This window comes from Salvelinus namaycush, chromosome 3 (genome assembly GCF_016432855.1).
Source record: "Salvelinus namaycush isolate Seneca chromosome 3, SaNama_1.0, whole genome shotgun sequence".
NCBI lineage: Eukaryota > Metazoa > Chordata > Actinopteri > Salmoniformes > Salmonidae > Salvelinus > Salvelinus namaycush.
In genome coordinates, this window is record NC_052309.1 from 95,792,877 (window position 1) to 95,906,677 (window position 113,801).

At 42.5% G+C, this 113,801-nt stretch overlaps 3 protein-coding genes and 1 pseudogene across 3 annotated transcripts; 3 read left to right on the plus strand and 1 right to left on the minus strand.

Moving 5' to 3' along the window:
* Positions 1-24,294: 24,294 nt before the first annotated feature.
* On the minus strand, positions 24,295-35,801 carry LOC120043757 (immunoglobulin lambda-1 light chain-like). Its single transcript, XM_038988320.1, has 5 exons — positions 35,654-35,801; positions 31,942-32,072; positions 31,527-31,845; positions 25,735-25,778; positions 24,295-24,868 (listed from the first exon to the last, which is right to left on the minus strand). Exons 2-5 carry the CDS (start codon positions 31,979-31,981, stop codon positions 24,543-24,545), a joined length of 729 nt encoding a protein of 242 aa, XP_038844248.1. The 5' UTR covers positions 31,982-32,072; positions 35,654-35,801; the 3' UTR covers positions 24,295-24,542.
* A 12,317-nt stretch (positions 35,802-48,118) lies between these two features.
* LOC120043747 (immunoglobulin lambda-1 light chain-like) lies at positions 48,119-89,343 on the plus strand. Its single transcript, XM_038988310.1, has 6 exons — positions 48,119-48,493; positions 73,791-73,921; positions 74,018-74,339; positions 79,729-79,766; positions 80,634-80,977; positions 89,115-89,343. The coding sequence occupies exons 2-5, from the start codon at positions 73,882-73,884 to the stop codon at positions 80,957-80,959; spliced, it is 726 nt and encodes a 241-aa protein (XP_038844238.1). The 5' UTR covers positions 48,119-48,493; positions 73,791-73,881; the 3' UTR covers positions 80,960-80,977; positions 89,115-89,343.
* On the plus strand, positions 84,717-89,343 carry LOC120043748 (annotated as a pseudogene).
* A 9,681-nt stretch (positions 89,344-99,024) lies between these two features.
* On the plus strand, positions 99,025-111,928 carry LOC120043749 (immunoglobulin lambda-1 light chain-like). The gene is made up of 5 exons (XM_038988312.1): positions 99,025-99,064; positions 99,161-99,231; positions 107,902-108,151; positions 110,060-110,095; positions 111,356-111,928. The coding sequence occupies exons 1-5, from the start codon at positions 99,025-99,027 to the stop codon at positions 111,679-111,681; spliced, it is 723 nt and encodes a 240-aa protein (XP_038844240.1). The 3' UTR covers positions 111,682-111,928.
* The last annotated feature ends 1,873 nt before the right edge of the window (positions 111,929-113,801 follow it).

Here is a 113,801-nt window from a genome sequence, read left to right on the forward strand (position 1 = left end):
CTCTGTCCTCCCTGCTGCAGCGACCACCACAGAACATCAACAGTGTTCATCACGCTGTCCATGTTGCTGAAGCTGAAACATAATCATAGCCATTTCTGACTGAAAAGTTCTCTTACCGAAATCCCTCATTCCCTATTCCCTCAACCCTTGCTCTCTCTATTATTACAATAGGGCATGACTTATTGCATATCATAATCACGTCAATAAATTGGTTATAAACTCAGATAACCGTAACAGCAAAACGGATGCAGAGGACGTGACAAACCCAAAACAGGGAAATGTTTACTGGTTGTTCAGGAGGGAAAGGGGAAGTCAGATCTGTGGAATATATTTGACTTAGATGTGTAAACTACTGGAGATCCAGATAAAGGAAGGGTAAAGGAACAAGCGCTGGGTGAGTATTATAAGTGCCAAACAGGTGCTGTTAGATTACAATAAACCATTTCTGACCAATATAACCATATACCATTTGAGTAGAACATGTCTTAGTGTGATGGACTGTGCCATCCCCACGGCCTAAACAATGGATTAGTCCACTTAGACAGGCGCAAATCAGAAAGGTGTCATGAACACCATGATAAATATGGAGGTTACTCTACCTCCCAAATATCACTAGTGACCGGTACAGCGTGGGGTACTGAAACCCCATATCACTAGTGACAGGTACAGCGTGGGGTACAGAAACCCCATATCACTAGTGACAGGTACAGCGTGGGGTACTGAAACCCCCATATCACTAGTGACAGGTACAGCGTGGGGTACTGAAACCCCCATATCACTAGTGACAGGTACAGCGTGGGGTACAGAAACCCCCATATCACTAGTGACAGGTACAGCGTGGGATACAGAAACCCTCAAATCACTAGTGACAGGTACAGCGTGGGGTACAGAAACCCCCATATCACTAGTTACAGGTACAGCGTGGGGTACTGAAACCCCATATCACTAGTGACAGGTACAGCATGGGGTACAGAAACCCCCATATCACTAGTGACAGGTACAGCGTGGGATACAGAAACCCTCAAATCACTAGTGACAGGTACAGCGTGGGGTACAGAAACCCCCATATCACTAGTTACAGGTACAGCATGGGGTACAGAAACCCCCATATCACTAGTGACAGGTACAGCATGGGGTACAGAAACCCCCATATCACTAGTGACAGGTACAGCGTGGGGTACAGAAACCCCATATCACTAGTGACAGGTACAGCGTGGGGTACAGAAACCCCCATATCACTAGTGACAGGTACAGCATGGGGTACAGAAACCCCCATATCACTAGTGACAGGTACAGCATGGGGTACAGAAACCCCCATATCACTAGTGACAGGTACAGCGTGGGATACAGAAATCCCCATATCACTAGTGACAGGTACAGCGTGGGATACAGAAACCCCCATATCACTAGTGACAGGTACAGCGTGGGGTACAGAAACCCCCATATCACTAGTTACAGGTACAGCATGGGGTACAGAAACCCCCATATCACTAGTTACAGGTACAGCATGGGGTACAGAAACCCCCATATCACTAGTGACAGGTACAGCATGGGGTACTGAAACCCCCATATCACTAGTGACAGGTACAGCGTGGGGTACTGAAACCCCCATATCACTAGTGACAGGTACAGCGTGGGGTACTGAAACCCCCATATCACTAGTGACAGGTACAGCATGGGGTACATAAACCCCCATATCACTAGTGACAGGTACAGCATGGGGTACAGAAACCCCCAAATCACTAGTGACAGGTACAACGTGGGGTACAGAAACCCCCATATCACTAATGACAGGTCTGGGAAAATAGAAAAAGTGAGATCCTGTATGCAGCGACCAGAGTGAGCTGTAGGAGGCTGGTCCTCAGGGCTCATTTATATGCTGAGCACACACAGCCTAGTGCAGGGACACTCAATGCTGTTTAAACACGCACACACACACACACACACACACACACACACACACACACACACACACACACACACACACACACACACACACACACACACACACACACACACACACACACACACACACACACACAAACCTCAATCCTGTTTACTCTACCTCCCATTAATTTATTCTGCTCTAATTCAACTCTTCACTGAGGCTGTCTGCACACACTCCCCTTCCTTAAATGTGGAAGACACATTTCAGTTGAATGCACTCAGTTGTACAACTGACTAGGTATCCCAATTTCCATTCCTCAATCCTCTCCCCCTCTACTCTCTCCCCTCCTCTCCCTCCCTCCCTCCCTCCCTCCCTCCCTCCCTCCCTCCCTCCCTCCCTCCCTCCCTCCCTCCCTCCCTCCCTCCCTCCCTCTCCACCTCTCTCCCCCTCTACTGTCTCTCTCCTCACACACCTCCCTCCCTCACACCTCTCTTCCTCCCCTCTCTTCCCCTCCCCCAACACAGCAGCACCTGAGTGCTCCTGCCTATCATGCTGGCTCTAGTAGCCAGAGTCCATGGTGGCTCTGCCCTGTCCAGTTGCCCTGGGCTCTGGGTAAACACTGCAGACAGGCAGACTACTGTACTTTCAACAACAAGCCACAGAGCCAGAGTCAGGGAGGGAGGTCTCCAGTGAACTGAAGTAGGTTTGAGCTGGGCTAAACTGGGCTGACACACAAGCATACACACGCAAACGCACACAAACACACACCTGCAGGGGTCTGCATGCTAGGTTGGCTTTGAGCTGCCTTTCTCCACACACACACACACACACACACACACACACACACACACACACACACACACACACACACACACACACACACACACACACACACACACACACTACCCTTCATCCCAGCTTCCTCAGCGTTCCTCTAAAATAACAACATGCCACCCTCCCCTCGGGTTGCCATGGAAACTGCTCCAAGAGGCAAAAAAAGGGGTGATGCTGGAGGTCTTATAGAAAGGGAGAAGAAGACTGCCAGAATAGCAACACACACAGACCTACACACACACAACCAGGCTATAAAGGCTGCCAACACTGACTACTGTATATTGATCTAGCTGCTGTTGTTGACAGATCCACATCCATATCCTTCACATGGAGCTGAAGGACCAGTAGCAGAGTTTAAACACACAATGCTTCAACATATAGAGGGACCTGATGATGATGGTGATGAAGAAGAATATTATGTTTCAAATTCAATACACATTCTGACACAGACATTAGGTGAAACACACATGAAACAACACACACATTAAATGTCCGTTTGAGATCGACACGTACCTGAGTCAAAATGGGAACTGAAGGCAAAACTGGGATTAAAGAACGCTGAAGACATAACCGTCACGGAGAGAGCCACGGACATCCTCTCCTCTTCTTCAGGCTTGAGACGGCAGCAGACAGGGTTTACCAAAATACAACATGGAAATAGATCAGATGTTGACTAAAGCACATTTAGCCGAGGGATTGTATGCTAGTCAAACTAAACGCTGCATTTTAGGCTATTTCTCATTGACACCCTTGAGACGCAGTGCGCGCATCCTTCACATCGGATCAATAAACATATGTTGACAAACATTCCCGTCGGTATTTGTTTTTGAATTTGATACCGCAGGCATTCTCTTGACTGACGGATGATTAAACACGATAGATTGGCATCTCCCGTCCCACGCTTTTCTTCTCAGTCATCCAACCAGTTTGATGATGATGAGCCAGAAAACTGAACACCGCTGCTTTATCGACGTGATTCCGTTATTTAGGCTACATCGTTTTCGGTTTTGTCTCTGACTGTACAAATACCTTGGCATTCGTCCAGTGGCAATCTTACTCTCCAAGTCAAGTTATGCTCTTCCTCTGTCTTTAGAGTAGATCAATGCAACATGATGGAATAGGCTGCACAGAGTTATCCAGAATCCTCGCTATATTCCCTAGGAGATATTCAATACTCATTGCACTATCGGAGCGTCACTTTAGCTGGCGACAGGGGAAGCGCCATCTTGCTTAAGGTGTCCTGTCCTAGTTGATCCTAACTGGAATCTCGCTGACTCGTTTGGGAATATAGCATCAGCACCGTGGTGAAGGGAAAGATGAGGAGGCGAGAAAAGAGGGGGTAGGGAGGTCTGTGTCTCAGAATAGTAATACAACACGTGAACAGGTGGTGCATTGGAATAAGAACGTTATTTCAACCAGTGCAGGACAGGTGTATGTCTGTGTGCGTGATTTAGCTTGCCTGGTACTATGGGATCAATTAATGCAATAGTCCCAAAAGTGCAAACACGACAATGCTCAGTGCAAATCAAGGGCACCTCCATATGCCTTTGACATATGACCATGGTCTGGTCTAATCTCTGGTGGACAAAGTAGGTAACAAAGTAGATAAGATGAGTGTATTACACACATTCATAGGCTTGCAGATATAATCACAGGTTACAGTGAAATTCTTATCCTCTGAGACTGTATGGTACATAGACTGTATGGTACGTAGACTGTATTCTATGTAGACTATGGTACAAAAACTGGATGGTACATAGACGGTATTGTATGTAGACTGTATGGTACATAGACTGTATGGTACGTAGACTGTATTGTATGTAGACTGTATGGTACATAAACTGTATGGTACATAGACGGTATTGTATGTAGACTGTATGGTACATAAACTGTATGGTAACATAGACTGTATGGTACATAGACTGTATGGTACATAGACTGTATGGTACATGGACTGTATGGTACATGGACTGTATGGTAACATAGACTGTATGGTACATAGACTGTATGGTAACATAGACTGTATGGTATGTAGACTGTATGGTACATAAACTGTATGGTAACATAGATTGTATGGTACGTAGACTGTATGGTACATGGACTGTATGGTAACATAGACTGTATGGTAACATAGACTGTATGGCAGATAGACTGTATGGTACATGGACTGTATGGTACATAGACTGTATGGTACATAGACTGTATGGTACATGGACTGTATGGTACCATGACTGTATGGTGACATAGACTGTATGGTGCCTCCCTCTGAGCCTGGTTCCTCTCTAGGTTCCTCCCTCTGAGCCTGGTTCCTCTCTAGGTTCCTCCCTCTGAGCCTGGTTCCTCTCTAGGTTCCTCCCTCTGAGCCTGGTTCCTCTCTAGGTTCCTCCTTCTGAGCCTGGTTCCTCTCTAGGTTCCTCCCTCTGAGCCTGCTACCTCTCTAGGTTCCTCTCTACGTTCCTTCCTCTGAGCCTGCTTCCTCTCTAGGTTCCCCTCTAGGTTCCTCCCTCTGAGCTTGCTTCCTCTCTAGGTTCCTCTCTAGGTTCCTTCCTCTGAACTTACTTCCTCTCTAGGTTCCTTCTTCTGAGCCTGCTTCCTCTCTAGGTTCCTCCCTCTGAGCCTGGTTCCTCTCTAGGTTCCTCTCTAGGTTCCTTCCTCTGAGCTTGCTTCCTCTCTAGGTTCCTCTCTAGGTTCCTTCCTCTGAGCCTGCTTCCTCTCTAGCTTCCTCTCTAGGTTCCTCCCTCTGAGCTTGCTTCCTCTCTAGGTTCCTCTCTAGGTTCCATCCTCTGAGCCTGCTTCCTCTCTAGGTTCCTCTCTAGGTTCCTCCCTTTGAGCCTGCTTCCTCTCTAGGTTCCTCCCTCTGAGCCTGGTTCCTCTCTAGGTTCCTCCCTCTGAGCCTGCTTCCTCTCTAGGTTCCTCTCTAGGTTCCTTCCTTTGAGCTTGCTTCCTCTCTAGGTTCCTTCCTCTGAGCCTGCTTCCTCTCTAGGTTCCTCCCTCTGAGCCTGCTTCCTCTCTAGGTTCCTCTCTAGGTTCCTCCCTCTGAGCCTGCTTCCTCTCTAGGTTCCTTTCTACGTTCGTTCCCAAGTTCCTTCCTTCTGGGGAGGTTTTCCTGCCCAATGTGCTTCTTCTTGTTCTATGGGGTTTTAGTCTGGGTATCTGTAAAGCACTTTGTGACAGCTCCTGATGTAAAAAGGTCTTCATAAAATATGTTTGATTGATTGATCGAATGTTCAGTACATTAAATTAGATGACATTTGTATTCAGTATAGTCTCTACTCAGCCAGTTATAAATAATTGGGGGATGTTTATATTTGTTCTGTTAGACACAGTGTGTAATGAAATGTGTTTTTTGCAAATCCCAACTCCCCTGAGACACCCGCAGGGAGTGGAATCACGGCCAGGGTCGCCATTATACTGAGCCCATTGAGCAATTTGTTTTAAGTGCTTTGTTCAAGGGCACAGCGACAGATTTCCCCCCACCTTGTCGGCTCTGGTATTCAAACCAGCGATATGATGTAGATACAGAAAGTAAACAGCGTAGTCGGTCAATTCTCACAACAACTAAGAGCGTTGAAGCGCGAAGCTCAACCTCTCCGCTCTTTTGATGGCCTGGCTACCACGCTGTACACAGTGTGAAGCGTACCCGTGCACATGCACAGATACTTTGTGTGAGAGTGAAGTGTTTCATCTCGCCCATCTCAATATCTCCGGTGCTGCTCGTGGCAACATCATTTTGCTGAGTCTACCTTTAAAGATAGATAGGATGGAAATGTTGTAACAATAAAACATTTTTTTGTGAAGCAATCAATTGCCACTCCTTTTTGCACACAACAAGCTTCCACTCCCCGCTCTCACAAGGGGGTTCATTACATGTTACCATGTGTTTGTGGATCAACAGAACTGCTGTCACAAGGGGATTCATGGCTTATTTAAGAAGAAATCCTCAACTCTGTTACTTTATTTGACACTTATTAGGCTTTTGTTATAGTCAATTCTGTATTTAACCTCTTGAAATGGGAAAACACGTTGTTTAGGAAGGCGAATATGTGCTATTTATGACAAAATCAAAGTTGTTTTGGACCAAGTTACACTTTTTAATAGGCACCGTTTGTTGGAATGACACAGATCCTAAACTGAGGAAGCATCCAGATATTTTGGACTATGACACCGGCCTCTATTTTACCTTAGGATGCAGGAATCACTCGAAATCATTGGCCACTTTAATACATGGATCACTAGTCACTTTAAATAATTCCACTTTTATAACGTTTACATATCCTACTTTACTCATCTCATATGTATATACTGTATTCTGTACCCTCTACTGCATCTTGCCTATGCCGCACGGCCATCGCTCATCCATATATTTATATGTACATATTCTTATTCATTCCTTTACATTTGTGTGTATAAGGTAGTTGTTGGTGAATTGTTAGATTACTTGTTAGATATTACTGCACTGTCGGAACTAGAAGCACAAGCATTTCGCTACACTCACATTAACATCTGCTAACCATGGGATTTGATTTGATTTGAATGCAAGGCCAATGTTGAGGGTTTGAAGCTGCCATTAGATTTTTTAAAGTGTTCTCTGTTATTAACATTAGATGTTGACATCCGCATAATTTTCAGCATAAGTGAGAAATATGACCTTGTAAGATTCAACTCAATATTAGGAAGGTGTTCTTAATGTTTTGTACACTCAGTGTAGCGCGGCGTCATGCTACAGTGTTTCACATTCTGCATCAGTGATCAGAACAGAGGCTGCAGTTCTGTCAACGTCCACCAGAGGAGGACATAGGGCCACTAATAATGACTCAGGATATACCTACATTAAAGCATGCACAGTTTGGGGCCAGTCAGACCACTGGTTTCAGTCCCACCTAATCTCGCAGGGCCATCCTTCCGTCCCACCGCATAAAAACCTGATGGTTTCATGTCTACTGTCTCTAGTTATCAGAGTTATTCACCAGGGACGTGTTCTCGATCTGACACTGAGTTACAGGCAGTGATGTGTTGCTCCCTTTTTATTTTTTAAAATGTATTTCACCTTTATTTAACCAGGTAGGCTAGTTGAGAAGTTCTCATTTACAACTGCGACCTGGCCAAGATAAAGCACAGCAGTTCGACACATACAACAACACAGAGTTACACATGGAATAAACAAAACATACAGTCAATAATACAGTAGAAAAAGAAAACAAAAAAGTCTATATACAGTGTGTGCAAATGAGGTAAAATGAGGTAAGTTAAGGCAATAAATAGGCCATGGTGGCGAAGTAATTACAATATAGCAATTAAACACTGGAATGGTAGATGTGAAGAAGATGAATGTGCAAGTAGAGATACTGGGGTGCAAAGGAGCAAGATAAATACATAAATACAGTATGGGTGTGAGGTAGACTGGATGGGCTATATACAGATGGGCTATGTACAGGTGCAGTGATCTGTGAGCTGCTCTGACAGCTGGTGCTTAAAGCTAGTGAGGGAGATATGAGTCTCCAGCTTCAGTGACTTTTGCAGTTCGTTCCAGTCATTGGCAGGAGAGAACTGGAAAGAAAGGCGACCAAAGGAGTAATTGGCTTAGGGGGTGACCAGTGAGATATACCTGCTGGAGTGAGTGCTACGGATGGGTGCTGCTATGGTGACCAGTGAGCTGAGATAAGGCGGGGCTTTCCCTAGCAGAGACTTGTAGATGACCTGGAGCCAGTGGGTTTGGCGACGAATATGAAGCGAGGGCCAGCCAATGAGAGTGTACAGGTTGCAGTGGTGGGTTGTATACGGGGCTTTGGTGACAAAATGGATGGCACTGTGATAGACTGCATCCAATTTGTTGAGTAGAGTGTTGGAGGCTATTTTATAAATGACTTACGAGGGTGCATCCAATTTGTTGAGTAGAGTGTTGGAGGCTATTTTATAAATGACTTACAATGTTTTACGAGGGTATGTTTGGCAGCATGAGTGAAGGATGCTTTGTTGTGAAATAGGAAGCCGATTCTAGATTTAATTTTGGATTGGAGATGCTTGATGTGAGTTTGGAAGGAGAGTTTACAGTCTAACCAGACACCTCGGTATTTGTAGTTGTCCACATATTCTAAGTCAGAACCATCCGGAGTAGTGATGCTTGACGTGCGGGCAGGTGCGGGCAGTGATCGGTTGAAGAGCATGCATTTAGTTTTACTTGCATTTAAGAGCAGTTGGGGATCTCAGACGATACGAAAGAGAGGTTGAACAGGCTAGTAATAGGGGTTGCAACAATTTCGACAGATAATTTTAGAAAGTGAGGGTCCAGATTGTCTAGCCCGGCTGATTTGTACGGGTCCAGATTTTGCAGCTCTTTCAGAACATCAGCTATCTGGATTTGGGTGAAAAAGAAATGGGGGAGGCTTGAGCGAGTTGCTGTGGGGAGTGCAGGGCTGTTGACCGGAGTAGGGGTAGCCAGGTGGAAAGCATGGCCAGCCGTAGAAAAATGCTTATTGAAATTCTCAATTATAGAAGATTTATCGGTGGTGACAGTGTTTCCTAGCCTCAGTGCAGTGGGCAGCTGGGAGGAGATGCTCTTATTCTCCATGGACTTTACAGTGTACCAGAACTTTTTTGAGTTTGTGCTACAGGATGCACATTTCTGCTTGAAAAAGCTAGCCTTAGCTTTCCTAACTGCCTGTGTATATTGGTTCCTAACTTCCCTGAAAAGTTGCATATCCCGGGGGCTATTCGATGCTAATGCAGAACGCCACAGGATGTTTTTGTGCTGGTCAAGGGCAGTCAGGTCTGGAGAGAGGATCGCCGAGCTCTTGGTTTAAAACAGCAGCGGTGTATTTAGAGGGCAAATTGGTTAGGATAATATCTATGAGGGTGCCCATGTTTACGGATTTGGGGTTATACCTGGTGGGTTCATTGATAATTTGTGTGAGATTGAGGGCATCAAGTTTAGATTGTAGGATGGCCGGGGTGTTAAGCATGTCCCAGTTTGGTCACCTAACAGCACGAGCTCTGAAGATAGATGGGGGGCAATCAGTTCACATATGGAGTCCAGGGCAAAGCGGGGGGCAGAGGGTGGTCTATAGCAAGTGGCAAGGGTGAGAGACTTGATTCTGGAGAGGTGGATGAAGTAGAAGCTCAAATTGTTTGGGTACAGAACAGGATAGTAATACAGAACTCTACAGGCTATCTCTACAGTAGATTGCAACACCGCCCCCTTTGGCAATTCTATCTTGTCGGAAAATATTATAGTTATGGACGGACATGGATGGACATTTCAGGGGTTTTGGTGGTCTTCCTGAGCCAGGATTCAGACACGGCTAAGACATCCGGGTTGGCAGAGTGTGCTAGGGCAGTGAATAAAACACACTTAGGGAGGACGCTTCTAATGTTAACATGCACGAAACCAAGGCGTTCTCCCCCAGGACACACCTGCTTCCCCTCCCCTCTCCTTATTTATAGCTTCATGTAAATAAGATGGGGGGGGGGGTCTGCAGGTGCCCAGAGAACTGAAACTGAGAATACGTCCCAAATGGCACTTTATTCCCTTAACAGTGCACTACTTTTGACAAGGGCCCTATAAAGGACAATGGGCTCTGGTAAAAAGTAGTGCACTATATTGGCATCCCCAGGCACTTCATATACCTGCTCTGGGGGGGACTGAGATACTCATTGTTCTAGACCTGCTCTGAGGGGGGACCTCTGTGGTGAACGATTAAATATAAACATCATGGATTATATTATGGAGGAGGGTAGAGGATATGTGGTGATTAATATAAACATCATGGATTATATAATGGAGGAGGGTAGAGGATATGTGGTGATTAATATAAACATCATGGATTATATAATGGAGGAGGGTAGAGGATATGTGGTGATTAATATAAACATTATGGATTATATAATGGAGGAGGGTAGAGGATATGTGGTGATTAACATAAACATCATGGATTATATAATGGAGGAGGGTAGAGGATATGTGGTGATTAATATAAACATCATGGATTATATAATGGAGGAGGGTAGAGGATATGTGGTGATTAATATAAACATCATGGATTATATAATGGAGGAGGGTAGAGGATATGTGGTGATTAATATAAACATCATGGATTATATAATGGAGGAGGGTAGAGGATATGTGGTGATTAATATAAACATCATGGATTATATAATGGAGGAGGGTAGAGGATATGTGGTGATTAATATAAACATTATGGATTATATAATGGAGGAGGATAGAGGATATGTAGTGATTAATATAAACATTATGGATTATATAATGGAGGAGGGTAGAGGATATGTGGTGATTAATATAAACATTATGGATTATATAATGGAGGAGGGTAGAGGATATGTGGTGATTAATATAAACATTATGGATTATATAATGGAGGAGGGTAGAGGATATGTAGTGATTAATATAAACATCATGGATTATATAATGGAGGAGGGTAGAGGATATGTGGTGATTAATATAAACATCATGGATTATATAATGGAGGAGGGTAGAGGATATGTGGTGATTAACATAAACATCATGGATTATATAATGGAGGAGGGTAGAGGATATGTGGTGATTAATATAAACATTATGGATTATATAATGGAGGAGGGTAGAGGATATGTGGTGATTAATATAAACATCATGGATTATATAATGGAGGAGGGTAGAGGATATGTGGTGATTAATATAAACATCATGGATTATATAATGGAGGAGGGTAGAGGATATGTGGTGATTAATATTAACATCATGGATTATTTAATGGAGGAGGACAGAGGATATGTGGTGATTAATATTAACATCATGGATTATGGATAATCCATGGATTATGGATAATCCTAATTTGAGTTAGTTTATCATACTGGCCCTTTACTTAAATAGTTGGGACACATTTAAAGTGACTTGTAGGTCAGTTTGCTTAGAGTAAAGATCAATAATTATAATAGTATTATTAGAACTGTGGAAGTCTGTTAACCCCCAGACATGTCAATCAACTATGAGAGTAGCTGGTGATAGGTTAACTGTAGAGGCCCCTCCCTCTGGTCCTCCCTGTATGTTTCCTTATAGGTGGGTCCTGCAGCCTCTCCTCACACTCCAACCCTACTCATCTCTCAGCTGGACAGTAAGGGCCGTTCACACCACACACTGACAACATGCTGGGGACACTCTGCACTCTCATCACTGCTCTAACATGTAAGGAGTCTGACTTCCTGGAGGTTTTACTTCCTGTTTTATTAATAATGAGTCTGTATGTTTCTCTTTACTACATGTCATCTTCTTATTTCCCAGGTGTCAGTGGTGTGACTGTGGTGACACAGAAGCCTCCTGTTGTAACGGTGAGGAAAGGAGAGACAGCCTCTCTGGACTGTAACCTGGGGACTGTTCAGGATAGTGCTGCTCGTTGGTATAAACAGGTTCCAGGAGGAGTTCCTCAGTACGTCTTAAGGTTCTACCGTGGCAATAGTGCTCCTACCTATGGCTCTGGTTTCTCCTCTCCTAAATTCACATCTGATCATCAGTCTGAATCAGATTATCGTTTGATTATCAATACTGTGGAGGAGACAGACTCAGCAGTGTATTACTGTCAGACATATGATGCCTCTGTTAAAGAGCACGTATCACAGTGATATACACCATGACAAAAACCTCCTCACCAAACACACTCACTTCTGCTTTCAGATGTTCTGAATATAGACACTAACTGAATGTCAAGTCATCCTGAACCAGTGTGTCTGCAGTAGGAGAACATTCCATGCTTGTGTTTTACACAAAACCCTTCACACATTTACTAGAATGTTGTCATTAACAATTACACCTAGTTGTCACAAAGCATGAATGATAAAGTGGAATTCCAGAAGGTTCAGTCCTAACAGAAGACTCCATGTATCAGATAACCTCCATGATAGTCAGTCCCCTGGTTTACAGTAGAGACGTATTACATCAACAGTCATTTAGTGATGTACTGTTAGTTCAGAACCCCACTATCAGGTCCAGATAACATTATTGTAATGTTATTATCTATATAATGACATGCTGATTTCAGTAAGCTTACAAACATAACTCACATGAAACAAAATACTGCTATTTTCAGTGTAACCAAAATGATCCCATATGGTTTTTGTTAGTCCAATATAAAATATGTAGATATTTTTGATAGTTGAACAGTTACAGTAATTTAAATTGATCAGAAGTCCATCCTCTCAGAAGCTGATAGGCTGAGATATAGAGGCCCCTCCCTCTGTTGTTCCCTGTCTGTCTCCTTATAGGTGGGTCCTGCAGCCTCTCCTCTCCTCACACTCCAATCCTGCTCATCTCTCAGCTGGACAGTAAGGGCCGTTCACACCACACACAGACAACATGCTGGGGACACTGCACTCTCATCACTGCTCTAACATGTAAGGAGTCTGACTTCCTGGAGATTTTACTTCCTGGTTTATTGATAATGAGTCTGTATGTTTCTCTTTACTACATGTCGTCTGCTTATTTCCCAGGTGTCAGTGGTGTGACTGTGGTGACACAGAAGCCTCCTGTTGTGACAGTGAGCAAAGGAGACACGGCCACTCTGGACTGTAACCTGGGGACTGTTGATAACAGAGACGGGCACTCTGAACTGTAACCTGGGAACTGTTGATAATAGAGACGGCCACTCTGGACTGTAACCTGGGGATTGTTGATAATAGAGATGGCCACTCTGGACTGTAACCTGGGAACTGTTGATAATAGAGACGGCCACTCTGAACTGTAACCTGGGAACTGTTGATAATAGAGACGGCCACTCTGGACTGTAACCTGGGGACTGTTGATAATAGAGATGGCCACTCTGGACTGTAACCTGGGAACTGTTGATAATAGAGACGGCCACTCTGAACTGTAACCTGGGGACTGTTGATGATAGAGATGGCCACTCTGGACTGTAACCTTGGGACTGTTGATAATAGAGACGGCCACTCTGAACTGTAACCTGGGGACTGTTGATAATAGAGACGGCCACTCTGAACTGTAACCTGGGAACTGTTGATAATAGAGACGGCCACTCTGGACTGTAACCTGGGGACTGTTGATAATAGAGATGGCCACTCTGGACTGTAACCTGGGGACTGTTGATAATAGAGACGTCCACTCTGAACTGTAACCTGGGGACTGTTGATAATATTGCTGGTTGGTATAAACAGGTTCCAGGAGGAGTCCCTCAGTACGTGTTAAGGTGGTACCACACTGGTTGGACCTCTGTAGAATATGGTTCTGGTTTCTCCTCTCATAAATTCACATCTAATCATCAGTCTAAATCGGATTATTGTTTGATTATTAACAATGTGGAGGAGACAGACTCAGTATTGTATTACTGTCAGACTCAAAATGACTCTACTATCACAGTGATAAACACCATGACAAAAACCTCCCCAAATACACTCACTTCTGCTTCATGTGTGGCAGAGGGTTGAACTCTAAGAAACATCAGTTGGTCAGTGATTATTATAACAATATATACATGTCACAATGGGAGATCTGGAAATGGAAGAACCATTCATTCCTACATGTCAAAAAGATTATAAGAAGACATTGTCTGAAAGGAAACTGATGTTGTCTCTCTTGTTGTGATCATCATCATCATCATCATCATCATCATCATCATCATCATCATCATCATCATCATCAGGTCAAAACTGCATCATATGGATATTGCTTTAACTGGAGGACCAGACACCAACAGCAGAATATGATGCTATACTATATAATGTTACTTTGTGGAGAGGAACTCTAGAAAAACCTGAGATGTTTGTAGAGAGAGTGAAGCTCTGTCTAAATGGGATGTTTCAGTTCCTGTCCTCTCAGTAGAGAGAGTGAAGCTCTGTCTGAATGGGATGTTTCAGTTCCTGTCCTCTCAGTAGAGAGAGTGAAGCTCTGTCTGAATGGGATGTTTCAGTTCCTGTCCTCTCAGTAGAGAGAGTGAAGCTCTGTCTGAATGGGATGTTTCAGTTCCTGTCCTCTCAGTAGAGAGAGTGAAGCTCTGTCTGAATGGGATGTTTCAGTTCCTGTCCTCTCAGTAGTGAGAGTGAAGCTTTGTCTGAATGGAATGTTTCAGTTCAGGTCCTCTCAGTAGAGAGAGTGAAGCTCTGTCTGAATGGAATGTTTCAGTGCAGGTCCTCTCAGTAGAGAGAGTGAAGCTCTGTCTGAATGGGATGTTTCAGTTCCTGTCCTCTCAGTAGAGAGAGTGAAGCTCTGTCTGAATGGGATGTTTCAGTTCCTGTCCTCTCAGTAGAGAGAGTGAAGCTCTGTCTGAATGAGATGTTTCAGTTCCTGTCCTCTCAGTAGTGAGAGTGAAGCTCTGTCTGAATGGATGCTTCAGTTCCTGTCCTCTCAGTAGTGAGAGTGAAGCTCTGTCTGAATGGGATGTTTCAGTTCCTGTCCTCTCAGTAGAGAGAGTGAAGCTCTGTCTGAATGGGATGTTTCAGTTCCTGTCCTCTCAGTAGAGAGAGTGAAGCTCTGTCTGAATGGGATGTTTCAGTTCCTGTCCTCTCAGTAGAGAGAGTGAAGCTCTGTCTAAATGGGATGTTTCAGTTCCTGTCCTCTCAGTAGAGAGAGTGAAGCTCTGTCTGAATGGGATGTTTCAGTTCCTGTCCTCTCAGTAGAGAGAGTGAAGCTCTGTCTAAATGGGATGTTTCAGTTCCTGTCCTCTCAGTAGTGAGAGTGAAGCTCTGTCTGAATGGGATGTTTCAGTTCCTGTCCTCTCAGTAGAGAGAGTGAAGCTCTGTCTGAATGGGATGTTTCAGTTCCTGTCCTCTCAGTAGAGAGAGTGAAGCTCTGTCTGAATGGGATGTTTCAGTTCCTGTCCTCTCAGTAGAGAGAGTGAAGCTCTGTCTGAATGGATGTTTCAGTTCCTGTCCTCTCAGTAGAGAGAGTGAGGAGGTTATTGTACGGCCGTGTATACAAACTGAATCACTGTGGTATTCGGACCAGGAACCAAGCTCATTGTTACTGGTGAGTACCCTTCTAATGTTTTCATCTACAGAATAGGTTTTGTTTCTACTATAGTGTTGGTCAGATATGTTTTATGTTTTAATTCATAAAATGTTAATTATATTTACTGACTTAATATTTTGCACCAGCTTAAATCCTTTATGTTGTTTGTAAATTGTTTAAAAAAAAATTATGTCCAGAAACATTTTGATGACTGTGTTAATGTCTCTGGTTGGTCTGCTCTGTTCATGTTCAATCATGAATATCTTGTGTTTCTGTTGTCTGTATAACTCAATGTAAAGGAGACATTTCATCTCAAAGGGTTTCATCGAGATCAAATTCTCAGAATATACATTAAACTTCTTATGGCTGCAAGCCCGACACCGGTACACTTATGACAACAGCCAGCTCAAGTGCAGGGCGCGAAATTCAAAATATATATTTTTTAAATATTTAACTTTCACACATTAACAAGTCCAATACAGCAAATGAAAGGTACACATCTTGTGAATCCAGCCAACATGTCCGATGTTTAAAATGTTTTACAGCGAAAACAGCACGTATATTTATGTTAGCTCACCACCAAATACAAAAAAGGACAGACATTTTTCACAGCACAGGTAGCATGCACAAAGCCAACCTAACTAACCAAGACCCAACCAAACTAACCAACAAACAACTTCATCAGATGACCGTCTTATAACATGTTATTCAATAAATCTATGTTTTGTTCGAAAAATGTGCATATTTCAGGTATAAATCATAGTTTACATTGCAGCTACAATCAGAAATTGCACTGAAAGCAGCCAGAATAATTACAGACACCAACGTCAAATACCTAATTACTCATCATAAAACATTTCTGAAAAATACATAGTGTACAGCAAATGAAAGACAGGCATCTTGTGATTCCAGCCAATATTTCCGATTTATTAAGTGTTTTACAGCGAAAACACAATATAGCGTTTTATTAGCTTACCACAATAGCCAGAAACACAAGCCATTTCCCAGCAGTAAAAGTTAGCGATCGTAACAAACCAGTAAAAGATATATAATTTTTGACTAACCTTGATATTCTTCATCAGATGACAGTCCTATAACATCAGGTTATACATACACTTATGTTTTGTTCGAAAATGTGCATATTTAGAGCTGAAATCAGTGGTTATACATGTTGCTATCGTAGCTACTTTTTCCACAACGTCCGGATATTTTTCTGACACTTTTTCTGACACACATATTCTGACCAAATAGCTATTCATAAACATAACAAAAAAATACATGTTGTATAGGAAATGATAGATCCATTAGTTCTTAATGAAATCGCAGTGTTAGAATTCAAAAAAATAACTTCATTACGACATCCAGCTTCGGTATAGCTAGAGTACCCAAAAGTTGGGCGCCGACGACTAGTTCACATGTACGACAGATATATGAAATAGCATCATAAAATGTTTCTTACTTTTGCTGATCTTCGTGCCACTTGGCAAGCACACTTGCCAAGTGGCACGAATCTCTCCATCGTCAACAAAGTCAGAGAACGGAACACGGCAAAACTCCCAAAAAAATTTCAATAATCTGATTAAACTATATTGAAAAAACATGCTTTACGATGATATGGCCACATGTATCAAATAAAATCAAAGCCGGAGATAGTAGTCGCCTATAACGGCAGCTAAACAGAAGGCAAATCCAGGTACCTCCTCGCGCTCTCCAGAAAACAGGAAATGGGGGACACGTCATACAAAGAGCTTGTATTCCACTTCAGACCAAGATAAACACTCAATTTCTTCTCTCACCGCCTCTTGACATCCAGGGGAAGGTCTATGAAGTGCATGTATACTAATACGTATCATGCCCATTTATAGGCAGGAAGTAGAACAGAGCCTCGATTTCAGACTTTCCACTTCCTGGTCAGGAAGTTTGTGCCAAATGAGTTCTGTTTGACTCACAGATATAATTCAAACGGTTTTAGAAACTAGAGAGTGTTTTATATCCAATAGTAATAATAATATGCATATTGTACGAGCAAGAATTGAGTACGAGGCCGTTTGAAATGGGCACCTTTTATCTGGCTACTCAATACTGCCCCTGCAGCCCAAACAGGTTAATTAGGGATTGGCGTTCCGCTAGCGGAACACCTCTCACATTCCACTGAAAAGGCAGAGCGCGAAATTCAAAAAATATTTTTTAGAAATATTTAACTTTCACACATTAACAAGTCCAATACAGCTAATGAAAGATCCACATCTTGTGAATCCAGCCAACATGTCCGATTTTTTAAATGTTTTACAGGGAAAACACAATATATATTTATGTTAGCTCACCACCAAATACAAAGAAGGACAGACATTTTTCACAGCACAGGTGGCATGCACAAAGCCAACCTAACTAACCAAGAACCAACCAAACTAACCTAGAAACAACTCCCTCAGATGACAGTCCTATAACATGTTACACAATAAATCTATGTTTTGTTCAAAAAATGTGCATATTTGAGCTATAAATCAGTTTTACATTACTGCTACCATCATAGCTACAGTCAGAAATAGCACGGGAGTAGCCAGAGTAAATACAGACACCAACGTCAACTACCTAATTACTCATCATAAAACATTTCAGATAAATATATGGTGGATAGTAAATGAAAGACAAAGATCTTGTGAATAAAGCCAATATTTCCGATTTTTGAAGTGTTTTACAGCGAAAACACAATATATCGTTATATTAGCTTACTACAATAGCTATAACACAACAGCATTGATTGAAGGCAAACGTTAGCGATAGCACAGTTTGACAGATATATGAAATCGCATCCCAAATTGGGTCCTTATCTTTGTTGATCTTCCATCAGAATGTTGTACAAGGGGTCCTTTGTTCAGAAGCGTCTTTGTTTGGATCCAGAACGAACTATTTCCCTCTTGAATTAGCAAGCACACTGGCCGTGCGGCGCTAACCTCTCCTTCTTGAAGAAATTCCTCCAACGCATCACGTCTAAAGTCCCGAAAAAATTGAAATACTATAATTAAACTATATTGAAAAAACATACTTTAGGATGATATTGTGACATGTATCAAATAAAATCGAAGCCGGAGATCATATTCATCTATAACGACGGTTTTCCAGGAGGCGATTCCAGGTCCAACTTCGCGCCTTCCAACAAAAAATAAATGGCAACCTCTCACTCCAAGAGGGTGTATTCAATCCCAGAACGAGATAATCAAGTGATTTCTGCTCTCACTTCCGCATGACACCCAGGGGAAGGCGTATGGCGAGTTTCTACAGTCATAAGTGACATGCCCTTTTATAGACAAGCTCTTGAAGAGAGACCTCGATTTTGGAAATCTCACTTCCGGATAGGAAATGGGCTGTAAAAAGAGTTCTGTTTCACTTAGAGAAATAATTAGAACTGTTTTAGAAACTAGAGAGTGTTTTCTATCCAATATTAATAATAATATGCATATTGTACGAGCAAGAATTGAGTAGGAGGCCGTTTAAATTTTGAACGATTTTCCCCAAAAGTGACAACAGCACCACCTGTCCTTAACAGGTTTCCATAAACCTACCTTGCTTCCCCAACATGAGATTTGACAGGATACTTACAGATTCCCCACATTAATACGGCAGTTCTGTTGATCCACAAATACATGTTACAATAATAATAAATCATGACATTCTCCATTCAGCTTCCATCCAACAAAACGTTGGGTCTAACTGCTATGTTAAGCCTGACTCTTTTATCATTCTGTGTCTAGATAAGGCAGTATTGCGCACTTTCATTAATAAAAGGAACAAAGAAAATAGGCTATAAACATCAATTACAAGACCAAGTAACGCTGAGAATGATCATAGATATCATCTGAGAACTCTATCATAAAGTTAGCCTATGGATTATAGTAACTGTTACCACAACACATGTAGGCTGAAATGCAAGTGACTTTGCTTATTTACCTACCTTCCACAAAATTGAGGCTGCATGACTTTCCAAGGCCAGCGATGCAAGGACATCCAGCCGTCTCTACGGATCCGTTATTGGATACAAGTACCCAAGCAGAGTGGTAGGAGCTGATTGATTGGCTGGGCTGAACATCAGCCTTCAAAAATACCAATCCTTTTCCCTCCTCCTGGTGAAGAAGAACTCGGCCCACCTTACCACTGTGGAGGTACTGATAGGCCTTTTTCATAGTGGAACCATCCGCTCCCAAGGAGAGCACCAAGTAATTAAGATTGTCCCCATAAGTCATTTCATTCACCCAATTATTAATCGTGGATGGATGGGGTACGGTGATACCATCCGACCTCCGAAGAGCCATTTGTGTGTGTTCCCAAATGTGAGCCATGTTTTGTTTTTGTTTATTTGTTAAAATGTGTTAATGATGCACGTTTGTTAATTATTAGCTAGCCACCGCTCTGAGGTAATTCACTAGCATTGAAGGTAGTTGTAAAACGGAAACACAATCGCGTTCGAATGGAACTGGGTCAAGTGGGCGGGGCTACATAAGGCCAATAACTGCCTTAATTTTGCCGGACCCCAGGAAGAGCTAATGGGGATCCATAATAAATACAAATACCTTAAATACAAATACAAATACATGAGTTAAAGTACTATTCATATGATGCAGTCTTTATATGATGATGATGGTGGATGTGATGATGGTTGTGATGATGATGATGATTATGATGATGGTGATGATCACAACAAGAAAGACAACATTCATTTCCTTTCAGACAATGTCTTCTTATAATCTTTTTGACGTGTAGGGATGGATGGTTCCTCCATTTCCAGATCTCCCATTGTGACATGTATATATTGTTATAATAATCACTGACCAACTGATGTTTCTTAGAGTTCACCCACTGCCACGCATGAAGCAGAAGTGAGTGTATTTGGTGAGGAGGTTTTTGTCATGGTGTATATCACTGTGATACGTACGCAAAAGGAGAGTCATTTCGAGTCTGACAGTAATACACTGCTGAGTCTGCCTCCTCCACCTTACTGATTATAAACTGATAATCCTTATCAGACGTGGCTTTAGATGTGAAACTATCAGAGGAGAAACCAGATCCATATTTGTCAGGAGAGGAAGAGGTAGAGCTTCCCCATCTATGGTAAAACCTTAACACATATTGAGGTGCTCCTCCTGGAACCTGTTTAAACCAGTTTACATAATTGCCTTCCCCTTTGGTAATGTCACAGTGAAAGTGGCAGTCCCCTTTGTACTGACAGTCAGTACTGCAGGTGTCTGTATCACTGCTTTCTGGCAACTGACATCTGTGGGAATGAAACACAGAATTTACGACATGTTATCATACATGAATGTACAACTTCTATTGAAATCTTTAGATTCAGATTGAACATACAGTAAATCCTTACATGTTAGAGCAGTGATGAGAGTGCAGAGTGTCCCCAGCATGTTGTCAGTGTGTGGTGTGAACGGCCCTTACTGTCCAGCTGAGAGATGAGCAGGGTTGGAGTGTGAGGAGAGGCTGCAGGACCCACCTATAAGGAGACAGACAGGGAGGACCAGAGGGAGGGGCCTCTATATCTCACCCTATCAGCTTCTGAGAAGATGGACTTCTGATACATTTAAATGACTGTAACTATTATATTATTAAAAATATATATATTTTATATTGGACTAACAAAAACCATGTGTGATCATTTTGGTTACACTGAAAAGAGCAGTAATTAGTTTCATGTGATTTGTGTTGGTAAGTTTCCTTAAAATCAGCATATGTATAATTGCCACGCCCTGACCATAGATTGCTTTGTATGTTTCTATGTTTTGTTTGGTCAGGGTGTGATGTGGGTGGGCATTCTATGTTGTATGTCTAGGTTGTCTATTTCTGTGTTTGGCCTAGTATGGTTCCCAATCAGAGGCAGGTGTCAGTCGTTGTCTCTGATTGGGAGCCATATTTAGGTAGCCTGTTTTTCTTTGTGTTTTGTGGGTGGTTGTATCCTGTGATAGTGTTTTCACCATACGGGACTGTTTCGGGTTGTTTGTTTTGTATTTTTGTTATTTCGTTCAGTGTTCTGTTTGATTGATTAAATATATCATTATGGACACTTACCACGCTGCATATTGGTCCGTTCCTTGCTACTCCTCCTCAGACGAAGAGGACGAAACCCGTTACAATAATAATAACATAATGATCATATTATCTGGACCTGATAGTGGGGTTCTGAACTAACAGTACATCACTAAATGACTGTTGATGTAATACGTCTCTACTGTAAACCAGGGGACTGACTATCATGGAGGTTGTCTGATACATGGAGTCTTCTGTTAGGACTGAACCTTCTGGAATATCACTTTATCATCCATGCTTTGTGACAACTAGGTGTAATTGTTAATGACAACATTCTAGTAAATGTGTGAAGGGTTTTGTGTAAAACACAAGCATGGAATGTTCTCCTACTGCAGAGACACTGGTTCAGGATGACTTGACATTCAGTTAGTGTCTATATTCAGAACATCTGAAAGCAGAAGTGAGTGTCTTTGGTGAGGACAGGGAGGAGCAGGGGGAGGGGCATCTTCAGTTAACCTATCACCAAGCCAGGGAGTACCAGAGGGAGGGGCCTCTGCAATCAACCTACCACCAGTTACTTTCATTGTTGATTGTTATTAATATTTTTCATTGTATTTCTCTGATTGGTCAAAGTAACCAGATTATATGAGAGACCAACTATTATTCTCATTGCTCTACATGAGATCCTGTCTTCTTCACTGACTCATATTCTACCTCAATCAAATCATAACTGGAGTTTAATATCCTATACTAGTTTTACACAAGACCAACATATTGATGAGGTACTTAGGATGTCTCCCTATTCCCTTTATAGTGCACTACTGTTGACCAGAACCCAATGGGCCTTTATCAAAAGTAGTGCACTATAAATGGAAAAGAGTGCCATTTGGGACACATTTTCAGTTTCAGTCCACTCCTCTGGTCACCTGCAGACCCCCCCCCACACACAGTTCTGAGAGGAGATAAAATAACCTCTTAATTTGCATGAAGCTATAAAAAGGAGAGGAGGAGGAGGGGGGGAGCAGGTGTGTTCTGGGGGAGAAGGGGAACAACACATCACTGCCTGTAACTCAGTGTCAGATCTAGAACACGTCCCTGGTGAATGACTCTGATAACTAGAGACAGTAGACATGAAACCATCAGCTGGTCTTTGGGTGGGACTGAAACCAGTGGTCTACAGACAGCTGTTCCTGTTGTAATGTACATGTAGATCTTTCCTCAGTCATTATTGGTGGCCGTATGTCCTCCTCTGGTGGACGTTGACAGAACTGCAGCCTCTGTTCTGATCACTGATGCAGAATGTGAAACACAGCATGACATGACTCTCTATATCATGGGTGTCAAACTCTGGCCCGCGGGCCAAATTTGGCCCGCGGGGTAATTATATTTGGCCCGCGAGACAATACCAAATTACTACTAGAGCTGGCCCGCCGGTATTATACAGCGCATTCACCGCTAATACTACGAATCCCATAATGAACTGCTGTTGTTTTCGCGCGACAATCAGGACAGGACCCAGAAACGCCCTCTCCTCTGTGACAGTAGTCATAGCAACATAGACGCTACGCTATTGATGAACTAGCATCCAAGAAGAGATGCCAGGTATCTGGCTTGGGCACATCAGATTAGATCAGTGTGCAATAATTCACGTTTTCTTTGTGCACTTTTTCTTGCTACAAGGCATGGGCTTGAATGGTTGATTGATTTATTATCATTTTATTTGTAAAATTATTAGCCAGTGGAAAAAGTTTTTGGTATTTAAATCAGAAGGCTGCAAATAGAAAAGAGGCATACGATTTTTATTTAAATTGTATTTATTTAATAAATGAATGCCATTGATGTGTTTTTTCATTTGAAATTCGATTTTGCATGTCTCCACTATTAAATTATATATTGTATGGTAATAAGCGATGCTTGTTCCATATTCAATGTTAAAGCAAAACTTGTTTGGGTCCATATTAAAAGGTTCATTTGTTCAATGTTGGCCCGCGACTTTGTTCAGGTTTTACATTTTGGCCCACTGGGTATTTGAGTTTGACACCCCTGCTCTATATGTTGGACCAATCCTAACTTCCACTTAGTAAGGGGATACTTTACCAGCCATTCTAATTTTGGCAATGAGGCCCTTTATATACTTCCCCATAGTCAGATGGACTTGTTCATACCATTTGTATTTCTCTGTGTCCAGTTTGAAGGAAGTTATTTAGTTAGTTTAGTCAGTCAATGTTAACTAGCGTTTCCCATAGACTTCCAGTCATTGTGCGATCTTCATCTGACTCTGGGGAAGAAGATAAAGGACCTCATTGAGTGTTTACTCAGTCATGGATTGATGTCAATGGGAGACTAAGTGAAGACCAGACCTATACAGTTGTAATAATGCTGAAATGATACTGAGTCCAACATCCAATGTTAATACTAGAGAACAGTCAACTGTTAGGTCATCTCTGGTTGGTCAGAATCCTTCTTATGATAATAAAGCAGGTAAGGATTCTGGGCTTCTCTGTCTTGGTTCAATTTAAACAGTCATTATCCAGATTCACAATCATTTAGTGCTGCTAACACTGATGTTCATCAACATGCTCAAATACAAACACTTGTTCTTTAGAATGTTCTTTATTTAATATCCACAATACAGCAAAGCTCTAACTATTCCTCTATTATACATCTGCAAAGCAACCCATTTCAAATATAAAAAGTCTACTTATCATATAGTCTATGATATCAGTGTGATTAGCTATTTATCTTTTATGGAACATCATGTATATATGCAGGTTAAACTTCTAATGCATTAACAATATCTTGAAAAGTGATGTAGAAAATCAAATGGACATTACAATGGTTCTCAGGCTATTCAGTGCTGCATACAGACTTCTTGATGTCTTTCTCAGCGAACTTGGAGCCCGCGGTGACTTTACATGAGAACACTTTGTCCTGGTTCCATTCTGACGTGTCAACGGTCAGACAGCTGCTGAGTTGGAACGTCTTGTCGGCTTGCGGCACCGGGCCACTCGTTGCGATGCCGCCGGTGACCGGATTCCCTCCCGCGGTCCAGCTGACATCAGCGTAGCCCATGGCCATCTGACTGGCCAGACACACCAGGGTGACTTTGCTGGACTTCAACTCATCGCTGGACGGAGGGAAGATGGTCAAGACAGGCGGAGGGAGGGTAGAGTCTGGACCAATGGAATGAGCAGAATAAATATTACACTAAATCATTTGATATGTTAGTAGAATGAAACAGGGTTGTGTGATTATACTGTAGAATAAAAAATACAACGTTTTCTCAAAGGCTACAAACAATTAACATGTTGGGATCATAAATGAAAAGGCACTAAAACCATGTAATTCTATAGTTACATATTACTCATATGTCTGTTTGTAGCTGGACTTATTTAGAAACTTTCTAAGTAACTCTCCATGTGTGACTTTTCAGAGGTGAAGCAGATTTCTGTGCAAGTGGATAATGAGTTCAGATCTCTAAGTTTAAACATAATCAAGTAGTCAGATGTTCTGAATGAGGGATAAAATCAAACATATATCCTACTACTAGTCAACCAGCAAACAGAGTCACCAACTGTAATGTAGTAGCCTGCAATGTAATGAAGCATGTAGCAACATTGTGTGTAACTACCATATACATGGTCTTATCATTATTTAATATAACGTGGGACCAACATTTTAAAGGTTCATACCACTTTATGTAGACTTCACATTCAAATCTACCTCTGAGTAAATATATTATTATTGTATGAGACATTATAAATGAGTAGTGTTGTCAAGTGACAGCAGTAACCTACATGGTCAAATAGTCCATCACGTTTTTTAAGTTTAAATGTGAAATCAACAACTACAGATATACTGTAGGCTATGAAGATGTCACATGGTGTCCATGACTCTTGATAATCAGTCCACAAAGTAGGTTATTTACACTAAATATATATGAAATAAGAATATAATGTTAAATATGTAACTCTATTACCTTTTACGTATTACAAAAAAACTTGAAAACAAAAATAAGGTTAAAAGAAAGGGTACTCACCAGTGACAATGAGCTTGGTTCCTTGTCCGAATACCACAGTGATTCAGTTTGTATACACGGCCGTACAATAACCTCCTCCCTCTCTCTACTGAGAGGACAGGAACTGAAACATCCCATTTAGACAGAGCTTCACTCTCTCTACTGAGAGGACAGGAACTGAAACATCCCATTTAGACAGAGCTTCACTCTCTCTACTGAGAGGACAGGAACTGAACTATCCCATTCAGACAGAGCTTCACTATCTCTACTGAGAGGACAGGAACTGAAACATCCCATTCAGACAGAGCTTCACTCTCTCTACTGAGAGGACAGGAACTGAAACATCCCATTTAGACAGAGCTTCACTCTCTCTACTGAGAGGACAGGAACTGAAACATCCATTCAGACAGAGCTTCACTCTCTCTACTGAGAGGACAGGAACTGAAACATCCCATTCAGACAGAGCTTCACTCTCTCTACTGAGGGGACAGGAACTGAAACATCCATTCAGACAGAGCTTCACTCTCTCTACTGAGAGGACAGGAACTGAAACATCCCATTCAGACAGAGCTTCACTCTCTCTACTGAGAGGACAGGAACTGAAACCTCCCATTCAGACAGAGCTTCACTCTCTCTACTGAGAGGACAGGAACTGAAACATCCCATTCAGACAGAGCTTCACTATCTCTACTGAGAGGACAGGAACTGAAACATCCCATTCAGACAGAGCTTCACTCTCTCTACTGAGAGGACAGGAACTGAAACATCCCATTTAGACAGAGCTTCACTCTCTCTACTGAGAGGACAGGAACTGAAACATCCCATTCAGACAGAGCTTCACTCTCTCTACTGAGAGGACAGGAACTGAAGCATCCCATTCAGACAGAGCTTCACTCTCTCTACTGAGAGGAAAGGAACTGAAACATCCCATTTAGACAGCTTCACTCTCTCTACTGAGAGGACAGGAACTGAAACATCCCATTCAGACAGAGAGGCACTCTCTCTACTGAGAGGACAGGAACTGAAATATCCCATTCAGACAGAGCTTCACTCTCTCTACTGAGAGGATAGGAACTGAAACATCCCATTTAGATAGAGCTTCACTCTCACTACTGAGAGGACAGGAACTGAAACATCCCATTCAGACAGAGCTTCACGCTCTCTACTGAAAGGACAGGAACTGAAACATCCATTCAGACAGAGCTTCACTCTCTCTACTGAGAGGACAGGAACTGAAACATCCCATTCAGACAGAGCTTCACTCTCACTACTGAGAGGACAGGAACTGAAACATCCCATTCAGACAGAGCTTCACTCTCACTACTGAGAGGACAGGAACTGAAACATCCATTCAGACAGAGCTTCACTCTCTCTACTGAGAGGACAGGAACTGAAACATCCATTCAGACAGAGCTTAACTCTCTCTACTGAGAGGACAGGAACTGAAACATCCCATTCAGACAGAGCTTCACTCTCACGACTGAGAGGACAGGAACTGAAGCATCCCATTCAGACAGAGCTTCACTCTCTCTACTGAGAGGACAGGAACTGAAACATCCCATTCAGACAGAGCTTCACTCTCACTACTGAGAGGACAGGAACTGAAACATCCCATTCAGACAGAGCTTCACTCTCTCTACTGAGAGGACAGGAACTGAAACATTCCATTCAGACAGAGCTTCACTCTCACTACTGAGAGGACAGGAACTGAAACATCCCATTCAGACAGAGCTTTACTCTCTCTACTGAGAGGACAGGAACTGAAACATCCATTCAGACAGAGCTTCACTCACTCTACTGAGAGGACAGGAACTGAAACATCCCATTCAGACAGAGCTTCACTCTCTCTACTGAGAGGACAGGAACTGAAACATCCCATTCAGACAGAGCTTCACTCTCTCTACTGAGAGGACAGGAACTGAAACATCCCATTCAGACAGAGCTTTACTCTCTCTACTGAGAGGACAGGAACTGAAACATCCCATTCAGACAGAGCTTCACTCTCTCTACTGAGAGGACAGGAACTGAAACATCCCATTCAGACAGAGCTTCACTCTCTCTACTGAGAGGACAGGAACTGAAACATCCATTCAGACAGAGCTTCACTCTCTCTACTGAGAGGACAGGAACTGAAACATCCCATTCAGACAGAGCTTCACTCTCACTACTGAGAGGACAGGAACTGAAACATCCCATTCAGAAAGAGCTTCACTCTCTCTACTGAGAGGACAGGAACTGAAACATCCCATTCAGACAGAGCTTTACTCTCTCTACTGAGAGGACAAGAACTGAAACATCCATTCAGACAGAGCTTCACTCTCAGATGTGAATTTAGGAGAAACAGTCCCCAGGTTACAGTCCATAGTGGCCTTCTCTACTATCAACAGTCCACAGGTTACAGTCCAGTGTAGCCGTCTCTTACAAACAGTCCCCAGGTTACAGTCCAGAGTGCCAATCTCTAATATCAACAGTCCTCAGGTTACAGTCCAAAGTGGCTGTCTCTATTATCAACAGTCCCCAGGTTACAGTCCAGAGTGGTCGTCTCTATTATCAACAGACCCCAGGTTACAGTCCATAGTGGTCGTCTCTATTATCAACAGTCCCCAGGTTACAGTCCAGAGTGTCCGTCTCTATTATCAACAGTCCCCAGGTTACAGTCCAGAGTGGCCATCTCTATTATCAACAGTCCCCAGGTTACAGTTCAGAGTGGCCGTCTCTATTATCAACAGTCCCCAGGTTACAGTCCATAGTGTCTGTCTATATCATCAACAGTATCCAGGTTACAGTCCAGAGTGGCCGTCTCTATTATCAACAGTCCCCAGGTTACAGTCCATAGTGTCCGTCTCTATCATCAACAGTCCCCAGGTTACAGTCCAGAGTGGCCTTCTCTATTATCAACAGTCCCCAGGTTACAGTCCATAGTGTCTGTCTCTATCATCAACAGTCCCCAGGTTACAGTCCAGAGTGGCCATCTCTATTATCAACAGTCCCCAGGTTACAGTCCAGAGTGTCTGTCTCTATCATCAACAGACCCCAGGTTACAGTCCAGAGTGGCCGTCTCTATTATCAACAGTCCCCAGGTTACAGTCCAGAGTGGCCGTCTCTATTATCAACAGTCCCCATGTTACAGTCCAGAGTGGCCGTCTCTATTATCAACAGACCCCAGGTTACAGTCCAGAGTGGCCGTCTCTATTATCAACAGTCCCCAGGTTACAGTCCAGAGTGTCCGTCTCTATCATCAACAGTCCCCAGGTTACAGTCCATAGTGGCCGTCTCTATTATCAACAGTCCCCAGGTTACAGTCCAGAGTGGCCGTCTCTATTATCAACAGTCCCCAGGTTACAGTCCAGAGTGTCCGTCTCTATTATCAACAGTCCCCAGGTTATAGTCCAGAGTGTCCGTCTCTATCATCAACAGTCCCCAGGTTACAGTCCATAGTGGCCGTCTCTATTATCAACAGTCCCCAGGTTACAGTCCAGAGTGGCCGTCTCTATTATCAACAGTTCCCAGGTTACAGTTCAGAGTGCCCGTCTCTGTTATCAACAGCCCCCAGGTTACAGTCCAGAGTGGCCGTGTCTCCTTTGCTCACTGTCACAACAGGAGGCTTCTGTGTCACCAAAGTCACACCACTGACACCTGGGAAATAAGAAGATGACATGTAGTAAAGAGAAACATACAGACTCATTATTAATAAACCAGGAAGCAAAACCTCCAGGAAGTCAGACTCCTTACATGTTAGAGCAGTGATGAGAGTACAGAGTGTCCCCAGCATGTTGTCAGTGTGTGGTGTGAACGGCCCTTACTGTCCAGCTGAGAGATGAGTAGGGTTGGAGTGTGAGGAGAGGCTGCAGGACCCACCTATAAGGAGACAGACAGGGAGGAGCAGAGGGAGGGGCATCTACAGTTAACCTATCACCAAGCCAGGGAGGACCAGAGGGAGGGGCCTCTATATCTCACCCTATCAGCTTCTGTATGATGGACTTTTAATCAATTTAAATTACTGTAACTATTCAACTATCAAAAATATATATATTTTATATTGGACTAACAAAAACCATATGGGATCATTTTGGTTACACTGAAAAGAGCAGTATTTAGTTTCATGTGAGTTATGTTGGTAAGTTTCCTTAAAATCAGCATGTCATAATATGTATAATAATAACATAATAATAATATTATCTGGACCTGATAGTGGGGTTCTGAACTAACAGTACATCACTAAATGACTGTTGATGTAATATGTCTCTACTGTAAACCAGGGGACTGACTATCATGGAGGTTGTCTGATACATGGAGTCTTCTGTTAAAACTGAACCTTCTGGAATATCACTTTATCATTCATGCTTTGTGACAACTAGGTGTAATTGTTAATGACAACATTCTAGTAAATGTGTGAAGGGTTTTGTGTAAAACACAAGCATGGAATGTTCTCCTACTGCAGACATACTGGTTCAGGATGACTTGACATTCAGTTAGTGTCTATATTCAGAACATCTGAAAGCAGAAGTGAGTGTGTTTGGTGAGGAGGTTTTTGTCATGGTGTATATCACTGTGATACGTCCTCTTTAACAGAGCTGTCATATGTATGACAGTAATACACTGCTGAGTCTGTCTCCTCCACAGTATTAATAATCAAACGATAATCTGATTTAGACTGATGATCAGATGTGAATTTAGGAGATGAGAAACCAGAGCCATAGGTAGGAGCACTATTAGGGTGGTAGAAATATAAAACAAACTGAGGAACTCCTCCTGGAACCTGTTTATACCAACGAGCAGCACTATTCTGAACAGTCCCCAGGTTACAGTCCAGAGTAGCCGTCTCTCCTTTGCTCACCGTTACAACAGGAGGCTTCTGTGTCACCACAATCACACCACTGACACCTGGGAAATAAGAAGATGACATGTAGTAAAGAGAAACATACAGACTCATTATCAATAAAATAGGAAGTAAAACCTCCAGGAAGTCAGACTCCTTACATGTTAGAGCAGTGATGAGAGTGCAGAGTGTCCCCAGCATGTTGTCAGTGTGTGGTGTGAACGGCCCTTACTGTCCAGCTGAGAGATGAGTAGGGTTGGAGTGTGAGGAGAGGCTGCAGGACCCACCTATAAGGAGACAGACAGGGAGGAGCAGAGGGAGGGGCATCTACAGTTAACCTATCACCAAGCCAGGGAGGACCAGAGGGAGGGGCCTCTATATCTCACCCTATCAGCTTCTGTATGATGGACTTTTAATCAATTTAAATTACTGTAACTATTCAACTATCAATAATATATATATTTTATATTGGACTAACAAAAACTATATGGGATCATTTTGGTTACACTGAAAAGAGCAGTATTTTGTTTCATGTGAGTTATGTTGGTAAGTTTCCTTAAAATCAGCATGTCATAATATAGATAATAACATCATAATGATAATATCTGGACCTGATAGTGGGGTTCTGAACTAACAGTACATCTCTAAATGACTGTTGATGTAATATGTCTCTACTGTAAACCAGGGGACTGACTATCATGGAGGTTATCTGATACATGGAGTCTTCTGTTAGGACTGAACCTTCTGGAATATCACTTTATCATTCATGCATTGTGACAACTAGGTGTAATTGTTAATGACAACATTCTAGTAAATGTGTGAAGGGTTTTGTGTAAAACACAAGCATGGAATGTTCTCCTACTGCAGACATACTGGTTCAGGATGACTTGACATTCAGTTAGTGTCTATATTCAGAACATCTGAAAGCAGAAGTGAGTGTGTTTGGTGAGGAGGTTTTTGTCATGGTGTATATCACTGTGATACGTACACTTTAACAGAGTCGTCCCATGTCTGACAGTAATACACTGCCGAGTCTGTCTCCTCCACAGTATTAATAATCAAACGATAATCTGATTTAGACTGATGATTAGATGTGAATTTAGGAGAGGAGAAACCAGAACCATATTCTACAGAGTTCCAACCAGTGTGGTACCACCTTAACACGTACTGAGGGACTCCTCCTGGAACCTGTTTATACCAACGAGCAGAACTAATAGTAACAGTCCCCAGGTCACAGTCCAGAGTGGCCGTCTCTCCTTTCCTCACTGTCACAACAGGAGGCTTCTGTGTCACCACAGTCACACCACTGACACCTGGGAAATAAGAAGACGACATGTAGTAAAGAGAAACATACAGACTCATTATTAATAAACCAGGAAGTAAAACCTCCAGGAAGTCAGACTCCTTACATGTTAGAGCAGTGATGAGAGTGCAGAGTGTCCCCAGCATGTTGTCAGTGTGTGGTGTGAATGGCCCTTACTGTCCAGCTGAGAGATGAGCAGGGTTGGAGTGTGAGGAGAGGAGAGGCTGCAGGACCCACCTATAAGGACACATACAGGGAGGAGCAGAAGGAGGGGCCTCTACAGTTAACCTATCACCAAGCCATGTAGGACCAGGGGGAGGGGCCTCTGCAATTAACCTATCAACAACCAGGGAGGACCAGAGGGAAGGGCCTTTACAGTTAACCTATCAGCAAGCCACGTAGGACCAGAGGGATAGGCCTCTACAATCACCAGCTACTCTCATAGTTGATTGACATGTCTGGGGGTTAACAGACTTCCGCAGTTCTAATAATACTATTATAATTGTTGATCTTTACTCTAAACACACTGACCTACAAGTCACTTTAAATGTGTCCCAACTATTTAAATAAAGAGCCAGTATGATAAACTAACTCAAATATATCTGTTCTGCTTTTGACTCTGCACCATCCTCTACCCTCATCACAGCTCCATTATATAATCCATGATGTTTATATTAATCACCACATATCCTCTACCCTCCTCCATTATATAATCCATGATGTTTATGTTAATCACATATCCTCTACCCTCCTCCATTATATAATCCATGATGTTTATATTAATCACCACATATCCTCTACCCTCCTCCATTATATAATCCATGATGTTTATATTAATCACATATCCTCTACCCTCCTCCATTATATAATCCATGATGTTTATATTAATCACTACATATCCTCTACCCTCCTCCATTATATAATCCATGATGTTTATATTAATCACTACATATCCTCTACCCTCCTCCATTATATAATCCATGATGTTTATATTAATCACCACATATCCTCTACCCTCCTCCATTATATAATCCATGATGTTTATATTAATCACATATCCTCTACCCTCCTCCATTATATAATCCATGATGTTTATATTAATCACATATCCTCTACCCTCCTCCATTATATAATCCATGATGTTTATATTAATCACCACATATCCTCTACCCTCCTCCATTATATAATCCATGATGTTTATATTAATCACTACATATCCTCTACCCTCCTCCATTATATAATCCATGATGTTTATATTAATCACCACATATCCTCTACCCTCCTCCATTATATAATCCATGATGTTTATATTAATCACCACATATCCTCTACCCTCCTCCATTATATAATCCATGATGTTTATATTAATCACTACATATCCTCTACCCTCCTCCATTATATAATCCATGATGTTTATATTAATCACATATCCTCTACCCTCCTCCATTATATAATCCATGATGTTTATATTAATCACCACATATCCTCTACCCTCCTCCATTATATAATCCATGATGTTTATATTAATCACCACATATCCTCTACCCTCCTCCATTATATAATCCGTGATGTTTATATTAATCACCACATATCCTCTACCCTCCTCCATTATATAATCCATGATGTTTATATTAATCACCACATATCCTCTACCCTCCTCCATTATATAATCCATGATGTTTATATTAATCACATATCCTCTACCCTCCTCCATTATATAATCCATGATGTTTATATTAATCACCACATATCCTCTACCCTCCTCCATTATATAATCCATGATGTTTATATTAATCACCACATATCCTCTACCCTCCTCCATTATATAATCCGTGATGTTTATATTAATCACCACATATCCTCTACCCTCCTCCATTATATAATCCATGATGTTTATATTAATCACCACATATCCTCTACCCTCCTCCATTATATAATCCATGATGTTTATATTAATCACCACATATCCTCTACCCTCCTCCATTATATAATCCATGATGTTTATATTAATCACCACATATCCTCTACCCTCCATTATATAATCCATGATGTTTATATTAATCACCACATATCCTCTACCCTCCTCCATTATATAATCCATAATGTTTATATTAATCACCACATATCCTCTACCCTCCTCCATTATATAATCCATGATGTTTATATTAATCACCACATATCCTCTACCCTCCTCCATTATATAATCCATGATGTTTATATTAATCACCACATATCCTCTACCCTCCTCCATTATATAATCCATGATGTTTATATTAATCACCACATATCCTCTACCCTCCTCCATTATATAATCCATGATGTTTATATTAATCACCACATATCCTCTACCCTCCTCCATTATATAATCCATGATGTTTATATTAATCACATATCCTCTACCCTCCTCCATTATATAATCCATGATGTTTATATTAATCACCACATATCCTCTACCCTCCTCCATTATATAATCCATGATGTTTATATTAATCACCACATATCCTCTACCCTCCTCCATTATATAATCCATGTTTATATTAATCACATATCCTCTACCCTCCTCCATTATATAATCCATGATGTTTATATTAATCACATATCCTCTACCCTCCTCCATTATATAATCCATGATGTTTATATTAATCACCACATATCCTCTACCCTCCTCCATTATATAATCCATGATGTTTATATTAATCACCACATATCCTCTACCCTCCTCCATTATATAATCCATGTTTATATTAATCACATATCCTCTACCCTCCTCCATTATATAATCCATGATGTTTATATTAATCACCACATATCCTCCACCCTCCTCCATTATATAATCCATGATGTATATATTAATTACTACATATCCTCTACCCTCCTCCATTATATAATCCATGATGTTTATGTTAATCACCACATATCCTCTACCCTCCTCCATTATATAATAAGCTTACTGATATCAGCATGTCATAATATGTATAATAATAACATAATGATAATATTATCTGGACCTGATAGTGGGGTTCTGAACTAACAGTACATCACTAAATGACTGTTGATGTAATATGTCTCTACTGTAAACCAGGGGACTGACTATCATGGAGGTTGTCTGATACATGGAGTCTTCTGTTAGGACTGAACCTTCTGGAATATCACTTTATCATTCATGCTTTGTGACAACTAGGTGTAATTGTTAATGACAACATTCTAGTAAATGTGTGAAGGGTTTTGTGTAAAACACAAGCATGGAATGTTCTCCTACTGCAGACATACTGGTTCAGGATGACTTGACATTCAGTTAGTGTCTATATTCAGAACATCTGAAAGCAGAAGTGAGTGTGTTTGGTGAGGAGGTTTTTGTCATGGTGTATATCACTGTGATACGTGCTCTTTAACAGAGTCGTCCCATGTATTACAGTAATACACTGCTGAGTCTGTCTCCTGCACATTACTGATTATAAACTGATAATCCTTATCAGACGTGGCTTTAGATGTGAAACGATCAGAGGAGAAACCAGAACCATATTCATCAGGAGAGGCATGAGAATGGTGAAACCTTAACACATACTGAGGAGCTCCTCCTGGAACTTGTTTATACCAGAATACATATTTGCGTTCATCTTTGGTGATGTCACAGTGAAAAGTAGCAGTCCCCTTTGTACTGACAGTCAGTACTGAAGGTGTCTGTGTCACTGCTTTCTGGCAACTGACATCTGTGGGAATTAAACACACCATTTATTAAGACAATTAATCATACATGAATGTAAAACTTCATTGGCATTGTTTTTAGATTCAGAATGAACAAACAGTAAATTCCTTACATGTTAGAGCAGTGATGAGAGTGCAGAGTGTCCCCAGCATGTTGTCAGTGTGTGGTGTGAACGGCCCTTACTGTCCAGCTGAGAGATGAGCAGGGTTGGAGTGTGAGGAGAGGAGAGGCTGCAGGACCCACCTATAAGGAGACAGACAGGGAGGACCACTGGGAGGGGCCTCTGTAGTTAACCTATCACCAAGCCAGAGAGGACTAGAGGGAGGGGCCTCTACAGTTAACCAATCACCAGCTGCTCTCATTGCTCAACATGAGGCCCTGTCTTCATCACTGACTCATATTCTACCTCCATCAAACCATAACTGGAGTTTAATATCCTATACTAGTTCTAGACAGGACCAACATAATGATTAGGTATCTTACCCCCCCCCCCCCTCCCCACACAGTTCTGAGAGGAGACAAAATAACCTCTTAATTTACATGAAGCTATAAATAAGGGGAAGAGGAGGGGAGGAGGAAGGGAGGGGAAGCAGGTGTGTCCTGGGGGAGAAAGGGAGCAACACATCACTGCCTGTAACTCAGTGTCAGATCTAGAACACGTCCCTGGTGAATGACTCTGATAACTAGAGATAGTAGACATGAAACCATCAGTTTTTTCTGGGTTAGTACGGAAGGATGGCCCTGCGAGACTAAGTGGGACTGAAACCAGTGGTCTGACTGGCGCCAAACTGTGCCTGCTTTAATGTAGGTATATCCTGAGTCATTATTGGTGGTACTTTGTCCTCCTCTGGTGGACGTTGACAGAACTGCAGCCTCTATTCTGATCACTGATGCAGAATGTGAAACACCGTAGCATGACGCCACGCTACACAGAGTGTACAAAACATTAAGAACACCTTCCTAATATTGAGTTGAATCTTACAAGGTCATAGTTTAATGCTGAAAGACTAAGTGAAGGCCAGACCTATACAGTAGCTATTCATGCTGAAATGATACTGAGTCCAACATGTAATGTTAACACTAGAGAACAGTTTAAACCATGTAATAATGGCAGCTTCAAACTCTCTAAACATTGGCCTGTCATTCCTGCATCCTAAGGTAAAATAGAGGCCAGCGTTCTAGTATGAAATACTTGAATGCTTCTCTCTCCGCCCAGCATCTGGGTCGTTCCACCAATTCAGTGCCTATTGAAAAGTGTAACTTGGTAAAACATTTCTTAGATTTTGTCATAAATAGCACATATTCGCCTTCATAAACAACGTGTTTTCCAATCTCAAGAGGTTAAATACAGAATTGACTATAACAAAAGCCTAATAAGTGCCAAATAAAGTAACAGTGTTGATGATTTCTTCTTAAATAAGCCATGAATCCCCTTGTGAGAGCGGGGAATGGAAGCTTGTTGTGTGCAAAAGGGAGTAGGAATTGAATGCAAACTTCAAAATGTTGTATTTATTGTAAAAACATTTATATCCTATCTATCTACATTATACTAAATCTGCTCAGCTTTCCACCACAAAACACCACAACATTTCCAAGAAGAGTAGAACCAGCTCACCTGCTTTTGCAATATGATTAAACTATTAGATGTTTAATGTTTCTTTTGAAAAAACTATTTAAAAAGGAATATTTTAATTATATATGAATTAAAAGGTAGACTCAGTAAAATGATGTTGCCACGAGTTGCACCGGAGATATTGAGATGGGAGACATGCAACACTTCACCCTCACACACAGTATCTGCGCATGTGCACGGGTACACTTCACACTGTGTACAGCGTGGTAGCCCGGACATCAAAAGAGCGGAGAGGTTGAGATTTGCGCTTCAATGCACTTGATGTGATGATGATTATGATGATGGTGATGATCACAACAAGAAAGACAACATTAATTTCCTTTCAGACAATGTCTTCTTATAATCTTTTTGACGTGTAGGGATGGATGGTTCCTCCATTCCCAGATCTCCCATTGTGACATGTATATATTGTTATAATAATCACTGACCAACTTCAACTGATGTTTCTTAGAGTTCACCCCTCTGCCACGCATGAAGCAGAAGTGAGTGTATTTGGGGAGGAGGTTTTTGTCATAGTGTATGTCACTGTGATGCCCACTCGTCAACAGAGTAGTCATTCGTTTTACAGTAATACACTGCTGAGTCTTCCTCCTCCACATTGTTAATAGTCAAACTATAATCTGATATCGACTGATGATTAGATGTGAATTTAGGAGAGGAGAAACCAGAGCCATATTTTACAGAGGTCCAATTATAGTAGTACCACTGTAAAACATACTGAGGAACTCCTCCTGGAACCTGTTTATACCAATGAGCACTATTATCAACAGTCCCCAGGTTACAGTCCAGAGTGGCCGTCTCTATTATCAACAGTCCCCAGGTTACAGTCCAGAGTGTCCGTCTCTATTATCAACAGTCCCCAGGTTACAGTCCAGAGTGGCTGTGTCTATTATCAACAGTCCCCAGGTTACAGTCCAGAGTGTCCGTCTCTATTATCCACAGTCCCCAGGTTACAGTTCAGAGTGGCTGTGTCTATTATCAACAGTCCCCAGGTTACAGTCCAGAGTGGCTGTGTCTATTATCAACAGTCCCCAGGTTACAGTCCAGAGTGGCCGTCTCTATTATCAACAGTCCCCAGGTTACAGTCCAGAGTGGCCGTCTCTCCTTTCCTCACCGTTACAACAGGAGGCTTCTGTGTCACCACAGTCACACCACTGACACCTGGGAAATAAGAAGATGACATGTAGTAAAGAGAAACATACAGACTCATTACTAATAAACCAGGAAGTAAAACCTCCAGGAAGTCAGACTCCTTACATGTTAGAGCAGTGATGAGAGAGCAGAGTGTCCCCAGCATGTTGTCAGTGTGTGGTGTGAACGGCCCTTACTGTCCAGCTGAGAGATGAGCAGGGTTGGAGTGTGAGGAGAGGAGAGGCTGCAGAACCCACCTATAAGGAGACAGACAGGGAGGAACAGAGGGAGGGGCCTCTGCAGGTAACCAATCACCAGTGACTTTTATTGTTGATTGACATATCTGGGGGTTCACAGACTTCCACAGTTCTAATAATAATATTTTATTGAACAAAAATATATACACAACATGCAACAATTTCAAAAATGTTGCTGAGTTACAGTTCATATAAGGAAATCAGCCAATTGAAATTAATCAATTAGGCCCTAATCTGTGGATTTCACATGATTGGGCAGGGATGCTGCCATGGGTGGGCCTTGGAGGGCATAGGCTCAGAGCAGGTCCAGAACGATGAGTTACTCAGTCCCTCTTCAGAGCAGGTCAAGAACAATGAGTAACTCAGTCCCCCCTCAGAGCAGGTCCAGAACGATGAGTAACTCAATCCCCCCTCAGAGCAGGTCCAGAACAATGAGTAACTCAGTCCCCCCTCAGAGCAGGTCCAGAACGATGAGTAACTCAATCCCCCCTCAGAGCAGGTCCAGAACAATGAGTAACTCAATCCCCCCTCAGAGCAGGTCCAGAACAATGAGTAACTCAGTCCCCCCTCAGAGCAGGTCAAGAACAATGAGTAACTCAATCCCCCCTCAGAGCAGGTCCAGAACAATGAGTAACTCAGTCCCCCCTCAGAGCAGGTCCAGAACAATGAGTAACTCAGTCCCCCCTCAGAGCAGGTCCAGAACAATGAGTAACTCAGTCCCCCCTCAGAGCAGGTCCAGAACGATGATTAACTCAGTCCTCCATCAGAGCAGGTCAAGAACAATGAGTAACTCAGTCCCCCCTCAGAGCAGGTCCAGAACAATGAGTAACTCAGTCCCCCCTCAGAGCAGGTCAAGAACAATGAGTAACTCAGTCCCCCCTCAGAGCAGGTCCAGAACAATGAGTAACTCAGTCCCCCCTCAGAGCAGGTCCAGAACAATGAGTAACTCAATCCCCCCTCAGAGCAGGTCAAGAACAATGAGTAACTCAGTCCCCCCTCAGAGCAGGTCAAGAACAATGAGTAACTCAGTCCCCCCTCAGAGCAGGTCAAGAACAATGAGTAACTCAGTCCCCCCTCAGAGCAGGTCTAGAACGATGAGTAACTCAGTCCCCCCTCAGAGCAGGTCAAGAACAATGAGTAACTCAGTCCCCCCTCAGAGCAGGTCAAGAACAATGAGTAACTCAATCCCCCCTCAGAGCAGGTCCAGAACAATGAGTAACTCAATCCCCCCTCAGAGCAGGTCCAGAACAATGAGTAACTCAATCCCCCCTCAGAGCAGGTCCAGAACAATGAGTAACTCAGTCCCCCCTCAGAGCAGGTCCAGAACAATGAGTAACTCAGTCCCCCCTCAGAGCAGGTCAAGAACAATGAGTAACTCAGTCCCCCCTCAGAGCAGGTCTAGAACGATGAGTTACTCAGTCCCCCCTCAGAGCAGGTCAAGAACAATGAGTAACTCAGTCCCCCCTCAGAGCAGGTCAAGAACAATGAGTAACTCAATCCCCCCTCAGAGCAGGTCTAGAACAATGAGTAACTCAATCCCCCCTCAGAGCAGGTCCAGAACAATGAGTAACTCAATCCCCCCTCAGAGCAGGTCTAGAACAATGAGTAACTCAGTCCCCCCTCAGAGCAGGTCAAGAACAATGAGTAACTCAATCCCCCCTCAGAGCAGGTCAAGAACAATGAGTAACTCAGTCCCCCCTCAGAGCAGGTCAAGAACAATGAGTAACTCAGTCCCCCCTCAGAGCAGGTCTAGAACAATGAGTAACTCAGTCCCCCCTCAGAGCAGGTCAAGAACAATGAGTAACTCAGTCCCCCCTCAGAGCAGGTCAAGAACAATGAGTAACTCAGTCCCCCCTCAGAGCAGGTCCAGAACAATGAGTAACTCAATCCCCCCTCAGAGCAAAAAATAACCTCTTAATTCACATGAAGCTATAAATAAGGAGAGGAGGAGGGGAGGGGAAGCAGGTGTGTTCTGGGGGAGAAACACATCACTGACTGTAACTCAGTGTCAGAACTAGAACACGTCCCTGGTGAATGACTCTGATAACTAGAGAGAGTAGATATGAAACTATCAGCTGGTCTTTGGGTGGGACTGAAACCAGTGGTCTACAGAAAGCTGTTCCTGTTGTTCACTCAGTCATGGATTGATGTCAGTGGGAGAATAAGTGAAGACCAGACCTATACAGTTGTAATTAATGCTGAAATGATACTGAGTCCAACATGTAATGTTAATACTAGAGAACAGTTTAAACCATGTAATAATGGCAGCTTCAAACTCTCTAAACATTGGCCTGTCATTCCTGCATCCTAAGGTAAAATAGAGGCCGGTGTTCTAGTCTGAAATACCTGGATGCTTCTTTCTCTCAGCCTAACTTCTGTAACTTTCTCTCCATCCTCCGTGTCTCCAAGGGTCCCTGGTTCAACTCCACATCCCTCCATCCTCCTCTAACTTGGTTCATTAGTTTCCAGATTCCTCCTCAATCAGTGCTGTGAAAAATTCTGCCTACATTTCCATCATATTAACCACAGGCTCTTCAATGTAAGGCTACAGTCAACTGTTAGGTCATCTCTGGTTGGTCACAATCCTTGTTATGATAATAAACCTGGTAAGGATTCTGGGCTTCTCTCTCTTGGTTCAATTTAAACAGTCATTATCCAGACTCCCCCTCATTTAGTGCTGCTAACACTGATGTTCATCAACATGCTCAAATACAAACACTTGTTCTTTAGAATGTTCTTTATTTAATATCCACAATACAGCAAAGCTCTAACTATTCCTCTATTAATCATTAGTAATTCAACTAATTTCACAACAGTAGAGAGATCTAGTCATCATGACAGTGTTTCAGATGTTATGTTTTAGAGAACATGATGCTGGTACAGTGAATGCATCAATAGTAGAGAGACCTAGTCATCATGACAGTGTTTCAGATGTAATGTTTTAGAGAACATGATGCTGGTACAGTGAATGCATCAATAGTAGAGAGACCTAGTCATCATGACAGTGTTTCAGATGTAATGTTTTAGAGAACATGATGCTGGTACAGTGAATGCATCAATAGTAGAGAGACCTAGTCATCATGACAGTGTTTCAGATGTTATGTTTTAGAGAACATGATGCTGGTACAGTGAATGCATCAATAGTAACTTGTCATGAGAAACAACCCTCAACAACTATTTGACATTACATTGGTTATTGTCATACTATTCACTGCTGCATTCAGACTTCAGCCCAATATCATCCATGTTGTTAGGATTTTAACTTATATATTTAACAGCAAAGCAAGGATCAAAACACAACTTAAACATTCTAACAAAATAACAGCTGCACTCGCTGTGAAGCTATAACAAACTACCAGTTGTATTGATTGTCTGAAACTATTGATTTACAGACTACAACTAGTCTTTCTGATCTCTTTCTCAGAGAATGTTGACCCCAACGACACTTTACAAGTGAACACCAGGTCCTTGTCCCAGTCTGCAGTCTGAATGGTCAGATAGCTGCTGATCTTGAAGGTTTTGTCTGGTTGCTGCTCAGCAGGGCTGGTAGAAACATCTTCTGTCACTGATTCACTGTTAGACATCCAGCTGACATCTGCCAACCCCTTGGACTTCTGAGACAGGTTACTAGTCAGACACACCAGTGTTGCTCTGCTGGACTTGAGGTCTTCAGTGGATGGAGGGAACAGGGTCACAGCAGGTGTAGCCAGATCTCCATCTGTAGAAAGTAGTCAACGGATGGGATGAGAAGAAAACACAATGGATACCTGTTTATATTTCAGTACATGTGGGTATCATTACCAATACACCCTGCATTAAGAGCAATTAAATAGAGAACTGCTCTTCATGATGTTTACAATGATACTGATAGAAGGAATCATACTCTGTTAAGGTGTTAAAATGAGAGACAGAGCAATTTCTGGAAACATTATTTATAATATTACATCACAGCTCTGGAAGACTAAAATGCTAAAAGCTGAATGAAATCGGCACATTGTTAAAATAAAATAAAAATAATCGAGAAATAAATGTGATTGTTTTATGGAGTCCAGGTGAGTTGGGTATAACATTTATTTAAACATGTCAGCATCACATGTATTTCTTTAGTGTTATTAGTCTTTAGTGTTATTGTTTTTCTGAGTGAATAAGGTTTGTAAAATATCATTGTGGTTGAGGGTAATGCCTAAAGTATGGTAAGTAGAAGTGGCCTCATCTCATTGGGAACAATAGCACGGTAAGTTTATGATGAAACTTGCATGTGTTTTGATTAAGTTGATCACATAGTCCTCAGTCACACAATTGTTAATAATGGGATTTTCTCTGAATGTCTTCTTGTAACAAACATTCTATCACAGGTGCAGAATGCAGTGTCCAGCGGGCTAACTGGCATAGCCTGCTCAGATGAGCAGTAACAACAGAATGCAGTGTCCAGTGGGCTAACTGGCATAGCCTGCTCAGATGAGCAGTAACAACAGAATGCAGTGTCCAGTGGGCTAACTGGCATAGCCTGCTCAGATGAGCAGTAACAACAGAATGCAGTGTCCAGCGGGCTAACTGGCATAGCCTGCTCAGATGAGCAGTAACAACAGAATGCAGTGTCCAGTGGGCTAACTGGCATAGCCTGCTCAGATGAGCAGTAACAACAGAATGCAGTGTCCAGCGGGCTAACTGGCATAGCCTGCTCAGATGAGCAGTAACAACAGAATGCAGTGTCCAGTGGGCTAACTGGCATAGCCTGCTCAGATGAGCAGTAACAACAGAATGCAGTGTCCAGCGGGCTAACTGGCATAGCCTGCTCAGATGAGCAGTAACAACAGAATGCAGTGTCCAGTGGGCTAACTGGCATAGCCTGCTCAGATGAGCAGTAACAACAGAATGCAGTGTCCAGTGGGCTAACTGGCATAGCCTGCTCAGATGAGCAGTAACAACAGAATGCAGTGTCCAGCGGGCTAACTGGCATAGACTGCTCAGATGAGCAGTAACAACAGAATGCAGTGTCCAGTGGGCTAACTGGCATAGCCTGCTCAGATGAGCAGTAACAACAGAATGCAGTGTCCAGTGGGCTAACTGGCATAGCCTGCTCAGATGAGCAGTAACAACAGAATGCAGTGTCCAGCGGGCTAACTGGCATAGACTGCTCAGATGAGCAGTAACAACAGAATGCAGTGTCCAGTGGGCTAACTGGCATAGACTGCTCAGATGAGCAGTAACAACAGAATGCAGTGTCCAGTGGGCTAACTGGCATAGCCTGCTCAGATGAGCAGTAACAACAGAATGCAGTGTCCAGTGGGCTAACTGGCATAGCCTGCTCAGATGAGCAGTAACAACAGAATGCAGTGTCCAGCGGGCTAACTGGCATAGCCTGCTCAGATGAGCAGTAACAACAGAATGCAGTGTCCAGCGGGCTAACTGGCATAGACTGCTCAGATGAGCAGTAACAACAGAATGCAGTGTCCAGTGGGCTAACTGGCATAGCCTGCTCAGATGAGCAGTAACAACAGAATGCAGTGTCCAGCGGGCTAACTGGCATAGCCTGCTCAGATGAGCAGTAACAACAGAATGCAGTGTCCAGTGGGCTAACTGGCATAGCCTGCTCAGATGAGCAGTAACAACAGAATGCAGTGTCCAGTGGGCTAACTGGCATAGACTGCTCAGATGAGCAGTAACAACAGAATGCAGTGTCCAGTGGGCTAACTGGCATAGCCTGCTCAGATGAGCAGTAACAACAGAATGCAGTGTCCAGTGGGCTAACTGGCATAGCCTGCTCAGATGAGCAGTAACAACAGAGTGCAGTGTCCAGCGGGCTAACTGGCATAGCCTGGTCAGATGAGCAGTGGCAATGGAATGCAGGGACTCGGAGTAACCTTGAGCCAAAGCGGTTAAACAGCATTAACTTCACATACCATAAGGCCAGTGACCAATATGCAGAAAAGCGTCCAGAATGTCCACCCCTGCCTCCCACACCTGCATTCCACTCACAGGAGGAATTGAATAGGAGCCTGAGACACCTGAATCTGCCCGTGCGGAGTCTGCTCTATCAGTGTTACTGCTGAACCGACAATAATATCACAGCCAGTAGCATCCCAGATAGAATTGGACTGAAAGGAATATTTATTTATGGCTATACCATTTTAATGTACAGTGCCTTCGAGTTAAAACTCCATATAATACCTTAATATAGATTCTCTACTCTTTCTCAGCCACACGGAGAGCATGTCAATTACAACTGGCAGAAGTGCCTGTACTTCTAAAATGAATTGGTGAAACTTGACCCAACCCTGTCGACTGCTCAGGAACAGATCACAAAGGAGCACAGTGCCTCACACTTGTGGCATGATTCAAGGAAGCTTTGAGTTACTGCAAGCTCAGCCAAGAAGGTCCCTGTCAGGGAATCCACCAACCCTGGTAAGGTTCTCCAGTAGCATCTGTATCCCAGGTTCCGAGGGAAAGCAGCCACACGCTACGGGAAGATAATGAGCTGATGGCATCCCAGCCCAGTGGTGTAAAGATGGAGTGAAGTTGCAGAGGGGATGGAGGACGGAGGGAGGTGGAGTGGAAAGAGGGATCCTTGGAGACGAGAAGCAGGGACAGAAAGGAAAAGATGAGTCGTTCCACGAAGAGTTTCCTTTCATATTTTAAGGTGAAATTGTGCACCAATATTGAATTTTAAAAGCCTGTTATATTAAATGATGTGCCCTTTAATATAGACCACATGGAAAATTCAATAAATCAGATTTTTTATCTGAATAAAGACGTGCTAAACTGCCAAAATGCAGCACTTTGACATGTCCCTCTGAGACTTAATCCACAAATATCTCTAAGTTTCAACATTGTAAAGCCATAGTTATTTTGTTGCTTTGACAAACAACTGACTAGGTATCCCCCTTTCCCTTAATTATTTATGTGATTAGTGATTCATTTACGTCTGTCCCCCATTTTAAGGTCAACTCTGTGACCTGCTCCTGCTCCCCCTCCCTGGCACTCGAAGGCGCCAGGCTCCCCAGAATTATGCAATCCTGCCACCATCATTTACGCCCAGCCGGCTTGCCCAGCGCCCGTGACTCGGCCGGCCCGTCAGGATCGCCCAGGTGGGACGCCAGGTGGCGCCCCTAGAGGGGGAGGGGGGGGGTACTGTCACACCTGCTCCTGCTCCCCTCCCTGGTGCTAGAAGGTGCCAGGCTCTCCAGCATTAGGCACTCCTGCCACCATCATTACGGACACCTGCCTTTCCATCGTCACGTGCATCAGCGATTATTGGACTCACCTGGACTCAATCACTTCTGTCATTACCTCCCCTGTATCTGTCTGGTTCCCCGCTCTGTTCCCTGCTGCAGCATTAATTGTCATATGTCCTTGTTTACCCATGTGCTGACGCTGTTCCTGTCCTGTTACCTGTCTGTTCCTTATTAAATGTCAACTCCCCTTACCTGCTTCTCTCCTCCAGCGTCGGTCCTTACAGTGAGCTGAACTTTTGTTTTAAAGGTAGACTCAGCGATATGATGTAGATGCAGAAAGTAAACAGCTTAGTGGGTCAATTCTAACAACATCTAAGAGCGTTGAAGCGCAAATCTCAACCTCTCCGCTCTGTTGATGCCCTGGCTACCACGCTGTACACAGTGTGAATGTCACGCCCTGACCGTAGATTGCTTTGTATGTTTCTATTTTTTGTTTGGTCAGGGTGTGATGTGGGTGGGCATTCTATGTTTGTATGTCTAGGTTTTGTTTTGGCCTGGTATGGTTCTCAATCAGAGGCAGCTGTCAATCGTTGTCTCTGATTGAGAACCATACTTAGGTAGCCTGTTTTCCCACTGTTAGTTGTGGGTGGTTATTTTCTGTTTAGTGTTTGTTGCACCTTGCAGAACTGTTCGTTTGTCGTTTTGCTGTTTTTGTTCGAGTGTTCATATTTATTAAAAGTATTATGAATACTTACCACGCTGCACTTTGGTCCTCTTCTCCTTCTCCCGACGACGACCGTTACAGTGAAGTGTATCCGTGCACATGCAGATACTTTGTGTTACTGTGTGAGAGTGAAGTGTTGCATCTCGCTCATCTCAGTATCTCTGTTGCTGCTCTTTGGCAACATCATTTTACTGAGTCTACCTTTTAATTCATATTTAATTAAACTACTCCTTTTTTAAATCGTTTTTCAAAAGAAACATTAAACATCTAATAGTTAAATCATATTGTAAAATCAGATGAGCTGGTTCTACTCTTCTTGGAAATGTTGTGGTGTTTTGTGGTGGGAAGCTGGGCAGATTGAGCATAACGTGTTACCTATAGATAGATAGGATAGAAATGTTTTAACAATAAATACAACATTTTGAAGTTTGCATTCAATTCCTACTCCCTTTTGCACACAACAAGCTTCCACTCCCCGCTTTCACAAGGGGATTCATGGCTTATTTAAGAAGAAACCATCAACCCTGTTACTTTATTTGACACTTAACAGGCTTTTGTTATAGTCAATTCTGTATTTAACCTCTTGAGATTGGAAAACACGTTGTTTATGAAGGCGAATATGTGCTATTTATTACAAAATCAAAGTCATTTTTATCAATTTACACTTTTCAATAGGCACCCGAATTGGTGGAACGACCCAGATGCTGGGCGGAGAGAGAAGCATTCAAGTATTTCAGACTAGAACGCTGGCCTCTATTTTACCTTAATGCAGGAATGCCTGGTCAATGTTTAGTTTGAAGTGTCATTATTACATGGTTTAAACTGTTCTCTAGTATTAACATTACATGTTGGACTCAGTATCATTTTCAGCATGAATGAGAAATATGACCTTGTAAGATTCAACTCAATAATAGGAAGGTGTTCTTAATGTTTTGTACACTCTGTGTAGCGTGGCGTCATGCTACGGTGTTTCACATTCTGCATCAGTGATCAGAATAGAGGCTGCAGTTCTGTCAACGTCCACCAGAGGAGAACACAGGACCACCAATAATGACAGAAGATATAACGACATTAAAGCAGGCACAGTGGCACTAGTCAGACAGACCACTGATTTCAGTCCCGTCTAGTCTCGCGGGGCCATCCTTCTGTCACACCCCAGAAAAAACAGATTGTTTCATGTCTACTATCTCTAGTTAACAGAGTCATTCACCAGGGACGTGTTCTAGATCTGACACTGAGTTACAGGCAGTGATGTGTTGCTCCCTTTCTCCCCCAGAACACCTGCTTCCCCTCCTCCCCTTATTTATAGCTTCATGTAAATTTAGAGGTTATTTTATCTCCTCCCAGAACTGGGTGGGGAGAGGGGGGGTGGACTGAAACTGAGGGTGTGTCCCAAAAGGCATTATATTCCCTTTATAGTGCACTCTTCTTAAGGGCCCATTGGGTTCTGGTCAACGGCAGTGCGCTATAAACAGAGTAGGGAGACATTTGGGACACATCCTGAGTACCTCCTCATTATGTTGTCCCTGTGTAGAACTAGTATAGGATATTAAACTCCAGTTATGGTTTGATGGAGGTAGAATATGAGTCAGTGATGAAGACAGGTCCTAATGTAGAGCAATGAGAGCAGCTGGTGATTGGTTAACTTCAGAGGCCCCTCCCTCTGTTCCTCCCTGTCTGTCTCCTTATAGGTGGGTCCTGCAGCCTCTCCTCTCCTCACACTCCAACCCTGCTCATCTCTCAGCTGGACAGTAAGGGCCGTTCACACCACACACTGACAACATGCTGGGGACAATCTGTACTCTCATCACTGCTCTAACATGTAAGGAATTTACTGTATGTTCAATCTGAATCCCCAAAATGCAATACCAGTTTAATATTAATTTATGATTTAATGTCTTAAATTGTGTGCTTAATTCCCACAGATGTCAGTTGCCAGAAAGCAGTGACACAGACACCTTCAGTACTGACTGTCAGTTCAAAGGAGACTGCTACTTTTCACTGTGACATTACCAAAGGGGAAGGTTATTATGTAAGCTGGTATAAACAGGTTCCAGGAGGAGCTCCTCAGTATGTGTTAAGGTTTTACCGTACTCATGCCTCTCCTGATGAATATGGTTCTGGTTTCTCCTCTGATCGTTTCACATCTAAAGCCACGTCTGATAAGGATTATCAGTTTATAATCAGTAATGTGCAGGAGACAGACTCAGCAGTGTATTACTGTCAGACATGGGACAGCTCTGTTAAAGTGTACGTATCACAGTGATATACACCATGACAAAAACCTCCTCACCAAACACACTCACTTCTGCTTTCAGATGTTCTGAATATAGACACTAACTGAATGTCAAGTCATCCTGAACCAGTATGTCTGCAGTAGGAGAACATTCCATGCTTGTGTTTTACACAAAACCCTTCACACATTTACTAGAATGTTGTCATTAACAATTACACCTAATTGTCACAAAGCATGAATGATAAAGTGATATTCCAGAAGGTTCAGTCCTAACAGAAGACTCCATGTATCAGATAACCTCCATGATAGTCAGTCCCCTGGTTTACAGTAGAGACGTATTACATCAACAGTCATTTAGTGATGTACTGTTAGTTCAGAACCCCACTATCAGGTCCAGAGAATATTATAATGTTATTATCTATATTATGACATGCTGATTTTAAGAAAACTTACCAACATAACTCACATGAAACAAAATACTGCTATTTTCAGTGTAACCAAAATGATCTCAAATGGTTTTTGTTAGTCCAATCTAAAATATAGATATTTTTGATAGTTTAATAGTTACAGTAATATAAATTCATCAGAAGATCGTCATTACAGAAGCTGATAGGGTGAGATATAGAGGCCCCTCCCGCTGCTCCTCCCTGTCTGTCTCCTTATAGGTGGGTCCTGCAGCCTCTTCTCACACTCCAACCCTGCTCATCTCTCAGCTGGACAGAAAGGGCCATTCACACCACACACTGACAACATGCTGGGGACACTCTGCAATCTCATCACTGCTCTAACATGTAAGGAGTCTGACTTCCTGGAGATTTTACTTCCTGGTTTATTAATAATGAGTCTGTATGTTTCTCTTTACTACATGTCATCTTCTTATTTCCCAGGTGTCAGTGGTGTGACTGTGGTGACACAGAAGCCTCCTGTTGCGACAGTGAGGAAAGGAGAGAAGGCCACTCTGGACTGTAACCTGGGGACTGTTGATGATAGAGACGGCCACTCTGGACTGTAACCTGGGGGCTGTTGATAATAGAGACGGCCACTATGGACTGTAACCTGGGGACTGTTGATAATAGAGACGGCCACTCTGGACTGTAACCTGAGGGCTGTTGATAATAGAGACGGCCACTATGGACTGTAACCTGGGGACTGATGATAATAGAGAGGCCACTCTGGACTGTAACCTGGGGACTGATGATAATAGAGACGGCCACTATGGACTGTAACCTGGGGACTGATGATAATAGAGACGGCCACTATGGACTGTAACCTGGGGACTGATGATAATAGAGACGGCCACTATGGAATGTAACCTGGGGACTGTTGATAATAGAGACGGCCACTATGGACTGTAACCTGGGGACTGTTGATGATAGAGATGGCCACTCTGGACTGTAACCTGGGGACTGTTGATAATAGAGACGGCCACTATGGACTGTAACCTGGGGTCTGTTGATAATAGAGACGGGCACTCTGGACTGTAACCTGGGGGCTGTTGATAATAGAGAAGGGCACTCTGGACTGTAACCTGGGGACTGTTGATAATAGAGACGGGCACTCTGGACTGTAATCTGGGGACTGTTGATAATAGAGATGGCCACTCTGGACTGTAACCTGGGGACTGTTGATGATAGAGACGGCCACTCTGGACTGTAACCTGGGGACTGTTGATGATAGAGATGGCCACTCTGGACTGTAACCTGGGGACTGTTGATAATAGAGACGGCCACTCTGGACTGTAACCTGGGGACTGTTGATAATAGAGACGGCCACTATGGACTGTAACCTGGGGACTGTTGATGATAGAGATGGCCACTATGGACTGTAACCTGGGGACTGTTGATAATAGAGACGGCCATTATGGACTGTAACCTGGGGACTGTTGATAATAGAGACGGCCACTATGGACTGTAACCTGGGGACTGTTGATAATAGAGACGGCCACTCTGGACTGTAACCTGGGGACTGTTGATAATAGAGACGGCCACTCTGGACTGTAACCTGGGGACTGTTGATGATAGAGATGGCCACTCTGGACTGTAACCTGGGGACTGTTGATAATAGAGATGGCCACTCTGGACGGTAACCTGGGGACTCTTGATAATAGAGACGGCCACTATGGACTGTAACCTGGGGACTGTTGATAATAGAGATGGCCACTCTGGACTGTAACCTGGGGACTGTTGATAATAGAGACGGCCACTATGGACTGTAACCTGGGGACTGTTGATAATAGAGACGGCCACTCTGGACTGTAACCTGGGGACTGTGGATAATAGAGACGGCCACTATGGACTGTAACCTGGGGACTGTTGATAATAGAGATGGCCACTCTGGACTGTAACCTGGGGAATGTTGATAGTAGAGACGGCCACTCTGGACTGTAACCTGGGGACTGTTGATAATAGAGACGGACACTCTGGACTGTAACCTGGGGCCTGTTAATAATAGAGAAGGCCACTCTGGACTGTAACCTGGGGACTGTTGATAGTAGAGACGGCCACTCTGGACTGTAACCTGGGGACTGTTGATGATAGAGATGGCCACTCTGGACTGTAACCTGGGGACTGTTGATAATAGAGACGGCCACTCTGGACTGTAACCTGGGGACTGTTGATAATAGAGACGGCCACTATGGACTGTAACCTGGGGACTGTTGATGATAGAGATGGCCACTATGGACTGTAACCTGGGGACTGTTGATAATAGAGACGGCCACTATGGACTGTAACCTGGGGACTGTTGATAATAGAGACGGCCACTATGGACTGTAACCTGGGGACTGTTGATAATAGAGACGGCCACTCTGGACTGTAACCTGGGGACTGTTGATAATAGAGACGGCCACTCTGGACTGTAACCTGGGGACTGTTGATGATAGAGATGGCCACTCTGGACTGTAACCTGGGGACTGTTGATAATAGAGATGGCCACTCTGGACGGTAACCTGGGGACTCTTGATAATAGAGACGGCCACTATGGACTGTAACCTGGGGACTGTTGATAATAGAGATGGCCACTCTGGACTGTAACCTGGGGACTGTTGATAATAGAGACGGCCACTATGGACTGTAACCTGGGGACTGTTGATAATAGAGACGGCCACTCTGGACTGTAACCTGGGGACTGTGGATAATAGAGACGGCCACTATGGACTGTAACCTGGGGACTGTTGATAATAGAGATGGCCACTCTGGACTGTAACCTGGGGAATGTTGATAGTAGAGACGGCCACTCTGGACTGTAACCTGGGGACTGTTGATAATAGAGACGGCCACTCTGGACTGTAACCTGGGGACTGTTGATAATCGAGATGGCCACTCTGGACTGTAACCTGGGGACTGTTGATGATAGAGATGACCACTCTGGACTGTAACCTGGGGGCTGTTGATGATAGAGATGGCCACTCTGGACTGTAATCTGGGGACTGTTGATAATAGAGGCAGCCACTCTGGACTGTAACCTGGGGACTGTTGAGAATAGAGGCGGCCACTCTGGACTGTAACCTGGGGACTGTTGATAATAGAGGCGGCCACTCTGGACTGTAACCTGGGGACTGTTGATAATAGAGATGGCCACTCTGGACTGTAACCTGGGAACTGTTGATAATAGAGGCGGCCACTCTGGACTGTAACCTGGGGACTGTTGATAATAGAGATGGCCACTCTGGACTGTAACCTGGGAACTGTTGATAATAGAGACGGCCACTATGGACTGTAACCTGGGGACTGTTGATAATAGAGATGGCCACTCTGGACTGTAACCTGGGGACTGTTGATAATAGAGATGGCCACTCTGGACTGTAACCTGGGGGCTGTTGATAATAGAGACGGCCACTCTGGACTGTAACCTGGGGACTGTTGATGATAGAGACGGCCACTATGGACTGTAACCTGGGGATTGTTCAGAATAAGTCTGCTCGTTGGTATAAACAGGTTCCAGGAGGAGTTCCTCAGTACGTGTTAAGGTGGTACCACACTGGTTGGAGCTCTGTAGAATATGGTTCTGGTTTCTCCTCTCCTAAATTCACATCTAATCATCAGTCTAAATCAGATTATCGTTTGATTATTAATACTGTGGAGGAGACAGACTCAGCAGTGTATTACTGTAATTCATGGGACGACTCTGTTAAAGAGCACGTATCACAGTGATATACACCATGACAAAAACCTCCTCACCAAACACACTCACTTCTGCTTTCAGATGTTCTGAATATAGACACTAACTGAATGTCAAGTCATCCTGAACCAGTATGTCTGCAGTAGGAGAACATTCCATGCTTGTGTTTTACACAAAACCCTTCACACATTTACTAGAATGTTGTCATTAACAATTACACCTAGTTGTCACAAAGCATGAATGATAAAGTGATATTCCAGAAGGTTCAGTCCTAACATAAGACTCCATGTATCAGATAACCTCCATGATAGTCAGTCCCCTGGTTTACAGTAGAGACATATTACATCAACAGTCATTTAGTGATGTACTGTTAGTTCAGAACCCCACTATCAGGTCCAGATAATATAATTATAATGTTATTATCTATATTATGACATGCTGATTTCAGTAAACTAACCAACATAACTCACATGAAACAAAATACTGCTCTTTTCAGTGTAACCAAAATGATCCCATATGGTTTTTGTTAGTCCAATATAAAATATTGATATTTTTGATTGTTGAATAGTTACAGTAATTTAAATTGATTAAAAGTCCATCATACAGAAGCTGATAGGGTGAGATATAGAGGCCCCTCCCTCTGGTCCTCCTTGGCTTGGTGATAGGTTAACTGTAGATGCTCCTCCCTCTCTGTCTCCTTATAGGTGAGTCCCCTCCTCCTCACACTCCAATCCTGCTCATCTCTCAGCTGGACAGTAAGGGCCGTTCACACCACACACTGACAACATGCTGGGGACACTCTGCACTCTCATCACTGCTCTAACATGTAAGGAGTCTGACTTCCTGGAGGTTTTGCTTCCTGGTTTATTAATAATGAGTCTGTATGTTTCTCTTTACTACATGTCATCTTCTTATTTCCCAGGTGTCAGTGGTGTGACTGTGGTGACACAGAAGCCTCCTGTTGTAACGGTGAGGAAAGGAGAGACGGCCACTCTGGACTGTAACCTGGGGACTGTTGCTACTAGTGCTGCTCGTTGGTATAAACAGGTTCCAGGAGGAGTTCCAAAGTTTGTTTTATATTTCTTCCACCCTAATAGTGCTCCTACCTACGGTTCTGGTTTCTCCTCTCCTAAATTCACATCTGATCATCAGTCTAAATCAGATTATCGTTTGATTATTAATATTGTGGAGGAGACAGACTCAGCAGTGTATTACTGTCAGACATGGGACAACTCTGTTAAAGAGTTCGTATCACAGTGATATACACCATGACAAAAACCTCCCCACCAAACACACTCACTTCTGCTTTCAGATGTTCTGAGAGAGAATAAAGTAGATGTCACATGTCAAAATATAGATTTATGACCCTATGTCATGATGACGTGTGCATGCCCATATTTGGGCTTCCGGTCAGGACATCCTGGTGGGGTGGGGGGCGGGGGGGAGGAAGTGACCATGTGTTTGGGCATCCTGTTCCTGGTTCTCACGGTTTATAGTGTGAAAATAGTTTTATAGTGTCTTTGAAGTTGTCATGATGTTTGATGTCTAGTGTCCTCTTTGGAACGGGGTGGGGGGACATTTCAAAGAGTAAGCATTTCAAAGAGTAAGGCCCCCCCTATTTTTTTGCCCTCAGGTTTCTTGTCTATGAAACACGAATGTCCTGGGGTATTGGGCTTTGCAGACGCCTTATAAAGCCCCAGAACAATACATGCGTAAGACTGTACATGATAACCCCCGGAATATTAAAACATAAATGACACCTATGCCAATTTTCGGTATGTTATGCGCGTCTTGTCATGAACCCAGTGACCAAAGTCTTGAGGAAGTTCTGTGTGAAGCTCCAGAATGTTTTAAAGGAGTTTTGGGTACGAGTGAGGGACATATGTCTTACATATTCCAGCCGGAGGATTCTACGGTAAAGATATTCAACGACAGTGGCCCCAAACCCCTTTATCAGGCAAAACCTGGGAGTTTTTCTCCTGCTCTGCGGATGAGAGAATGGCTAAAGATTAGGCTGGCGCTCTGTAAAATTGAACAGGCCCTGAGTGGTACAAATGTGCCCGGATATGCGTTGGAAGAACAGGTCTGCGGCCGCAGTGATCTGAAGGCCCTAAGAATCGCTTCAATGGCCTATAGCCCTGACGCCAAAGTGACAATTTTAGCCTGTGAACTTTATGATGGTGCTAATGCGACAAAGTCTGTCAATTCTCATGTATCTTCCCGAGCATGCAAAGATGTAAACTTTTTTATTCCGGTGTTTAGTTTTAAATGGGTGGATTATCCAATTTTCATAACACTTATGAATAAGCTGGACAGTCTTTTCCAAAATCGTGAACAGTTACAGCGCTGGCCTCGGCTATCCTTGAGACATACCCAGGACCTAAAGGCCCGAAGGATTATATACCCATGGAGTGAAAATGTATGGAGTTTTGATGGACCGTGCAAGAGAGCCAGGCAGTTTGATGGGGAATTGGACACGGATAATGGGGGATGGCTATACCAGGCCCCTTTATCTGTAAGAAAGGCATAGTAAAAGACATTAATTATGAACGGCTATAAATTGTATGTACTTGATTTTTTGAATGAAAAAAATATGTTTTTAAAAGCAGTATCTAACGACGTCCTGAACTCTCTCGTTTTTCACTCTTACCACAGTCTGTCCCTGAGAAAAAAACTTGCGGAAAAAGCCATGTGTGTGCGTGTGTGTGTGTGTGTGTGTCTGTGTGTGTGTGTGTGTGTGTGTGTGTGTGTGTGTGTGTGTGTGTGTGTGTGTGTGTGTGTGTTAGAAACAAGGTCCCTTCGCATTGTGTACATTTCAAGCTTTCAACAACAAAAAAACAGCCATCTAAATACTGTTTGTAGGCCTAACACACTGTAGAGTTTCCTATTTAGTTGTCTTTATATGTACATGCACCGAGCTTCCAGGTGGCTCCAGCCTATGGTTGTTCAGGGCATGTACACCGGGGAGATTAGAACCCCAAAGAAAGATCCTAAAGGTCATTTCAGATTCAGGTTTAGGGTGTAATAACTTTAGTGAAACCGCATTTCACACTATGTACAGACATAGAGAGCCAACACATAAAGGTGTAACAGGGATGAATGGATATTCAATGTACAACAGTGGTCTTCTGTAACAAGCAATACGTGTTAAATATGGGCCACAGTCAATCATGACAGCCTCTTTATGAAAGGGCTTTACTTATGACTTAAACAGATTCATTTTCTACCCATCTTATTCATTAATGCTGTGGGCATACCCAGGATTTACATGCCGGACGGATTATCTACCCATGGAGGGAAAATTTACGGAGCTTTGATGGAGTGTGCAAGCGTTTTAGCGATCGTGAATTGGAAACGAATAATGGTCAGGGCTAACCAGTACCTATATCTGTAAGAAAGGCATAGTAAAATACATTAATTATGAACGGCTATAAACTGTATGTACTAAATATTTTGAATTAAATAAATGGTTTTAAAATTGTATCTCACCTTTTAACGATAGGAATATGTCCTTTCCATATATCACCAAGCATGCCCCCGGAGAAAAAGAACGTGCGGAAAAAGCCATGTGCGCGCGTGTGTGCGTGCGTGTGCGGTAGTGGATGTGTGTGTGTGTTTCAAAACAAAGAAAAAGGGGCGGGGTGTGTGTTCATAAATGGCTATGCGGCTGCGCTCAAGGCTCTCTCTATCTTTACAATATCCTGCAAAACAGAGGCCTACCCCCCAAACAAAAAAGTGTGTCTGTGTCAGCCTTTCAAAACCTAATTTAGCTCACCCCCCAGAGGATGTGGGGGCTAAAAAGTCAAACAGCCCAGAAATAATAGCTATGTCTAGACCGACCACACAGCATCGAGGTGCTAGCCCCCCGGAGGTTGTAGAATATCAAAAGGGTAATACTGTCTCGACACCCCAATCCTAATGTTTGAACCCACTAACTTAGTAATCAAATATACCGGATAGCGCCCGAACAAAAAAAAACCCGTCACCCCCTGCTCTGTAAACTCATTCCGTACTATCACTACTTTTGAGCCAAGGCCGCAAACTTCTCAACGAGTCTAGTGAAACAGATAGTTTCCCACTCTGTTCGCATCGTTTTAGCGCAGTTACACACATGCAGGACAGCAGCCCCAGAATAGTTATCGGACAAGATCATCTGTAAATCTTTCCGCTTTCTGACGGTGAGTTCGTGAAAACGTATATATTAGATTTGGGATGCGGGGACTTGTTTGAACATTGTGGATGTTATAGTAATATTAAAGGATTATTGTAGATGTTTACACCTGAGGGAGTTTACAGTAGGTCAATTAGATGTATAAAGGCAAAGAGAGCAACAAATTGACCTACGTGACCTCAAAGGACAGCCTACTTTATAATAGAGAATGCAGGGATGGGTACTGAACATATACCCCTTATAAAACATAGCGATCTACGGTCAAATGTATCTAAAGTTTTTAATGAAGTGGCCGCTGCATTTCATTTAGATTACTTCAACATAGTCTAGAACCAGTAAGACCATTGATTGAATGATCTGCTTTGTGCTATTGAGCAAGAGGCCTGACCCATTTCTATGTAAGAAGCAGCATCTTTATATAATTTTTTATATTCAGCTTCTTAATTAACTAACACATAAATATGTTTTTTATTTAATTTTTTTTAAGTCAGCTTAACGTATATACTAGTACAACATATTAGGTACATACACTTCAATCATTAGAATTATTTTCGTACACTCGTGAAAACAACATATACTTAGTTTTTACACGTATTCTATAATGATTTAAAGTCAATAAAGATTTGATGCAAAATAATGAAAGCATAATGTAGTTCAGATAGAGCAAGATCAGCAGGGCGGGAGATAGATTACACACCTGTATCAAGGGCTTGAATTTCTGACAAAATAATATTATTAATGTATACAATATATTTGTTTATTAGACATTCCAACATATAACGCAATATTGAGATGCTAAAAAATTTATAAAGTATGTATTTCCCTGAAACCAATGGTGTATATAGTTGGTAACTCCCATTATCATGGTTCAACGATAGGTGTTTCATTCTGTGGACTGAAAATAATTCTAATGATTGAAGTGTATGTTCCTAATGTACCCAGCTTTTCACATACTGGGTCATTTTAATTTAGCTTGTTGTATGTCTCCAGCCACTTGGAGGCTCGGTGCATCTACATAGAAAAAGTACCAAATTCAACCATTGGTGGATGGTAACTAAAAAATAATGGCAGGGCATGTAGTCATGTTAAGATTTTCATTGTTTTCTTGTCAGAGTTTTATGGTTTTGCATATGTCTGTGCATTATAGGATGTCGTGATAGGGTTGAGGATCAGATCACGCCTATTGGTATTCTTAATCATTTATTGTTCCAAAAAAAAAGACCCACAACTGTTCTGGGTTAATTCCCTAGCTGTTTGCATGGCTTGGTAGTATATTAGCCTGGTATGAGGCAAGATAAATAATACAATTTAAGTAAAGTATCAAATAAACCGTATTATCCTAAATTGAGAAATGAATTTTTAAAAATCACATCAACATCATAATCTTTCAAAATGTACCTGTTTTCCATATAGAATGCCATGTATACTGATTGTATTACAACTTTTTGTGTTTTGTCTTAGTGATTGTTCTTTAGTAAATAGGAAACTCTACAGTGTGTTAGTCCGAGAAACATTATTTGTGATATTGTAACAACAGTTTTTTAAACGTTGGTAATTGTATCAAATATATATCTTTGCATGTTTGAATTAACGCTCCTTTAAAATGTTTTCATCACGGCCTGGTAAACACATTCTTGTAAGTTGTCTACGCTGACATTTCTGGGTATGTCTCGCATGTAACATAATAATACTAAAGATTCTAATCATTTTTATATTACTTTTTATAATAATACAAATCTGTCAACCAAATATATTTCTGAAAACCCCTTTTTGCATCTTCAATAGTTGTCACATTGTGTTTTACAGATACCCTGTCTATAAAATCTAAGACCTATCAACACTCAGGAGTCAATGTCCAGGACAACACTCCAGGACACCTACACCACCCGATGTCACAGGAAGGCCATAAAGATCATCAAGGACAACAACCACCCGAGCCACTGCCTGTTCACCCCGCTATCATCCAGAAGGCGAGGTCAGTACAGGTGCATCAAAGCAGGGACAGAGAGACTGAAAAACAGCTTCTATCTCAAGGCCATCAGACTGTTAAACAGCCACCACTAACATTTAGTGGCCGCTGCCAACATACTGACTCAACTCCAGCCACTTTAATAATGGGAATTGATGGAAATGATGTAAAAATGTACCACTAGCCACTTTAAACAATGCCACTTAATATAATGTTTACATACCCTACATTACTCATCTCATATGTATATGTATATACTGTACTCTATATCATCTACTGCATCTTGCCATCTTTATGTAATACATGTATCACTAGCCACTTTAAACTATGCCACTTTATGTTTACATACCCTACATTACTCATCTCATATGTATATACTGTACTCTATACCATCTACTGCATCTTGCCTATGCCGTTCTGTACCATCACTCATTCATATATCTTTATGTACATATTCTTTATCCCTTTACACTTGTGTGTATAAGGTAGTAGTTGTGGAATTGTTAGGTTAGATTACTTGTTGGTTATTACTGCATTGTTGGAACTAGAAGCACAAGCATTTCGCTACACTCGCATTAACATCTGCTAACCATGTGTATGCGACAAATAAAATTTGATTTGATTTGAATGTCCTATCTCTTGTCTTTTTCATAGCCTGAGAGTATATTACCTAAAGTTGTCGCAGCTGCACACTATGTAACACATTATATCGATAATTGCCTAAAATTGTATTTCATTGTCTTTCATAAATGTTGCATTACCTGATGTTGAAACGTTGTTAAATATTTGCTACTTTGGTATACATTGAGTGGATGGGTATACTTTGAGAGAGAGAGAGAGAGAGTAATATTACACACTTAAATAATAGCTCATCATTCACACACATACAGCCCTGTCTTCATAGTTGTTCATAGTTTATTATTATAGTTTGATCATAGTTTTGTCATAGCTTTTAATTATCATTTCTAATCACAGATTGAATATAGTTGGCCATGGTTTCTAATCATACTTTCTGGTCTGAGAGGTCTGATTTAATAAGCGGTTCAAGTAGACCCTAAGGGGGCAGAAGCTATTGTTTACATACAGTATGAATAAAAACAATGTTTCATTGTATAAATAGCCTTCATTTTTAAAAACATACATGTAAATGCCTAGAATTAATACCTATCATTCTTAGACAATATATAATATACAAACATCACCTCTAATATTCAACTCCCCTTCAAAAAAGTTCCATGAGGAAGGAAAGATTCACCGTCTATCGTTTTATCTGTCCTGGGCTGCTGGCTTGTGTTTGGAGTTAGGTTAAGGCCTTCAGTACAAGCCCGCAGAATTGTCTGTTTCATCTGCTCTTCCGTAGTCGGGGGGGGGGACTTACGCCGAAAATAGTGTATTAGTGAATGGGCTACGTAAAGGACCGGGCGCAGTTTGCTTCTGAGAATCCCCGTCTAACTCTGTCGGTTCCCAATCCATTATGCCCTGTAGCCTCTGGGTATCATACAGACGTTAGATAATGTTAACCTGTATTTATACGAAATAGATACATTTTAACTTATAAGAATACGTCCATTTAACATATTGCCTAAAAAATATATTTAAAAAACAAATTATCTCGTAAAATTCTGTGTCCATCCGTTGCTCTTCGGAATTCCATTCTAATGAATGCGGTTCCATATGATTTATCCCCGGGATGCAGTTGGCTTAATGTTGCATATCCTGCCACCGTTAGATAATATTAACATGTTATATACATTTTTAAATTACATGAATATGTGCATTTGACTTAAATAAAATAATAATTGTTGTCATCGGTTTAAAACACATATAACTCCTGTTTAATATTACTATAACATCCACAATGTTCAAACAAGTCCCGCATCCCAAATCTAATATATACGTTTTCACGAACTCACCGTCAGAAAGCGGAAAGATTTACAGATGATCTTGTCCGATAACTATTCCGGGGCTGCTGTCCTGCATGTGTGTAACTGCGCTAAAACGATGCGAACAGAGTGGGAAACTATCTGTTTCACTAGACTCGTTGAGAAGTTTGCGGCCTTGGCTCAAAAGTAGTGATAGTACGGAATGAGTTTACAGAGCAGGGGGTGACGTTTTTTTTTTTGTTCGGGCGCTATCTGGTATATTTGATTACTAAGTTAGTGGGTTCAAACATTAGGATTGGGGTGTCGAGACAGTATTACCCTTTTGATATTCTACAACCTCCGGGGGGCTAGCACCTCGATGCTGTGTGGTCGGTCTAGACATAGCTATTATTTCTGGGCTGTTTGACTTTTTAGCCCCCACATCCTCTGGGGGGGTGAGCTAAATTAGTTTTTGAAAGGCTGTTAATGAAGCGTAAGTGTCCGTAAGACACAGACACACTTTTTTGTTTGGGGGGTAGGCCTCTGTTTTGCAGGATATTGTAAAGATAGAGAGAGCCTTGAGCGCAGCCGCATAGCCATTTATGAACACACACCCCGCCCCTTTTTCTTTGTTTTGAAACACACACACACACATCCACTACCGCACACGCACGCACACACACATGGCTTTTTCCGCAAGGTTTTTTTTATGAAAATTGGATAATCCACCCATTTAAAACTAAACACCGGAATAAAAAAGTTTACATCTTTGCATGCACTGGAAGATACATGAGAATTGACAGACTTTGTCACATTAGCACCATCATAAAGTTCACAGGCTAAAATTGTCACTTTGGCGTCAGGGCTATAGGCCATTGAAGCGATTCTTAGGGCCTTCAGATCACTGCGGCCGCAGACCTGTTCTTCCAACGCATATCCGGGCACATTTGTACCACTCAGGGCCTGTTCAATTTTACAGAGCGCCAGCCTAATCTTTAGCCATTCTCTCATCCGCAGAGCAGGAGAAAAACTCCCAGGTTTTGCCTGATAAAGGGGTTTGGGGCCACTGTCTGTGAATATCTTTACCGTAGAATCCTCCGGCTGGAATATGTAAGACATATGTCCCTCACTCGTACCCAAAACTCCTTTAAAACATTCTGGAGCTTCATACAGAACTTCCTCAAGACTTTGGTCACTGGGTTCATGACAAGACGCGCATAACATACCGAAAATTGGCATAGGTGTCATTTTTGTTTTAATATTCCGGGGGTTATCATGTACAGTCTTACGCATGTATTGTTCTGGGGCTTTATAAGGCGTCTGCAAAGCCCAATACCCCAGGACATTCGTGTTTCATAGACAACAACCCTGAGGGCAATAAAATAGGGGGGGCCTTACTCTTTGAAATGCTTACTCTTTGAAATGTCCCCCCACCCCGTTCCAAAGAGGACACTAGACATCAAACATCATGACAACTTCAAAGACACTATAAAACTATTTTCACACTATAAACCGTGAGAACCAGGAACAGGATGCCCAAACACATGGTCACTTCCTCCCCCCCGCCCCCCACCCCACCAGGATGTCCTGACCGGAAGCCCAAATACGGGCATGCACACGTCATCATGACATAGGGTCATAAATCAACATTTTGACGTGTGACATCTACTTTATTCTCTCTTAGACTGTATGGCACATAGACTGTATGGTAACATAGACTGTATGGTACATAAACTGTATGCTAACATAGACTGTATGGTACGTAGACTGTATGGTACATGGACTGTATGGTACATAGACTGTATGGCACATAGACTGTATGGTAACATAGACTGTATGGTACGTAGACTGTATGGTACATAAACTGAATGGTAACATAGACTGTATGGTACGTAGACTTTATGGTACATGGACTGTATGGTGACATAGACTATATGGTTCCTCCCTCTGAGCCTGGTTCCTCTCTAGGTTCCTCCTTCTGAGCCTGGCTCCTCTCTAGGTTCCTCCTTCTGAGCCTGCTTCCTCTCTAGGTTCCTCCCTCTGAGCCTGGTTCCTCTCTAGGTTCCTCCCTCTGAGCCTGGTTCCTCTCTAGGTTCCTCCTTCTGAGCCTGGCTCCTCTCTAGGTTCCTCCTTCTGAGCCTGGTTCCTCTCTAGGTTCCTCCTTCTGAGCCTGGTTCCTCTCTAGGTTCCTCCTTCTGAGCCTGCTTCCTCTCTAGGTTCCTCCCTCTGAGCCTGGTTCCTCTCTAGGTTCCTCCTTCTGAGCCTGGCTCCTCTCTAGGTTCCTCCTTCTGAGCCTGCTTCCTCTCTAGGTTCGTTCCCAAGTTCCTTCCTTCTGGAGAGGTTTTCCTGCCCAATGTGCGTCTGCTTGTTCTATGGGTTTTCACAAAGTGTAAAGCACTTTGTGACAGCTGCTGATGTAAAAAAGGTCTTCATAAAATATGTTTGATTGATCGAATGTTCAGTACATTAAATTAGATGACATTTGTATTCAGTATAGTCTCTACTCAGCCAGTTATAAATAATTGTGGGATGTTTATATTTGTTCTGTTACACACAGTGTGTAATGAAATGTGTTTTTTGCAAATCCCAACTCCCCCTGAGACACCCGCAGGGAGTGGAATCACGGCCAGGGTCGCCATTATACTGAGCCCATTGAGCAATTTGTTTTAAGTGCTTTGTTCAAGGGCACAGCGTCAGATTTCCCCCCACCTTGTCGGCTCTGGTATTCAAACCAGCGATATGATGTAGATACAGAAAGTAAACAGCGTAGTCGGTCAATTCTCACAACAACTAAGAGCGTTGAAGCGCGAAGCTCAACCTCTCCGCTCTTTTGATGGCCTGGCTACCACGCTGTACACAGTGTGAAGCGTACCAGTGCACATGCGCAGATACTTTGTGTTACTGTGTGAGAGTGAAGTGTTGCATCTCGCCCATCTCAATATCTCCGGTGCTGCTCGTGGCAACATCATTTTGCTGAGTCTACCTTTAATTAATACGGGGAAACTATTCATTTTTAAATATTTTTTTCAAAGAAACATTGAACATCTAATAGTCAAATCATAGAGTAAAAGCAGGTGAGCTGGTTCTTGGCCATTTTCTAGTGTTATTTGGTGGAAAACTGAGCAGGTGGAGCATTACGTCAATCTTGTTACTCATAGATAGATAGGATGGAAATGTTGGAACAATAAAACATTTTTTGTGAAGCATTCAATTGCCACTCCTTTTTGCACACAACAAGCTTCCACAAGGGGATTCGTGGCTTATTTAAGAAGAAATCCTCAACTCTGTTACTTTATAGGCTTTTGTTATAGTAAATTCTTTATTTAACCTCTTGAAATGGGAAAACACGTTGTTTATGAAGGCGAATATGTGCTATTTATGACAAAATCAAAGTTATTTTGGACCAAGTTACACTTTTTAATAGGCACCGTTTGTTGGAATGACCCAGATCCTAAACTGAGGAAGCATCCAGATATTTTGGACTATGACACCGGCCTCTATTTTACCTAAAGATGCAGGAATCACTCGAAATCATTGGCCACTTTAATACATGGATCACTAGTCACTTTAAATAATTCCACTTTTATAATGTTTACATTTTATTTATTTTATTTTTATTTCACCTTTATTTAACCAGGTAGGCAAATTGAGAACACGTTCTCATTTACAATTGCGACCTGGCCAAGATAAAGCAAAGCAGTTCGACACATACAACAACACATAGTTACACATGGAGTAAAACAAACATACAGTCAATAATACAGTGAAAAATAAGTCTATATACAATGTGAGCAAGTGAGGTGAGATAAGGGAGGTGAAGGCAAACAAAATATATATATAAATAAATAAAAATATAAAAAAGGCCATGGTGGCGAAGTAAATACAATATAGCAAGTAAAAAACACTGGAATGGTTGGTTTGCAGTGGAAGAAAGTGCAAAGTAGAGATAGAAATAATGGGGTGCAAAGGAGCAAAATAAATAAATAAATACAGTAGGTAAAGAGGTAGTTGTTTGGGCTAAATTATAGATGGGCTATGTACAGGTGCAGTGATCTATGAGCTGCTCTGACAGCTGGTGCTTAAAGCTAGTGAGGGAGATAAGTGTTTCCAGTTTCAGAGATTTTTGTAGTTCGTTCCAGTCATTGGCAGCAGAGAACTGGAAGGAGAGGCGACCAAAGGAAGAATTGGTTTTGGGGGTGACCAGAGAGATATACCTGCTGGAGCGCGTGCTACAGGTAGGTGCTGCTATGGTGACCAGCGAGCTGGTCTACTTTACCTAGCAGGGTTTTGTAGATGACCTGGAGCCAGTGGGTTTGGCGACGAGTATGAAGCGAGGGCCAGCCAACGAGAGTGTACAGGTCGCAGTGTTGGGTAGTATATGGGGCTTTGGTGACAAAACGGATGGCACTGTGATAGACTGCATCCAATTTATTGAGTAGGGTTTTGGAGGCTATTTTGTAAATGACATCACCGAAGTCGAGGATTGGTAGGATGGTCAGTTTTACAAGGGTATGTTTGGCAGCATGAGTGAAGGATGCTTTGTTGCGGAATAGGAAGCCAATTCTAGATTTAACTTTGGATTGGAGATGTTTGATGTGAGTCTGGAAGGAGAGTTTACAGTCTAACCAGACACCTAGGTATTTGTAGTTGCCACATATTCTAAGTCAGAGCCGTCCAGAGTAGTGATGTTGGACAGGCGGGCAGGTGCAGGCAGCGATCGGTTGAAGAGCATGCATTTAGTTTTACTTGTATTTAAGAGCAATTGGAGGCCACGGAAGGAGAGTTGTATGGCATTGAAGCTCGCCTGGAGGGTTGTTAACACAGTGTCAAAAGAAGGGCCAGAAGTATACAGAATAGTGTCGTCTGCGTAGAGGTGGATCAGAGTCTCACCAGCAGCAAGAGCGACATCATTGATGTATACAGAGAAGAGAGTCGGTCCAAGAATTGAACCCTGTGGCACCCCCATAGAGACTGCCAGAGGTCCGGACAACAGACCCTCCGATTTGACACACTGAACTCGATCAGAGAAGTAGTTGGTGAACCAGGCGAGGCAATCATTAGAGAAACCAAGGCTGTCGAGTCTGCCGATGAGGATGTGGTGATTGACAGAGTCAAAAGCCTTGGCCAGGTCAATGAATACGGCTGCACAGTATTGTTTCCTATCGATGGCGGTTAAGATATCGTTTATGACCTTGAGCGTGGCTGAGGTGCACCCATGACCAGCTCTGAAACCAGATTGCATAGCGGAGAAGGTATGGTGGGATTCGAAATGGTCGGTAATCTGTTTGTTGACTTGGCTTTCGAAGACCTTAGAAAGACAGGGTAGGATAGATACAGGTCTGTAGCTGTTTGGGTCAAGAGTGTCCCCCCCTTTGAAGAGGGGGATAACCGCAGCTGCTTTCCAATCTTTGGGAATCTCAGACGACACGAAAGAGAGGTTGAAAAGGCTAGTAATAGGGGTGGCAACAATTTCAGCAGATAGTTTTAGAAAGAAAGGGTCCAGATTATCTAGCCCGGCTGATTTGTAATGGTCCAGATTTTGCAGCTCTTTCAGAACATCAGCTGACTGTATTTGGGAGAAAGAGAAATGGGGAAGGCTTGGGCGAGTAGCTGAGGGGAGGGAAGTGCTGTTGACCGGGGTAGGGGTAGCCAGGTGGAAAGCATGGCCAGCCGTAGAAAAAAACGTATTGAAATTCTCAATTATAGTGGATTTGTCGGTGGTGACAGTGTTTCCTATCTTCAGTGCAGTTGGAAGCTGGGAGGAGGTGTTCTTATTCTCCATGGACTTTACAGTGTCCCAGAACTTTTTTGAGTTTGTGTTGCAGGAAGCAAATTTCTGCTTGAAAAAGCTAGCCTTGGCTTTTCTTACTGCCTGTGTATATTGGTTTCTAGCTTCCCTGAAAAGTTGCATATCACGGGGGCTGTTCGATGCTAATGCAGAACGCCATAGGATGTTTTTCTGTTGGTTAAGGGCAGTCAGGTCAGGAGAGAACCAAGGGCTATATCTGTTCCTGGTTCTAAATTTCTTGAATGGGGCATGCTTATTCAAGATGGTGAGGAAGGCATTTTAAAAAAATATCCAGGCATCCTCTACTGACGGGATGAGATCAATATCCTTCCAGGATACCTCGGCCAGGTCGATTAGAAAGGCCTGCTCGCTGAAGTGTTTCAGGGAGCGTTTGACAGTGACATATCCTACTTTACTCATCTCATATGTATATACTGTATTCTGTACCATCTACTGCATCTTGCCTATGCCGCACGGCCATCGCTCATCCATATATTTATATGTACATATTCTTATTCAATCCTTTACATTTGTGTGTATAAGGTAGTTGTTGGTGAATTGTTAGATTACTTGTTAGATATTACTGCACGGTCGGAACTAGAAGCACAAGCATTTCGCTACATTCACATTAACATCTGCTAACCATGGGGTTTGATTTGATTTGAATGCAAGGCCAATGTTGAGGGTTTGAAGCTGTCATTAGATTTTTAAAAGTGTTCTCTGTTATTAACATTAGATGTTGACATCAGCATCATTTTCAGCATAAGTGAGAAATATGACCTTGTAAGATTCAACTCAATATTAGGAAGGTGTTCTTAATGTTTTGTACACTCAGTGTAGCGCGGCGTCATGCTACAGTTTGTTTCACATTCTGCATCAGTGATCAGAATAGAGGCTGCAGTTCTGTCAACGTCCACCAGAGGAGGACATAGGGCCACTAATAATGACTCAGGATATACCTACATTAAAGCATGCACAGTTTGGGGCCAGTCAGACCACTGGTTTCAGTCCCACCTAATCTCGCAGGGCCATCCTTCCGTCCCACCGCATAAAAACCTGATGGTTTCATGTCTACTGTCTCTAGTTATCAGAGTTATTCACCAGGGACGTGTTCTCGATCTGACACTGAGTTACAGGCAGTGATGTGTTGCTCCCTTTTTATTTTTTTAAATGTATTTCACCTTTATTTAACCAGGTAGGCTAGTTGAGAAGTTCTCATTTACAACTGCGACCTGGCCAAGATAAAGCACAGCAGTTCGACACATACAACAACACAGAGTTACACATGGAATAAACAAAACATACAGTCAATAATACAGTAGAAAAAGAAAACAAAAAAGTCTATATACAGTGAGTGCAAATGAGGTAAAATGAGGTAAGTTAAGGCAATAAATAGGCCATGGTGGCGAAGTAATTACAATATAGCAATTAAACACTGGAATGGTAGATGTGAAGAAGATGAATGTGCAAGTAGAGATACTGGGGTGCAAAGGAGCAAGATAAATACATAAATACAGTATGGGTGTGAGGTAGATTGGATGGGCTGTATACAGATGGGCTATGTACAGGTGCAGTGATCTGTGAGCTGCTCTGACAGCTGGTGCTTAAAGCTAGTGAGGGAGATATGAGTCTCCAGCTTCAGTGACTTTTGCAGTTCGTTCCAGTCATTGGCAGGAGAGAACTGGAAAGAAAGGCGACCAAAGGAGTAATTGGCTTAGGGGGTGACCAGTGAGATATACCTGCTGGAGCGAGTGCTACGGATGGGTGCTGCTATGGTGACCAGTGAGCTGAGATAAGGCGGGGCTTTCCCTAGCAGAGACTTGTAGATGACCTGGAGCCAGTGGGTTTGGCGACGAATATGAAGCGAGGGCCAGCCAATGAGAGTGTACAGGTTGCAGTGGTGGGTTGTATACGGGGCTTTGGTGACAAAATGGATGGTACTGTGATAGACTGCATCCAATTTGTTGAGTAGAGTGTTGGAGGCTATTTTATAAATGACTTACAATGTTTTACGAGGGTATGTTTGGCAGCATGAGTGAAGGATGCTTTGTTGTGAAATAGGAAGCCGATTCTAGATTTAATTTTGGATTGGAGATGCTTGATGTGAGTTTGGAAGGAGAGTTTACAGTCTAACCAGACACCTCGGTATTTGTAGTTGTCCACATATTCTAAGTCAGAACCATCCGGAGTAGTGATGCTTGACAGGCGGGCAGGTGCGGGCAGTGATCGGTTGAAGAGCATGCATTTAGTTTTACTTGCATTTAGGAGCAGTTGGGGATCTCAGACGATACGAAAGAGAGGTTGAACAGGCTAGTAATAGGGGTTGCAACAATTTCGACAGATAATTTTAGAAAGTGAGGGTCCAGATTGTCTAGCCCGGCTGATTTGTAGGGGTCCAGATTTTGCAGCTCTTTCAGAACATCAGATATCTGGATTTGGGTGACAAAGAAATGGGGGAGGCTTGAGCGAGTTGCTGTGGGGAGTGCAGGGCTGTTGACCGGAGTAGGGGTAGCCAGGTGGAAAGCATGGCCAGCCGTAGAAAAATGCTTATTGAAATTCTCAATTATAGAAGATTTATCGGTGGTGACAGTGTTTCCTAGCCTCAGTGCAGTGGGCAGCTGGGAGGAGATGCTCTTATTCTCCATGGACTTTACAGTGTACCAGAACTTTTTTGAGTTTGTGCTACAGGATGCACATTTCTGCTTGAAAAAGCTAGCCTTAGCTTTCCTAACTGCCTGTGTATATTGGTTCCTAACTTCCCTGAAAAGTTGCATATCCCGGGGGCTATTCGATGCTAATGCAGAACGCCACAGGATGTTTTTGTGCTGGTCAAGGACAGTCAGGTCTGGAGAGAGGATCGCCGAGCTCTTGGTTTAAAACAGCAGCGGTGTATTTAGAGGGCAAATTGGTTAGGATAATATCTATGAGGGTGCCCATGTTTACGGATTTGGGGTTATACCTGGTGGGTTCATTGATAATTTGTGTGAGATTGAGGGCATCAAGTTTAGATTGTAGGATGGCCGGGGTGTTAAGCATGTCCCAGTTTAGGTCACCTAACAGCACGAGCTCTGAAGATAGATGGGGGGCAATCAGTTCACATATGGAGTCCAGGGCAAAGCGGGGGGCAGAGGGTGGTCTATAGCAAGTGGCAAGGGTGAGAGACTTGATTCTGGAGAGGTGGATGAAGTAGAAGCTCAAATTGTTTGGGTACAGAACAGGATAGTAATACAGAACTCTACAGGCTATCTCTACAGTAGATTGCAACACCGCCCCCTTTGGCAATTCTATCTTGTCGGAAAATATTATAGTTAGGGATGGACATTTCAGGGGTTTTGGTGGTCTTCCTGAGCCAGGATTCAGACACGGCTAAGACATCCGGGTTGGCAGAGTGTGCTAGGGCAGTGAATAAAACACACTTAGGGAGGACGCTTCTAATGTTAACATGCACGAAACCAAGGCGTTCTCCCCCAGGACACACCTGCTTCCCCTCCCCTCTCCTTATTTATAGCTTCAAATTGGGGGGGGTCTGCAGGTGCCCAGAGAATTGAAACTGAGAATACGTCCCAAATAGCACTTTATTCCCTTAACAGTGCACTACTTTTGACAAGGGCCCTATAAAGGACAATGGGCTCTGGTAAAAAGTCATGCACTATATTGGGATCCCCAGGCACTTCATATACCTGCTCCGGGTGGGGGACTGAGATACTCATCGTTCTACTATATCTCTGACCTCTGTGGTGAACGATTAAATATAAACATCATGGATTATATAATGGAGGAGGGTAGAGGATATGTGGTGATTAATATAAACATCATGGATTATATAATGGAGGAGGGTAGAGGATATGTGGTGATTAATATAAACATCATGGATTATATAATGGAGGAGGGTAGAGGATATGTGGTGATTAATATAAACATCATGGATTATATAATGGAGGAGGGTAGAGGATATGTGGTGATTAATATAAACATCATGGATTATATAATGGAGGAGGGTAGAGGATATGTGGTGATTAATATAAACATCATGGATTATATTATGGAGGAGGTAGAGGATATGTGGTGATTAATATAAACATCATGGATTATATAATGGAGGAGGGTAGAGGATATGTAGTGATTAATATAAACATCATGGATTATTTAATGGAGGAGGGTAGAGGATATGTGGTGATTAACATAAACATCATGGATTATATAATGGAGGAGGGTAGAGGATATGTGGTGATTAATATAAACATCATGGATTATATAATGGAGGAGGGTAGAGGATATGTGGTGATTAATATAAACATCATGGATTATATAATGGAGGAGGGTAGAGGATATGTGGGGATTAATATAAACATCATGGATTATATAATGGAGGAGGGTAGAGGATATGTGGGGATTAATATAAACATCATGGATTATATAATGGAGGGTAGAGGATATGTGGTGATTAATATAAACATCATGGATTATATAATGGAGGGTAGAGGATATGTGGTGATTAATATAAACATCATGGATTATATAATGGAGGAGGGTAGAGGATATGTGGTGATTAACATAAACATCATGGATTATATAATGGAGGAGGGTAGAGGATATGTGGTGATTAATATAAACATCATGGATTATATAATGGAGGAGGGTAGAGGATATGTGGTGATTAATATAAACATCATGGATTATATAATGGAGGAGGGTAGAGGATATGTGGTGATTAATATAAACATCATGGATTATATAATGGAGGAGGGTAGAGGATATGTGGTGATTAATATAAACATCATGGATTATATTATGGAGGAGGTAGAGGATATGTGGTGATTAATATAAACATCATGGATTATATAATGGAGGAGGGTAGAGGATATGTAGTGATTAATATAAACATCATGGATTATTTAATGGAGGAGGGTAGAGGATATGTGGTGATTAACATAAACATCATGGATTATATAATGGAGGAGGGTAGAGGATATGTGGTGATTAATATAAACATCATGGATTATATAATGGAGGAGGGTAGAGGATATGTGGTGATTAATATAAACATCATGGATTATATAATGGAGGAGGGTAGAGGATATGTGGGGATTAATATAAACATCATGGATTATATAATGGAGGAGGGTAGAGGATATGTGGGGATTAATATAAACATCATGGATTATATAATGGAGGGTAGAGGATATGTGGTGATTAATATAAACATCATGGATTATATAATGGAGGGTAGAGGATATGTGGTGATTAATATAAACATCATGGATTATATAATGGAGGAGGGTAGAGGATATGTGGTGATTAACATAAACATCATGGATTATATAATGGAGGAGGGTAGAGGATATGTAGTGATTAATATAAACATCATGGATTATATAATGGAGGGTAGAGGATATGTGGTGATTAATATAAACATCATGGATTATATAATGGAGGAGGGTAGAGGATATGTGGTGATTAATATAAACATCATGGATTATATAATGGAGGAGGGTAGAGGATATGTGGTGATTAATATAAACATCATGGATTATATAATGGAGGAGGGTAGAGGATATGTAGTGATTAATATAAACATCATGGATTATATAATGGAGGAGGGTGGAGGATATGTGGTGATTAATATAAACATCATGGATTATATAATGGAGGAGGGTAGAGGATATGTAGTGATTAATATAAACATCATGGATTATATAATGGAGGAGGGTAGAGGATATGTGGTGATTCATATAAACATCATGGATTATATAATGGAGGGTAGAGGATATGTAGTGATTAATATAAACATCATGGATTATATAATGGAGGAGGGTAGAGGATATGTGGTGATTAATATAAACATCATGGATTATATAATGGAGGAGGGGAGAGGATATGTAGTGATTAATATAAACATCATGGATTATATAATGGAGGGTAGAGGATATGTAGTGATTAATATAAACATCATGGATTATATAATGGAGGAGGGTAGAGGATATGTGGTGATTAATATAAACATCATGGATTATATAATGGAGGAGGGTAGAGGATATGTGGTGATTAATATAAACATCATGGATTATATAATGGAGGAGGGTAGAGGATATGTAGTGATTAATATAAACATCATGGATTATATAATGGAGGAGGGTAGAGGATATGTGGTGATTAATATAAACATCATGGATTATATAATGGAGGAGGGTAGAGGATATGTGGTGATTAATATAAACATCATGGATTATATAATGGAGGAGGGTAGAGGATATGTAGTGATTAATATAAACATCATGGATTATATAATGGAGGAGGGTAGAGGATATGTGGTGATTAATATAAACATCATGGATTATATAATGGAGGGTAGAGGATATGTAGTGATTAATATAAACATCATGGATTATATAATGGAGGAGGGTAGAGGATATGTGGAGATTAATATAAACATCATGGATTATATAATGGAGGAGGGTAGAGGATATGTAGTGATTAATATAAACATCACGGATTATATAATGGAGGAGGGTAGAGGATATGTGGTGATTAATATAAACATCATGCATTATATAATGGAGGAGGGTAGAGGATATGTGGTGATTAATATAAACATCATGCATTATATAATGGAGGAGGGTAGAGGATATGTGGTGATTAATATAAACATCATGCATTATATAATGGAGGAGGGTAGAGGATATGTGGTGATTAATATAAACATCATAGATTATATAATGGAGCGGTGATGAGGGTAGAGGATATGTGGTGATTAATATAAACATCATGGATTATATAATGGAGGAGGGTAGAGGATATGTGATTAATATAAACATCATGGATTATATAATGGAGCGGTGATGAGGGTAGAGGATGGTGCAGAGTCAAAAGCAGAACAGATATATTTGAGTTAGTTTATCATACTGGCTCTTTACTTAAATAGTTGGGACACATTTAAAGTGACTTGTAGGCCAGTAAAGATCAATAATTATAATATTATTATTAGAACTGCGGAAGTCTGTTAACCCCAAGACATGTCAATCAACTATGAGAGTAGCTAGTGATTGTAGAGGCCCCTCCCTCTGGTCCTACGTGGCTTGCTGATAGGTTAACTGTAAAGGCACTTCCCTCTGGTCCTCCTTGGTTGGTGATAGGTTAATTGCAGAGGCCCCTCCCTTTGGTCCTCCCTGTATGTGTCCTTATAGGTGGGTCCTGCAGCCTCTCCTCTCCTCACACTCCAACCCTGCTCATCTCTCAGCTGGACAGTAAGGGCCGTTCACACCACACACTGACAACATGCTGGGGACACTCTGCACTCTCATCACTGCTCTAACATGTAAGGAGTCTGACTTCCTGGAGGTTTTACTTCCTGTTTTATTCATAATGAGTCTGTATGTTTCTCTTTACTACATGTCATCTTCTTATTTCCCAGGTGTCAGTGGTGTGACTGTGGTGACACAGAAGCCTCCTGTTGTGACAGTGAAGAAAGGAGAGACGGCCACCATGGACTGTAACCTGGGGACTGTTGAAAATAGTGCTCGTTGGTATAAACAGGTTCCAGGAGGAGTCCCTCACTATGTGTTAAGGTGGTACCACACTGGTTGGAGCTCTGTAAAATATGGTTCTGGTTTCTCCTCTCCTAAATTCACATCTAATCATCAGTCTAAATCAGATTATCGTTTGATTATTAATTCTGTGGAGGAGACAGACTCAGCAGTGTATTACTGTAATACATGGGACAGCTCTGTTGAAGAGGCTGTATCACAGTGATATACACCATGACAAAAACCTCCTCACCAAACACACTCACTTCTGCTTTCAGATGTTCTGAATATAGACACTAACTGAATGTCAAGTCATCCTGAACCAGTGTGTCTGCAGTAGGAGAACATTCCATGCTTGTGTTTTACACAAAACCCTTCACACATTTACTAGAATGTTGTCATTAACAATTACACCTAGTTGTCACAAAGCATGAATGATAAAGTGATATTCCAGAAGGTTCAGTCCTAACAGAAGACTCCATGTATCAGATAACCTCCATGATAGTCAGTCCCCTGGTTTACAGTAGAGACGTATTACATCAACAGTCATTTAGTGATGTACTGTTAGTTCAGAACCCCACTATCAGGTCCAGATAATATTATGTTATTATACATATTATGACATGCTGATTTAAGTAAACTAACCAACACAACTCACATGAAACTAAATACTGCTCTTTTCAGTGTAACCAAAAGTATCCCATATAGTTTGTTATACCAATCTAAAATATATATAATTTTGATAGTTGAATAGTTACAGTATGTTACGAATCCCTTTGGCCCAGCAGTCTAGGGGGGATGGTAACGAGACCCGTAACATAACTCATGCAAATTATAGTAGTGAAAAAGTAAGTGAGAACGAAATAACCACAGACAACTAAATTACCATCAAACACTCATGGTTTATTTTTAAACACACGGTAAAGGAGGGCAGGAAAAGGGGCTGAGCTGGACCCAAGGAAAGAAACAAATATCCCAAAACACCCCTAAGCTAGTCTAGCCTACTTCAATAGAGCTAACTAACCAAAGATACAGCGGGTGGTCCGCCCAGTTCTAACTAGTGTTCTTAGACAAAGTATTCCTACAGGTAGTGTATGCCCATGGGCGACTTGTCTTGGTTCCCCCTTTTCCCACCATCAAACACACAGTCAAACACCATAACAAAACAATACTCACAGGGTGTCATGTAGTTGCAAACCACAAGCGATCTAGAGAGATTGCATGACATAGAGATCGAGCTCCAGAGAAAACAACTGACAGGGTTTTAAACCAAGGGAAAGGGAATGTGATTGGGTAGGAGAAAAGGAGCAGGTGTCTTCTGATTAGCGACTGATTGGTGACTGATTGGGGAATGATGATTGCCGCCTGTGAGGGGAGAAGGAGAGAAAAGAAATACACACACAGGATACACACACACAGGATACCTGTATCCGTAACACAGTAATTAAAATTGATCAGAAGTCCATCTTTACAGAAGCTGATAGGCTTAGATATAGAGGCCCCCCCCTCTGTTCCTCCCTGTCTGTCTCCTTATAGTTGGGTCCTGCAGCCTCTCCTCTCCTCACACTCCAATCCTGCTCATCTCTCAGCTGGACAGTAAGGGCCATTCACACCACACACTGACATCATGCTGGGGACACTGCACTCTCATCACTGCTCTAACATGTAAGGAGTCTGACTTCCTGGAGGTTTTACTTCCTGTTTTATTATTAATGAGTCTGTATGTTTCTCTTTACTGCATGTCGTCTTCTTATTTCCCAGGTGTCAGTGGTGTGACTGTGGTGACACAGAAGCCTCCTGTTGTGACAGTGAGGAAAGGAGAGGCGCCTCTCTGGACTGTAACATGGGGACTGTTGATGATAGAGACGGCCACTATGGACTGTAACCTGGGGACTGTTGATAATAGAGATGGACACTCTGGACTGTAACATGGGGACTGTTGATGATAGAGACGGCCACTATGGACTGTAACCTGGGGACTGTTGATGATAGAGACGGCCACTATGGACTGTAACCTGGGGACTGTTGATAATAGAGAAGGCCACTCTGGACTGTAACCTGGGGACTGTTCAGTTTAGTGGTGCTCGTTGGTATAAACAGGTTCCAGGGGGAGTCCCTCAGTACGTGTTAAGGTGGTACCACACTGGTTGGAGCTCTGTAGAATATGGTTCTGGTTTCTCCTCTCATAAATTTACATCTAATCATCAGTCTATATCAGATTATTGTTTGATTATTAGCAATGTGGAGGAGACAGACTCAGCAGTGCATTACTGTCAGACTCAAAATGACTCTCCTATCACAGTGATATACACCATGACAAAAACCTCCTCACCAAATACAGTATATCACAAAAGTGAGTGCACCCCTCACATTTTTGTATATATTTGAGTATATCTTTTCATGTGACAAGACTGAAGAAATGATACTTTGCTACAATGTAAAGTAGTGAGTGTACAGCTGGTATAACCGTGTAAATTTGCTGTCCCCTCAAAATAACTCAACACACAGCCATTAATGTCTAAACCACTGACAACAACAGTGAGTACACCCCTAAGTGAAAATGTCCAAATTGGGCCCAAAGTGTCAATATTTTGTGTGGCCACCATCATTTTCCAGCACTGCCTTAACCCTCTCGGGCATGGAGTTCACCAGAGCTTCACAGGTTGCCACTGGAGTCCTCTTCCACTCCTCCATGATGACATCACGGAGCTGGTGGATGTTAGAGACCTTGCACTCCTCCACCTTCCGTTTGAGGATGCCCCACAGATGCTCAATAGGGTTTAGGTCTGGAGACATGCTTGGCCAGTCCATCACCTTTACCCTCAGCTTCTTTAGCAAGGCAGTGGTCGTCTTGGAGGTGTGTTTGGGGTCGTTATCATGTTGGAATACTGCCCTGCGGCCCAGTCTCCGAAGGGAGGTGATCATGCTCTGCTTCAGTATGTCACAGTACATGTTGGCATTCATGGTTCCCTCAATGAACTGTAGCTCCCCAGTGCCGGCAGCACTCATGCAGCCCCAGACCATGACAATCCCACCACCATGCTTGACTGTAGGCAAGACACACTTGTCTTTGTACTCCTCACCTGGTTGCCGCCACACACGCTTGACACCATCTGAACCAAATAAGTTTATCTTGGTCTCATCAGACCACAGGACATGGTTCCAGTAATCCATGTCCTTAGTCTGCTTGTCTTCAGCAAACTGTTTGCGGGCTTTCTTGTGCATCATCTTTAGAACAGGCTTCCTTCTGGGACGACAGCCATGCAGACCAATTTTATGCAGTGTACGGCGTATGGTCTGAGCACTGACAGGCTGACCCCCACCCCTTCAACCTCTGCAGCAATGCTGGCAGCACTCATACGTCTATTTCCCAAAGACAACCTTTGCATATGACGCTGAGCACGTGCACTCAACTTCTTTGGTCGACCATGGAGAGGCCTGTTCTGAGTGGAACCTGTCCAGTTAAACCGCTGTATGGTCTTGGCCACCGTGCTGCAGCTCAGTTTCAGGGTCTTGGCAATCTTCTTATAGCCCAGGCCATCTTTATGTAGAGCAACAACTCTTTTTTCAGATCCTCAGAGAGTTCTTTGCCATGAGGTGCCATGTTGATCTTCCAGTGACCAGTCAGTATGAGGGAGTGTGAGAGCGATGACGTGTGTACTCACTTTTGTGATATACTGTACACTCACTTCTGCTTCGTGGCAGAGGGGTGAACTCCAAGAAACATCAGTTGGTCAGTGATTATTATAACAATATATACATGTCACAATGGGAGATCTGGAAATGGAAGAACCATTCATTCCTACATGTCAAAAAGATTATAAGAAGACATTGTCTGAAAGGAAACTGATGTTGTCTCTCTTGTTGTGATCATCATCATCATCATCAGGTCAATACTGCATCATATGGATATTGCTTTAACTCAGTGCTTCTCAATTATTTTCTGTTACGCCCCCCCTAGGAAGAAGTAAACATTTTGCGCCCCCCAACTCTCCGCCGCTACTGTAAATAGTATCATTTGTCTATAAAATTGTTATAAGTACACCTCTGCATAACATTGTATCCTTATTAACATTAAAGAAAACAAAAAAGAAAGAAATATAGATCAACTTACAACAAAAAATAACTTTATTACCATTGTTTTTTAGTCTGTAACAGAAAAGACTTAAAGTGCATCGATTTGCCTGGGGGAAAAAAAAAAAAGTGCTCGCTGGTTTACTGAAGTAGCATTCACAAAGCGGGAGGATTGTTGGCAATATTCCGCACGTTTTCGCTGAAAAAACTCAAGCGGCTTATCAGCGTGATTGGGGTGTAATGTCTTTAAGTGACGCCTTAATTTATTTGGCTTCATGCTGTCCACTGCCAACATTTTTAGACACAGTAAACATACCGGTCTTTCCTCGTCTCCCACCGTAGTCACAGTGAAGCCAAGCGCTACATACGCGTCGTCATATTTCCTCGTCTTAGCTTTCGGGAGACTTACGTTTGTCTCATTATCTCCGTCTCTCTCCGCCTTTCTTTTCATCCCTGTTAAATATTTTTCCATGGTGTCTCTTAAGGGTTTGTTATCTGCACTTCATATCTCCTGCTCTGTGCTGTGTGCTCTTGTTCGGTGCAAAAAAAAACTACTCCCTGCTGGCAAAAAAAAGCATGTTCCCCGTGGTCACACGCGGGGGCGCGCCCCACTATTTGAGAAGGACTGCTTTAACTGATGGATTCAAAAGGACCAGACACCAACAGCAGAATATGATGCTATACTATATACTGTTACTTCATAGAGAGGAACTCTAGAAAAACCTGAGATGTTTGTAGAGAAAGTGAAGCTCTGTCTGAATGGGATGTTTCAGTTACTGTCCTCTCAGTAGAGAGAGTGAAGCTCTGTCTGAATGGGATGTTTCAGTTCCTGTCCTCTCAGTAGAGAGAGTGAAGCTCTGTCTGAATGGGATGTTTCAGTTCCTGTCCTCTCAGTAGAGAGAGTGAAGCTCTGTCTGAATGGATGTTTCGCTTCCTGTCCTCTCAGTAGAGAGAGTGAAGCTCTGTCTAAATGGGATGTTTCAGTTCCTGTCCTCTCAGTAGAGAGAGTGAAGCTCTGTCTGAATGGGATGTTTCAGTTCCTGTCCTCTCAGTAGTGAGAGTGAAGCTCTGTCTGAATGGGATGTTTCAGTTCCTGTCCTCTCAGTAGAGAGAGTGAAGCTCTGTCTGAATGGGATGTTTCAGTTCCTGTCCTCTCAGTAGAGAGAGTGAAGCTCTGTCTGAATGGGATGTTTCAGTTCCTGTCCTCTCAGTAGTGAGAGTGAAGCTCTGTCTGAATGGGATGTTTCAGTTCCTGTCCTCTCAGTAGAGAGAGTGAAGCTCTGTCTGAATGGGATGTTTCAGTTCCTGTCCTCTCAGTAGAGAGAGTGAAGCTCTGTCTGAATGGGATGTTTCAGTTCCTGTCCTCTCAGTAGAGAGAGTGAAGCTCTGTCTGAATGGATGTTTCAGTTCCTGTCCTCTCAGTAGAGAGAGTGAAGCTCTGTCTGAATGGGATGTTTCAGTTCCTGTCCTCTCAGTAGAGAGAGTGAGGAGGTTTTTGTACGGCTGTGTATACAAACTGAATCACTGTGGTATTCGGACAAGGAACCAAGCTCATTGTCACTGGTGAGTACCCTTTCTTTTAACCTTATATTTTTGTTTTCAAGGTTTTTTGTAATACATAATAGTTAATAGAGTTACATATTTAACATTATATTCTTATTTCATATTTATCTAGTGTAAATAACCTACTTTGTGGACTGATTATCAAGAGTCATGGACACCATGTGACAGCTTCATAGCCTACAGTATATCTGTAGTTGTTGATTTCACATTTAAACATAAAAAACGTGATGGACTATTTGACCATGTAGGTTACTGCTGTCACTTGACAACACTACTCATTTATAATGTCTCATACAATAATAATATATTTACTCAGAGGTAGATTTGAATGTGAAGTCGACATAAAGTTGTATCAACCTTTAAAATGTTGGTCCCACGTTATATTAAATAATGATAAAACCATGTATATGGTAGTTACACACAATGTTGCTACATGATTCATTACATTGCAGGCTACTACATTACAGTTGGTAACTCTGTTTGCTGGTTGACTAGTAGTAGGATATATGTTTGATTGTATCCCTCATTCAAGCAAATCTGACTTCTTGATTATGTTTAAACTTAGAGATCTGAACTCATTATCCACTTGCACAGAAATCTGCTTCACCTCTGAAAAGTCACATATGGAGAGTTACTTAGAAAGTTTCTAAATAAGTCCAGCTACAAACAGAGATATGAGTAATATGTAACTATAGAATTACATGGTTTTAGTGCCTTTTCATTTGAGCCCAACATGTTAATTGTTTGTAGCCTTTGAGAAAACGTTGTATTTTTTATTCTACAGTATAATCACACAACCCTGTTTCATTCTACTAACATATCAAATGATTTAGTGTAATATTTATTCTGCTCATTCCATTGGTCCAGACTCTACCCTCCCTCCGCCTGTCTTGACCATCTTCCCTCCGTCCAGCGATGAGTTGAAGTCCAGCAAAGTCACCCTGGTGTGTCTGGCCAGTCAGATGGCCATGGGCTACGCCGATGTCAGCTGGACAGCGGGAGGGAATCCGGTCACCGGCGGCATCGCTACGAGTGGCCCGGTGCCGCAAGCCGACAAGACGTTCCAACTCAGCAGCTGTCTGACCGTTGACACGTCAGAATGGAACCAGGACAAAGTGTTCTCGTGTAAAGTCACCGCGGGCTCCAAGTTCGCTGAGAAAGACATCAAGAAGTCTGTATGCAGCACTGAATAGCCTGAGAACCATTGTAATGTCCATTTGATTTTCTACATCACTTTTCAAGATATTGTTAGAATTATAATTTTTCTTTGCATATATACTGCATACATTCTGTTCCAAAAAAGAGAGAAATAGCTCCTAATACTTATATCATAGGCTATATGATAAGTTTGAAATTAATTGATTTGCTGACTTATAATAGAGGAATAGTTAGAGCTTTGCTGTATTGTGGATATTAAATAAAGAACATTCTAAAGAACAAGTGTTTGTATTTGAGCATGTTGATGAACATCAGTGTTAGCAGCACTAAATGAGGGGGAGTTTAACTGAACTCAAATAGAGCAGCCTGCTCTCTGACTTTAGTCCAGATCCAGAAATAGTTGATCTAGATATCCAGGATGTAGAGCAGGTTTACTGTAATGTTAATGAATAACCAGAGATGGACCAGAGGTTTAAATTACAACTTCACATTATTGAGAACCTTCATTAGTGTGATATGATTGTATTATAAGATCATTCTGAAAGTATATATTTAATAATCTATTTAAAATAGTTGATTTGAAAAGGCTACTTGATTATTTCCTAGGCAATATTTGCTTTTACTTTTCACTGTATGAAGAATTAAAACAACAGTACAGTAACATGATAAATTCAATATATTCATAGTTTATATTCAATAGTGTTATAAGCGTACGTCTTACTATAATGTACAATAACATTTTACTCATGAATCTTTTCTCTCCGTACATCTTTGCCAGCAGGGGGAAAAATAAGAGATATAATATTATAATATGCTTCCACCTTGTGGCTCAAACAGTTGTATTTCATTATAGTTGTAGTTCACTATAGTTGTAGTTCATTATAATTGTATTTCATTATAGTTGTAGTTCATTATAGTTGTAGTTCATTATAGTTGTAGTTCATTATAGTTGTAGTTCATTATAGTTGTAGTTCAATATAGTTGTATTTCATTATAGTTGTATTTCATTATAGTTGTATTTCATTATAGTTGTATTTCATTACAGTTGTATTTCATTATAGTAGTATTTCATTATAGTTGTATTTCATTATAGTTGTATTTCATTATAGTAGTATTTCATTATAGTAGTATTTCATTATAGTTGTATTTCATTATAGTTGTATTTCATTATAGTTGTAGTTCATTATAGTTGTATTTCATTAGTTGTATTTCATTATAGTTGTATTTCATTATAGTTGTATTTCATTATAGTTGTATTTCATTATAGTTGTATTTCATTATAGTAGTATTTCATTATAGTTGTATTTCATTATAGTAGTATTTCATTATAGTTGTATTTCATTATAGTTGTATTTCATTATAGTTGTATTTCATTATAGTAGTATTTCATTATATTTGTATTTCATTATAGTTGTATTTCAGTTGTATTTCATTATAGTAGTATTTCATTATAGTTGTATTTCATAGTAGTTGTATTTCATTATAGTAGTATTTCATTATAGTAGTATTTCATTATAGTTGTATTTCACAGTAGTTGTATTTCATTATAGTTGTATTTCATTATAGTTGTATTTCATTATAGTAGTATTTCATTATAGTTGTATTTCATAGTAGTTGTATTTCATTATAGTAGTATTTCATTATAGTACTATTTCATTATAGTTGTATTTCATTATAGTTGTATTTCATTATAGTTGTATTTCATTATAGTAGTATTTCATTATAGTTGTATTTCATTATAGTAGTATTTCATTATAGTTGTATTTCATAGTAGTTGTATTTCATTATAGTTGTATTTCATTATAGTAGTATTTCATTATAGTTGTATTTCATTATAGTTGTATTTCATTATAGTTGTATTTCATTATAGTTGTATTTCATTATAGTTGTATTTCACTATAGTTGTATTTCATAGTAGTTGTATTTCATTATAGTTGTATTTCATTATAGTTGTAGTTCATTATAGTTGTATTTCATTGTAGTTGTATTTCATTATAGTAGTATTTCATTATAGTTGTATTTCATTATAGTTGTATTTCAGTTGTATTTCATTATAGTAGTATTTCATTATAGTTGTATTTCATAGTAGTTGTATTTCATTATAGTAGTATTTCATTATAGTTGTATTTCATTATAGTTGTATTTCATAGTAGTTGTATTTCATTATAGTTGTATTTCATTATAGTTGTATTTCATTATAGTTGTATTTCATTATAGTAGTATTTCATTATAGTTGTATTTTCATAGTAGTTGTATTTCATTATAGTAGTATTTCATTATAGTACTATTTCATTATAGTTGTATTTCATTATAGTAGTATTTCATTATAGTTGTATTTCATTATAGTAGTATTTCATTATAGTAGTATTTCATTATAGTTGTATTTCATTATAGTAGTATTTCATTATAGTTGTATTTCATAGTAGTTGTATTTCATTATAGTTGTATTTCATTATAGTTGTATTTCATTATAGTTGTATTTCATTATAGTTGTATTTCATTATAGTTGTATTTCATTATAGTTGTATTTCATTGTAATCATTTCCAGACTAAATCCATCACCAGTTTCAAATCAATCATAAATGACGTTATTGAAAGTTAGTGTACAATATCTCTGTTGTCAGTACAAAGCTCTGCTCAGTTCTGTGTTGGACTGGTTCAGAGAGGAGTGTAGTGATGTAGTTGAGACTAAATCAGTCTAACTAAGGTTTAGGGACCCTCCTTCCTCTGGTCCTCATGAACCATTGTCCTGTTCCATTTTCTCTCTCTGTGTCCTCATCTGGTTCCTCACATCTGTCCTCGGTGGTGCCCTCACTCTAAGTCTGGTCTTGTTCACATTGGGGAGAATCCTAACATGCATTTCAGTCACATTTTCACTTAGTCTCCCATTGGCATCAATGCATGACTAAGTAAAGATTCACCTGATTTGGAAGTTTGGATTCACCCCACTGTGCATCAGTGATCAGAATAGAGTCTGCAGTTCTATCAACGTCCACCAGAGGAGGACATACGACCACCAATAATGACTGAGGAAAGATCTACATGTACTTTACAACAGGAACAGCTGTCTGTAGACCACTGGTTTCAGTCCCACCCAAAGACCAGCTGATAGTTTCATATCTACTATCTCTAGTTATCAGAGTCATTCACCAGGGACGTGTTCTAGATCTGACATTGAGTTACAGGCAGTGATGTGTTGCTCCCCTTCTCCCCCAGCACACACCTGCTCCCCCTCCCCTCCTCCTCTCCTTATTTATAGCTTCATGTAAATGAAAGGGTAATTTTATCTCCTCTCAGAACTGTGTGGGGGAAGGGGGGTGGTGGGGGGGTCTGCAGGTGACCAGAGGAGTGGACTGAAACTGAAAATGTGTCCCAAATGGCACTATGTTCCCTTTATAGTGCACTACTTTTGACAAAGGCCCATTGGGTTCTGGTCAACAGTAGTGCACTATAAAGGGAATAGGGAGACATCCTGAGTACCTCATAATTATGTTGGTCTTGTATAGAACTAGTAAAGGATAATAAACTCCATTCATGGTTTGATGGAGGTAGGAGATTAGATACCTCATCATTATGTTAGTCTTGTGAAGAACTAGTATAGGATATTAAACTCCAGTTATGGTTTGATGGAGGTAGAATAGGAGTCAGTGAAGAAGACAGGGCCTCATGTAGAGCAATGAGAATAGCTGGTGATTGGTTAACTTTAGAGGCCCCTCCCTCTGTTCTTCCCTGTCTGTCTCCTTATAGGTGGGTCCTGCAGCCTCTCCTCTCCTCACACTTCAACCCTGCTCATCTCTCAGCTGGACAGTAAGGGCCGTTCACACCACACACTGACAACATGCTGGGGACACTCTGCACTCTCATCACTGCTCTAACATGTAAGGAATAACTATATGTTCAACATGAATCACAAAAAGCCATTAGAAGTTGTTAATTCATGTATGATGAAATGTCTTAAATTGTATTTCATTCCCACAGATGTCAGTTGCCAGAAAGCAGTGACACAGACACCTTCAGTACTGACTGTCAGTACAAAGGGGACTGCTACTTTTTACTGTGACATTACCAAAGATGAAGGCAATTATGTAATCTGGTATAAACAGGTTCCAGGAGGAGTTCCTCAGTATGTATTAGGTAATTACTATACAGACGACTTGCCTGATCAATATGGATCTGGTTTCTCCTCTGATCGTTTCACATCTAAAGCCACGTCTGATAAGGATTATCAGTTTATAATCAGTAATGTGGAGGAGACAGACTCAGCAGTGTATTACTGTCAGACATGGGACGACTCTGTTAAAGAGAACGTATCACAGTGATATACACCATGACAAAAACCTCCTCACCAAACACACTCACTTCTGCTTTCAGATGTTCTGAATATAGACACTAACTGAATGTCAAGTCATCCTGAACCAGTGTGTCTGCAGTAGGAGAACATTCCATGCTTGTGTTTTACACAAAACCCTTCACACATTTACTAGAATGTTGTCATTAACAATTACACCTAGTTGTCACAAAGCATGAATGATAAAGTGATATTCCAGAAGGTTCAGTCCTAACAGAAGACTCCATGTATCAGACAACCTCCATGATAGTCAGTCCCCTGGTTTACAGTAGAGACGTATGACATCAACAGTCATTTAGTGATGTACTGTTAGTTCAGAACCCCACTATCAGGTCCAGATAATATTATTATAATGTTATTATTATACATATTATGACACGCTGATTTAAACTAACTAACATAACTGAGAAGAAACAAAATACTGATCTGCAACAAAACAAATCCAATATGTTTATGAAATAGTCCTATCTCAAATATTTCCATTTTGTATAGTTGAATAGTGACTCTAATTGAAATGTATGTCACAGTTATGAAAATATAGTATATAGATATAGTATCCGTCCAGATATTATTTAGAAATCTGTCTGTTGGTCTTGTGAAGACCCAGATACAGTACGTTTGAGAGTAGGTAGTGATTGGTTAACTGTAGAGGCCCCTCCCTCTGGTCCTCCCTGGCTTGGTGATAGGTTAACTGTAGAGACCCCTCCCTCTAGTCCTCCCTGGCTGTCTCCTTATAGGTGGGTCCTGCAGCCTCTCCTCTCCTCACACTCCAACCCTGCTCATCTCTCAGCTGGACAGTAAGGGCCGTTCACACCACACACTGACAACATGCTGGGGACACTCTGCACTCTCATCACTGCTCTAACATGTAAGGAGTCTGACTTCCTGGAGGTTTTACTTCCTGGTTTATTCATAATGAGTCTGTATGTTTCTCTTTACTACATGTCATCTTCTTATTTCCCAGGTGTCAGTGGTGTGACTGTGGTGACACAGAAGCCTCCTGTTGTGACAGTAAGCAAAGGAGACACGCCCACTCTGGACTGTAACCTGGGGACTGTTGATAATAGAGACGGCCACTCTGGACTGTAACCTGGGGACTGTTGATGATAGAGACAGACACTCTGGACTGTAACCTGGGGACTGTTGATAATAGAGACAGACACTATGGACTGTAACCTGGGGACTGTTGATAATAGAGACGGCCACTCTGGACTGTAACCTGGGGACTGTTGATAATAGAGACGGCTACACTGGACTGTAACCTGGGGACTGTTGATAATAGAGACGGCCACTATGAACTGTAACCTGGGGACTGTTGATAATGGAGACTGCCACTCTGGACTGTAACCTGGGGACTGTTGATAATAGAGACGGCCACTATGGACTGTAACCTGGGGACTGTTGATAAGAGACGGCTACACTGGACTGTAACCTGTGGACTGTTGATAGTAGAGATTGGCACTCTGGACTGTAACCTGTGGACTGTTGATAATAGAGAAAGCCACTCTGGACTGTAACCTGGGGACTGTTGATAATAGAGACGGCCACTCTGGACTGTAACCAGTGGACTGTTGATAGTAGAGATTGGCACTCTGGACTGTAACCTGTGGACTGTTGATAATAGAGAAAGCCACTCTGGACTGTAACCTGGGGACTGTTGATAATAGAGACGGACACTCTGGACTGTAACCTGGGGACTGTTGATAGTAGAGACGGCCACTCTGGACTGTAACCTGGGGACTGTTGATGATAGAGACGGCCACTCTGGACTGTAACCTGGGGACTGTTGATAATAGAGACGGCCACTCTGGACTGTAACCTGGGGACTGTTGATGATAGAGACGGCCACTCTGGACTGTAACCTGGGGACTGTTGATAATAGAGACGGCCACTCTGGACTGTAACCTGGGGACTGTTGATAATAGAGACGGACACTCTGGACTGTAACCTGGGGACTGTTGATAATAGAGACGGCCACTATGGACTGTAACTTGGGGACTATTGATAGTAGAGACGGCCACTCTGGACTGTAACCTGGGGACTGTTGATAATAGAGACGGCCACTATGGACTGTAACCTGGGGACTGTTCAGGATAGTGGTGCTCGTTGGTATAAACAGGTTCCAGGGGGAGTCCCTCAGTACGTGTTAAGGTGGTACCACACTGGTTGGAGCTCTGTAGAATATGGTTCTGGTTTCTCCTCTCCTAAATTTACATCTAATCATCAGTCTAAATCAGATTATTGTTTGATCATTAATACTGTGGAGGAGACAGACTCCGCAGTGTATTATTGTAAGACACATGATGCTAATGAAATCGTATCACAGTGATATACACCATGACAAAACCTCCTCACCAAATACACTCACTTCTGCTTCATGCGCGTCAGAGGGGTGAACTCTAACAAACAGAAGTTGATCAGTGATTATTATAACAATATATACATGGCACAATGGGAGATCTGGAAATGGAGGAACCATTCATTCCTACATGTCAAAAAGATTATAAGAAGACATTGTCTGAAAGGAAACTGATGTTGTCTCTCTTGTTGTGATCATCACCAACATCATCACCATCATCATCATCATCATCATCATCATCATCAGGTCAATACTGCATCATATGGATATTGCTTTAACTGATGAATTCAAAAGGACCAGACACCAACAGCAGAATATGATCCTATACTATATACTGTTACTTCATAGAGAGGAACTCTAGAAAAGCCTGAGATGTTTGTAGAGAGAGTGAAGCTCTGTCTGAATGGGATGTTTCAGTTCCTGTCCTCTCAGTAGAGAGAGTGAAGCTGTGTCTGAATGGGATGTTTCAGTTCCTGTCCTCTCAGTAGAGAGAGTGAAGCTCTGTCTGAATGGGATGTTTCAGTTCCTGTCCTCTCAGTAGAGAGAGTGAAGCTCTGTCTGAATGGGATGTTTCAGTTCCTGTCCTCTCAGTAGAGAGAGTGAAGCTCTGTCTGAATGGGATGTTTCAGTTCCTGTCCTCTCAGTAGAGAGAGTGAAGCTCTGTCTGAATGGGATGTTTCAGTTCCTGTCCTCTCAGTAGAGAGAGCTAGGAGGTTTTTGTACGGCTGTGTATACAAACTGAATCACTGTGGTATTCGGACAAGGAACCAAGCTCATTGTCAGTGGTGAGTACCCTTTCTTTTAACCTTATTTTTGTTTTCAAGGTTTTTTGTAATACGTAATAGTTAATAGAGTTACATATTTAACATTATATTCTTATTTCATATATATTTAGTGTAAATAACCTACTTTGTGGACTGATTATCAAGAGTCATGGACACCATGTGACAGCTTCAGAGCCTACAGTATATCTGTAGTTGTTGATTTCACATTTAAACTTAAAAAATGTAATGGGCTATTTTAGCCTTTGAGAAAACGTTTTATTTTTTATTCTACAGTATAATCACACAACCCTGTTTCATTCTACTAACATATCAAATGATTTAGTGTAATATTTATTCTGCTCATTCCATTGGTCCAGACTCTACCCTCCCTCCGCCTGTCTTGACCCTTCCCTCCGTCCAGCGATGAGTTGAAGTCCAGCAAAGTCACCCTGGTGTGTCTGGCCAGTCAGATGGCCATGGGCTACGCTGATGTCAGCTGGACAACGGGAGGGAATCCGGTCACCGGCGGCATCGCTACGAGTGGCCCGGTGCCGCAAGCCGACAAGACGTTCCAACTCAGCAGCTGTCTGACCGTTGACACGTCAGAATGGAACCAGGACAAAGTGTTCTCATGTAAAGTCACCGCGGGCTCCAAGTTCGCTGAGAAAGACATCAAGAAGTCTGTATGCAGCACTGAATAGCCTGAGAACCATTGTAATGTCCAGTTGATTTTCTACATCACTTTTCAAGATATTGTTAATGCATTAGAAGTTTAACCTGCATATATACATTATGTTCCATAAAAGATAAATAGCTAATCACACTGATATCATAGGCTATATGATAAGTATACTCTGTATATTTGAAATGGGTTGCTTTGCAGATGTATAATAGAGGAATAGTTAGAGCTTTGCTGTATTGTGGATATTAAATAAAGAACATTCTAAAGAACAAGTGTTTGTATTTGAGCATGTTGATGAACATCAGTGTTAGCAGCACTAAATGAGGGGGAGTTTAACTGAACTCAAATAGAGCAGCTCTCTTTAATCCAGATCCAGAAATAGTTGATCTAGATATCCAGGATGTAGAGCAGGTTTACTGTAATGTTAATGAATAACCAGAGATGGGCCAGAGGTTTAGTTTAAATTACTTCACATTATTGAGAACCTTCATTAGTGTGATATGATTGTATTATAAGATCATTCTGAAAGTATATATTTAATAATCTATTTAAAATAGTTGATTTGAAAAGGAAACTTGATTATTTCCCAGGCAATATTTGCTTGTACTTTTCACTGTATGAAGAATTAAAACAACAGTCCAATAACATGATAAATTCAATATATTCATAGTTTATATTCAATAGTGTTATAAACGTACGTCTTACTATAATGTACAATAACATTTTACTCATGAATATTTTCTCTCCGTACATCTTTGCCAGCAGGGGAAAAACAAGAGATATAATATTATAATATGCTTCCACCTTGTGGCTCAAACAGTTGTATTTCATTATAGTTGTATTTCATTATAGTTGTATTTCATTATAGTTGTATTTCATTATAGTTGTAGTTCATTATAGTTGTAGTTCATTATAGTTGTATTTCATTATAGTTGTATTTCATTATAGTTGTATTTCATTGTAATCATTTCCAGACTAAATCCATCACGCAGTTTCAAATCAATCACAAATGACGTTATGGAAAGTTACTGTACAATATCTCTGTTGTCAGTACAAAGCTCTGCTCAGTTCTGTGTTGGTCTGGTTCAGAGAGGAGTGTAGTGATGTAGTTGAGACTAAATCAGACTAACTAAGGTTTAGGGACCCTCCTTCCTCTAGTACTAGTGGATGGGTGTAGTAGAGAGACTATATCAGTCTAACTAAGGTTTAGGGACCCTCCTTCCTCTAGTACTAGTGGATGGGTGTAGTAGAGAGACTATATCAGTCTAACTAAGGTTTAGGGACCCTCCATCCTCTAGTACTAGTGGATGGGTGTAGTAGAGAGACTATATCAGTCTAACTAAGGTTTAGGGATCCTCCTTCCTCTAGTACTAGTGGATGGGTGTAGTAGTAGAGAGACTATATCAGTCTAACTAAGGTTTAGGGACCCTCCTTCCTCTAGTACTAGTGGATGGGTGTAGTAGAGAGACTATATCAGTCTAACTAAGGTTTAGGGACCCTCCTTCCTCTAGTACTAGTGGATGGGTGTAGTAGTAGAGAGACTATATCTGTCTAACTAAGGTTTAGGGACCCTCCTTCCTCTAGTACTAGTGGATGGGTGTAGTAGAGAGACTAAATCAGTCTAACTAAGGTTTAGGGACCCTCCTTCCTCTAGTACTAGTGGATGAGTGTAGTAGTAGAGAGACTATATCAGTCTAACTAAGGTTTAGGGACCCTCCTTCCTCTAGTACTAGTGGATGGGTGTAGTAGAGAGACTATATCAGTCTAACTAAGGTTTAGGGACCCTCCTTCCTCTAGTACTAGTGGATGGGTGTAGTAGAGAGACTAAATCAGTCTAACTAAGGTTTAGGGATCCTCCTTCCTCTAGTACTAGTGGATGGGTGTAGTAGAGAGAGACTATATCTGTCTAACTAAGGTTTAGGGACCCTCCTTCCTCTAGTACTAGTGGATGGGTGTAGTAGTAGAGAGAATATATCTGTCTAACTAAGGTTTAGGGACCCTCCTTCCTCTAGTACTAGTGGATGGGTGTAGTAGAGAGACTATATCAGTCTAACTAAGGTTTAGGGACCCTCCTTCCTCTAGTACTAGTGGATGGGTGTAGTAGTAGAGAGACTATATCTGTCTAACTAAGGTTTAGGGACCCTCCTTCCTCTAGTACTAGTGGATGGGTGTAGTAGAGAGACTAAATCAGTCTAACTAAGGTTTAGGGACCCTCCTTCCTCTAGTACTAGTGGATGAGTGTAGTAGTAGAGAGACTATATCAGTCTAACTAAGGTTTAGGGACCCTCCTTCCTCTAGTACTAGTGGATGGGTGTAGTAGAGAGACTATATCAGTCTAACTAAGGTTTAGGGACCCTCCTTCCTCTAGTACTAGTGGATGGGTGTAGTAGTAGAGAGACTATATCTGTCTAACTAAGGTTTAGGGACCCTCCTTCCTCTAGTACTAGTGGATGGGTGTAGTAGAGAGAGACTATATCAGTCTAACTAAGGTTTAGGGACCCTCCTTCCTCTAGTACTAGTGGATGGGTGTAGTAGTAGAGAGACTATATCAGTCTAACTAAGGTTTAGGGACCCTCCTTCCTCTAGTACTAGTGGATGGGTGTAGTAGAGAGACTATATCAGTCTAACTAAGGTTTAGGGACCCTCCTTCCTCTAGTACTAGTGGATGGGTGTAGTAGTAGAGAGACTATATCAGTCTAACTAAGGTTTAGGGACCCTCCTTCCTCTAGTACTAGTGGATGGGTGTAGTAGAGAGACTATATCAGTCTAACTAAGGTTTAGGGACCCTCCTTCCTCTAGTACTAGTGGATGGGTGTAGTAGAGAGACTATATCAGTCTAACTAAGGTTTAGGGACCCTCCTTCCTCTAGTACTAGTGGATGGGTGTAGTAGTAGAGAGACTATATCAGTCTAACTAAGGTTTAGGGACCCTCCTTCCTCTAGTACTAGTGGATGGGTGTAGTAGTAGAGAGACTATATCAGTCTAACTAAGGTTTAGGGACCCTCCTTCCTCTAGTACTAGTGGATGGGTGTAGTAGTAGAGAGACTATATCTGTCTAACTAAGGTTTAGGGACCCTCCTTCCTCTAGTACTAGTGGATGGGTGTAGTAGAGAGACTATATCTGTCTAACTAAGGTTTAGGGACCCTCCTTCCTCTAGTACTAGTGGATGGGTGTAGTAGTAGAGAGACTATATCAGTCTAACTAAGGTTTAGGGACCCTCCTTCCTCTAGTACTAGTGGATGGGTGTAGTAGAGAGACTATATCAGTCTAACTAAGGTTTAGGGACCCTTCTTCCTCTAGTACTAGTGGATGGGTGTAGTAGAGAGACTATATCTGTCTAACTAAGGTTTAGGGACCCTCCTTCCTCTAGTACTAGTGGATGGGTGTAGTAGTAGAGAGACTATATCAGTCTAACTAAGGTTTAGGGATCCTCCTTCCTCTAGTACTAGTGGATGGGTGTAGTAGAGAGACTATATCAGTCTAACTAAGGTTTAGGGACCCTCCTTCCTCTAGTACTAGTGGATGGGTGTAGTAGAGAGACTATATCAGTCTAACTAAGGTTTAGGGACCCTCCTTCCTCTAGTACTAGTGGATGGGTGTAGTAGTAGAGAGACTATATCAGTCTAACTAAGGTTTAGGGACCCTCCTTCCTCTAGTACTAGTGGATGGGTGTAGTAGTAGAGAGACTATATCAGTCTAACTAAGGTTTAGGGACCCTCCTTCCTCTAGTACTAATGGATGGGTGTAGTAGAGAGACTATATCAGTCTAACTAAGGTTTAGGGACCCTCCTTCCTCTAGTACTAGTGGATGGGTGTAGTAGTAGAGAGACTATATCAGTCTAACTAAGGTTTAGGGATCCTCATTCCTCTAGTACTAGTGGGTGAGTGTAGTAGAGAGACTATATCAGTCTAACTAAGGTTTAGGGACCCTCCTTCCTCTAGTACTAGTGGATGGGTGTAGTAGAGAGACTATATCAGTCTAACTAAGGTTTAGGGACCCTCCTTCCTCTAGTACTAGTGGATGGGTGTAGTAGTAGAGAGACTATATCAGTCTAACTAAGGTTTAGGGACCCTCCTTCCTCTAGTACTAGTGGATGGGTGTAGTAGAGAGACTAAATCAGTCTAACTAAGGTTTAGGGACCCTTCTTCCTCTAGTACTAGTGGATGGGTGTAGTAGAGAGACTAAATCAGTCTAACTAAGGTTTAGGGACCCTCCTTCCTCTAGTACTAGTGGATGGGTGTAGTAGAGAGACTAAATCAGTCTAACTAAGGTTTAGGGACCCTCCTTCCTCTAGTACTAGTGGATGGGTGTAGTAGAGAGACTAAATCAGTCTAACTAAGGTTTAGGGACCCTCCTTCCTCTAGTACTAGTGGATGGGTGTAGTAGAGAGACTAAATCAGTCTAACTAAGGTTTAGGGACCCTCCTTCCTCTAGTACTAGTGGATGGGTGTAGTAGAGAGACTATATCAGTCTAACTAAGGTTTAGGGACCCTTCTTCCTCTAGTACTAGTGGATGGGTGTAGTAGTAGAGAGACTATATCAGTCTAACTAAGGTTTAGGGACCCTCCTTCCTCTAGTACTAGTGGATGGGTGTAGTAGAGAGACTATATCTGTCTAACTAAGGTTTAGGGACCCTCCTTCCTCTAGTACTAGTGGATGGGTGGAGTAGTAGAGAGACTATATCAGTCTAACTAAGGTTTAGGGACCCTCCTTCCTCTAGTACTAGTGGATGGGTGTAGTAGTAGAGAGACTATATCTGTCTAACTAAGGTTTAGGGACCCTCCTTCCTCTAGTACTAGTGGATGGGTGTAGTAGAGAGACTAAATCAGTCTAACTAAGGTTTAGGGACCCTCCTTCCTCTAGTACTAGTGGATGGGTGTAGTAGTAGAGAGACTAAATCAGTCTAACTAAGGTTTAGGGACCCTCCTTCCTCTAGTACTAGTGGATGGGTGTAGTAGTAGAGAGACTATATCAGTCTAACTAAGGTTTAGGGACCCTCCTTCCTCTAGTACTAGTGGATGGGTGTAGTAGAGAGACTATATCAGTCTAACTAAGGTTTAGGGACCCTCCTTCCTCTAGTACTAGTGGATGGGTGTAGTAGTAGAGAGACTATGTCAGTCTAACTAAGGTTTAGGGACCCTTCTTCCTCTAGTACTAGTGGATGGGTTTAGTAGTAGAGAGACTATGTCAGTCTAACTAAGGTTTAGGGACCCTCCTTCCTCTAGTACTAGTGGATGGGTGTAGTAGAGAGACTATATCTGTCTAACTAAGGTTTAGGGACCCTCCTTCCTCTAGTACTAGTGGATGGGTGTAGTAGTAGAGAGACTATATCAGTCTAACTAAGGTTTAGGGACCCTCCTTCCTCTAGTACTAGTGGATGGGTGTAGTAGTAGAGAGACTATATCTGTCTAACTAAGGTTTAGGGACCCTCCTTCCTCTAGTACTAGTGGATGGGTGTAGTAGAGAGACTATATCAGTCTAACTAAGGTTTAGGGACCCTCCTTCCTCTAGTACTAGTGGATGGGTGTAGTAGTAGAGAGACTATATCAGTCTAACTAAGGTTTAGGGACCCTCCTTCCTCTAGTACTAGTGGATGGGTGTAGTAGTAGAGAGACTATATCAGTCTAACTAAGGTTTAGGGATCCTCAATCCTCTAGTACTAGTGGGTGAGTGTAGTAGAGAGACTATATCAGTCTAACTAAGGTTTAGGGACCCTCCTTCCTCTAGTACTAGTGGATGGGTGTAGTAGAGAGACTATATCAGTCTAACTAAGGTTTAGGGATCCTCATTCCTCTAGTACTAGTGGGTGAGTGTAGTAGAGAGACTATATCAGTCTAACTAAGGTTTAGGGACCCTCCTTCCTCTAGTACTAGTGGATGGGTGTAGTAGTAGAGAGACTATATCAGTCTAACTAAGGTTTAGGGGCCCTCCTTCCTCTAGTACTAGTGGATGGGTGTAGTAGAGAGACTATATCAGTCTAACTAAGGTTTAGGGACCCTCCTTCCTCTAGTACTAGTGGATGGGTGTAGTAGAGAGACTATATCAGTCTAACTAAGGTTTAGGGACCCTCCTTCCTCTAGTACTAGTGGATGGGTGTAATAGTAGAGAGACTATATCAGTCTAACTAAGGTTTAGGGACCCTCCTTCCTCTAGTACTAGTGGATGGGTGTAGTAGAGAGACTATATCAGTCTAACTAAGGTTTAGGGACCCTCCTTCCTCTAGTACTAGTGGATGGGTGTAGTAGTAGTAGAGACTATATCAGTCTAACTAAGGTTTAGGGACCCTCCTTCCTCTAGTACTAGTGGATGGGTGTAGTAGTAGAGAGACTATATCAGTCTAACTAAGGTTTAGGGACCCTCCTTCCTCTAGTACTAGTGGATGGGTGTAGTAGAGAGACTATATCAGTCTAACTAAGGTTTAGGGACCCTCCTTCCTCTAGTACTAGTGGATGGGTGTAGTAGAGAGACTATATCAGTCTAACTAAGGTTTAGGGACCCTCCTTCCTCTAGTACTAGTGGATGGGTGTAGTAGTAGAGAGACTATATCAGTCTAACTAAGGTTTAGGGACCCTCCTTCCTCTAGTACTAGTGGATGGGTGTAGTAGTAGAGAGACTATATCAGTCTAACTAAGGTTTAGGGATCCTCAATCCTCTAGTACTAGTGGGTGAGTGTAGTAGAGAGACTATATCAGTCTAACTAAGGTTTAGGGACCCTCCTTCCTCTAGTACTAGTGGATGGGTGTAGTAGAGAGACTATATCAGTCTAACTAAGGTTTAGGGATCCTCATTCCTCTAGTACTAGTGGGTGAGTGTAGTAGAGAGACTATATCAGTCTAACTAAGGTTTAGGGACCCTCCTTCCTCTAGTACTAGTGGATGGGTGTAGTAGTAGAGAGACTATATCAGTCTAACTAAGGTTTAGGGGCCCTCCTTCCTCTAGTACTAGTGGATGGGTGTAGTAGAGAGACTATATCAGTCTAACTAAGGTTTAGGGACCCTCCTTCCTCTAGTACTAGTGGATGGGTGTAGTAGAGAGACTATATCAGTCTAACTAAGGTTTAGGGACCCTCCTTCCTCTAGTACTAGTGGATGGGTGTAGTAGTAGAGAGACTATATCAGTCTAACTAAGGTTTAGGGACCCTCCTTCCTCTAGTACTAGTGGATGGGTGTAGTAGAGAGACTATATCAGTCTAACTAAGGTTTAGGGACCCTCCTTCCTCTAGTACTAGTGGATGGGTGTAGTAGTAGTAGAGACTATATCAGTCTAACTAAGGTTTAGGGACCCTCCTTCCTCTAGTACTAGTGGATGGGTGTAGTAGTAGAGAGACTATATCAGTCTAACTAAGGTTTAGGGACCCTCCTTCCTCTAGTACTAGTGGATGGGTGTAGTAGAGAGACTATATCAGTCTAACTAAGGTTTAGGGACCCTTCTTCCTCTAGTACTAGTGGATGGGTGTAGTAGAGAGACTAAATCAGTCTAACTAAGGTTTAGGGACCCTCCTTCCTCTAGACCTCATGAACCCTTGTCCTGTTCCATTTTCTCTCTCTGTGTCCTCATCTGGTTCCTCACATCTGTCCTCGGTGGTGCCCTCACTCAGTCTGGTCTTGTTCACATTGGGGAGAATCCTAACTTGCAGTTCAGTCACATTGTCATTTAGTCTCCCATTGGCACCAATGCATGACTAAGTAAAGATTCACCTTAATTGGAAGTTAGGATTCACCCCATTGTGCCTCAGTGATCAGAATAGAGTCTGCAGTTCTGTCAACGTACACCAGAGTGAGACATAGGACCACCAATAATGACTGAGGAAAGAACTACATGTACTTTACAACAGGAACAGCTGTCTGTAGACCACTGGTTTCAGTCCCACCCAAAGACCAGCTGATAGTTTCATGTCTACTGTCTCTAGTTATCAGAGTCATTCACCAGGGACGTGTTCTAGCTCTGACACTGAGTTACAGGCAGTGATGTGTTGTTCCCTTTCTCACCCAGCACACACCTGCTTCCCCTCCTCCTCTCCTTATTTATAGCTTCATGCAAATTAAGAGGTTATTTTATCTCCTCTCAGAACTGTGTGGGGGGAGGGGGGTGGTGGGGGGGTCTGCAGGTGACCAGAGGAGTGGACTGAAACTGAAAATGTGTCCCAAATGGCACTATGTTCCCTTTATAGTGCACTACTTTTGACAAAGGCCCATTGGGTTCTGGTCAACAGTAGTGCACTATAAAGGGAATAGGGAGACATCCTGAGTACCTCATAATTATGTTGGTCTTGTGTAGAACTAGTAAAGGATAATAAACTCCATTCATGGTTTGATGGAGGTAGGAGATTAGATACCTCATCATTACAATGGTCTTGTGTAGAACTAGTATAGGATAATAAACTCCAGTTATGGTTTGATGGAGGTAGGAGATTAGATACCTCATCATTATGTTGTCCCTGTGTAGAACTAGTACAGGATATTAAACTCCAGTTATGGTTTGATGGAGGTAGAATATGAGTCAGTGAAGAAGACAGGGCCTCATGTAGAGCAATGAGAATAGCTGGTGATTGGTTAACTGCAGAGGTCCCTCCCTCTAGTCCTCCCTGTCTGTCTCCTTATAGGTGGGTTCTGCAGCCTCTCCTCTCCTCACACTCCAACCCTGCTCATCTCTCAGCTGGACAGTAAGGGCCGTTCACACCACACACTGACATCATGCTGGGGACACTCTGCACTCTCATCACTGCTCTAACATGTAAGGAATAACTATATGTTCAACATGAATCAAAACAAGCCATTAGAAGTTGTTAATTCATGTATGATTAAATGTCTTAAATTGTGTTTCATTCCCACAGATGTCAGTTGCCAGAAAGCAGTGACACAGACACCTTCAGTACTGACTGTCAGTACAAAGGGGACTGCTACTTTTTACTGTGACATTACCAAACATGAAGGCAATTATGTAATCTGGTATAAACAGGTTCCAGGAGGAGCTCCTCAGTATGTGTTAAGGTTTTACTACACAAATGACTCTCCTGATGAATATGGTTCTGGTTTCTCCTCTGATCGTTTCACATCTAAAGCCACGTCTGATAAGGATTATCAGTTTATAATCAGTAATGTGGAGGAGACAGACTCAGCAGTGTATTACTGTCAGACTCGGAATGACTCTCCTTATGCGCAAGTATCACAGTGATATACACCATGACAAAAACCTCCTCACCAAACACACTCACTTCTGCTTTCAGATGTTCTGAATATAGACACTAACTGAATGTCAAGTCATCCTGAACCAGTGTGTCTGCAGTAGGAGAACATTCCATGCTTGTGTTTTACACAAAACCCTTCACACATTTACTAGAATGTTGTCATTAACAATTACACCTAGTTGTCACAAAGCATGAATGATAAAGTGATATTCCAGAAGGTTCAGTCCTAACAGAAGACTCCATGTATCAGACAACCTCCATGATAGTCAGTCCCCTGGTTTACAGTAGAGACATATTACATCAACAGTCATTTAGTGACGTACTGTTAGTTCAGAACCCCACTATCAGGTCCAGATAATATTATTATAATGTTATTATCTATATTATGACATGCTGATTTCAAGGAAACTTACCAACATAACTCAAATGAAACCAAATACTGCTCTTTTCAGTGTAACCAAAATGATCCCATATGGTTGTTGTTAGTCCAATATAAAATATTGATATTTTTGATTGTTGAATAGTTACAGTAATTTAAATTTATTAAATGTCCATCATACAGAAGTTGATAGGGTGAGATATAGAGGCCCCTCCCTCTGGTCCTCCCTGGTTTGGTGATAGGTTAACTACAGAGGCCCCTCCCAGTGGTCCTCCCTGTCTGTCTCCTTATAGGTGGGTCCTGCAGCCTCTCCTCTCCTCACACTCCAACCCTGCTCATCTCTCAGCTGGACAGGTCGTTCACACCACACACTGACAACATGCTGGGGACACTCTGCACTCTCATCACTGCTCTAACATGTAAGAAGTCTGACTTCCCGGAGGTTTTACTTCCTGGTTTATTGATAATGAGTCTGTATGTTTCTCTTCACTACATGTCATCTTATTATTTCCCAGGTGTCAGTGGTGTGACTGTGGTGACACAGAAGCCAATTCTTGTAACGGTGAGGAAAGGAGAGACGGCCACTGTAACCTGGGGACTGTTGATAATAGAGACGGGCACTCTGGACTGTAACCTGGGGACTGTTGATAATAGAAACGACCACTCTGGACTGTAACCTGGGGTCTGTTGATAATAGAGACGGCCACTCTGGACTTTAACCTGGGGACTGTTGATAATAGAGACGGGCACTCTGGACTGTAACCTGGGGACTGTTGATAGTAGAGACGGCCACTCTGGACTGTAACCTGGGGACTGTTGATAATAGAGACGGGCACTCTGGACTGTAACCTGGGGACTGTTGATAATAGAGACGGGCACTCTGGACTGTAACCTGGGGACTGTTGATAATAGAGACGGCCACTCTGGACTGTAACCTGGGGACTGTTGATAATAGAGACGGGCACTCTGGACTGTAACCTGGGGACTGTTGATAATAGAGACGGGCACTCTGGACTGTAACCTGGGGACTGTTGATAATAGAGACGGGCACTCTGGACTGTAACCTGGGGACTGTTGATAATAGAGACGGGCACTCTGGACTGTAACCTGGGGACTGTTGATAATAGAGACGGGCACTCTGGACTGTAACCTGGGGACTGTTGATAATAGAGACGGCCACTCTGGACTGTAACCTGGGGACTATTGATAATAGAGACGGGCACTCTGGACTGTAACCTGGGGACTGTTGATATTAGACACGGCCACTCTGGACTGTAACCTGGGGACTGTTGATGATAGAGACGGCCACTCTGGACTGTAACCTGGGGACTGTTGATAATAGAGACGGGCACTCTGGACTGTAACCTGGGGACTGTTGATAATAGAGACGGCCACTCTGGACTGTAACCTGGGGACTATTGATAATAGAGACGGGCACTCTGGACTGTAACCTGGGGACTGTTGATATTAGACACGGCCACTCTGGACTGTAACCTGGGGACTGTTGATAATAGAGACGGCCACTCTGGACTGTAACCTGGGGACTGTTGATAGTAGAGACGGCCACTCTGGACTGTAACCTGGGGACTGTTGATAGTAGAGACGGCCACTCTGGACTGTAACCTGGGGACTGTTGATAATAGAGATGGCCACTCTGGACTGTAACCTGGGGACTGTTGATAATAGAGAAGGCCACTCTGGACTATAACCTGGGGACTGTTGATAATAGAGACGGCCACTCTGGACTGTAACCTGGTGACTGTTGATAATAGAGACGGCCACTCTGGACTGTAACCTGGGGACTGTTGATAATAGAGATGGCCACTATGGACTGTAACCTGGGGACTGTTGATAGTAGAGACGGCCACTCTGGACTGTAACCTGGGGACTGTTGATAATAGAGACGGCCACTCTGGACTGTAACCTGGGGACTGTTGATAATAGAGACGGCCACTATGGACTGTAACCTGGGGACTGTTGATGATAGAGACGGCCACTATGGACTGTAACCTGGGGACTGTTGATGATAGAGATGGCCACTCTGGACTGTAACCTGGTGACTGTTGATGATAGAGATGGCCACTCTGGACTGTAACCTGGGTACTGTTGATAATAGAGACGGCCACTCTGGACTGTAACCTGGGAACTGTTGATAATAGAGTTGGCCACTATGGATGGTAACCTGGGGTCTGTTGATAATAGAGACGGCCACTCTGGACTGTAACCTGGGGACTGTTGATGATAGAGATGGCCACTCTGGACTGTAACCTGGTGACTGTTGATGATAGAGATGGCCACTCTGGACTGTAACCTGGGGACTGTTGATGATAGAGACGGCCACTCTGGACTGTAACCTGGGGACTGTTGATGATAGAGATGGCCACTCTGGACTGTAACCTGGTGACTGTTGATGATAGAGATGGCCACTCTGGACTGTAACCTGGGGACTGTTGATGATAGAGATGGCCACTCTGGACTGTAACCTGGGAACTGTTGATAATAGAGACGGCCACTATGGACTGTAACCTGGGGACTGTTGATAATAGAGACGGCCACTCTGGACTGTAACCTGGGGACTGTTGATAATAGAGACGGGCACTCTGGACTGTAACCTGGGGACTGTTGATAATAGAGACGACCACTCTGGACTGTAACCTGGGGTCTGTTGATAATAGAGACGGCCACTCTGGACTTTAACCTGGGGACTGTTGATAATAGAGACGGGCACTCTGGACTGTAACCTGGGGACTGTTGATAGTAGAGACGGCCACTCTGGACTGTAACCTGGGGACTGTTGATAATAGAGACGGGCACTCTGGACTGTAACCTGGGGACTGTTGATAATAGAGACGGGCACTCTGGACTGTAACCTGGGGACTGTTGATAATAGAGACGGCCACTCTGGACTGTAACCTGGGGACTGTTGATAATAGAGACGGGCACTCTGGACTGTAACCTGGGGACTGTTGATAATAGAGACGGGCACTCTGGACTGTAACCTGGGGACTGTTGATAATAGAGACGGGCACTCTGGACTGTAACCTGGGGACTGTTGATAATAGAGACGGGCACTCTGGACTGTAACCTGGGGACTGTTGATAATAGAGACGGGCACTCTGGACTGTAACCTGGGGACTGTTGATAATAGAGACGGCCACTCTGGACTGTAACCTGGGGACTATTGATAATAGAGACGGGCACTCTGGACTGTAACCTGGGGACTGTTGATATTAGACACGGCCACTCTGGACTGTAACCTGGGGACTGTTGATGATAGAGACGGCCACTCTGGACTGTAACCTGGGGACTGTTGATAATAGAGACGGGCACTCTGGACTGTAACCTGGGGACTGTTGATAATAGAGACGGCCACTCTGGACTGTAACCTGGGGACTATTGATAATAGAGACGGGCACTCTGGACTGTAACCTGGGGACTGTTGATATTAGACACGGCCACTCTGGACTGTAACCTGGGGACTGTTGATAATAGAGACGGCCACTCTGGACTGTAACCTGGGGACTGTTGATAGTAGAGACGGCCACTCTGGACTGTAACCTGGGGACTGTTGATAGTAGAGACGGCCACTCTGGACTGTAACCTGGGGACTGTTGATAATAGAGACGGCCACTCTGGACTGTAACCTGGGGACTGTTGATAATAGAGAAGGCCACTCTGGACTATAACCTGGGGACTGTTGATAATAGAGACGGCCACTCTGGACTGTAACCTGGTGACTGTTGATAATAGAGACGGCCACTCTGGACTGTAACCTGGGGACTGTTGATAATAGAGATGGCCACTATGGACTGTAACCTGGGGACTGTTGATAGTAGAGACGGCCACTATGGACTGTAACCTGGGGACTGTTGATAATAGAGACGGCCACTCTGGACTGTAACCTGGGGACTGTTGATAATAGAGACGGCCACTATGGACTGTAACCTGGGGACTGTTGATGATAGAGACGGCCACTATGGACTGTAACCTGGGGACTGTTGATGATAGAGACGGCCACTCTGGACTGTAACCTGGGGACTGTTGATAATAGAGACGGCCACTCTGGACTGTAACCTGGGGACTGTTGATAATAGAGACGGCCACTCTGGACTGTAACCTGGGGACTGTTGATGATAGAGATGGCCACTCTGGACTGTAACCTGGGAACTGTTGATAATAGAGACGGCCACTATGGACTGTAACCTGGGGACTGTTGATGATAGAGATGGCCACTCTGGACTGTAACCTGGTGACTGTTGATGATAGAGATGGCCACTCTGGACTGTAACCTGGGTACTGTTGATAATAGAGATGGCCACTCTGGACTGTAACCTGGTGACTGTTGATGATAGAGATGGCCACTCTGGACTGTAACCTGGGGACTGTTGATGATAGAGACGGCCACTCTGGACTGTAACCTGGGGACTGTTGATGATAGAGATGGCCACTCTGGACTGTAACCTGGTGACTGTTGATGATAGAGATGGCCACTCTGGACTGTAACCTGGGTACTGTTGATAATAGAGACGGCCACTCTGGACTGTAACCTGGGAACTGTTGATAATAGAGTTGGCCACTATGGATGGTAACCTGGGGTCTGTTGATAATAGAGACGGCCACTCTGGACTGTAACCTGGGGACTGTTGATGATAGAGATGGCCACTCTGGACTGTAACCTGGTGACTGTTGATGATAGAGATGGCCACTCTGGACTGTAACCTGGGGACTGTTGATGATAGAGACGGCCACTCTGGACTGTAACCTGGGGACTGTTGATGATAGAGATGGCCACTCTGGACTGTAACCTGGTGACTGTTGATGATAGAGATGGCCACTCTGGACTGTAACCTGGGGACTGTTGATGATAGAGATGGCCACTCTGGACTGTAACCTGGGAACTGTTGATAATAGAGACGGCCACTATGGACTGTAACCTGGGGACTGTTGATAATAGAGACGGCCACTCTGGACTGTAACCTGGGGACTGTTGATAATAGAGACGGGCACTCTGGACTGTAACCTGGGGACTGTTGATAATAGAGACGACCACTCTGGACTGTAACCTGGGGTCTGTTGATAATAGAGACGGCCACTCTGGACTTTAACCTGGGGACTGTTGATAATAGAGACGGGCACTCTGGACTGTAACCTGGGGACTGTTGATAGTAGAGACGGCCACTCTGGACTGTAACCTGGGGACTGTTGATAATAGAGACGGGCACTCTGGACTGTAACCTGGGGACTGTTGATAATAGAGACGGGCACTCTGGACTGTAACCTGGGGACTGTTGATAATAGAGACGGCCACTCTGGACTGTAACCTGGGGACTGTTGATAATAGAGACGGGCACTCTGGACTGTAACCTGGGGACTGTTGATAATAGAGACGGGCACTCTGGACTGTAACCTGGGGACTGTTGATAATAGAGACGGGCACTCTGGACTGTAACCTGGGGACTGTTGATAATAGAGACGGGCACTCTGGACTGTAACCTGGGGACTGTTGATAATAGAGACGGGCACTCTGGACTGTAACCTGGGGACTGTTGATAATAGAGACGGCCACTCTGGACTGTAACCTGGGGACTATTGATAATAGAGACGGGCACTCTGGACTGTAACCTGGGGACTGTTGATATTAGACACGGCCACTCTGGACTGTAACCTGGGGACTGTTGATGATAGAGACGGCCACTCTGGACTGTAACCTGGGGACTGTTGATAATAGAGACGGGCACTCTGGACTGTAACCTGGGGACTGTTGATAATAGAGACGGCCACTCTGGACTGTAACCTGGGGACTATTGATAATAGAGACGGGCACTCTGGACTGTAACCTGGGGACTGTTGATATTAGACACGGCCACTCTGGACTGTAACCTGGGGACTGTTGATAATAGAGACGGCCACTCTGGACTGTAACCTGGGGACTGTTGATAGTAGAGACGGCCACTCTGGACTGTAACCTGGGGACTGTTGATAGTAGAGACGGCCACTCTGGACTGTAACCTGGGGACTGTTGATAATAGAGACGGCCACTCTGGACTGTAACCTGGGGACTGTTGATAATAGAGAAGGCCACTCTGGACTATAACCTGGGGACTGTTGATAATAGAGACGGCCACTCTGGACTGTAACCTGGTGACTGTTGATAATAGAGACGGCCACTCTGGACTGTAACCTGGGGACTGTTGATAATAGAGATGGCCACTATGGACTGTAACCTGGGGACTGTTGATAGTAGAGACGGCCACTATGGACTGTAACCTGGGGACTGTTGATAATAGAGACGGCCACTCTGGACTGTAACCTGGGGACTGTTGATAATAGAGACGGCCACTATGGACTGTAACCTGGGGACTGTTGATGATAGAGACGGCCACTATGGACTGTAACCTGGGGACTGTTGATGATAGAGACGGCCACTCTGGACTGTAACCTGGGGACTGTTGATAAAAGAGACGGCCACTCTGGACTGTAACCTGGGGACTGTTGATAATAGAGACGGCCACTCTGGACTGTAACCTGGGGACTGTTGATAATAGAGACGGCCACTCTGGACTGTAACCTGGTGACTGTTGATGATAGAGATGGCCACTCTGGACTGTAACCTGGGTACTGTTGATAATAGAGACGGCCACTCTGGACTGTAACCTGGGAACTGTTGATAATAGAGTTGGCCACTATGGATGGTAACCTGGGGTCTGTTGATAATAGAGACGGCCACTCTGGACTGTAACCTGGGGACTGTTGATGATAGAGATGGCCACTCTGGACTGTAACCTGGTGACTGTTGATGATAGAGATGGCCACTCTGGACTGTAACCTGGTGACTGTTGATGATAGAGATGGCCACTCTGGACTGTAACCTGGGGACTGTTGATGATAGAGACGGCCACTCTGGACTGTAACCTGGGGACTGTTGATAATAGAGACGGCCACTATGGACTGTAACCTGGGGACTGTTGATAATAGAGACGGCCACTCTGGACTGTAACCTGGGGACTGTTGATAATAGAGACGGGCACTCTGGACTGTAACCTGGGGACTGTTGATAATAGAGACGACCACTCTGGACTGTAACCTGGGGTCTGTTGATAATAGAGACGGCCACTCTGGACTTTAACCTGGGGACTGTTGATAATAGAGACGGGCACTCTGGACTGTAACCTGGGGACTGTTGATAGTAGAGACGGCCACTCTGGACTGTAACCTGGGGACTGTTGATAATAGAGACGGGCACTCTGGACTGTAACCTGGGGACTGTTGATAATAGAGACGGGCACTCTGGACTGTAACCTGGGGACTGTTGATAATAGAGACGGCCACTCTGGACTGTAACCTGGGGACTGTTGATAATAGAGACGGGCACTCTGGACTGTAACCTGGGGACTGTTGATAATAGAGACGGGCACTCTGGACTGTAACCTGGGGACTGTTGATAATAGAGACGGGCACTCTGGACTGTAACCTGGGGACTGTTGATAATAGAGACGGGCACTCTGGACTGTAACCTGGGGACTGTTGATAATAGAGACGGGCACTCTGGACTGTAACCTGGGGACTGTTGATAATAGAGACGGCCACTCTGGTTTGTAACCTGGGGACTATTGATAATAGAGACGGGCACTCTGGACTGTAACCTGGGGACTGTTGATATTAGACACGGCCACTCTGGACTGTAACCTGGGGACTGTTGATGATAGAGACGGCCACTCTGGACTGTAACCTGGGGACTGTTGATAATAGAGACGGGCACTCTGGACTGTAACCTGGGGACTGTTGATAATAGAGACGGCCACTCTGGACTGTAACCTGGGGACTATTGATAATAGAGACGGGCACTCTGGACTGTAACCTGGGGACTGTTGATATTAGACACGGCCACTCTGGACTGTAACCTGGGGACTGTTGATAATAGAGACGGCCACTCTGGACTGTAACCTGGGGACTGTTGATAGTAGAGACGGCCACTCTGGACTGTAACCTGGGGACTGTTGATAGTAGAGACGGCCACTCTGGACTGTAACCTGGGGACTGTTGATAGTAGAGACGGCCACTCTGGACTGTAACCTGGGGACTGTTGATAATAGAGACGGCCACTCTGGACTGTAACCTGGGGACTGTTGATAATAGAGAAGGCCACTCTGGACTATAACCTGGGGACTGTTGATAATAGAGACGGCCACTCTGGACTGTAACCTGGTGACTGTTGATAATAGAGACGGCCACTCTGGACTGTAACCTGGGGACTGTTGATAATAGAGATGGCCACTATGGACTGTAACCTGGGGACTGTTGATAGTAGAGACGGCCACTATGGACTGTAACCTGGGGACTGTTGATAATAGAGACGGCCACTCTGGACTGTAACCTGGGGACTGTTGATAATAGAGACGGCCACTATGGACTGTAACCTGGGGACTGTTGATGATAGAGACGGCCACTATGGACTGTAATCTGGGGACTGTTGATGATAGAGACGGCCACTCTGGACTGTAACCTGGGGACTGTTGATGATAGAGATGGCCACTCTGGACTGTAACCTGGGAACTGTTGATAATAGAGACGGCCACTATGGACTGTAACCTGGGGACTGTTGATGATAGAGATGGCCACTCTGGACTGTAACCTGGTGACTGTTGATGATAGAGATGGCCACTCTGGACTGTAACCTGGGTACTGTTGATAATAGAGACGGCCACTCTGGACTGTAACCTGGGAACTGTTGATAATAGAGTTGGCCACTATGGATGGTAACCTGGGGTCTGTTGATAATAGAGACGGCCACTCTGGACTGTAACCTGGGGACTGTTGATGATAGAGATGGCCACTCTGGACTGTAACCTGGTGACTGTTGATGATAGAGATGGCCACTCTGGACTGTAACCTGGGGACTGTTGATGATAGAGACGGCCACTCTGGACTGTAACCTGGGGACTGTTGATGATAGAGATGGCCACTCTGGACTGTAACCTGGTGACTGTTGATGATAGAGATGGCCACTCTGGACTGTAACCTGGGGACTGTTGATGATAGAGATGGCCACTCTGGACTGTAACCTGGGAACTGTTGATAATAGAGACGGCCACTATGGACTGTAACCTGGGGACTGTTGATAATAGAGACGGCCACTCTGGACTGTAACCTGGGGACTGTTGATAATAGAGACGGCCTCTCTGGACTGTAACCTGGGGACTGTTGATAGTAGAGACGGCCACTCTGGACTGTAACCTGGGGACTGTTGATAATAGAGACGGCCACTCTGGACTGTAACCTGGGGACTGTTGATAATATTGCTGGTTGGTATAAGCAGGTTCCAGGAGGAGTCCCTCAGTACGTGTTAAGGTGGTACCACACTGGTTGGAGCTCTGTAGAATATGGTTCTGGTTCCTCCTCTCCTAAATTCACATTTAATCATCAGTCTAAATCGGATTATTGTTTGATTATTAACAATGTGGAGGAGACAGACTCAGCAGTGTATTACTGTCAGACTCAAAATGACTTTCCTATCACTGTGATAAACACCATGACAAAAACCTCCTCCCCAAATACACTCACTTCTGCTTCATGCGTGGCAGTGGGGTGAACTCTAAGAAACAGCAGTTGGTCAGTGATTATTATAACAATATATACATGTCACAATGGGAGATCTGGAAATGGAAGAACCATTCATTCCTACATGTCAAAAAGATTATAAGAAGACATTGTCTGAAAGGAAACTGATGTTGTTTCTCTTGTTGTGATCATCATCATCATCAGCATCAGCATCACCATCATCATCACCACCACCACCACCACCACCACCATCATCATCATCATCATCATCACCATCATCATCACCATCATCATCACCACCACCACCATCATCATCATCATCATCATCATCATCACCATCATCATCACCATCATCATCACCACCACCACCACCATCATCATCATCATCATCATCATCCTCAGGTCAATACTGCATCATATGGATAGTGCTTTAACTGATGGATTCAAAAGGACCAGACACCAACAGCAGAATATGATGCTATACTATATACTGTTACTTCATAGAGAGGAACTCTAGAAAAACAAGAGATGTTTGTAGTGAGAGTGAAGCTCTGTCTGAATGGGATGTTTCAGTTCCTGTCCTCTCAGTAGAGAGAGTGAAGCTCTGTCTGAATGGGATGTTTCAGTTCCTGTCCTCTCAGTAGAGAGAGTGAAGCTCTGTCTGAATGGGATGTTTCAGTTCCTGTCCTCTCAGTAGAGAGAGTGAAGCTCTGTCTGAATGGGATGTTTCAGTTCCTGTCCTCTCAGTAGAGAGAGTGAAGCTCTGTCTGAATGGGATGTTTCAGTTCCTGTCCTCTCAGTAGAGAGAGTGAAGCTCTGTCTGAATGGGATGTTTCAGTTCCTGTCCTCTCAGTAGAGAGAGTGAAGCTCTGTCTGAATGGGATGTTTCAGTTCCTGTCCTCTCAGTAGAGAGAGTGAAGCTCTGTCTGAATGGGATGTTTCAGTTCCTGTCCTCTCAGTAGAGGGAGTGAAGCTCTGTCTGAATGGGATGTTTCAGTTCCTGTCCTCTCAGTAGAGAGAGTGAAGCTCTGTCTGAATGGGATGTTTCAGTTCCTGTCCTCTCAGTAGAGCGAGTGAAGCTCTGTCTGAATGGGATGTTTCAGTTCCTGTCCTCTCAGTAGAGAGAGTGAAGCTCTGTCTGAATGGGATGTTTCAGTTCCTGTCCTCTCAGTAGAGAGAGTGAAGCTCTGTCTGAATGGGATGTTTCAGTTCCTGTCCTCTCAGTAGAGAGAGTGAAGCTCTGTCTGAATGGGATGTTTCAGTTCCTGTCCTCTCAGTAGAGAGAGTGAAGCTCTGTCTGAATGGGATGTTTCAGTTCCTGTCCTCTCAGTAGAGAGAGTGAAGCTCTGTCTGAATGGGATGTTTCAGTTCCTGTCCTCTCAGTAGAGAGAGTGAAGCTCTGTCTGAATGGGATGTTTCAGTTCCTGTCCTCTCAGTAGAGAGAGTGAAGCTCTGTCTGAATGGGATGTTTCAGTTCCTGTCCTCTCAGTAGAGAGAGTGAAGCTCTGTCTGAATGGGATGTTTCAGTTCCTGTCCTCTCAGTAGAGAGAGTGAAGCTCTGTCTGAATGGGATGTTTCAGTTCCTGTCCTCTCAGTAGAGGGAGTGAAGCTCTGTCTGAATGGGATGTTTCAGTTCCTGTCCTCTCAGTAGAGAGAGTGAAGCTCTGTCTGAATGGGATGTTTCAGTTCCTGTCCTCTCAGTAGAGCGAGTGAAGCTCTGTCTGAATGGGATGTTTCAGTTCCTGTCCTCTCAGTAGAGAGAGTGAAGCTCTGTCTGAATGGGATGTTTCAGTTCCTGTCCTCTCAGTAGAGAGAGTGAGGAGGTTTTTGTACGGCTGTGTATACAAACTGAATCACTGTGGTATTCGGACAAGGAACCAAGCTCTTTGTTTGTAACGGCTTTCTTCCATAGGTGAAGGAGAGGACCAAAGTGCAGCGCGGCTAGTGTTCAACATGTTTAATAAAAGAACAAGTGAAACACTACAAACAACATACAAAATAACAAATGTGCAAAACCGATACAGACCTATCTGGTGCAGAACACAAACACAGAGACAGGTAACAAACACCCACCAAATCCCAACACAAAACAAGCCTCCTATATATGATTCTCAATCAGGGACAACGATTACCATCTGCCTCTGATTGAGAACCATATTAGGCTGGACATAGAAACAGACAAACTAGACACACAACATAGAATTCCCACCCAGCTCACGTCCTGACCAACTAAACACATACAAAACAACAGAAAACAGGTCAGGAACGTGACATTGTTACTGGTGAGTACCCTTTCTTTTAACCTTATATGGTTTTTTAAAATGGGTTTTTGTAATACATAATAGTTAATAAAGTTAAAGTACTTAACATTATATTATTTTTTCATATTTATTTAGTGTAAATAACCTACTTTGTAGACTGATTATCAAGAGTCATGGACACCATGTGACAGCTTCATAGCCTACAGTATATCTGTAGTTGTTGATTTCACATTTAAACTTAAGAAACGTGATGGACTATTTGACCATGTAGGTTACTGCTGTCACTTGACAACACTACTCATTTATAATGTCTCATACAATAATAATATATTTACTCAGAGGTAGATTTGAATGTGAAGTCTACATAAAGTTGTATGAACCTTTAAAATGTTGGTCCCATGTTATATTAAATAATGATAAAACCATGTATATGGTAGTTACACACAATATTGCTACATGCTTCATTACATTGCAGGCTACTACATTACAGTTGGTAACTCCGTTTGCTGGTTGACTAGTAGTAGGATATATGTTTGATTGTATCCCTCATTCAGCACATCTGACTTCTTGATTATGTTTAAACGTAGAGATCTGAACTCATTATCCACTTGCACAGAAATCTGCTTCACCTCTGAAAAGTCACATATGGAGAGTTACTTAGAAAGTTTCTAAATAAGTCCAGCTACAAACAGACATATGAGTAATATGTAACAATAGAATTACATGGTTTTAGTGCCTTTTCATTTATGAGCCCAACATGTTAATTGTTTGTAGCCTTTGAGAAAATGTAATATTTTTTATTCTACAGTATAATCACACAACCCTGTTTCATTCTACTAATTTATCAAATGATTTTGTGTAATATTTATTCTGCTCATTCCATTGGTCCAGACTCTACCCTCCCTCCGCCTGTCTTGACCATCTTCCCTCCGTCCAGCGATGAGTTGAAGTCCAGCAAAGTCACCCTGGTGTGTCTGGCCAGTCAGATGGCCATGGGCTACGCTGATGTCAGCTGGACCGCGGGAGGGAATCGGGTCACCGGCGGCATCGCTACGAGTGGCCCGGTGCCGCAAGCCGACAAGACGTTCCAACTCAGCAGCTGTCTGACCGTTGACACGTCAGAATGGAACCAGGACAAAGTGTTCTCATGTAAAGTCACCGCGGGCTCCAAGTTCGCTGAGAAAGACATCAAGAAGTCTGTATGCAGCACTGAATAGCCTGAGAACCATTGTAATGTCCATTTGATTTTCTACATCACTTTTCAAGTTATTGTTAATGCATTAGAAGTTTAACCTGCATATATACAATATGTTCCATAAAAGATAAATAGCTAATCACACTGATATCATAGGCTACATGATAAGTAGACTCTGTATATTTGAAATGGGTTGCTTTGCAGATGTATAATAGAGGAATAGTTAGAGCTTTGCTGTATTGTGGATATTAAATAAAGAACATTCTAAAGAACAAGTGTTTGTATTTGAGCATGTTGATGAACATCAGTGTTAGCAGCACTAAATGAGGGGGAGTTTAACTGAACTCAAATAGAGCAGCCTGCTCTCTGACTTTAGTCCAGATCCAGAAATAGTTGATCTAGATATCCAGGATGTAGAGCAGGTTTACTGTAATGTTAATGAATAACCAGAGATGGACCAGAGGTTTAAATTACAACTTCACATTATTGAGAACCTTCATTACTGTGATATGATTGTATTATAAGAACATTCTGAAAGTATATATTTAATAATCTATTTAAAATAGTTAATTTGAAAAGGCAACTTGATTATTTCCTAGGCAATATTTGCTTGTACTTTTCACTGTATGAAGAATTAAAACAGTACAGTAACATGATAAATTCAATATATTCATAGTTTATATTCAATAGTGTTATAAACGTACGTCTTACTATAATGTACAAAAACATTTTACTCATGAATATTTTCTCTCCGTACATCTTTGCCAGCAGGGGGAAAAACAAGAGATATAATATTATAATATGCTTCCACCTTGTGGCTCAAACAGTTGTATTTCATTATAGTTGTATTTCATTATAGTTGTAGTTCATTGTAATAATTTCCAGACTAAATCCATCACGCTGTTTCAAATCATTCAGAAATGATAACGTTATGGAAAGTTAGTGTACAATATCTCTGTTGTCAGTACAAAGCTCTGCTCAGTTCTGTGTTGGTCTGGTTCAGAGAGGAGTGTAGTGATGTAGTTGAGACTATATCAGTCTAACTAAGGTTTAGGGACCCTCCTTCCTCTAGTACTAGTGGATGGGTGTAGTAGTAGAGAGACTATATCTGTCTAACTAAGGTTTAGGGACCCTTCTTCCTCTAGTACTAGTGGATGGGTGTAGTAGAGAGAGACTATATCTGTCTAACCAAGGTTTAGGGACCCTCCTTCCTCTAGTACTAGTGGATGGATGTAGTAGAGAGAGACTATATCTGTCTAACTAAGGTTTAGGGACCCTCCTTCCTCTAGTACTAGTGGATGGGTGTAGTAGTAGAGAGACTATATCTGTCTAACTAAGGTTTAGGGACCCTCCTTCCTCTAGTACTAGTGGATGGGTGTAGTAGAGAGAGACTATATCTGTCTAACCAAGGTTTAGGGACCCTCCTTCCTCTAGTACTAGTGGATGGGTGTAGTAGAGAGAGACTATATCTGTCTAACTAAGGTTTAGGGACCCTCCTTCCTCTAGTACTAGTGGATGGGTGTAGTAGTAGAGAGACTATATCTGTCTAACTAAGGTTTAGGGACCCTCCTTCCTCTAGTACTAGTGGATGGGTGTAGTAGAGAGAGACTATATCTGTCTAACTAAGGTTTAGGGACCCTTCTTCCTCTGGTCCTCATGAACCCTTGTCCTGTTCCATTTTCTCTCTCTGTGTCCTCATCTGGTTCCTCACATCTGTCCTCGGTGGTGCCCTCACTCAGTCTGGTCTTGTTCACATTGGGGAGAATCCTAACTTGCAGTTCAGTCACATTTTCACTTAGTCTCCCATTGGCATCAATGCATGACTAAGTAAAGATTCACCTTAATTAGAAGTTAGGATTCACCCCATCGTGCATCAGTGATCAGAATAGAGTCTGCAGTTCTATCAACGTACAGCAGAGGAGGACATAGGACCACCAATAATGACTGAGGAAAGATCTACATGTACTTTACAACAGGAACATCTGTCTGTAGCCCACTGGTTTCAGTCCCACCCAAAGACCAGCTGATGGTTTCATGTCTACTATCTCTAGTTATCAGAGTCATTCACCAGGGACGTGTTCTAGATCTGACCCTGAGTTACAGGCAGTGATGTGTTGTTCCCCTTCTCCCCCAGAACACACC

Coding starts and splice junctions, on each gene's coding strand:
- LOC120043747 (XM_038988310.1), top strand. CDS start 73,882: ATGCTGGGGACACTCTGCACTCTCATCACTGCTCTAACAT. Junction 73,922..74,017: donor TCTCATCACTGCTCTAACAT/GTAAGGAGTCTG, acceptor CTTATTTCCCAG/GTGTCAGTGGTGTGACTGTG. Junction 74,340..79,728: donor TGGGACAGCTCTGTTGAAGA/GGCTGTATCACA, acceptor AAACTGAATCAC/TGTGGTATTCGGACAAGGAA.
- LOC120043757 (XM_038988320.1), bottom strand. CDS start 31,981: ATGCTGGGGACACTCTGCACTCTCATCACTGCTCTAACAT. Junction 31,846..31,941: donor TCTCATCACTGCTCTAACAT/GTAAGGAGTCTG, acceptor CTTATTTCCCAG/GTGTCAGTGGTGTGACTGTG. Junction 24,869..25,734: donor AACCAAGCTCATTGTCACTG/GTGAGTACCCTT, acceptor CCATTGGTCCAG/ACTCTACCCTCCCTCCGCCT.
- LOC120043749 (XM_038988312.1), top strand. CDS start 99,025: ATGCTGGGGACACTCTGCACTCTCATCACTGCTCTAACAT. Junction 99,232..107,901: donor GGAAAGGAGAGACGGCCACT/GTAACCTGGGGA, acceptor TTGATAATAGAG/ACGGCCACTCTGGACTGTAA. Junction 108,152..110,059: donor CTGTCAGACTCAAAATGACT/TTCCTATCACTG, acceptor CAAACTGAATCA/CTGTGGTATTCGGACAAGGA.